This window comes from Strix uralensis, chromosome 1 (genome assembly GCF_047716275.1).
Source record: "Strix uralensis isolate ZFMK-TIS-50842 chromosome 1, bStrUra1, whole genome shotgun sequence".
Lineage (NCBI taxonomy): Eukaryota > Metazoa > Chordata > Aves > Strigiformes > Strigidae > Strix > Strix uralensis.
In genome coordinates this window covers 87128430-87272608 of record NC_133972.1, presented here as the reverse complement: position 1 = coordinate 87272608, position 144179 = coordinate 87128430, and positions in this window count along the sequence as shown.

Sequence of the window (144179 nt, the reverse complement as noted above, 5' to 3'; positions counted from 1 at the left end):
AAAATTACATGTCTTTGAATCTGTTAGCACTTAGAAATCTCTTTTTTAAAAAACAAAATCTCTATTCCAGACAGAATTTTTACCATATAATATAATAATGATAGAGACCCCAAGAAATGGAGTACAGTTCCTCTGACTCGTTACCAATATTATGTTAGTATGTGAAGCTGTGAGCTCAAATCTGGAAAGGGATAATTAGTTCCTTATTGTTATATAATTTCTTATCAGTGATTATCCATGCTTCCCTTTAACATTTTTTCTTGTTTTGATTGGCAATGGAAATATGATAGCAGATGAATATTACTTCATTTACATAAATACACTGAATGAATACAGTGCTCGAGTATATTTAGTCATGGTAGGAAACCTCTCCATTTTTCTTATAAAGAATAATGGCTTTTGCTTGTTATTCATATTTCGTATTATTTCCTGGCTCACATCTCCCTATGATTAAGCACTGCAAATACAGCAGCATCTCCTGTACTCAGTAAAAGATCAATTAAATCTTTTTTTTTTAACATACTTGTAAACAGTTTAAAATCAGTGTAAACATTGTTCTGCATATATGTGAAGAAAGCTCCAAAGTAATGTGGATCAGCTGTCAAGAAATTAGAAGACAAACAGAAGTGCAATGGCCTTTCCTTTAAAAAAAAATAAAGCAAAAAAGCTATCCATCCAACCATGACATAGGATGTGTACCTCTAGACTGAGTGATATGTTACCATTGCCCTATGTATGGACACTTCATAGATAAGCTTTTAACAGACCTGGTTAAACAACAGGGTTGAAGGAAGAATGTGAGTTGCAACATAGGAAATTCCAGTTAGATATAATGAAATACTTTTTCACTCTAAAGGTGGTCAAACACTGGAGCAGGACCCAGAGAGTCTGTGTAATCTCCATGCTTGAACTTATAGAGAGCTGATTGAACACAGCCCTGAGCAAGCTGCTATAGTTGGCCCAGCTTTGAGCAAGGGCTTCAGAGAATCACAGAATCACAGAATCATCTAGGTTGTAAAGGACCTTGAATATCATCTAGTCCAACCGTTAACCTAGCACTGACAGTTTCCAACTACACCATATCCCTAAGCGCTATGTCAACCCGACTCTTAAACACCTCCAGGGATGGGGACTCCACCACCTCCCTGGGCAGCCCATTCCAACGCCTAACAACGTGTTCTGTAAAGAAATGCTTCCTAATATCTAGTCTAAACCTTCCCTGGCACAAATTGAGGCCATTACCTCTTGTCATATTGCTTGTTACTTGGTTAAAGAGACTCATCCCCAGCTCTCTGCAACCTCCTTTGAGGTAGTTGTAGAGGGCAATGAGGTCTCCCCTCAGCCTCCTCTTCTCCAGACTAAACAACCCCAGTTCCCTCAGCTGCTCCTCGTACAACATGTACTCCAGACCCTTCACCAGTTTCGTTGCCCTTCTCTGGACACGTTCGAGTAATTCCATGTCCTTTTTGTAGTGAGGGGCCCAAAACTGAACACAGTAATCGAGGTGTGGCCTCACCAGTGCCGAGTACAGGGGTAAGATCACTTCCCTGTCCCTGCTGGCCACGCTATTTCTGATACAAGCCAGGATGCCATTGGCCTTCTTGGCCACCTGGGCACACTGCTGGCTCATGTTCAGCCGGCTGTCAATCAACACCCCCAGGTCCCTCTCTGACTGGCAGCTCTCCAGACACTCCTCCCCAAGGCTGTAGTGCTGCTGGGGGTTGTTGTGGCCCAAGTGCAGCACCTGGCATTTGGCCTTATTGAAACTCCTGCAGTTGCCCTTAGCCCATCGCTCCAGCCTGTCCAGGTCTCTCTGCAGAGCCTCCCTACCCTCGAGCAGATCAACACTCCCACCCAACTTGGTGTCATCTGCAAACTTACTGAGGGTGCACTCGATCCCCTCGTCAAGATCATCAATAAAGATGTTAAACAGGAGTGGCCCCAAAACTGAGCCCTGGGGGACACCACTCGTGACCGGCTGCCACAACTCCATTCACCACAACTCTTTGGGCCCGGCGATCCAGCCAGTTTTTTACCCAGCAAAGCGTGCGATCATTTAAGCCTTGAGCAGCCAGTTTCGCCAGGAGAATGCTGTTGGAAACGGTGTCAATGGCCTTGCTAAAGTCAAGGTAAACAACATCCACAGCCTTTCCCTCATCCAATTAGCAGGTCAATCTGTCGTAGAAGGAGATCAGTTTTGTCAAGCATGACCTGCCTTTCATAAACCCTTGCTGACTGGGCCTGATCCCATGGTTGTCCTGCATGTGTTGTGTGATGGTACTCAGGATGAGCTGCTCCATCAGCTTCCCGGGCACCAAAATCAAGCTGACAGGCCTATAATTTCCTGGATCATCCTTCCGACCCTTCTTATAGATGGGCGTCACATTGGCCAATTTCCAATCTGTCAGGACCTCCCCGGTCATCCAGGACTGCTGGTAAATGATGGAAAGCAGCTTGGCGAGCACCCCAGCCAGCTCCTTCAGCACCCTCGGGTGTATCCCATCAGGTCCCATAGACTTGTGTATGTCTATGGGATGCAGTAGGTCACTGACTTTCTCCTGGATTGCAGGGGGGTCGCTCTCCCAGTCTCTGTCTTCTGGCTGAGGAGACTGGATTCCCTCAGTGCAACTAGTCTTGTTATTAAAGACTGAGGCAAAGAAGGCATTAAGCCCCTCAGCCTTCTCCTCATCACTTGTTACCATGTTTCCTCCTGCATCTAGCAGGGGATGGATACTCTCCCTGGTCTTTCTTTTGCTATTGAAGTACATATAAAAAGATTTCTTGTTATTTTTGACTGCTGAAGGCAGATTAATTTCTATCTGGGCTTTAGACCTCCTGATTTCCACCTTGCATAGCCTCACAGCCTCTTTGTAATCACTGTGAGTGGCTAGTCCCTTCTTCCAAAGGCTGTAAACTTTCCTTTTCTCCCTGAGTTCCAGCCAAAGCTCCCTGTTCAGCCAGGGTGGTCTTCTCTGTTGCTGGCTTCTCTTACAGCACCTGGGGACTGCCTGTTCCTGAGCCATTAACACTTCCTTCTTAAAGGGCGCTCAGCCTTCCTGGACCCCTATACGCTTCAGGATCGTCTCCCAAGGGATCCTTTCAAGCAGGTGCCTAAACAAGACAAAGTCAGCCCTTTTGAAGTCCAGGATGTCAGTTCTGCTTAGCCCTTTCCTGGCCTCTCTAAGAATAGAGAATTCTATTATTTCATGATCGTGGTGCCCTAGTCGGCCTACAACTGCCACACCATCCACCAGTCCTTCTCTGTTCATGAGGAGATCCAGCAGGACATGTTCTCTGGTTGGTTCTCTTACCAGCTGCATCAGGAAGTTATCTCCCACACATTCCAGGAATCTCCGGGACTGGTTCCACTATGCTGTGCTGTATTTCCAGCAGATGTCTGGGAAGTTAAAGTCTCCCAAAGGAACAAGGGCAAGCGATCGTGAGATTTCTCCTAAATGCCTATAGAATATTTCATCCACCTCTCTGTCCTGGGTGGGTGGCCTATAGTAGACTCCTACTACAACATCTGCCCTGTTGACCTTCCCCCTGATTCTAACGCAAAGACACTCTACCCTGTCTTCACTACACTTGTACTCAAAGCAACAGTCCCTAACATACAGCACCACCCCACCACCTCTCCTTCCTTGTCTGTTCCTCCTAAAGAGCTTGTAGCCATCAATTGGCGCACTCCAGTCATGGGAGACATCCCGCCATGTTTCTGTGATAGCCACTACATCATAATTTTCCTGTTTCATTATGGCTTCAAGCTCCTCCTGTTTGTTACCCATGCTGTGTGCATTGGTATACATGCACTTCAGATGGGCTGATGTTTTGCCCCCTTCCCCCTTCAAATCTAGTTTAAAGCTCTCTCAATGAGCCCAGCTAACTCCTGCCCCAAGATCCTCTTCCCCCTCTGGGACAGGTGCATTCCATTTAATGCCAACAGGTCTGGCATCCTGTATACCAACCCATGATTGAAAAATCCAATGCCCTGATGGTAGCACCAGTCTTGGATCCACAAGTTCATCTGTTGAGTTCTCCGGTATTCTTCTTCATCCATCCCCCCAACTGAAGGGATGGACGAGAACACAATTTGTGCCCCCGACCCCTTAATCACTTTCCCCAAGGCCCTGAAATCTCTCTTCATTGCTTTAGGACTTCTCCTAGTAATGTCGTCACTACCTACCTGAATAACCAGGAGATGATAGTAGTCCTTGGGTCTCATTTGAGCAGGGAGTTTAGCCATGAGTTCCTTGACGTGGGCCCCAGGGAGGCGGCAGACTTCCTTATGAAGCGGGTCTGGTCTGCATATGGGGCCTTCAGTACCCTCAGAATGGTGTCACCCACTACAATGACTCTTCTGAGGTTCTTTTTAGAACTGGTTTTAATACCTGGTCTAGAATGACTCGGCCTTGGTGGACCTTGGTCTTTCTCCTTGTTTGTCTCATCTTCTTCCTCCTTCTCTTCTTCATTCAAAGGTTCCAGGGCCCCGAATCTATTGTGAAGGGACACCATGGAGGGTGGGGGAGGTCAGGAGAGGATTTTCCTGCCTCCCTGAGCAGGGACCTGTTTCCAGCCTCCTGCATCTCTTAGGTCCCCTCCTTCTGCCTGGTAGCAAGAGGATGAGGGATTACCTGCCTCATTTGGAGCCTCCATTTGCTCCTGTTACTTTAGGGGTGCTAGGGTGTTACTCCACCAATCAATTTCCCTTTCACACTCCCTAATACTTCTTAATCTCTCGACCTCTTCTTTGAGTTCCACCACCAGGCTGAGAAGGTCATCCGGCTGATTGCAGCGCACACCGTTGTTGTCACTGCTGCCTTCGGACAGGATTGACAGGCTCAGACACCCCCTGGAGCCCAGGACCTGGACCGCTGCATGTTTGCGTGTCAGGTCCGTCTGGGTCGCCACGTTATTTCTTTCTGGTGGTGGTTTTGATGCGAGTGGAGACCATGGTTCAGTCTACTCATGGAGGACGATAAGAGGAAACTAGCTCAGATAAGTTCTAGGTCCTGGAGATAGACTGCGCCCTGTCCGCTCGCCCTGCCTGCGCGAACTGCCACGCAAACTGACGCGCCTCACTCTTCTGATGCGCCACGCCCTGTTTGCCCGCCCTGTTCGCCGCGCTCCTGGTTGCTTGCGCTCCCTGGGGGCTGCTCTTGTATGTGAGGGCGTGGGGTGTCATTACTCCAGTCTCCGTTTTAGCTTGGGCTAAAAGATCTCCAAAGGTCCCTTCCAACCTCATAGTTCTGTGATTTTGTGATTCTATTTAACGTACATGGGCATACTTATTGTTCTGTGTTTAGGGAACGTGTGCCCTTGGGTCACTTTCTATTCTCTCAAAAAAATCAATTAGCTGCCTAGGCTGGACAATTTTTGTGCTTAATTCTGTGGGGCTCTGATCTGATGATGAAGAAAGCTAATCTTACAGAAAATGTCCAGCTCCTTTTGCTGAAAGACAAAGAAACATACCTGTGACTACTGTCTTGAAGGACACATCATCATAAAGATGTAAAGTCTTCCACATGACTTGAATTGTGTGTGGTTTAATGATGTAAAAGTAACAGGTAGAGAATTGGAGTAAAATATGATAATGAAGTTTTTCTTGTGTTAGAAATAATTAATATATTTGTTCTTGTTATCAGTATGTACTTGGAACAAGATGAGTCCACCTGATAGATAAACTGTGGTATGTTTTCAAGAACAAACTTTGCCTGCTAATGAAAATGTAGTGTCATCACTGATGGAGGTGTTTACAAAATCTGGATTTTGATATTTAAACTGAAAGTATGGTCTGTGCATTACTTGGCTACCTAGAATCTTACAAAATGGGCAAATACAAAATTATAATAAGGGGAGAGGGAAAGGCTGCTTTAGATCTTACTGAGGAGAATTTGAAGAGAGGTAGGTTGGTATTGATCACACATGAAACATGATTTTCTGAAGTTTAAGTAGACTTCTTAGTAATTATATAAAACTTTTGGTCTAGCCTAATAAACTATTCTCAGATTATAAACTACTATTGTAATCTGATTTCAGTTTGGCATTTTGCTAGGTTATTTGAACAGACTCAAGAGCTGGAATTCTCTATGAATTGTCCTGATCATCTCTCTGTTGATAGCTGGAAAGAGCAGTTGAGTTCAATAAGGAAAATTAACTGCAGTAATGTCTTTTGATCTTGAGAATTCAGGAAAGTAGTATTACAATTGTCTTCCTTTTGCCTCAGGATAAGAAAATGACCAAGCAACAGTTTATTCTTCTGAGTTTGCAAAAGAGAAACATGAAATGTTGACAGCAGGATGTACCAACTGTCATCAACATACTCTATTGTGGTTTTATTTATTTGTTTTTGCAAGGGATTCCATGCTGATGATACCTGAACAGTATTTCAAAATTTCTGAGCATTTAAAAAATAATTGGGGGCTGCTGTGTATGCATTTGTTTCTTCTTTCCATACCAAGGGTCTTAATTACCTTTTTTGGTCCTAATTTGAGCTTTCTCAGTGACTAGGTTTTAAACCAATATAAAATAGATATGAGCAGTGAAAAAACAACAGTATACACAACGGTGACACGACAGAGAACTGTGGCATTAGTTATATGCAAATACTGTAAGCTTTAAATTCTTCTGAGCTTCATTCCCAATGCACACAAATTTTTGAAATGTCATCTTTTTTTAGACTATAAATCATATTTCTTATTAATTTACAGGCAACTCTACATAATGTCTAATTATCTCCCTTCCCTCTTGTATTTGCCTACTATCCCTACATGGCAGAAGAGTCGGAGGATGACTAAGCCATGTTTCAGAATGCCAATTCCATTTAAGTGCCCACTTAAAAAAATGGAAAAAGCAGACTAAATTCAGCCTTGCACTGGGGCATAATTCTTTTGTGAACAGAGCACTTTGCTTTACAGAAATAACAGTAAAAAATAATTGGATGTTGGACAGCTTAGGGATGTTCATATAAATATATTAAAAGAAATATTTGTCACTTGTGAACTTTTATATCTTCTAAGATAGAAGCATGGTATAAGTCATGTTCAATGCATTCAGGAGTATGTCTTTATTCTTTGTCAGACTGCCATCTCTTGCATTCAACTCATCCTTTTCTCAAAGTCCCAGAACAAAACAGCATGTATCAGATGGCCCTCAGATAAAGATAAGAAACCATCTCACACTGCAGGATACAGAAGGGAATTTTAACTGTTTAATGTATTATATTTTTTTTTATTCTTGAACAGAACAAGACTTTCCATTTTTTACACATTGATTTTATAGACTGTGTATGAATGGCTTCTTTTAATGGCATTTCCCATGAGTTGCAGCCTACATTTTCAAAAATGAGAAGTGGTTTGGGGTTCTTTCGTTTCTGTAAGCCTAATTTTGAGGTACCTCTGAAAGGACCTGATTTTCAAAAAATGATTTAGCATTTGTCTACTAAAAATCAGAGTGCTTTAAAGAGTCTCCAGAAGGACATGATAGTTCCAGGTCAATTTTTAGAATTGTAAAGGAGAAGTGGTTAGGAACAATCAGGCCTCATTCGTGCTGCCAAAGACAAGATAGTTGTCTGGACCTCTAAACATTAAAATGAGAAAATCTTGATACACTACAAACAATGCAAAGGTGAATAGGAGAACTGGCTGCAGGACAAGAGGCAAAATTGATCCGTTAAAAATGTTTATTAATTATTTATTAATTATTATATGTTCTTTTGTTTTCAACAAACATATAAAATAATTCTGCAATGACTTACTTTAATTTATCTCAACAATGGAAAATACTATATGTTCATTGGAATATGTAAAATTTGCATCCCACCCATGTTGCTTTTTCATACTGCAGCCCACCAGTGTGACATTTGGATATCTCTACAAATTAAATTTAAAGTCCATTTTAAGATTCCTCTTCTCTGTAAACACACTGGGTGGGAATCATGTTTACTGTAATTTTCTGTGAGCTGTTTTGAGCATGAAGAAGGGTCACCATATGGAGCATCATTCTGGTAATGAAAAGTGCAAAGGCAAAGGTCCTGCACCACTCAACTTAGGTTTTTACTTTGTGTAAATGCACAAAGAAATATATATAATTCTAAGTATTTTAATGCAATGCAATTTTAAAAAGCGTAAGCAACACAAGAAAATCCCAAATAATTGCTTAGCTACATTGTGGCACCCTATGCACAAGAGTGCTTCCACAAAAATTGTCCTCGTTTCGGCAAGGATAGAGTTAACTTTCCTTGGGCTGAGAGGTAGCACAGCTAGAGGTCCGGGCCCGGATTGGTCATTGAAGTGTGATATTATGCTCAGTATATAGGCAGACACATGCTGTCTTGCATCCCGTTTTCGGTTTCAGTTTCCCAGTCAGTGTGGCAGGATTTCTGGTGTGGTCAAGATTGCTGCTGGGGGGTGGGCTGTGTACCGGTCGCCGGTCGGTAAACCACTGCTGTATTTTACCCGTTTGGACCACTGGCCACGTGGTAATTGGATACCAGCCAAGTTCAAACCATGACAGTCTTTTGGCGCCCAATGTGGGGCCTGAGGTTTGAGGTAATGACAGAATGGGTAATAATGCTGATTGCTTGGCTCCTTAAGATTTTATCACCTCACTTGCTGTATATATTTCCCATGCTGTTGTTCACTGTCCATGACAGTTGGGTTAAGATTTTGTTTTTGCTGTACTTTGTAATGTTGATCTATGATAGGATACAGCCATCAGTCCTGGGGCTATTTACAACTGTGTTTGAAAAATTCAGGAATTTCAAATATCCTTGGAATGTTGACATTAACATGGTCATCTTACTGCTAGGAGCTAGTGTGTTCCTGCATGTGGTTCAGGTTTTGTTCAGGGTTAAGCAACTATTTAAGAGTATCACCTGGAAATCTACCCCAAGGCTGGAGAATTAGGAGTGTCTGGGGCTGTGGAGTAGAATGGGCAAGTACCTACAACAGTGGGCACCTCCAGTGTATTGGAACTTGACTCCTGCACAAGTGCAGAATCCTCAAGAACTAGTAAAATATTTGGAAAAAGTATGTTGTCACCCGGGTAATTCCAGAGAGGCACAGCTCACTGCAACACGCTGGGGCATAGCCCATGCTTACCGGGTGCTATTAAACACTGTTCAGCATCCTCAAAAGGAAGAGAAGGGCTCTGGATCTGGTAACAAAGTAACAGAAACTGCAGCCACTACAACCCTGACCACAGGCACTGCAGCTGAACCAGAGAACCAACCCATGACAATGCCAGTTGCTCCCATACAGAAGGAGAAATACACAAGAAAATCCCCTTGCAGTGTACAGGGTGATGATGAACCAGGCCCATCACAAGAACAGGAGGAGGAGGCAGAACCAGCGATAGTCACCCGATCCTTACCCCTGAGTGAGTTGTGAGACATGTGAAAATATTTCAGCCGCCGTCCAGGTGAGCAACTCATTACCTGGCTGCTCCAGTGCTGGGATAGCAGGGCCTGTAGTGTGGAAATAGAGGGTAGGGAAGCCAGGCAGCTGGGATCCCTGCCTAGGGAAGGGGGTGTCAACAAAGCCATTGGACAGAAGACACAAAATCTCAGTCTCTGGAGGCGACTCCTGTCAAGTGTGAGGGAGAGGTATCCCTTCAAGGAAGATTTTGTATGCTGTCCAAGTAAGTGGACCTCTAAGGAGAGAGGTATTCAATACTTGAGGGAATTAGCCATGTGGGAGATGTTTTATTATGACCCAGACAATGTGCACCTACCCACAGATCCAGATGAAGTCCACTGCACCCAGCCCATGTAGCGGAAGTTTGTATGGAGCACACCATCATCACATACTGTAAGAAACTGTGTTAGACTTTGCTTGTCTCAAAATTGCTGTTGCACCACCACCATTTCCTGGCCTCGGCACCCTGTTGCCATGGAGGAGTATGTTCTAAAGGAGACGAAGGGTCCCCGACGAAACCACGACATCCTCCCGAAGCTAAATCGGGGTGCGGAAGACACGCGAGCCAGCATGACCAGTGCCTGGGCATCCGCGCATGGAGGACCATGGGACCAGGAGCCCCATGATCGGGGTAAGATGTGCAGGCTGGCATGAAATGGGCGGACTCTTTGGAAAAGGTCAAGGGGACTGGGACAACAAAAGGACTGCGTACTCCTCCCTTGGTGCGCACCTTCTTTGACACGTGTTGCTTGGAGCCGGGACCTCAGTGGAGCTTGGAGCTTGGAGTCACCATCACCTGCACCGAGCCCGAGCCAACAGAACATCGCTGGATCCCTGGTGGTAGTGGTAATTAGCTGCGTATCTGCCATTTTTCTTGATTAGGGATTCTGACTTTCCCCTTCTTTTCCTCTCTGTCCTATCGCTATTACTAATTGTTACGGCAAATAAAGTTCACAAGGTTATACAGCATCTGACCTCGTTTGTGTCTTAATCTCGCTCTTGGGATCGTTTAAGAACCTGCCCCGATATTGGATCGGGACACATGCCAAAGCATTAACAGTAATGGATTGGAGAGACGAAGAGGGACCAACAGTGGATGAATTGGCTCACCAACTATGACTATATGAAGAAAGTTTCTCTTCCTCTCTTGTCACGGCTGTGGAGAAATTATCTTAAGAATTCCAGCAATTTAAAGAGGACATGTCTTACTCCCCACCTTCACAGATTAGAATCTCGAGAGAACCAGTATACACCACAGGGGAAGTTGTGGCATTGCCTGCGTGACTGTGGAGAAGGCATGAAGAAATGGGATGGAAAACATACCTACCTACCTTCTAGAAGAGCAGGTACGTGAGTTGGAAGGAAGAACTATGAAACAGGGTTCTTTTAGGGTAAATGCTGCTCAGGTTTCCAGTAATCAAGTGCCCAAACAGAGCGGAAAGCTTGACTTTTCTCATGATTGTATGAGAAGAACTTCGATTTGTATTCACAAGAAGTGAGTGATCAAGATGAGACTGGAATCCGTGCACACCACACCAACCCATTTGTCATTAGCGGATATTATGACCAACATTAGAGGGGCCCTGCCTCCAGCCAGGTGGAGGACAGGGACAATCAAGTTTATTGGCCCATGTGGATTCGATGGCCTGGCACATCTAACCCCCAGCAGTACAAGGCTTTAGGGGACACTGGTGCTCAATGCACCATAATGCTGTCAAATTTTAAAGGGGCAGAACCCATTTGTATTTCAGGAGTGACAGGGGCATCTCAATAGCTGTCTGTATTGGAGGACGACGTGAGCCTAAGTGGAAAAGAGTGGGAAAAACACCCTATTGTGACTGGCCCAGACGCTCCATGTATTCTTGGCATAGATTATCCAAGGAGAGGGTATTTTAAGGATCCAAAAGGTATCAGTGGGCTTTCGGTATAGCTGCCTTAGAAACAGAAGAAATTAAACAGCTGTCTGTGTTACCTGGTCTCTCAGAGGATCCTTCTATTGTGGGATTGCTGATGGTTGAAGAACAACAGGTGCCAATTGTCACTACAACAGTGCACCAACGGCAATATCGCACCAATAGAGATTCTGTAATCCCTATCCATAAACTGATTTGTCAACCAGAAAGCCAAGGAGTCATCAGCAAGACGCCTCCCCATTTAACAGGCCCATGTGGCCAGTGCGAATATCTAATGGAGAGTGGAGATTGACAGTGAACTATCATGGCCTGAATGAAGTCACGCCACCGCTGAGTGCTGCCGTGCCAGACATGCTAGAACTTCAGTATGAACTAGAGTTGAAGGCAGCCAAGTTGTACGCCATGATTGATATTGCCAACGCATTTTTCTCCATCCCTCTGGCAGCAGAATGCAGGCCACAGTTTGCTTTTACCTGGAGGGGTGTCCAATACACCTGGAATCGGCTGCCCCAAGGGTGGAAACAGAGCCCCACCATTTGCCATGGACTGATCCAGACTGCACTAGAACAAGGTGAAGCCCTGGAACACTTACAGTACATTGATGACATCATTATATGGGGTAATACAGCAGAAGTTTTTGAGAAAGTGGAGAAAATAATATAAATCCTTCTGAGAGCTGGGTTTGCCATAAAGCACAGTAAGGTCAAGGGACCTACACAACAGATTCAGTTTTTAGGAGTAAAATGGCAAGATGGACGTCGTCAGATTCCAGTGGAGGTGATTAATAAAATAACAGCTATGTCCCCACCAATTAACAAAAAGGAAATGCAAGCTTTCTTAGGTGTTGTGGGTTCCTGGAGACAGCACATTCCAAATTACAGTCAGATTGTCAGCCCTCTCTATCAAGTGACCCGGAAAAAGAATGATTTTATATGAGGCCTGGAGCAATGATAAGGTTTTGAGCAAATTAAACAGGAGATAGTTCATGAAGTAGCCCTCATGCCAGTTCGTGCAGGACAAGATATTAAAAATGTGCTCTACATTGCATCCAGGGAGAATGGCCCTACCTGGGGTCTCTGGCAGAGAGCACCAGGGGAGACTCAGGGTCAGCCCCTGGGGTTTTGGAGTCAGAGATACAGAGAATCCGAATATACTCCAACTGAAAAGGAGATATCGGCAACATATGAAGGGGTCTGAGCTGCTTCAGAGGTGATTGGGACTGAAGCACAGCTCCTCCTGGCACCCTGACTGCCAGTGCTGGGCTGGATGTTCAAAGGGAGTGTCCTCTCTACACACCATGCAACTGATGCCACGCGGAGTAAATGGGTTGCATTAATCACACAACGAACTCAAATAGGGAGCCCCATCCATCCAGGAATACTGGAAGTGATTACAAATTGGCCAGAAGGCAAAGATTTTGGAATGGTGCCAGAGGAAGAGGTAACACGTGCTCAGGAGGCCCCACCATATAATAAACTACTGGATAACAAAAAGTGATATGCCCTGTTTATGACGGGTCCTGTCACATTGAGGGAAACATCGAAGGTAGAAAGCAGCTGTGTGGAGCCCCACATGACAGGTTGCTGAAGCTGCTGAAGGAGAAGGTGAATTGAGTCAGTTCGTGGAGGTGAAAGCCATCCAGCTAGCCTTGAATATCGCTGAGCGAGAAAAGTGGCCAGTGCTCTACCTCTATACTGACTCATGGATGGTGGCAAATGCACTGTGGGGGTGGTTACAACAGTGGAAAGGGAGCAACTGGCCAGTGCAGAGGCAAACCCATCTGGGCTGCTGAATTATGGTAAGATATTGCTGCTTCAGTAGAGAATCTGGTTGTGAAAATACGCCATGTAGACTCTCATGTACCCAAAAGCCGGGCCACTGAAGAACATCAGAACAACCAACAGGCAGATCAGGCTGCTAAGATTACAGTGGCTCAAGTAGATCTGGACTGGCAACATAAGGGTGAACAATTTATGGCTTGCTGGGCCCATGACTCCTCAGGCCATCAGGGAAGAGATGCAACATATAGATGGGCTCGTGACCAAGGGGTGGACTTAACCATGGATGCTATTGCACAGCTGATCCATGAATGTGAAACATGTGCTGTGATCAAGCAAGCCAAACAGTTAAAGCCCATTTGGTATGGAGGACGATGGTTAAAATATAAATGCAGGGAGGCCTGGCAGATTGATTATATGATGCTCTCACAAAGTTGGCATGGCAAAACCTATGTGCTTACAATGGTGGAAGCAGCCACCGGATGGTTGGAAACTTATGCCGTGCCCCATGCTACTGCCCGGAACACCATTTTAGGCCTTGAGAAGAAAGTCTTATGGCGACATGGCACAGCACACCAGAGAGAATTGAGTCAGATAATGGGACACATTTCTGACACAACCTCATAGACGCCTGGGCCAAAGAACGTGGCATTGAGTGGATATATCACATTCCCTATCATGCACCAGCCTCTGGGAAAATTGAGCGATACAATGGATTGCTGAAAACTACACTGCGAGCAATGGGTGGTGGAACTTTCAAACAGTGGGATGTGCATTTAGCAGAAGCCATCTGGTTAGTCAATACCAGAGGATCTGCCAAGCAATTGTGGTTGCTCAATCAAAAACTGCTCAATCAAACCTCCTACATACTGTGGATGGGGATAAAGCCCCTGTATTGTGCATTAAAAACATGCTGGAGAAGACAGTCGGGGTTATTCCTGCATCAGGTAAAGGTAAACCCATGCGTGGGATTACTTTTGCCCAAGGACATGGGTGCACTTAGTGGTAATGCAGAAGAATGGAGAAGTCTGATGTGCGCCTCAGGGAGATTTGATTTTAGGTGAAAATAGCCAATGAATTGAACTGTCAAATAACCCTGTTATTGCAATTGGTGCCTCGCAACATCCTTCTGCCACATCCAAAGCCTCCTGCTCCACCGACTGAGCCATCTTTAAGACTGTCATGACAGATGGAACCCAAAGTTATGGACTAAATGAACTCAGTAGACATTTTGGAAGGATGGCCCATAGACTGAGGGAATAATATCTGTTAGACTCAGGAAAAGGGGTGGTGATTCCTTAGAATGTATTTGGAAGCTGAGCATAAAGTAAATGGTATTGAATAAGGGGTGGAGACTGCCCTGGTTTCGGCCAGGATAGAGTTAAATTTCCTTGGGCTGAGAGGGAGCACAGCTAGAGGGCCGGGTCCGGATTGGTCATTGGAGTATTCCATATCATGTGACGCATGCTCAGTATATAGGTGGACACGTGCTCTCTAACGCCCCATTTTTGGTTTCAGTTTCCCAGTCAGTGTGGTGGGATTTGTGGTGCAGTCAAGATTGCTGCTGGGGAGTGGGCTACATACTGGTTGCCGGTTGGTAAGCCACTGCTGTATTTTTACCCATTCAGACTTAACTATTGTTATGTTGTTTTTTTACTATTACTATTTTTTTTTTTTTATTCAACCTACGAATTTCTTTTTTTTTGTCCCTCCCCTAATTCACTGGGGTGGGGGTGGAAGTAAATGGCTGGCCACGTGGCAACTGGCTACCAGCTGAGTTCAAACCACAAGAAAAATGTAGAAATTTTTTTCTGAAAATCATAGAATCATAGAATAGATTGGGTTGGAAGGGACCTTTAAGGGTCATCTAGTCCAGCTCCCCTGCAGTGAGCAGGGACATCTTCAACTAGATCAGGTTGCTCAGAGCCCCGTCCAACCTGACCTTGAATGTTTCCAAGGATGGGACATCTACCACCTCTCTACTATGAGTTTCACCAAAGTCATAGTAAAAAAGTTATTCCTTATATCTAGTCTTCTTTCTTTCAGTTTAAAACCATACTCCTTGTCCTATTGCTACAGACCCTACTTTCCTCCCCATCTTTCTCATAAGCCCCTTTAAGTATTGAAAGGCGGCAATAAGTTTTCCCCAGAGCCTTCTCTTCTACAGGCTGAACAGCCCCAACTCTCAGCCTGTTCTCATAGGAGAGGTATTCCATCCCTCAGACCATTTTTGTGGCTGTCCTCTGGACCTGCTGCAACAGCTCCATGTATTTCTTGTACTGAGGACTCCAGAGCTGGACACAGTACTCCAGGTGGGGTCTTATGAGAGCAGAGCTGAGGGACAGAATCACCTCCCTTGAGCTGCTGGTGACGCTTCTTATGACACAGTCCAGGATATGGTTGGCTTTCTGGGCTGCAAGCACACATAGCTGGCTCATGTCCAGCTTTTCATCCACCAGTACCCACAAGTGCTTCTCTGCAGGAAAATCCTGGAAGTGGAGGTAAAAGCAATGTTATTTGTCTTGAACACTTGCATTATTAGTGAGAGCAGAATCTGGCCCAAGGAAGGAAATAAGGAAAATGTAAGTTTAGCTTCTCACTACTCTCTGAACAAGCCTGTCAGAATATGATAGTGTCTGCTAGGGATTAATAAGTATAAATTGGTTATCCAAACGGGAAATTATAAGAAAGCTTCTAAAGATTATTGTAAAAATGTTTACATTTCAGAGGAAATCAGCAGATTCTATGACAGTAGAGTACATTAAGGAACTTGAGAGGTAAAATGACGGAACAACCAAGTAATTCTGAACAGGGATAGGGTATTTGGTTGTTCTAATAGTGTTTAATTTCACATTAAATCACCATTACTGTTTGATGAATGCTATATGCCAAACTGATATGAAATTCAGGAGAGGTGGTGTGGTGGGAAAAACTCAGATGAACTGAGAAATGAGAGTATGTCCTTCTCTGGAACTAGACATATTTAGAGTCAGTCATGCTACCAAGATTTACGTCACCTGAACATCTGGCCCATCAAGTAAGGTTATTAATTTTCTTCCCTAAAAAGAGAGAAGATATGCACAATGATTCTTCAGGAAATTTCTTAATTTAATTATAAATGAGCATGATAAAAGAAAAATTGTTTCCTTTACTCCTGACACAGGAGCATCATGACCTTGCTTTGATCAACAGTTGAGTAAATGAACATAATGGTATGTGAATGACAGGATAATGAAAACAAAAACTGAGTGTGATGAGCTTTGGTACAGATCAAGAAGTGACAGACCAATATCTGAAACTGCTGGAAAGGTACACTGTGATAATGATTTGATTGTATGTGATCTGGCTATTTAACTTCACCAGTAACAAACATTGGGGAAAATGTTGTTACATGGACGTCCAATGCCTTCAAGAAGCAGAGGGCCCCAGATGGAAAAGTTACATGTTGTTTCCGAACTGCTGCCCTGCAACTGGACATTGAGACAACCCTGAGCAAATGTTATGTTCCCACGGCTGAACTATGCTGGTTACTGCAACAATAACTTGGACAGGCCTGTTAGTTGTGTGTGGGTGCATGAGGGTAAGCTTTTCCTGACACTGCCTCTGTCTTATTTGGTCTGCTCAGTAAGTTGAACTCATCAGTACTATGGTTTTGGTGTTCTTTTTCCCCCATGACAACTTCTTATAATAATGGGCACTTAGTAGGTGTCAAACACCAGCAGAGAGGAGCTCAGGCTGTGGGGATGGATGCTTCCAACACATTTTTTATTTCCCTTCTTTAATTTCACACTCCTTGCTGCTGGTCTGCTAGACTGTTTGACCCTGATGATTTTTTTAATTTATATAAAGGCAAGCGTTGAAAGTACTGGTGTTAGAATATGGACATAACATCATATGACCAAACAGAAAACACGTTTGCCATGTTTCCACTCCTGCTGGGTGATAAGAAAATCATACGAAGTGATAAGCATCCTCAGTTTCCAGTGAATTTAGTAAAATCAGGAGCACTCAATACCTCTGAGGAGGTGCTCAGAGTATCTCAATAAAAAGTTCTACTGCTAAAAGCATTATTTGCTACTTATTGTTTTCATGATGCATCTTTGGCATAACCGCATGCTAAACAAATGGTTGTTTTAATGAAATGTATATTAAAAGAGAAGTTCAGAATATGATGTTTTGGTACCAGATATAATAGGTGTAATGGATGCTAAAAGTAGCTTGCAGAAGTGTAGATCCTGTGCTTGGGACATTTAGATTTATTATTGACTTTCTAAAAGGTAGAGAGTAATAAAGGCAAACATGCCACATATCAGTAGTTATGTTTGGTGCAGTAAAGATAGGCTGTCCTTTTGGAGTTGCATATTCCCCAAAAGATTATGGGTTATCCCATGGATATATCATATGTGGAAGAAGCATATCCACTATGTTGATTCTATCCTGACTGGTTTTTCCTCTCTTTTTTAGGACTTTTTTCAGTACCTGAAAACCAAAAACATCTCAAGATTTTGTAGCCATCAAATATTACACTACTTAAAAAGGAAAAAAAAATGGGAATTGGGGGTTTGCATTTGTATTTCCCTTAGCTTTCTTGTCCTTTAGGGTACATTTTCAGTGAACGTTTGAAGCTTTTTTCCATGACTTGAAGAATTACAAGCATAATTTTTAATATGCAAGCTGAGATTTTCATGTGGGCTTTGAATTCTTGCCTCAGGATCTTCCAGAAAAACAGCAGCTATCATGAGACCTATGATTAAAATCTTACCAACTGACATACCTAGACTTCTAAGGACATGTCCATAGCATACAGTAGAGTAGACAGGATAACTCTGAAGCTGGCAAGAATCATCGTAGTTCTGGAACCACAGATAATATAACTGATGATGTTTTAGTATTTGTCTGACTTCCTGTCAACACACCTACTGATTCTGAGGCTAGAAATGGTACTGCACCAAACTGCACCTGCTCAAATCTCTCTGTGCACAGTAACATATGGGTAAACTTAGCCATAAATAAATTATGTACTAAACTACATTACCATATAATAGATATGTGAGAAGAAGAGTCATTTTGCTCCTAGCTTGGTGGGAGCTATTATTTAAGCTTCCATTTTCTATCTCTGAATGTCTTTTCATCTTGAAGACATGGAAGCATATCTTCAAAATAGGTTTTTGCCTCTTCTGACAATTTTTTTTAAGAAGCCAGATAACTGGCTTTGGTGGAATGATTTCAGTTGCCTGTGAATGGCCTCTTAGGTTTTGATGTATGAAAAACATGAGCGGCTGACACTATTTTTAAGAATTTTTTTTAGATTAGGATATTCAGTTCTCTACTACTGGGCTTCCTATTATTTCAAGCTAGATTAAGTAATAAAGATTTTCACTGGTTAACTAAAACCTTGCAAAGCTTGTTTGGGTTTGGGGTTTTTTGGGGGGTTTTTTTGTTTGGGTTTTTTTTTTTTTTTTTTTTTTTTTTTTAACAGAATTATTCTGTTACTGTTTAACAATCTCAACTAAGTCTGGTATTATAATCTTATAGTGCCCCTGCTCAAATAAGAAGGTTATCTCATTAATGGTTTTTATGCAAAGCATAAAGCTTAGGAATAACCATGTCCTGAATGGCCAGCCTTGGACTTATAAGAAAAGCTTCATATAATCATGAATTGGTTTAAATTAATGAGATATTGAAAATAAGGAAATAGGATTTCTTCTTATTTCCTCTTTAGTTTTGAAAGCTCCAGATCACCAGGAGTTATGGAGTTTGGGGGTTTTAGTTTCTTGCCCCTAACATGTGGCTTAGAATATTGTCTATGCAGTTTTGCAGAAAAAACCCACAGCTTGCTCTGACTGTAGTCTAGGCTGAAAGTTACCTTCATGAAAAGTAGTTAGCATAGGAGCAAACAGAAACTAATAAATGTAAGTGAGAGGCACGCTTAATGTGGCAGGTGCACCTGCCCAGTGAAAATAGGGTCTTCTTGGCTGCTGAAGTGTAGCAGCTACTCATTGTCCTTGTTCTCAGGGCTTCACAGTAGTTGGGGCCTTTGGGCAATGGGAGCCGCTATTGACTACAGATCAGATCTGTCTGGGTATAAATGGAATCCCTTGAGTGAGCCATTTTGAGCTTGTCCCCCTGGAGCAGCATGCTGTGGTTGATGATTCTCCCCTTGGGTCGGGACACCACCCAAGGAAACTCCTTGAGGTGACTTGGGTCAGGATGCTGCCCTGAGAATTTCCTTGAGGTTAAGAGCCCTCACTTCTTAGATGAGTTATAGAGTGTTTTGGATTGGCGTTAAACCCTAGAAAGTGATGCTTTGTTCTGCATTTTGAGTTGTTGTTAAACCCTAAGGAATGGTGCTTTGTTCTGCATTTTGGGTTCCCATTAAACCCTAGGGAGTGGTGCTTTGTTTTGCATTTTGGGTTGTCATCAAACCTTAGGGAGTGGTGCTTTGGTCTGTCGTTTGGGTTGTCGTTAAACCCTAGGAAGTTGTTCTGTTCTCCTCTCACAGACATTCGAACCTGTAATTGAATAGTTGCAGAGGGCTAGTTAATTGTGTTGATAATAAATTTTTAATTCTTGGTTGTTGTTTGTTTATTTGAGAGCCTTTGTAACACTTAGCACTGCTACCTTGGGTTCAATGCATCATGAACTATACTGTACAGCTTCCAGCTAATCCAGTGTATAGACAGATCAAGTTAAAATCCGCTTGCCAAATAGTGTGCAAGCAATACTGAAATAAATACTCTAAATGATGCAGTTCACATTGTATTTGTGTAATGCTGATGCTAAAAATGGGGAGGGAGTGAAGAAAAGTTAAGGAAAATTTTAAATCTCTCTTTGATTTGTAGGGGATACTAGTGTTAACACCTGGACTGCAAAAGAGCTGACTTTGTCTTGTTTAGGCACCTGCTTGAAAGGAACCTTGGGAGACGATCCTGAAGGGTATAGGGGTCCAGGAAGGCTGGACACTCTTTAAGAAGGAAGTGTTAATGGCTCAGGAACAGGCAGTCCCCAGGTGCTGTAAGAGAAGCCGGCAACAGAGAAGACCACCCTGGCTGAACAGGGAGCTTTGGCTGGAACTCAGGGAGAAAAGGAAAGTTTACAGCCTTTGGAAGAAGGGACTAGCCACTCACAGTGATTACAAAGATGCTGTGAGGCTATGCAGGGCAGAAATCAGGAGGTCTAAAGCCCAGCTGGAAATTACCTTGGCTTCAGCAATCAAGGATAAAAAGAAATGTTTCTATAAGTATGTCAGTAGCAAAAGAAAGACCAGGGAGAGCCTCCATCCCCTGCTGGATGTGGGAGGAAACATGGTAACAAGTGATGAGGAGAAGGCTGAGGGGCTTAATGCCTTCTTTGCCTCAGTCTTTAATAGCAAGACTAGTTGTATTGAGGGAATCCAGTCTCATCAGCCAGAAGACAGAGACTGGGAGAATGACCCCCCCGCAATCCAGGAGGAGAAAGTCAGTGACCTACTGCATCCCATAGACACACACAAGTCTATGGGACCTGATAGGATACACCCGAGGGTGCTGAAGGAGCTGGCTGGGGTGCTCACCAAGCCGCTTTCCATCATTTACCAGCAGTCCTGGCTGACCGGGGAGGTCCCGACAGATTGGAAATTGGCCAATGTGACGCCCATCTATAAGAAGGGTTGGAAGGATGATCCAGGAAATTACAGGCCTGTCAGCTTGACGTCGGTGCCCAGGAAGCTGATGGAGCAGCTCATCCTGAGTACCATCACACAACACATGCGGGACAACCAGATGATCAGGCCCAGTCAGCATGGGTTTATGAAAGGCAGGTCCTGCTTGACAAACCAGATCTCCTTCTACGACAGGACAACCTGCTTATTGGATGAGGGAAAGGCTGTGGATGTAGTTTACCTTGACTTCAGTAAGGCCTTTGACACCATTTCCCACAGCATTCTCCTGGCAAAACTGGCTGCTCGAGGCTTGGATGGGCACATGCTTTGCTGGGTAAAAAACTGGCTGGATCGCCGGGCCCAAAGAGTTGTGGTGAACGGAGTTAAAACCAGTTGGCAGCCGGTCACCGGTGGTGTCCCCCAGGGCTCGGTTTTGGGGCCACTCCTGTTTAACATCTTTATTGATGATCTAGATGAGGGGATCGAGTGCACCCTCAGTAAGTTTGCAGATGACACCAAGTTGGGTGGGAGTGTTGATCTGCTCGAGGGTAGGGAGGCTCTGCAGAGAGACCTGGACAGGCTGGAGCGATGGGCTAAGGCCAACTGTAGGAGTTTCAATAAGGCCAAATGCCAGGTGCTGCACTTTGGCCACAACAACCCCCAGCAGCGCTACAGGCTTGGGGAGGAGTGTCTGGAGAGCTGCCAGTCAGAGAGGGACCTGGGGGTGTTGATTGACAGGTGGCTGAACATGAGCCAGCAGTGTGCCCAGGTGGCCAAGAAGGCCAATGGCATCCCGGCCTGTATCAGAAATAGCGTGGCCAGCAAGGACAGGGAAGTGATCTTACCCCTATACTCGCACTGGTGAGGCCACACCTCGAATACTGTGTTCAGTTTTGGGCCCCTCACTACAAAAAGGACATTGAATTACTCAAGCGTGTCCAGAGAAGGGCAACAAAGCTGGTGAAGGGTCTGGAGCACATGTCGGACAAGGAGCAGCTGAGGGAACTGGGGTTGTTTAGTCTGGAGAACAGAAGGCTGAGGGGAGACCTCATCACCCTCTACAACTACCTGAAAGGAGGTTGCAGAGAGCTGCGGATGAGCCTCTTTAACCAAATAATGAGCAATAAGACAAGAGGTAATGGCCTCAATTTGTGCCAGGGACGGTTTAGACTGGATTTTAGGAAGTTCTTTACAGAACAGGTTGTTAGGTGATGGAGTGGGCTGCCCAGGAAGGTGGTGGAGTCCCCATCCCTGGAGGTGTTTAAGAGTAGGGTTGACATAGCGCTTAGGGATATGATGTAGTTGGAAACTGTCAGTGCTAGGTTAACAGTTGGACTAGATGATCTTCAAGGTCCTTTCCAACCTAGATGATTCTGTGATTCTGTAATTATTATTAATTTATCAAATTCAAATATTCTCCCTGCAGAGCCTACATGATGCCAAATAAAATAATATATAAAATAGAATAAATTAATACAGTAAATTAGATAGAAATCCAAATCAGCTTGATCACTACACATTAAGGAACACTGACTTTTGAAATACTATTGGACTGTGAACACTAGAATCAAAAATATGACAACTAGACCGTGACATGTAGGAAGGTTTTACACATATGCATGTGTTTCTTCCTCTTTTGACTCATCAGAAGGTTGAAAAGTGTTGTTAATAACGCTAACATCAGGTCAGTATCAATATGCCATGTGCCTATGTATTTCCTAAATTAAGGATTATAAAAAGGAAAGATCTAGCTAAAGGTGAAAACCAACAAACTGTATTTTCACTTGTAGGGAATTCATAGAAGGTGATGTGGATATTTAGTAGAAGCCACTGAAAATAGCTGCGCAGTTTTCCTATGTGGACCAGGAATCTGTATTTCCATCTTGCAAGAAAACAAGAAATAAACAAGAAGAGTGAATATAAGAAATACATATATATAAACAAATCAATTAAATTAGCATTGGTGTCAAATTAACATAACTATAAACTAAAGTATTGAAGTGCTAAGGCTGGTACAACAGGCCCAAACCAGAGTTGACCTATAGATGAATCCTGTATATTTTATAACTGATAACCATTGTGCTAGTGGGTATTGTACTAAGTTATAACAACCCACTTATGCTGGTGTAAAAAGTGCTAAAGCATTGAAATACTGCAGCCTGAACAACAGGCCCCAAGCTGAAGCTGCTAACTTAGTATGTAGTCATTAACAAAGTATGTAAGCTCACGAGTGAAAAATGCAGCTTAGACAGAATATAATCAGTAGTGAGGATGAAATGCTGAGAGAATGTATCCAAATTCCCTTGTTTAGCCTTGTTCAAGGCTGAGAACCCAAGTATTTGGCCTTGTTAGAAACTCCCTTGGTTCCCCCTCCGAGCCCTGGACAAGGTTTGGGTGGAATCCAACAGGAGAATGAAACCAGAAATTTTCCTCTCAAAACAAAAGTGCCAGTTATTCTGGCTTGTTGATCTCTGGTATATAAGGCTGGACCTGCTCACAGCGACTTTGGATGCCTCACCTATGGGTGGACGCATCGCGTAGGATTTCCCACTTGCCGGGACAGGCTCTCCAAATCCTCACTGTAACTGGGGCTCCCCAGCATCTGCAGATCTCGATGGTGATGATGATATATGCAAGTGGTGATGTATTTCTCTTAATCACTATTCTCTCTCTCTCATGTAGTAATGATTTGATGCATTACCCTGTATTTTCTTGTTTGTTGCTTTAAGTGCACTATTCTGCCTTTTCTTACTGCATGTTTTCCGTATTATGCTGTTACATTATTTGGTTAGCACCAGTAAAATACGCTTACTCTTTTTACTCTGGTGTCTGAGTTTAATTGGTATCCCTAATCAGCAAAACAAGTATAAAACGTATTTTAATATTCTGGAAGGATACCATTCCTTCATATAAGAATACACAAACAAATTTAGTGGAAGCAAGTCCTCTTTAGTCTCTTAAATCTAGATTTTAATCCTTGAGCTAATTTTTTCTTAGGTACAGGCAAAGTCCAACTTTTTTTTTTTTGTGGCATGTTGGCTAAATCCGTAACGGACATTCTAAACCTACACTTTTGGTGTTTGTTTTAACCTGAAATGTCAAAGGACTGTGTACCATTTCTCCACTATGAGAACTATGACAGTGAAACCAAGAAGTAAAGAATACATTTTCTCTGTGTTTCAGCATTTTAAAGGCTATGCAGAAACAAGACAGCTTTGTTTTCTTGTATTCCATATCAGATCTGGATGAGGCAAAATCACTATGTTCCCTTTGGCTGTCTTTATGAAGAATCATTTCTTATCACTTTATATTCATGAGGTAATTCAATTTAATGCATGTTTTTATCAGATGTCTAAGAGGTGCAGGGAAGCAGATCACTGTCTGGGTCATTTGTGTAAGAAACACCTTAAAGTACAGAACAGTTAACTTGAGGATAAAATAAAATATTCAAAATCTCAAAGCTAGAACTAAATTAAACAGCCTTTTTATTGTTTTTTACCACATAACAAAACAAAAAAATCCCCAACCTTTTAAGAGGAACTTGAAAACACTATAAAAGTTCTTACTTTTGCTAAATTCTCTGTCATGAACAATTTTTCAAACATGAAAGGACCCCTGCACCTAAGCACTTCAGGAAGAAAATAATAACGAGTTAATATTTATGACCAAAAGGGAAAGATCCCATGTGAATTTGCACTAGGTAGGGTCCTGAAATTCTTTTATAATATTGCTGCTATCAGAAGGAGATACAAACCTCTTCAGATTTTATCTCCCATGAGCCTCTCCTTTTTAGTTTATTCATCTCAGGTCTTTCTACGACTTTCATTAATTTATAGTTGGTGATCAATTATATTAAGTTGGTGGAACAAACACATTATAATATTCTAATTGGGATGTGTTTTGGCCTGGATTTAACTGATGGCAATAACAAAAAAATTCTATCATCTGCCTCACCTTATTTACATAATAAGTAAGTAGGACTAGTTATAGTAGAAGGGGTATTAATGTTTTAAAGTGTGTTAAAGAAATTCAATATAAGGTTCCCCATGAGTATAATAATGATCATCTACATATGATATATCATATCTATATACCTATATTTACTTGTGCTTCTCTGTTTTATCATTTCTAATTGACTCTTGAAAGGAATAAATTTGAACTGAATTTCAAATTCATTGAAATTGACTTCTCTCATTAAACTATAAAAAGATCACTATCAATCCACTGGGAAACTCAAGATCTCTATCTAAAATGTAAGTCAGAAGACTCTGTATTATATCCCATTCTTGGGAAAATCAAAACAAAACTCCTACACAATGTTAAAATAGTTCCAGAAGATGGCCACTCACTTTTCTGTGTCAGGGTGTCTAAGCATCATGGCACCTTTTCATTAAAAAATAGCCAATTTCAGTACTCTTAGGCCTTTGACCTTGATAATCTATTACCTTTATCTTCATGTCAGTGGAAAGTAGCATTAAAGTGTCTCATTATCAGAAAGATGCAATTTGGAGAAAGTACATCAGAAAAGACAGTCAGGTGCTACATCTTCAGGAGTACCAATTAGTTCTGGTTGTTTTTTTGAGTTGTTAATTGTAGCTTTGGTGGGAAATACATACAAAATTTATGCAAATTGGGAACATTTAAAACTGAAATATTATGGAAATTTCAACTTATTCATTTAATGCATATTTTAGCCTCACAAAATCCAGATGTGTTAAAAATGCCATGAACAAAAGATTCAAGTGCCCAAAAAACATGCTATGATATTATGATGCAATATTCATATTTCTTTTTTCATTATGGAAACACAGAATTACATATAGAATCACGGAATCACAGAATCATCTAGGTTGGAAAGGACCTTGAAGATCAACCAGTCCAACTGTTAAACTAGCACTGACAGTTTCCAAATACAACGTATCCCTAAGTGCTATGTCGACCCTACTCTTAAACACCTCCAGGGATGGGGACTCCACCATCTCCCTGGACAGCCTATTCCAACGCCTAACAACCTGTTCTGTAAAGAAATACTTCCTAATATCTAGTCTAAACCTTCCCTGGTGCAACTTGAGGCCATTACCTCTTGTCTTATCGCTCATTGCCCTCTACAACTACCTGAAAGGAGGTTGCAGAGAACTGGGGATGAGCCTCTTTAACCAAGTAATGAGTGATAAGAGGTGATTCTGTGATTCTGTGATTCATTACTTGGTTAAAAAGACTCATCCCCAGTTCTCTGCAACCTCCTTTCAGGTAGTTGTAGAAGGCAATGAGGTCTCCCCTCAGCCTCCTCTTCTCCAGACTAAACAACCCCAGTTCCCTCAGCCGCTCCTCGTATGACATGTGCTCCAGACCCTTCACCAGCTTTGTTGCCCTTCTCTGGACACGCTCGAGTAATTCCATGTCCTTTTTGTAGTGAGGGGCCCAAAACTGAACACAGTAATCGAGGTGTGGCCTCACCAGTGCCGAGTACAGGGGTAAGATCACTTCCCTGTCCCTGCTGGCCACGCTATTTCTGATACAGGCCGGGATGCCATTGGCCTTCTTGGCCACCTGGGCACACTGCTGGCTCATGTTCAGCCACCTGTCAATCAACACCCCCAGGTCCCTCTCTGACTGGCAGCTCTCCAGACACTCCTCCCCAAGCCTGTAGCGCTGCTGGGGGTTGTTGTGGCCAAAGTGCAGCACCTGGCATTTGGCCTTATTGAAGCTCCTACAGTTGGCCTTAGCCCATCGCTCCAGCCTGTCCAGGTCTCTCTGCAGAGCCTCCCTACCCTCGAGCAGATCAACACTCCCACCCAACTTGGTGTCGTCTGCAAACTTACTGAGGGTGCACTCGATCCCCTCGTCTAGATCATCAATAAAGATGTTAAACAGGAGTGGCCCCAAAACCGAGCCCTGGGGGACACCACCGGTGACCGGCTGCCAACTGGTTTTAACTCCGTTCACCACAACTCTTTGGGCCCGGCGATCCAGCCAGTTTTTTACCCAGCAAAGCATGTGCCCATCCAAGCCTCGAGCAGCCAGTTTTGCCAGGAGAATGCTGTGGGAAATGGTGTCAAAGGCCTTACTGAAGTCAAGGTAAACTACATCCACAGCCTTTCCCTCATCCAATAAGCAGGTTGTCCTGTCGTAGAAGGAGATCTGGTTTGTCAAGCAGGACCTGCCTTTCATAAACCCATGCTGACTGGGCCTGATCATCTGGTTGTCCCGCATGTGTTGTGTGATGGTACTCAGGATGAGCTGCTCCATCAGCTTCCTGGGCACCGACGTCAAGCTGACAGGCCTGTAATTTCCTGGATCATCCTTCCAACCCTTCTTATAGATGGGCGTCACATTGGCCAATTTCCAATCTGTCGGGACCTCCCCAGTCATCCAGGACTGCTGGTAAATGATGGAAAGCGGCTTGGCGAGCACTCCAGCCAGCTCCTTCAGCACCCTCGGGTGTATCCCATCCGGTCCCATAGACTTGTGTGTGTCTTTGGGATGCAGTAGGTCACTGACTTTCTCCTCCTGGATTGCGGGGGGTTCGTTCTCCCAGTCTCTGTCTTCTGGCTGAGGAGGCTGGATTCCCTCAATACAACTAGTCTTGCTATTAAAGACTGAGGCAAAGAAGGCATTAAGCCCCTCAGCTTTCTCCTCATCACTTGTTACCATGTTTCCTCCCACATCCAGCAGGGGATGGAGGCTCTCCCTGGTCTTTCTTTTGCTACTGACATACTTATAGAAACATTTCTTTTTATCCTTGATTGCTGAAGCCAAGGTAATTTCCAGCTGGGCTTTAGACCTCCTGATTTCTGCCCTGCATAGCCTCACAGCATCTTTGTAATCACTGTGAGTGGCTAGTCCCTTCTTCCAAAGGCTGTAAACTTTCCTTTTCTCCCTGAGTTCCAGCCAAAGCTCCCTGTTCAGCCAGGGTGGTCTTCTCTGTTGCCGGCTTCTCTTACAGCACCTGGGGACTGCCTGTTCCTGAGCCATTAACACTTCCTTCTTAAAGAGTGTCCAGCCTTCCTGGACCCCTATACCCTTCAGGATCGTCTCCCAAGGTTCCTTTCAAGCAGGTGCCTAAACAAGACAAAGTCAGCCCTTTTGAAGTCCAGGATGTCAGTTCTGCTTAGCCCTCTCCTGGCCTCTCTAAGAATAGAGAATTCTATTATTTCATGATCGTTGTGCCCTAGCTGTCCTCCAACCAAGACATCATCCACCAGTCCTTCTCTATTCACAAAGAGGAGATCCAGCAGGACATCTCTGGTCTGTTCACTCACCAGCTGTGTAAGGAAGTTGTCTCCCACACATTCCAGGAATCTCCAGAACTGGTCCCCCTTTGCTGTGCTGTATTTCCAGCAGACATCTGGGAAGTTAAAGTCTCTCACAGGAACAAGGGCAAGCGATCGTGAGATTTCTCCTAAATGCCTATAGAATATTTCATCCACCTCTCTGTCCTGGGTGGGTGGCCTATAGTAGACTCCTACTACAACATCTGCCCTGTTGACCTTCCCCCTGATTCTAATGCAAAGACACTCTACCCTGTCTTCACTACACTTGTACTCAAAGCAATCATAACAGTCCCTAACATACAGCACCACTCCACCACCTCTCCTTCCTTGTCTATCCCTCCTAAAGAGCTTGTAGCCATCAGTTGGCGCACTCCAGTCATGGGAGACATCCCACCATGTTTCTGTAATAGCCACAACATCATAATTTTCCTGTTTCATTACAGCTTCAAGCCCCTCCTGTTTGTTACCCATGCTGTGTGCATTGGTATACATGCACTTCAGATGGGCTGATGTTTTGCCCCCTTCCCCCTTCAAATCTAGTTTAAAGCTCTCTCAATGAGCCCAGCTAACTCCTGCCCCAAGATCCTCTTCCCCCTCTGGGACAGGTGCATTCCATCTAATGCCAAAAGGTCTCGTGCCCTGTATACCAACCCATGATTGAAAAATCCAATGCCCTGATGGTAGCACCAGTCTTTGAGCCACAAGTTCATCTGTTGAGTTCTCCGGTATTCTTCTTCATCCATGCCCCCAACTGAAGGGATGGACGAGAACACAATTTGTGCCCCCGACCCCTTAATCACTTTCCCCAAGGCCCTGAAATCTCTCTTCATTGCTTTAGGACTTCTCCTAGTAATGTCGTCACTACCTACCTGAATAACCAGGAGACGATAGTAGTCCTTGGGTCTCATTTGAGCAGGGAGTTTAGCCGTGAGTTCCTTGACGTGGGCCCCAGGGAGGCAGCAGACTTCCTTATGAAGCGGGTCTGGTCTGCATATGGGGCCTTCAGTACCCTCAGAATGGTGTCACCCACTACAATGACTCTTCTGGGGTTCTTTTTAGAACTGGTTTTAATACCTGGTCTAGAATGACCCGGCCTTGGTGGACCTTGGTCTTTCTCCTTGTTTGTCTCATCTTCTTCCTCCTTCTCTTCTTCATTCAAAGGTTCCAGGGCCCCGAATCTATTGTGAAGGGACACCATGGAGGGTGGGGGAGGTCAGGAGAGGATTTTCCTGCCTCCCTGAGCAGGGACCTGTTTCCAGCCTCCTGCATCTCTTAGGTCCCCTCCTTCTGCCTGGTAGCAAGAGGATGAGGGATTACCTGCCTCATTTGGAGCCTCCATTTGCTCCTGTTACTTTAGGGGTGCTAGGGTGTTACTCCACCAATCAATTTCCCTTTCACACTCCCTAATACTTCTTAATCTCTCGACCTCTTCTTTGAGTTCCACCACCAGGCTGAGAAGGTCATCCGGCTGATTGCAGCGCACACTGTTGTTGTCACTGCTGCCTTCGGACAGGATTGACAGGCTCGGACACCCCCTGGAGCCCAGGACCTGGACCGCTGCATGTTTGCGTGTCAGGTCCGTCTGGGTCGCCACGTTATTTCTTTCTGGTGGTGGTTTTGATGCGAGTGGAGACCATGGTTCAGTCTACTCATGGAGGACGATAAGAGGTAACTAGCTCAGATAAGTTCTAGATCCTGGAGATAGACTGCGCCCTGTCCGCTCGCCCTGCCTGCGCGAACTGCCACGCAAACTGACGCGCCTCACTCTTCTGACGCGCCACGCCCTGTTTGCCCGCCCTGTTCGCCGCGCTCCTGGTTGCTCGCGCTCCCTGGGGGCTGCTCTTGTATGTGATGGGCGTAGGGTGTCACTCCAGTCTCCGCCCACTCTGATTCACGGCTGCCCTCATTAGCAGCAGCTCAATCTTCCCGCTCAGGGGGGAGGCGATTTGAGGCTCTCTCTCTTCCCTGGGCTTCTACCTTCACGGCTTGCGGTTTTGCTGTGGGTTTTGGATTCTTTCAGGAGGGTCCCCCACGGCTATCCTCCTCCCCGGAGCACCTCTCCTCAGCAACTCTTAAAGCAACATTTAATAGTAATGGGACAAGGCTTATTTTTTTTTTCTCTTGGACCTACCTTTAAACAGAACTGTGAGCAGTGTTCTAGTTAAAGTCCTCTTACTGAAGGCCTTTGAATAGCCTATGTATTTACACATTCTTTTGAGGAGGCAAGAGGAGCAATGAGTCATAATAATGCATGGTGCTTTCTCAGCCAGAGTATACATTTCATTTGTTTCCTACTGAAAAATGTGTTCCATCCAAGTTTACTTTGATATTTATTAGACAGTGTGAAAGAACACCTCCTTTGGAGCCACATTAAATGATCAGAGAAGTACATCTTTGCTGTATTTTTATGTCCCTGATTCCAGGCCATCATGCTTGATTATCTCCCAGGGGGGTAAGACCAACATAGGCCACGAAGAGATAAGTTCTTTCCAATAAATCTTCTGAGGATTAACAACAAAGGGATAGAGATTATTCTTGCATTGATTTTTGGGAAGCATAATTCTGAATCTGGAGAATCAAAATGTGTGACAAAATTTGTCACAAAGACTGAGAGTGAGAGACATGCAGAAGTAGTAGGAAATATAAGGGCTTTGAGGTGACGATTGCTTTTACTGTAGTAGATTCGGAGTTAGTATAAAAGGTGCAGCCTAGCTACCTTCAGTAAAACTGCCATGTGTTGATTTTCATCTTCTTTAAAAAATATCTTTCAATAATATTATGCATTTGAAGTTTTTTGACTATAAACATGATTTTCTGTCTTTTCAGATGTATAGATGTAAGAACTTATGGGACTTTTTCAACAGCTATAACAGACTATATCACCATAAATTTTCTCCTGATCATAGAACCATAGAATGGTTTGGGGTGGAAGGGACCTTAAAGATCATCTATTTCCAACCCCCCTGCCATGGGCAGGGACACCTTCCACTAGACCTGTTTGCTCAAAGCCCCATCCAGCCTCGCCTTGAACACTTCCAGGGAGGGGGCATCCACACCTTCTCTGGGCAATCTGTTCCAGTGCCTCACCACCCTCACAGTAAAGAATTTCTTCCTGATATCTAGTCTAAATCTACCCTCTTTCAGTTTAGAAATGTTACCCCTCATCGTATCACTACATTCCCTGATAAAGAGTCCCTTCCCATCTTTCCTGTGGCCCCCTTTAAGTCCTGGAAGGTCGCGATAAGGTCTCCCCAGAGACTTCTCTTCTCCAGGCTAAACAACCCCAACTCTCTCAGCCTGTCCTCATCGGGGAGGTGCTGCAACCCCCCAATCACCTTTGCAGCCCTCCTCTGGACCTGCTCAAGAAGTTTTATGTCCTTATGTTGGGAGCCCCAGAGCTGGATGCAGTACTCCAGGTGGGTTCTCATGAGAGTGGGGTAGAGGGGGAGAATCACTTCCTTTGACCTGCTGGCCACACTTCTCTTGATGCAGCCCAGGATACAGTTGACTTTCTGGGCTGTGAGCACCCATTGCTGTCTCATAGTCAGTTTTCCATCCAGTACTACGTACTACTTCCAAGTCCTTCTCCGCAGGGCTGCTCTCAATCCACTCGTCGCCCAGCCTGTATTTGTGCATGGAATTGCCTGTACCCTGTGCGGGACCTTGTACTTGGCCTTGTTGAACTTCATGAGATTTGCACAAACCCACCTCTCAAGCCTGTCCAGGTCCCTCCGGATGACATCCCTTCCCTCCAGCGTGTCGACCGCACCACACAGCTTAGTGTCGTCGGCAAACTTGCTGAGGGTGCACTCAATCTCTCTGTCCATTGTCACGTCCCAAGTTCTTGGGACGACAACTCAGATTCACTGATTCCCAGGTCAGGATTAAGGTGAAACAACCACCAAAGATTCTTCAATTCGCAAAGCTCAATTTTTATTCACTCACAACATGTAATTGGCATGAAACTTTGCTAGTAATGTTTGCAACCTCTGCAACAGGTATTAAACTTACACCAACTAGTGGCAGATCTTATAACATGCCACGATAAGCCTTAAACATGCCCAAACAAGCCTTGCCTTTTATGCAGGCATACAGAATAAGAATGGGAAAAAAAAAGGAGAGAGAGGAAAAAGAGAGAAAGACAAAAAGGAAGATTTCACCAATCCTGGTTTCATTGTTGGTCCAGCCAGCCCAGGTGTCCAGTTCTGGTGGGGTGCAGCTACCTGGGGCTTTGACTTCTGTTGTTTTATAATTCCTTGCCCCTCCTCTGAGTAGGCACTTGGACTCGTTAGGCTAATTAGGCATCATGCGCAGTTTATGTTTCTAGAATTCTCTTTGCTTCTGGTACATGCACAGTTTGTACCTTCAGATTCTTCCAGAAATGAGTCAGTGGGCTTGGGGGTCGTTGGGAAGTTATTCCCCTCTCCCTGCAGTTGTTTGACCTTTCCTTTTGTCACATGACATGCATTGTGAAAATGGCTTCTCTGTTGGTTCTTCACACAGTGACTAAAGATAGGGAAGTTCAGCCTCCAAAAAGTGTGGTTCCACCTCTGTAGGACCCCCTCCTCTTGCCGTGCTTCCCTGCCAGTACCTGCACAGCCCTGGTGTTTCCATAGAAACCATTTCCTTTGCCAAAGTTCTTTACCTTATTGTTGAGAATTTAACTATGGTTTCATTGGACCATCACATCCATGTCTCCAACAAAGATGTTCAACAGCACTGGTCTCAGTACTGACCTCTGAGGAACTCCACTTGTCACTGCTTGTCACTTGGACATCAAGTCATTGAGTGCAACTCTTTGAGTGCAACCATCCAACCAATTCCTTATCCACCGAGTGGTCCATCCATCAAATTCATGTCTCTCCAATTTAGAGACAAGGATGCTGTATGGTACAGTGTCAAATGCTCTGCACAAGTCCAAGTAGATGACGTCAGTTGCTATTCCCTTAACCACCAGCATTCTAACCCTGTCATAGAAGGCCACCAAATTTGTCAGGCAGAATTTGCCCTTAGTGAAGCCGTGTTGGCTGTCACCAATCACCTCCTTATTTTCCATGTGCCCTAGCATAGTTTCCAGGAGGATGCACTCTATGATCTTGCCAGGCACCAAAGTGAGATTGACTGGCCTGTAGCTCCTCAGATCTTCCTTTTTCCCTTTTTAAAAGTGAGGGTTATGTTTCCTCTTTTCCAGTCAGCGGGAACTTTGCCAGACTGCCACAACTTCTCAAATATGATGGATAGTGGCTTAGCCGCTTCATCCACCAATTCCCTCAGGACTCGCAGATGCATGTTATCAGATCCCATGGACTTGTTCACCTTCAGGTTCCTTAGATGGTCTTGAACCTGATCTTCTGCAATGGGCAATTCTCACACTGAGGCAAAAAAGTCATTGACTACCTCAGCCTTCTCTATATCCCAGGTGTCCAAGTCACCCCTTTCCTTCTGGAGAGAGCCCACATTTTCCCTAGTCTTCATTTTATCACCAACGTACCCGTAAAAGCTTTATTTGTTGCCCTTGACATCCTGGCCAGATTTAATTCTATCAGGGTTTTGGCCTTCCTAATCTGATCCCTGGCTGCTCAAACAGTTTCTCTATATTCCTTCCAGGGTACCTGTCCTTGCTTCCACCCTGTGTAGGCTTCCTTTTTATGCTTGAGCTTGTCCTTCGATTTTTACAAATTAGTTAATTATTTGATATTATTTGACAAATAGTTTATGTACACATTCCAGACATCTTTTTTTCTTCTTTTTTTTTTTTTTTTCTGGTTGGGTTAGGTAGCTTTTTACTTTGACTTAATATGTGATTTTCTATTCTTGCTGATTTATTTTTCCACACCTTAAAACAAAAGCCACCAAAAAAAACTTTCCATAGAGTCCTTGACTTTTCAGTATTTTCTTTGCTATAAAAGTTCCTATGAAGATTATCTCTCTTCTGCTTTCTGCTTCTCTTTTTGCCTCCTGCTCATTACATTTCCCAGTCATGCATTATTTCTCAAGTTAGATTTCAGCAGGCCTAGTGATGGACTAAGCAAACATGAAATAACTTGTATTTGGCATATCTTTCCATTCACTTTTCTATGTTTAGGCTCATTCTTTCCTGCAGTTTTTGTTTTGATAACTAGGTAAACAGTTTCCAGAGGATTATTCAGTCTTGGTAACAGAAAACACTAAAATAAAATCTGTTATCCTCCAAGATTTGACTTGTGTCTCATCCTGAATGTTGGTGCTAATGTCCCTCACTTGACTCAAAAAACTATTGTGACCTTGACCCTTAATTTTCTAACCTGCTGTCATCTGACTGAGGTAACTTCAGAAATATTTCTGAGTATTTCTTTTAGAAACAAGGCAGTGCTTCAGTCATATAGTCTGTCGTTCTTCAAGAATTTTTAGATGTACTTATCAATTTGAGCCAAATTTACAGAGGATTAAAGGTCACAAAGCTAATTAAAATCCAGCAAATTTCATGAGATCAGCAATTACCAGTTTTGTGTGGCCAGCTGTTAAGTCTATCAGCATGCACACGCTTGCTGGCTAGCAGGAGCACAGCCAGCCTGCACACAGCCACAGCATATGCTGTCACTTGTCCATCTGGGGCATCTGTGGAAAAAGCTACTGGAGGGGAACTGAAAGATTTACAAGGGTGTGAGAGGTAAAGACATAGAAACATGATTGTAAGGCAGCTAAAAACATGAAGGACACACAATATTAAGGAACTATTGCACTGAAATGCATTGTGCTATTAAGTCATTCCACACGAGCAACCTTTATTTGGCAAATATAGGTTCTGCTTATGTAAAATTAATATCCTGAGACACAAAAGTAACTGATTTATTAGGGTAATTAGGGCTGGGTTTTTTTATGATTTTATTTTTATTTTATTATTACTTTCTAAAAGTACTAGCAATTGTAAAGGAAATAACTGCAGTAGTTTTATGTTATAGACCCCCCAAAAAATCTCTGAACTATTCACTGACTGTGTCACTGAAATCTTTACTATAAAAGGACTAGCTTTTTGTCCATCAGATCTTTCTTCATAGCTGAAGTTGGCAAACTATTTAGCCCTTTTATTCTTGAAAATTATATGTAAGCAGCTTCAGATTGTTATTATTTTGCATTTGTTAACTAAAGACTAGATGCAGACATATGGTAGACTAGAAGTCGTTTGATGTTTTCACTTTGAAGATGTCTTCAACTATCTGAAGTTCATTATTCACAGGGTGTGACAGCCCCCCACCATGTCACATGGTCTCAACTGCTCTCTGAATGACTGCAGCTTTACTAGGAAAGAACATTTGAAGCTCAGATATCCTATCAATATTCATATGCAAAGTCAGGTATTTCCCTAAGGACTTGCCACATCACAACTTTTGATTTGAACAAAAATCTGTTTTCATTAATGTTCATGGACAAAAACACATAAGAATTCTGCAGACCACTTCTACTATTATAGCTGCAATAATAGGTCTAAGGATGTAATAGGAAAACAGGGACATACAGTGTCTTTTATTCTCAATAAATCACACAGTTAATAAAATTAGGGGGAAGAAGCCTAAAGGCCTTGGGCATCATACAATTTTCTGTTGTTTCTCCAATTATGTGGGCTGATCTAAAAGCAGATTATTAGCACTCTCATCCATCCTATCTTTCAAAAATGTTTTATTTTTCCTTACTCCTGGTTTTGCTCTTTCTCTGCACTGATGAAGTTCAAGCTGTCAAAAAGAAACTGCAAAATTAGACATATAATTGCTTACAATTTAGTACTAATTTAATCTCTGTTATTTTATTCATATTATGGGGTTTAATATATTTTAAAACTCTGTGGCAGGTGCATCCGCCCAATGAAAGCAGAGCTTCTTGGCTGCTGAAGTGTAGCAGCTCCTGACCGCCTTTGTTCTCAGGGCCTCGTGGTAGTTGGGACCTTTGGCCAATGGGAGCCGCTGTTGACTACAGGTCAGATTCGGCCTGGGTATAAATGGAGTCCCCTGGGGGATCCATTCTGAGCTCATCCCCTGGAGCAGCACGTTGTGGTTGAGGACTCTCCCCTTGGGTTGGGACACTGCCCAAGGAAACTCCTCGAGCTGCCTTGGGTTGGGACGCTGCCCTGAGCAGGTCCTCGAGGTTGAGAGCCCTCACTTATCAGGTGAGTGATAAAGCGTTTTGGGTTGCCGTTAAACCCTAGGGAGTGGTGCTTTGTTCTGTGTTTTGGGTTGTCGTTAAACCCTAGAAAGTTGTTCTGTTCTCCTCTCACAGACATTCGAACCTGTAATTTACGGAGCGCTAGTTAATTGTGTTAATAATACATTTTTTATTTTTGGTGGTTGGTTGTTTATTTGAGAGCCTTCGTAACAAACTCATATTATGGATCTCAGCCTGAAATTTGTATCCCTCCTCCTAAGTGTCATCAAACTTAATTCTTTAACTTCCAAATAAATTTGCTTTCCAAATCTTTTTCCTCAAGGATTCTCCCTGTGTCTTGGGATTTTTTTTACTGACGTAAATCCCAGTGTTACTTTCCCAGAGCATGCCAACCTGTTTTAAAGTCAGAGGTCCTGGATTAAGTGTGTAAATCTATGTAAATCACAACTAACCAAGCAGGCCTCAGCCCACCTCAGGATCATCCCAAACAATATGAAGTCAAAAGAGAATCTGTTTCTCAGTCTTGTTCAAATTACAATTATTTAAACTTTTTGAAAAATTTCATTGACCATTTAATGTTCTAGAAAAAGTAGTCAGCTGTGATCAAAGTGATTTTAATTTATAAGCAGAGAAATATGAGGCTAACCTTTGAAAATTAATTTCCTATTACTACTATTTACTTGCTGTCATGCATCAAAATGGATATATGGGGATCTGATTTTAACTTTTCAGGCAATGTGAACCATATTCTGTTGTCTGCCATCTAGGCCATCACAGAGCATAGGCTAAAAACTCATTTAAACCATATTCAAAGCAACTGAGTCTGCTATGAAAATTTGCTCAGTATGGCAGACTCTATGTATCCATTGTATTTGTTCTTCAAGGGCCATTAGTCAACTTACTGTACCAGAGAAGATGGCTTAGGAAACTTCCTAAAAGAGCCATGTACCTGTGTACAAGGGTAGTTTGTATTGGTAGCCTTGTTGAATGCAGGCCAAAATGATGCCATCCATAACAGGAATGTCTGAGACAGGGTTTTTGTGGAGGATTGTGTTTGTGGTCACACATTGAACTTGCCCAGCTTAGTTAAGTGCAGATGCAGATCTTAAGCATCATTTTGCTTTATCCTGACTGTTCAAATGAACTTATTTCCCCTTTAATCCCATGAATTATTTTAAGCAACACAATTGAAATTTATGTCACTCACAGTTGAAAATAAGATTGTTTAGAGAAGACAGAAGACAGGCAACTGAACTGTTATCAGTCTGAAAAGATCTGACGACAGCTGCTATGGTCTTATGAAGAAGAGGTTAGTTACATGGAGTTTATAATTTTCAACAAATGGAAATGACTGATTTTCCTTCTGTTTATTTTACAAACGTCTACTAGGTTGTCCAGAAAGCTGTTTTGACAGCTGAAAGATAGGAAATAAACACACATTCTTCTCAAATCTCCTTAAATTATTTATCAAGACCAAACATTTTGGTAGCTGACCATTTCCAAAGAAATAAACATGGCATAAACAGTGCTCAGAATGCTTGTTTCGAAAGTACACCATTGTAAATGGATTGAGAATTTGTGTGCATAAACTGAGAAAAAGAATGATGACTTCTATGGTCTCACATCTAGGGTGGATGACTTTTAATTTAGAGAGATGGCAGAAATTTTTGCTTTATGTTGCATTGATTTTTGGATTGAGCCCATTCTCAGTATGCTGAGAGATGATTGTCCTGCAAGTAAATAAGTTTTATACGGAATGACTGTAGGTATGAATGCATAGATACTAATGTATTCTGTGAAGAACCTACAATAGAGTCTGAGTACAAATTAAAATGTTGAGTTTAGTTGAAAAATTAAAGCGAGACAAGTGGATCTTTTCTACAAGAGAATTTTTTTAAGGAACACCCAAAACAAAGACCTGATTGGAGTTTGTAACAGCCATCATCTCCTGATGTACAATTATGATAACAGTAACCCTTTTGTTTTGTCAATGCTAGTGATCCTTAACTTTGCCTTGGGACATCCAGTGCACCTGCTGGTCTTTAATTTCAAGCAAAAATATTAGTGTCTTTGTGAGGCATTGCTTTTGGATTAAAGGAAATACTGTTTTGGTCATAAAGTCATATTTTTATAGATTTGTGAAGTGTGTAGCAAAGGTGTGGGGTCTATCAGTGGTCATAGGAAAATACATGAAGAAATCAAGTTCAGAGAATAAAAGGCTTTGTGAGTCTTCACTATTTCTTACAAAAGTTATCTCTTCAGTGTTTGAGAAGGTTAATACCCTCAATGTTCATATCTTTTGGTTGTGAAAACTGAAAAGTATTATTAGTGTGCAGTGTTCCCTTATGAAAATTTTTGGTTTACAAAAAATGCTAATAGATAAAAAAAATAATTGATTGAAATGCATTCGATAAACATACTATGAGTCAGTATTTAAACTGCTTGTTTTTGCTTTAGTTTTGGACTTGACTTTTCAAAGTTTAGCTACATTTAGCAGAATCAACTGAAAAAAATAAGTAATGTTGGCTAGAAACTACCAGTTTGCACAGGTGCAAATGGATTTGATCATATGTTAATTTATTAAGAGCCAAGGGCACAACTCCAAACTGCAAAACCAGATGCTCAGCTCTTTTCTGTATGTGAGAGAGAAGGAAAGAGAAAGATAGAAAAGCCATGAACCGTGGGAGGATTCTGTGTTTTTATGACGTGGAGTTACAAGCAAACAAAATATAAGAAACTGGAGATGGTTGCAAATTTATGGAGGCCAATGTTCCTTTAAAAAAAAATAAAAATCCCTAGTTTATCTATATGGTTTATCTACAACAGAGGCTCCTGAACCTTTTCTTATTATTAGTTTTCTTTCTCTCCCTATGTACTAGAATTCAGCAAGTCAGATCCCCTCCAGCAAAATTCCTTTCCATTGTCATCCCTCTCCTTGTCTTGATCTCTGGTGGCTCTTGAATCTGTTATGGCACTCTGTATGAAACAGGCTTATGTCAATTCACAGTCTTTCATCTTCTTTTTTAATTAAATTCACTTGTTTTGTTAGTGGCGGCATAAAAATGTCTGTCGCAGTTTATTAAAATCTAGCATTATGAATATTTATTTTAGATATAAACTTTCAAAATATTTCAACAGATAAACTGCCTCCCAGTAAAGTGTGGAAGTGGGAGGGAGAAGGATAAAAATTAAATAAAAAGGAAAAAGTCTTCTTTTACAAAAGAGATGCAGACCTCTTAGACTTATACTCTTCTATAAATTTAAAGCATAATATTAAATGTATTGCAGGCTATAGTTGGATGCTCTGAGGCAAGGGGGAAGTTAATTAGCGAACCTCTTAAATATAATTCAAACTAGGTATAAATAAATGTTCCAGAAGTGATATATTTGCCTTTACTGATAGTGTTGACTTTCTTATTTTGACAACGCCTTGAAATTAGTTTTTTTTTATGGTGTTCATGACCTCTTCTCTGTTATTTTGTCCTCCAGGCTATAGCAAAAGTGCAGTTCGCCAGTTTTCAAGTATGGCTTTCAAACAGTATCAGAAAGATATTTGAATTACTTAAACATCTGTTTTTCTGTTGAAGATCTATCTCCTTTCATCCAGTCAAGGATCTTGGCCTGCTTCTCACAAATAGCTGTGTCCAGTTGTTATTTAAAATTCATTACCGCCAAAATTAATCTCTTGATCTTCTCTTTCAAAATGTTTCACTAATTCATTTTCCATCCTAGGCAGCAATATCACTGTTCTCCAAATTACTTCACTGATGTCAAGCTTAAACTCATGCTGTCTCTAGGGGGATGCTTTCACTGGGTTTCTTTCAAACCTTCTCAGTCCAACTGTGCACACAGTCAAAACATTGCAAGTGCAAGCTTTTATTATTGACTACATTAACTATGACATCTGTTCTGTAGCCTTGCTTACAGCAGCCTTGCTCCTCTGAAGTCATTGCAGGATATTGCTGGTAGAGTCATCCTGAACTCATTTCCTGGTCATTATATTGACCCTACTTATGCTTCTTCAGCATGTTTAATCTTTATTTCTTTCCTATTTTCCTCCTGTGTCCTTCCAATAATTCAGTCCAACAATCATTGTAAAATTTAATCACACATAAATGTGGCTTTCTTCATTTTTCCCTTCAAGTCACTTTTGCTAAGGTTATGATCAAATCAAGAAACTGTTCAAGTACCCTTTCCACTGTAGTAAATAGGTATTAACTTATATCTAAGCCTTTTTCCCATCTTTCTTTTTCCCGTTCATAAAATGACAGTGAAAAATACAGTCAATAAAATACTGCCCCTGGACTACACTGCAGTTGTTTGGGTTTTTTTGTTCTCATTCATGAAAACATCAAGACTTCTAATAAAGGATCATCAGTAGGCAGAGCTTTAGTTCTTGAAGGAAATGTGATGAAGTTATTGTGTGAAGGTATATTGTGATGGGATCCCAAGTCAGTCAAAACTTTGGGTTTGCCCAGACCTTTTCTGTGTAGACAGTTCTCCAAAAGCTTAAAGTTTTAAAAAAATGCAAGTGAAAAAGTTTTTCAGAACTTTGTAACAAAGAAAGTTGCAAGTGACTAGTCAGAACAGAAATTATACGATTTCATAAAATATTCTCCCACTGCAGCCTTCCTACTTCCAAGTTTGTTTTTTTATCAGGCCAGTGGCTTTGAGTTGGAGAAAACTCTATCAGGTCCCTTTTGGCCTCTGCAGAGTTTCTTTCTGTCATCTCTGTGACCTTCCTCAGAGGTGGGAGTCAGTAGTACTGCTGATATACAAGATATGAAGTGACAGGTGCCCTGAGACTGTTTGTTCCCTGATGCCTTTCCCAGAGCTACTGGTGTGGATGCCTTTGCTGTGACTCATGCTTGGCTGCTCCCAGAGAAGGGGCAATCACTCCCTTCTGCTGGGGTGCTCCATCCAGCACAGACATATTTTCAAAGGAATATGGAGATAATGTACACAGACATTATAATATACAAAAGAGATACTCTACACAAATATAACATACAGACTGAGAATGAGATACCATCCATTGAACATTCAATTAACTGTCTTGGATTGTTTGGAGAAATAAAATTAATTTGGGGACATGAAACCAAATCAGTTTACTGATAACTAGAGTGAGGTTGTATCAAATCTGTATTTGTCAGAAAAAGGCAGGTTTGAGACCTTCATTTTTAACTGTCTAGAAGTTCTGCAGCTATCCAGGCAAGTAGTATGTCTCTGTGTATAATCAATGAAGCCTGATTCAACCCATTTGGAGATAATTCATCGCTCCAATTTCAGGCAATAATGTCTGGAGGTACTTCTCTTTTTTCCCTGATTACAGAAAGAAGAGAGTTTAGGCACCTAACTTTTAGAACACCATCCTTGTTGCTTAGGGTTGGTTGCATTGTTCAGTTTAAACTTCTTCAGAAGACTCTGAGTGGTTTGACCTGAAGTTTTAAAAATGAGGAATTCCAAGACTTTATTTCAAAATCAGTTTGTTTTTATTTTTAAATGATCAAATATGACAAAATAAGGAGACAAACCAGCATGACTTCCCACATTTTAAGATGGAAAAAATATTTCCTCTAAAAGAAAAGTCTTGTTAAACATGGAAATGGAATGGAATTCCCAGTGGAATTTCCTAGAACACAGAAATCCCTTACTTGCCAAACAATAAATATTGAGAATTCTCACAAACACAGCATCTTCCACTAACTACCTGTGTTCAGCAACAACAGAAAATGGCAGGATAGAAGAATTCTAAGCATGACTGGGAGAATATGTAGAGCGTGAATATATATGTGAGAGTGGAATATAGGTATAAATAGTTATACAGTACAAGGGGAATGTCTTCTGTATAACATATACAGTACAATGGGAATGGCTTTTTTATGTATTTATTCATATATATATGAATAAATATTCATATTCAAAAATACATGTTTTATTTATTTTATCTGGTCATAATCAGAAAATGTCTTTTTAATACAGTTAAGAGATGAAAAAGGGAAGCTGGATAAAATGGAAATATTTTCTTATGAAATAGTAACATTATTTTCTATATGAAACACAATGTTGATGATGGAATCTGAATGTACTTGGAGATAACAAATTCCTAGATGCAAGATCCTTAATAAGGTGATTTGTAACACCTCTGGTGAACTAGAAAAACTATTCCAATTGACAGATTATCTATATAATTGCAATATTACTAAACCAAGGTTTTTTCTTCGTTTTTAACCTACTGCTAAAGTTTGAATTTCAAGAAAAAGCTGATCATTTGTTTAGTTCTAGTTAATTAATATGGTTGTGCATTACCTAAGAACACTGCTATTTTCTTTTTCTTAATAATACTCTTTCGTTCTCCATTGCCCTTACCTCATGATGATGCATTTTCAAGACACTTTGCCATTTTAGAGTTCATTAAGAACTTACCCAATTTAAACATTCTTGACTATACAATCCTTTTTCTAAACCTTGCATTGGTATTTACTTTAAAATCTTAAAAAATAAACTAAAAATTTTCCAAGGAAGAATCTTTGCCAAAATTTTACCCATTTTCCAAAAGCTTAACTGCTTTTTTAGTAGTGTGCAGAAATAAGAGGGAAGAGAGCATGACATTTAATATTACAAAGTTAAATAAAATTATGATGAATTAATTAGCTTCACAGACCACTGGAAAGCTGGTCTAGATGGACGCCATCTGTGAGAAACTTAGGAAGAAGAAGTAGGCATCAGTTGACTTGAGTAGGCTTCACCTTGGGAGGTACAGATTATACTTACGTTCTAAATTTTCTGGACTGATACAGGTAACTTTTGCCACACCATAAGTCTAAAAAACAGCCATGCTTAAGAAGGCAAAAATGTACATAATGGAGTTCTGTGAACCTAATCTTAAAATCCTTTTCCCATCACATTTAATTAAAATTGTAATAAAAAAATGGGATGGCTTTGGGAATCAGTAAAGGAATAGGAATGTTTTCCTTTCTAGGTCAGTAATTCAAATCTGTCAAACTTGATGGGTGTCTATAATTCCATCAAGCTCTTTGCTGAAAACAAAAAGTTGCTTTGTTGACAGTCTGATTCAAGTTAACAGTAGGCAAGAGTCCACATGGCAAACCTGTTACAGAGAATTTGAACTACTCAACACTTATATTGGTAAAGACTTTATCAGAGTAGGCCTAAAGAATGGGTGCAAATGTAAGTGTACCACATTTCCTTCTTTTGGCTAGCTCATCTAGCTTAATATCCAAATAAGTTCAGTGCCCATTTAATATCATTTTGTATCTTAGTGGGAGACTTCAGTCTCCAGTTCTGTCAAGGGACATATGCAAGCAGTAAATGATATATTCATATATAAATATATATATATTCATATATATATATATATTTATATACATATATTCAGCAAAATTAAGATTGGCTTTATCCCTCCAGTCAATTAGTAATTATGCACCCCTAGGTAGTCCAGTGAATTTTAAAGTTTCAGTAAAATGGTGTTTCTTCAGTCAACTCAGTGAACTGTCCTTGTTTATGCTTTCCAGTCAGGCCTGAATTTATTGTCAAGGGTAACAACTGTGCGGACAGTACTACAGGGAGGATCTGTGGAGCTGGTTGGACAGAATACCGGCATTTTTTTTTTTTTCTCTCAGATGATGTCAATTCACTATAATAAAAATTATTTGCACGCATGTTACTGACGTTGACTTTATATTTGGGAATTTCTGGTCAAAAAAGGCTGTGCCATCAGTTGCATGAGCAGGATACTCTACTGGTTATCAGGTTAGGCAAAGTAATAAACTGGCAGGTCTTACTTCACAAGCCAGTCCCCTAAGACTGAGCTGGAAAGGCATTTTCTGAGCATTATTCTTGCCCACAACCAGTATGGTGGCTGAAACCTTAGTGTTTTTCACTAAGAAATTAATGATATTCCCCAGCTATGAGGAAATTCAGGTTCATTTTTCTACCTTAATACCATTCAGAGGCCTGGAAAACACCTTCCCTGCCCATGCTTTGATTGTTTTGAGGTAAGACATTACATGCCTATATATCTGTCCCAATCCAATGTCAGGGGAGGTTTTGATACGATCCCAAGAGCGAGATTAAGACACAAATGAGGTCAAATGCTGTACAACCTTTCAAACTTTATTCCTGTGACAAGAGGTAATAGCAATAGGACAGAGGGAAGCAGAAGAGGTCAGAACAGCTAAGCAAGCAAACAGAAGAGATGCAGCAACATCAGTTACCACTACCACGAATCCAGCAGCGTCCCGTTGGTTCGGTCTTAGTGCAGGTGATAAGGAATCCACCGAGAGAAGAGTACGCAGTCCTTTTATTGTCCCAGTCCGCACGATAAGTCCGCCCATTTCCATGGAGCTCATTATCATATTTGTCGCCCCGTGTTCCTCCATGTGCGCATGCCCAGGTGTTCACGGTGGTCGTACTGGGGGGAAATTCAACCAGTGACAACTTTAGTCTCCGCACATCCTCCTCGTCCCAACTTCTTCACCCAGCCCTGCACACAAGCACAGCTTGGTAGATGTTACGAAAGATGTAGTTGTTTCAGCTTTGGGCAGACACTGTGGGCTTTTCGGGGGTATTTTTGTCTCCTTCAGGGTGTACTTCTTCATGGCAACAGGATGTTGAGACCAAGTTTAGGCAGTGGTGCAGTGTCGAAACAGACAGCTGACACAGTCCAACACAGTCTCTTACACCACCCTGCGGCTCAGGAGATGGTAATGGTGCAACAGCAGTGCCGAGAAAAAACAGCTGACGCAGTCCCTTACAATATCCCACATCTCTCTGGTATGATTAAATTTGATTGTTGAGAAACAAAGCTACATGTCAAAATTTTGCAATGCTTTTCAAACTGCATTCCTGGTTCTGGCAAACTTAAATTATTTCTATATTAAATATAAGCAACAGCCTTCTTGCCACAGTGCTAAACTTATCCAAATCTTATTTGCTCCTGCATGTGCATATGATTAAGCAGATGATTGAGTTGAAGTGTTGGGAGTGATAATACAAAACAGACTTACTCTAATTTCCATATAGGAGGAAAAGCAAGGATACACTTCTATGCTTTTTCAGTCAGTAGGAAAAGACCTTTCTTCACCTCACTGAAATAATGTAGCACAATATTCTAGCTCAGGAATGTAGAAAGGACTCCCCATAGGTGTGCTGCAGTTGACAGTATGTACTGAAATACCATCACTTATAACTTTATCATGGGGCAGTGGTGTGATATACTGCTGATTATTTCCCCCTCCTGCCTTATTTTTGTCACTAATTCAAGAATCTTCTATTACAACTCATATCTGTGACAAAAGAGAGAAAAATACCTCCTTTTAGTTGAAGTTGAGCCAAAGAAACAATGGTTTGAAGTACATGCTGTAAGAAATACCAGAGCCTTTACCATAATTGAACCCCAAGTAACCTCTTTAGAATAAGGAAGGGGAAAAAAAGTCATTCATTCAGTCTGTAGGAAGAAGAAGAAAAAGGGGCATCAGTGAAGCCCTTAACATACTTGTTTTATTCATGTAGCCGTGGCCACAGCTTTTAGTCATGATTAATGCATGCCACTGATGCATCACTTTTAACATTAGTTTTTATTTAAAGAAACTAAGTTGGAATTATTAAAAGCCTCTCAATTCAGGTTTTCATTTAAAAAAAAAAGAAAAGAAAGTGAAAGTTAAAAGCAAAATGGTCACTGGTGGCATAAAAATGAGGTCAATGTACTGAAGCATTACATAAGGGAGATTATAGGCAAGAGTTCCAGAGCACTAAGAAAAATACTGCTAAAGTACCTGCATTGTGGGTTTTTTGTAAATACTGTTGATTAGATAGAGACAATATTTGTATTAGTGTTTTCTTCCAGTTTAAAGAAAATTGAGGAAAGCAGTCTTGAATTATCCTAGAGAGGTGTTGTATGAAGGACAGTGTCAGGTTGGTGGTTTTTTTCAGGGAGGGAATAATGGAAAGAATCAAAATACCACCCACTGAAAAAAGTGACATAGTGATATTATCTGCTCAAAGGGTTGAAGAGCTAAAATCAAAACCATAACACTATAGAAAAAAAGCATAATAAACAACTGTGAAACTGTGGTCAAAGGAGTTAAATGAAATTGTATGAAAGATATCACTGCATGAGTTTTCTTGACCCTACCTCTTTCCCCTCTGCCAAGTAATGCTGTATGATATTTCAAAAGCATTAAGTAACTAAACTCTTGAATAAGGCAATGAGACTTTTTTCTTATAAATATATGAAGTGCAGAGTTAAGTGAAAGTATACTGTTACTTGGAGCATTTAGGAATTTTAAAGTGTGCTTGCAGAGGCAAAGCAGGAAGAAGGCAGGCTTGCAGATCTTTGTTTATCTGTTGCCTTATGACTGTGGCAGCTCAGTGCAAAATCTTGATTTAGTTGTATTTCACATCCTCTTTGGTGTGATACTATTTTAAAATGCTGACTGAGAGGTGGAAGGATTTTAAGAAATTATTGTAACAAAATGCTAAAGGAAAGTTTGTGAGATCAGCTAGAAAAGTATTTTTGCCTCTCTTTCAGGGTCCAGTTGGTGGTCAGCACTGAATGTTACTGGGAATCTTGTATCTTCATGTGAGCCTCGTGAAGTGGGGGAGGGGAAGGGTACTCTAAAATAGTATAGAGTAGATGAAGGAACAAAATTGGCTGAAGTAAAGAATTTGCCCCATCATCAGTAGTTTCATTTCTAAAGAGGTATATTCAGTAAAGCTAGTTTAATTCTTGCAGTGAGTCACTTTAGGGATGCAATGATTCCTTAAACAGGGGTAAATGTATACCAATTAAAGAGAGCATAAATTGATAAAGACTTCTAAATAGATCATTGTTAGAAGGTAAAATTACTAGCCTATGACAATTTTAAACCAAGGAATTCCTGCTTTTTCTTGCAAAATTCATGTCAAAAGATATTAAATATTTTCCAAATATTGCACAATATCTTAAACATTTTGAGATGCTGACATGCAAATTTTAAATGCTGTGTTTCAACATTTTAGGAAGATATACAGTACGCTGATTAATATCTAAGCTATTGATAGGCTCCTCTGTCATTAGTAAATTTATTCTGAAATGACAATAAACATATTTGTGTCCTTTGGGTATACAAATTCATACTAAAAGTACTGTAGCATATGGGGCCTCTGGGTGTAAGCTGTGTTTCATGAGGTTGCCTTAATTTAAATGACTGTCACTTTAAAGGCATTGCGAAGAACATGACCAGAAGGAGTTAATAATAATGAGGAAATATTTTGAAACTCAGTTGATTGTATTAAAAGTTGCTAAGGATTTTTCTGTGAGACCTTCAAGGAATATTTGCAGTGAAAAGTAACATCTTATGCTGTGTAAAGCCACACAGAAAACCATCTGATGTTATGAAAAATATTAAAAAAAAAAAACCACCAAAGCTTCAAGGAAAAAAAAAAAAAAAAAAAAAAGTAAAAAGAGCCAAAGACAAAAAGCCAGAAAAAGGTGGGGGAAAAATATAGAGAAAACTAGAAAAGTAGGAGAATTACAATGCTGGAGAATGAAGAGGCTAGTTAGAATACCAAGCAAATCAGCACAAGCGGGGTTCAAGTCAGAGAAGCAAATTAATAGGAATGGGGTTAAAAAACTGAAGATGATTCCTGTCAGGTAAGTTCAACATGAAGACAACAGCTTCATGCTTAAAATTAGGGGTACCCAACCATGCTTAAAATAACAACAGAAAGGATTCAGAAGAAAAATTGTGGCCTTATGAAAAATATATATTTTACAGAGCTACATGTAAAACTAAGCTCCAGGCACAGCTATGGGAGAAAGATATTTTGCACAGCTTTTCTTTGTGCAGATCTGATGTTGTGTGAAGATACTGTTTGACTGGGACATCACAAAGAAAGATCATCAGGGTAATTGCCAGTTTTGAAAGTTACAAACCCCTGGATGAAATAAGAGATGATGTGGTTGACTTCTTTCAAATACAAGTAACTCCTAGTGATAGAGATTTGGTGGGTTGGGGAGGAGACTTCTCTTTTGCCTAAGGAAAGAATTATTTCACCAATTAAAAAGAAAGGGGGTTGCATATTGGCTAACACCATAGGCAAATAGTGATGACTAAGTCTTCCTAACTCCAAATCTAATTCTCAAGCAGGTTGATATGACTAAATATGACCCTTTGTTCCTGGTGTTCTTTATTTTTACAATAAATAAATTAAAAAAAAAAAAAAAAAGTTGGAAAACTAGCAAGTTGGAAAACTGAATGCTGTATTAAGACAGCCAAAGTGAGGATTTCCATTAAAGAGCTCAAACAGAATAGCATGCCTGAAAGAAGGGTAGTAAAGCATTCACTAATTGCTTCTCTATTACTTTATCATAGATGGTTTGCCTTTTTATTTCCTGTTACGAAGGGTCTCCTAGCCCTCTGAAACCATTCAGCAGCAGGTTCCAGTGCAAGTGAGAGGAGAACAAAACACTGTTTCCTAGGGTTTAACGACAATCCAAAATGCTCTATGACAGAACAACCTGGGGTTTAACAACAACTCAAAACACTCTGTCACAGAACAAAACACCACTTCCTAGGGTTTAATGACAACCCAAAATGCCCTGTTGCTTCCTAACAAATGAGGGCTCTCAACCTTGAGGAACTTTTCAGGGCAGTGTCCTGACCCAGATAACCTCAAGGAGTTTCCTTGGGCAGTGTCATGACCCAAGGGAAGAGTCCTTGACTGCAGTGTGCTGTTCCAGGAGGACTAGCTCAAAATGGCTCCCCCAAGGGACTCCATTTATACCCAGCCAAATCCTATATGTGGTCAACAGCGGCTTCCATTGGCCAAATGCCCCAACTACTCTGAAGCCCTGAGAACAAGGGCAATCAACAACTGCTACACTTCAGCAGCTAAGAAACCCTATTTTCGTTGGTTGGGTGCACCTGCCATACAATCCACCCTGTGACCACAGTCATGATTCAGCTGGTTTCCTCCAGTCAGCTCTTGCCTCCAAGGTTAAAAGGGATCACAGTCCTGGTGAGTTTCAATACTCATTGTGGATCGTCATTCCTAGATAATTATACAAACAAATCTCAAAAAAAACCCCATACTCTAACATGGACTCTACTTACACACTAATACAATCAAAATTGAAGGGAGCAAATTAACCATTTTGAAAAGGAAGATTCAAACATTTCCAATCAACCAATTAATGCTTAATACAGAAACAATTGCCTCAAGTCTCTTGCCATTTTCTTCATTTGTTGACTTAAAGTGTCTTTAACACAATCCAGACATCAATACACTTTCTTCCCTCAATAGCACCAAGTTCAATCATGTTCCTCTGAAAGGTGCTAAGTTCATGAGATTCATTTGCCACCACGTTGTCATTCCAAGTCTTGATTGTCCATATGGATCACCATCACCATTGCCAGTCAGGATGCTGAAGCCATCTTTCTCTCCAAGTTCCAAAAATCCCCACAGAACTAGGCCTCAGATTAGAACCTGGGCATCAAGTTAAAAGTCAGGGCTTATCCACTGGACACTAATATGGTGTGGTTTTCCACCTTTATTTAAGGCCTCTCAAACATGTAAACCCCTAGGTTTTACTAATGCAAATCAAAGGTAACTTCACCATGACAGGTTGGCCTGCATATATTTTCAATCGGAACTGGCCCTTATAGGAGTATCACCAACCAATAACCCCATAGGGCAAAATGCTTGTATCTTTGGGTTCCCATAATTTCCCCAGTGGTTATTAACAATAAAAAGCGCTTGTGATAACCATATGTCCCAGTTAGGTCATGAGACATTAGCTATCTCTTGATCAAACCATTAATTCGCTGGACTATGCCATTAGCCTGAGGGTAGTATGGGGTGTGAAAAACCCACTATTCCTTGTGTGCCCACTCCTGGACCACCCCAGCAGTAAAGTGGCCCCAGTTATCTGATTGAATTGATTTGGGAGTGGGCAGGTAGCTAAACCATCGCTTTAACCCCTTCAACGAATTTTCCCTAGTAGAGAACAAAACAGGCCTAGTAAGATCAAACAATACACATAATGACCCACTCAATAGCCAAATTTAAGTCCCATGGTGAGCTTCTGAAAACCTGCAAAATATTGCTATAAAGACAAACATTAGGATGGGACAATTCACTGGATATGAATTCAGTGATCCTTCCTGTGTGTGTCACTGGCTTTCCACGCTTGAATGAGCTTTTCTAAGGCCATAGTAGGCATATAGTCTATTAAATTCTGGGGAATCCCTTTTTCATTTCCTTTAGTCCATAAGAAACTCCTTAAGTGTAGGGGTTGATCCTTAAGAGGGTTGTGCTCTCCTAATCGAGTGAGACATAAACCACATACTGAAATAATGGTGTTGCACAATTCCCTGGTTACGGACCATCCCCTGCTCACTGCCTCTTTAAATAAATCTTAACTCCCTGAGTGACCTCACTTTATGTGCAACTACTCTAATAAGTGCTCTTATTTCTCTGCTTCCTTGGTAAATACACTCCATACAGCGACTAACTCCCCCACCTAAGTACTTCCCTCCCCTTCTGTCACCATTCGGTCTCCTGAATCAATGTGTAGGGCTACCGCCTGGTAGTTCCACACCTTCCCCTCTCTCCTAGAAGATGCATCAGTGATCCACATGTTTTTAAAGTGGGGCTCAAATGGAGGAACGGGTTTTATGCATCAGGGAGGAGGCTCTGTGTCAAGGTGATCAGAGGGCAGATCTTGTGTTTGGAACACTTTGGGTGTTCCCTCCTCTATCTGCCATGTGTGACAATAATGATCTAATTGCACATAGCACTTCCTCACCATTTCTCACTGCATGACTCCCACAGGAGGGGAGGTTCCAGATATCTTAACCCCTTCTCCGGGTGTGGTTTTGGCAAGCTCTTGATCCAGTGCATAGTGAGCAATTGTCTGCAAGTGCCGATATCCCTGGGGGAGACGTGTGAATGTAAATTGCATGTCTTCCCATGTGAGAGCAAAGCAATCTCTGCTTCCTGCAAAGGGACCACAAAAAACACATCCCTCACATCCCAGACCTGGTGGGCCTGCTCCTGCATGGCTGCAACCAACCCAGCCATGCCAGGCATCACAGCTGCTAAAGGGCCTCTATGGGCATTCAGGCACTGATAATTAACTGTTAGTCTCCACTTTTTGTTTGGTTTGTGGACTGGTCACACCAGACAATTATAAAGGGAATGTGTACGATTTATAATCTCTCTTTTTTCAAGATCATTAATCATCTCTAAAATACCCTGTTTGGCAGCAGTTGTCAATGGATATTGAGAGACGTGGATTACTTTAGATTATGATAATAAAGGAGCAACCTGCAAAATTCTTACATGAGTAACCCCTGTCCCCCTACTTCCAAAACTCCACACTCTGCCCATGGGTAAATACCACTGTTTACCTGCCAAAACATTAAACCCCAATACATTTCCTTTGTAAGGACTTAAAGTCATGTCCACTGATGTCATTCTCTTTTCTCATAAAAATTCTGTCTTCAAACAATCAATTTCCAATTGCTTCTCTAAATCATTTTTCTTCACTACTACAAAATAATCTTGCATCTGAATCAAACAGGTACCTAAGATGGCACAATTTTTTCCTACACTTCCGCCATCCCAAAAACTTCTGTAGGTCTGTTCCAATTTTCTCACAACTGCCACCAGATCAAACCACTTCTCCTTCTCCCATTGTACATCTGGGGGAGAAGGGACACAACTACTGTAATAACTCATCTATCGACAGCCTGCCAACTATGCCAATTAATATGTTACAGAGGGTCTCAAATAAAGAACTAACCCATCACAACCATTTAGCAGCAGGTTCCAATGCCAGTGAGAGGAGAACAAAACACCACTTCCTAGGGTTTAATGACAACTCAAAACACTCTATCATGGAACAACCTAGGATTTAACGACAACCCAAACCACTCTGTCACAGAACAAAACACCACTTCCTAGGGTTTAATGATAACCCAAAATGCCTTATTGCTTCCTAGGGTTTAATGACAACCCAAAACGTGCCCTATTGCTTCCTAACAAATGAGGGCTCTCAACCTCAAGGAACTTCTCAGGGTAGCATCCCAACCCAAGGGGATAGTCCTTGACCACACCATGCTTTTCTGGGGGGACTAGCTCAAAATGGCTCCCCCAGGGGACTCCATTTATACCCAGTTGAATCTGATCTGTGGTCAATAGCAGCTTTCATGGGCCAAATGCCTCAGCTACTGTGAAGCCCTGAGAACAAGGGCAATCAACAGCTGCTACACTTCAGCAGACAAGAAGCCCTGTTTTCATTGGGCGGGTGCACCTGCCACATTTCCTAAGTGATCAAGTTATTTTCTCTTCTCTTCTTTTCATTTTTTCTTCCCCTGCTCCTTGTTTCTGTTCTGCTTTATTTTTCTCCTTTTTTTTTTTTTTTTCTTTTTCTGTTTTCTCTGAAATTTCTTACAGAAGACTCCATCTCCCTGCATATTTTACTCCTTTATGCGGTCTCTTCAGTTGTGTCCTCCCTCATCTTCTCTTTCTATGACCTATCTAGCTGCAGACAACCTGACCTCAAAGGATGTAGCACTTTATTTTTTATTTATTACTAAGCTCACAAGTGAAAGACTGACATATTAATATAGTCCACTGTGCAGAAAGAAAATTTAACCCTTGTTATACCTCAAATGAAAAGTCTGCACTATAGCCAAACCCTTTCCCCTCAAGGCAGTTATGAAGTGGGATAGCACTGGCTATTCCTAATTCAGTACTGGCTCTGAGCCTTTCTTGAGAACAAATATTTTGAATTAGATTCTGGCTAGCAGTTTTTAAGCTTGAAACCAATGCAAACCTTCTCTGATAGTGAGAAATAAGGCTGCTTCTACTTTGGTCCATACTATCTTATGCTGTGAAACCTTCTGAGTTTTCTGAATCTGAATGTGAGATAACCCCTCCTGTAAGTTACTCTTTCAGCACAAAGCAGGAGAAACGGAAAATAACATAATCTCTGTGTTAAGTGGTAGAGCTACTTTTGCTACTGATGCTCTGTGATTAAGTAGCATTCCAAATACCTGCAGGGGAGAAAGGGATTTGAGGATTCATGGAGAACTCCCCTTGGCTTTGCCTTAGCCACTGCCATGAACTTCTTGCTCTTTGTGAGCAGACAACCCTTGAGAGTGAGTCTCAACACAAGACTAGGGAATTCATGTCCTCACTGTGTACCTGATAGCTTACCTGCATTCTGACTCTGCTGCCAATGAACTTTATCCTATCACAGAAGTGAGGTTTGCCGCTGGCTGTTTCGTACTCCTTTGGGGACAGAAAATGCAGGAGCTTGTGTCCCTGAGCAGTAATGATTTTCAAATACTCCTCTTCAGCCCACATACGTGAAGTTAAAAATCCTGTATAACTATTTGTAAGTACCTGGAGACTTATGGGTATATACCAGTTATTAAAATCAAATGCATAATTGCTTTTCTTGTGGGGGAAGATTCACAGAGTAGGAGTCATTTAAAATGGGTACAGAAACCAATTACATACATTGAGGGGATAAGATCCAGATCAAATTTAACAGGATATAGGCACTCAATGGTGGCCTTTTGATACATAGAATAATTGAGGATTGAGATAAAAGTTATGGTCTTCCATTATCTATAATTGGTCATTTACAGATTTTCAAAAAATGAAGGCACTTCTTCAATTGCCACAATGGTGACAAGCATAAAATAACATGTCAATGTCACTGCAGTGTCCCTGAAATTAACCGTTCCTTTCACTCTGAATTACTGCTTTTCTGAGTTGTGCATAAACAGCTCCCTCCATCATTCAAGTAAATTGTTCTAAAAACCTTTAACATTCTTTACCTATGAGGAGAGAGAACATCAAATATTCACAGTCATGTTGCTAACTTTAAAAAAACCCAAACTTTGTTACCTTGTACTTTACTACAACTGAGTGTTTGCCCCAGTTCCTGGCTTTGAAAAACCTTGAATTTAAGGTTTGGATAAAGAACAGAAGCTGCAGGACAGAAACATCTTCAACTTGAACTCCCCTCATTTTGGCTGCTGGAAGTGGAATTTCCAAAGTGAAGTTTCAAGGGAAGGTGATCAGAAAAGGCTTCTCACAGGTACATTAGAGACAAAGTCTACTGGACCCTTCCTTCCTTCCTCCCTTCCTCCCTTCCTCCCTTCCTCCCTTCCTTCTCCACTACCTGTTTTACTTAGTTTCTTCCTTCCTTTCTTTAATAATCTGAAAAGAATAAAATACACTACTGAGTAAAAGTAGACCTTGGATGCATGTAGTGCATTTGAAGTCTCATTTTGTTTAACTTTATTTGTTTGCACATAGGTGGTTTGTCAGAGAAACATGTTTGTCACATCTTCCAAAGAATAGGAAATCAGAAATCTGCTGTCCATGTGTGATTTAGATAGAATCATAGAAACATAGAATTGTTTAGGTTGGAAAAGACCTTTAAGATCAAGTTCAACAGTTAACCTAACACTGCCAAGTTTACCACTAAACCATGTCCCTAAGCACCATGTCTACACATCTTTTAACTACCTCCAGGGATGGTGACTCAACCGCTTCCCTTGGCAGCCTGTTCCAGTGCCTGACAACACTTTCAGTGAAGAAATTTTTCCTAATATCCAATTTAAACCTCTCCTGGTGCCACTTGGGGCCATTTTCTCTTGTCCTATCGCTTGTTACTTGGGGGGAGAAGAAGCTAACACCCACCTCGGTATAATCTCCTTTCAAGTAGTTGTAGAGAGTGATAAGGTCTCCCCTGAGCCTCCTTTTCTCCAGACTAAACAACCCCGTTCCTTCATCTGCCCTTCATAAGGCTTGTGCTCAAGACCCTTCACCAGTGTTGTTGCCCTTCTTTGGACATGCTCCATCACCTCAATGTTTGTCTTGTCACGAGGAGCCCAAAACTGAACACAGTATTCGACATGCAGCCTCACCAAGTGCCAAGTACAGGGGGACAATCACTTCCCTAGTCCTGCTGGCCACATTTCTGATACAAGCCAGCATGCTATTGGACTTCTTGGCCACCTGGGCACACTGCCAACTCATGTTCAGCTGACTGTCGACCAACACCCCCAGGTCCTTTTCCTTTTTCTTTTCACTGGCAGCTTTCCAGCTACTCTTCCCCAAGCCTGTAGTGTTGCATGGGGATAATACCAGAGATAATACCAGAAGATTGTCAGTAAGGTTCCTTCTCTCTTGAAGCATTTATTAACCATTACAAGGGACTTTACCAGTAAGTATCATATAAAAGGTTATAGCTGTGCAATATTGCAGGACACATTTTTGTTGAGTCTCCCCAGGTTATATTATTACAAGTAAATATGAGAATCAAGAATAGATCTATCAGCTACTGTGAGTAAAAAGAGAGAGAAAAAAACATGCTATACAGAATTCAGGGGAAGGAATGTTAATGAGGTATTTTGATGTTTTGGAGCTACAGACTTTCAACTATAGTCATTCAGTTTCACTTTCTTCATTTCCCTGGTGGTTTTTGGCATTGCTTAACATAGGGATACCCATCTGCCTCTGCACTTTTCTCTGTGATACAATTAATGCTGTTTTTGCATGCGCACCTTCTTTGTCTCAAAATCACTATGGAGAAAGAATTCTAGAGCTATTGTTTTTATGTCATTTAATACAATCGTGTTCTTCACAGAATTTATTTTGCAAGCAATTATTTTCAGCATACATCATTAGGTTCCAGTTAGCTTTAATGCCCACTTTGCAAAATGTTATGTTGCCTTTCATTGTAGCAAACCTAGATTAATCCCAAGAAATATGCTGTTGGAACAGGCCCTGATGCAGTGTGAAATAAACAGTAAGATTCACAGATCTTATTTCATTCATATTCAAGACCTTTTCTTCTTCTCTGTGTGTTTGTATAAGTGATGTAACAGTTCATGAGACAGTTGTAGATTTGAACATAGCAGCAGTGAAACAGGCCTCTTAGAACCATGAACAGAAGCAGTACTGCAATGTAATATTAGGCAGTGGGATGTTTATTTTTGTTCAACCTGCTGCTGGAACACATATATTAAAAATCTGGTTATACATGAAATCATAACCGTGATACATAGTCTTTGCAGAGCAGGACAAATAGTAAAACTCTGCCCTTTCCCTTTTCACTTTCCTTGTTCTATCCCAGTCATGATAAAACCAAGGCTGAGATTCTAGGGTAGAGGAGGAGAGACAAGTTGCATGTTTTTGTCCTCAGATGTGTTCTCAGGGGACCTTTCTCCTTTACAAGTCTGAGCAGGAAATGGCACTGGCACAGCAGGGCATCATCGGTGCTAGGTGATGAAGATTACTCACTCCTTCAACATAAACTAAAATTCCTGCAGTTTCCTCCTTGTGTGTCTTAGGTAGAGAAATGTTACATTTTATCTCATGATTTCAAAATCCAGACTCTTCCTCCTATTGCTTTGCTTTTTATCAATTAGAAATTTTGTTTCTTTTACTGTGGGAATACTGAATCATTATTTTTTCCCTCTACTTGTTTGCACATCTGGGTAATCACCATAGCAACTGATGTATGACAGGTGTCTGCTCAAAAAGAACTCTATCCTCCCAGTCTCTCTCACTGAATTCATTACATTAATTGCCAAGCAGATATTAAATCAAACCCAGGACTGAATAAAAGATTAAAAAGGTGTACACCTTATTACAAACATTGTAAGCAATTCCTGAATAATATAAAAAAGATATCAAATATATAAAACACTTAAGTGATCAAGTTGTAAATTAATATGCAAAATAATAAAAGTGCAAAATTTTAACAGAGAAGAAGACAGACTTGCACTTTGGAAAAAGTCCTACTAGTCTAATGTGCCTAAGATCTCTTTCTCACTGAAGTGAAACAACTCTTAACATTTTTATTTTCTTTTTAATTCCTCTAAAATAACATTAAGGTTGCACAGTTCAGAATTCAAATGTCAGGCAAATAAGCTAACAAGGTTTTAAAACCTAATTAACCCTGTTTTTTTACATGTAAATTATACACACTGAACTTTAACTATATAATATATATTTTTATGATTTTTAGTTCAAACCTGGGATAGGCACAACATTAAGTTTTACTTTATACTTCTATATGTACAAATTAATTCTATATATGGTATTAAAATTCTGATGAATTTTAATCATGCTAGATTTTAGCCAGCACTTTTCATAATTTTATTAGAAGTTTTTTTTTTTCATATTCTTTATCTGTTCTCTATTAGTGTACTAATCATTTTCTTTTCAGCTAACATAATTTTCCCGTAAATGTAATTCAAACAGTTCAAAAAAAGCTCAGGATATTTTTTTTTGCTATTTCTTATTTGCCAATATTAAGCCCTTGAGAAAGTTCCTCATGCTAACATGCCATCTTTTTTTCCCCTCAAACATGGTATTCTGTTGTTTGAGACACTAATCACAATCATTTTATGAAAAGACAAGATAGGATGCTGCAGGTAATATTTCACATACCAAATTAACATCAGTTGTTTCTGCTTCTCAGAGTATAGCTTTGCATCTTTAGCATTCTCTTTTTGTAGCTGTTATTTTTAACAATTTCCTATCATAAATTACAGGAATATTAATTTATAACAAGTTTATGCATTCTGATACTTTAAGATTGCATCTAAATCATGGGACAGGTATGTGCCACAGTCCACCCTGGTCACTGTGGATATCCAGTCATTCAGATCAGGTAGTTGACTGGAACAGGCTGTGTGCTCACTGACATGCATGCCTGGGTATAAATTCTGAGGTTCTGGGAGGATGGTGTAAAGCTGGATGTTGCCTATGTAGAAACAGGACACCATTTGAGAGTCTCCTGGATTTGGGAACTAGGATGCTTTGAAACGATTAATAAGATCATTTGGTAAAAATATTGGCATTGCTAAATAATCAGTAATTAATGAGATGAACAAAAAATTACTCTTCTGCAGGCCCCTTACCTCAGTAAATCTATTTTTTTTCACCAAATAGGTTGATACATATGGTGGGCATTGTAGTACCTTTAAAACTTCCGAATTTGGGACATTTAATGTCATGGTTACAAATGTTAAAAGTGTTCCAATGTGGACCTGAAATTCCTGAAGATATATTCTTGATACCTAAAGAAAATACATTTATTGTGTAAAACAATTGTTCATTGAAAATTTCAACAAATGACCATGGTAGGCTCAATGTTAAATTTACACTCTTAAATTCACAATAAACAGCTCTGAAGAATGATTTTATAATGGAGTGAAATTTTGGTATGTTTTCTGAAAGTCTTCATCATCAACAAATTGACAAGTCAGATATTTCAGTTCAGGAAAACATTGTGGAAGAGCTTAAATGGTATAAAATCAGGCTAATATAGAAAAGCATCATGTGTATTAATTACAGATCTGATACAAGCTTCTATACATAAACAAAGCGTATTTCTACTTCAAGTTCAAGATACAGGAAAATAGACAATGGCAGTGATTACATTGGAAAATGAGGCTGACTGATAGTGATTCAGCATTTTCAGTTTAACATAAAAGTAACATCTTTGTCCCTTTGTGACAGATAGAGAATATACCTTTCTTTTCTTACAATCTAGTGTTCAAGAATGTCCCACTTATCATTGATAAAATTTTTACTTAACATTTGAAATTTTTTCTATGAGCATATACTGCATAAATGTCAAGCATTTTTAGTTGGTTTTGTCATGCTATTTTTAAGACTGGAGTATAATACACTCCCTTAAACATACATGAAGATAATAATAAATGCATAACTATTAAGCTGTATTCTTTTTAAGTAGATGTTGGTTTTCAACAAGAGTTTACTGTATACTGATAAAGAAATTCTTCTAGTAATATCTCCTGTGCAATTTGATACAAGATTTTATAGAAATAAGTAATCATATTTCAGGTCTGAAGCTATTAGTTACATTTGTTTTTATTAATTTGTTGTTATTATTTAATCTGTTTAGTAAATGAAATTCATTCTTTCTCTCCCTTCCCCCTTTATGCTTCTGTATCTCTTCTTCCTTCACTCTCTCCCTTTTTCTTTCCCTCTCATATCCTGCCAGTGAACTAACTTGCACAATTACACTTAAAGTTCACATATAGAAAGGTGACTTTGCAAAAGAGTAATGCAATTTGATGGAGGATCATAAATGAAATTGAAATGCTTTTTCTGATGATCCCCTGCTCCTTAAATAAAAATTAATGTAACATGTTACAGTAGATTTATAAAACTGCAAACAGCAGCAGCAGCAAACTGCTGCTATTACCCTCAGTACATATTCTAGAAAATTAAAATTTTATTTTGAGAGTTATGTAATATACTTCTGATTAGTTTAAGTTTATTTAAGGATGTTTAGTTTTTTCTTTGCTTTGTAGAAAAAGTGTGTTCTTTCCCAAGGGGTCATTTAGTTCTATCATCTACATCCCATAACTTATCCTTCTTTCCTAGCTTAATACTACTTTGTAGGGACTGAATAATCTCTCTGATCATTTAAAAATTTTCATTTAAGAGATATATATTTTTCTCCTAAATACAGCTTTTACAATCTATACAATTCTCTCTTGTGTATCTTGCCTTTGTATAATGAAGAGATTTGTATGACACCATGAACATGGAAGATATTTCTTCTACTAAAGAAATCATAGGCCAGTTTTTTTTCAAGACATGGTCAGCAAACTACCTATCATGACATAGATAAACAAAGCTATTTCACAGTAAAATAACTGACCTTAAATTCTTATTTTTTGACATAGTAATTTACTCATATTTATTGAGGAAAAAAGCATGTTGCATTTACTGCAACATAAAAGTGTTCATGCGGGTAGATACCACAGAGTAGCTGTGTTATTCCATCATGGTTTCCATCCTTATTTCCATACAGACATATCTTTAGAAACATCAATAGCATATCCATTATAGTAGATTATTATTTGTTTTCCCATAATATTTCTATGAGTTTATTTCTACAAGGATACTCTTACAAGAGAAAACCTAAAGCACACAGGACTGTAATTGTTGGTGTTGTAAACAGAACCCAAGCATATTTTTCATGCTAACGGTAAATTTTCTTTCACTTGATTTCTGAGAGTACCCCAGGACCTTTGAAGAAACCAAACCATGTGTCTCTGAAAACTGGAACCGTGTGCCTGACCTTTTAAAATTAGTGTATCAAAGTAAAATTTGCTTTCATTTAGTCTAATGATACAAAGGCAGACTTTGGAAAATTATTTTTAGTACTCAAAAGGGTTAAGTTTTGCTTCACTCCACTGCCTCCTACCAACATCAGAGTGTGTTTCATCTCTTTGCACTTCAATGCAGTAAGGACTTGACCCCAACATAAGTTAGTTTAAATTAAGGGGCATGCCTGATCATAGTCCTTGGTTTGGGCAGCATTTCTTGGGACAGGGAAGTAAACTGAGTTAGAAGATCCATTGTCCATGGCCACTGAGTAGCCATGAGTTCCATTCTTAAATAAAAATTGTAATTGATTTAATTATCAGAAGGAGAATGGTGGAAGGAAGATAGGTAGGGAACGGGTACAGCAAATACTACCCACAAGTTCATTGACAGACTGCTAAGCATGAAAATCTGACACAAACATTGTGTCAGATATGGTTCCAAAACCCAGCAATTTCATGAATTTGTGGGTTTGCTCCAGAGACTCCAGAACTCCCATAATAAGCAAAGCCATAAATCTATGTCACCACCACACAGTGATAGCTAGAAGGCAAATAATGACACAGAGGCGTCCCTATTTGTATGTACATTGCTGCTCAAGGGTAGCTTTCTGCCTAGGGAGGAAAGGGGGAGTTGGTGAAAGGGGATGAAATAATCATTAGACTGTGATTTTTAGTTCCTTGCAGAGAGACATTCCACTGATCTAAAGCATTCTCTATAATTCAGCTTGGGCAAGTCCCATTTGTTCTTTCTTTGTTGCTCTTATTGGTGTCCATCATACAGCTTCAAAATGGTTAACAGAGCAAAAGAATGAAGATCTTAATAATAGAACTTTCCCAGAGTGCAGATTCTCAAGCATAGAGGTAGCTCAGATGTGCCTACATTTGTAGTGTTGCCACTCCTGATTGCAATGTCAACAGAGCTTTTACCTGGCCTTTGCCCAGGATGTGTAATGAAAGCCGACTGCATTTTCCTTCTGTATTAACACTAAAAATGGACAGTATTGCCCCTTATGCACAATATAGGCCATGCATAAAATAACCTAATGCACTATAAATTTCCTAGATGTAATTTAAAGCGTAAGGAAGTGTTCAATAAAATTTTAATGAAATTCTGAACATTAAGCAGACTCAGAATAGACCTCAACATTCAACCTAGCTGTTTTCTTCCAGTGCAGCAGTGGGAATAAATTCTTTACCTTTTAGCTTTCACCCTTTATCTCCTTGTGTAAATGAGGGACTCCTGTACAGGATCTGTTATGAGACTATGCAAAACCAATTATTACCTTTCTGAAGCAAAATATGAATATCCCCAGAAGCTGCTATTGTGTAAAATGTATCATGTAGCATCTAACAAATAACCTTGAGGGCCTTCATAATTACTGACAGGGATATTAGAACTGACAGATTTCAGGGGAATGCTACAGAATAAAAAGGAAATATTGTAGGCTTGGTTAACAATTTCTCATTTATATTTACACATTTGACAAATTCCACAACTATTGTGTCACAAGAAAGATCTGGTTTTGTTACCCTTCAGATGAAGATGGATGGTTCAAACTAGTCTGTTTTCTTTACTAACAGGAGGGTACCTGACATCCCGCAGAGAAAGACTTGCAAGTCTTTAAGAAGCATAAAGCTATTTTTAAGAGGCTTCCAATGCATTTATTGAGATAGATTTCTAACTAATAGTTGCAATAATGTTCGAGTGAAATGACCTATCATTTTAAGAATTATTTTTATGGCCCTGAGCGTAAAACAGTTATTCTATCCCACATAATTTTCTGGGATTTCATTGTAAGAAAATAATTATAAATACAAAGCATACCAAGTTGAGTTATTTAATTTCTTATACAACTGTTACAGCACTACTTCTATCTCTGCTTATTAAAAAAAAAATTACTATATTTATCTTCAGTATTTCTTTTTGCATTGTTGCCAGATTAGCTTGCTAGATGATCGCTGAGGTGACCAGCTCCGGTACAGGTACGTCCTGCAGTGGAGAGAGGGGATTGCAGTGAGCAAGGGGAGGTTTCCTGAGCCAGGGGAACCCCCCAGGGGAGCACAGAGACCCTCCAGGAGCCATCAGCTCTCATGAGAGTGAGCAGCTGATGAGGTGCAGGCTGGGCCAGGAGTAATGGCAGCCACCCCCCATGCCCACAACAGGCAGCCCCAGGGAGCACCAGCCACCAGGACTGCTGTGAACAGGGCAGGCAAACAGGTCTTGGTGCGTCAGCCAGGGCCTTGGCGAGGGAGGGCACACAGGGAGGGTGCCTCTTCAAAGAAGGGACATTCCACTGGCCAAGTAGATATGCTTCAAGTTTGCATAACCCAGCAATGGGGCACTGTTTTGTGACCATCTGCACAGGCCAAGGCCACCCATCCTACCTGACCCTCAAGGGAAGATGGTGGGCACTTGTCTGAGAGCAAGGGCTGCAGCTCCGGCTGGGGGGTCTGCACCATCTACGCCAGCGGTGGTCGATGCCTCCAGCCAGATGGAACTGCTGAAGGGGGAGGCTGCAGCGCAGGCCTCAAACTGCAGGACATGCCTGGACCTTTCTCCTGGGGTAGGGACAGGGAGCAGACCTGCCTGCAAAAGTTGTGCCCAGGTGGAGGACCTGCTGCAGCAGGTGGCTGAGCTTCAGGAGGAGTGAGAAGGCTGCGTAGCATCAGGGAGGCTGAGAAGGAGTTAGATAGCTGGTTCCAAGTGCAGTCTGCAGTGGACACACAGCCCATGGACACACTGCCAAAAACTCCCCCACCAGCGCACATGGAAGGGAGGGGGCCAGTAATGCAGAAGAGTGGAAGCTTGCAACGTGAGGACCTTCAGGAGGAAGAGACTTTCCCCGAAGCCTGAGGTCCCTTGCAGAACGGCTTCACTGCTCTGCAGACTGAAGAGGAAGGACCCATCACATCAGGAGAGACGCTGGAGGTGAGTAAGGCAGCTCCGTGTGCTCCCTGTAGGGTGACCAGCACAACTAAGAAAAGGCGACAGGTGATACCGTTAGGTGACTCACCTCTGAGAGGCATGGAGGCACCCATCTGCCGACCTGACACACTCTCTAGAGAGGGGTGCTGCTTACCTGGGGCTCAAATCAGGGGTGTCACCGAGAGACTGCCAAGTCTCCTACAGTCCACTGACTATTATCTGCTGCTGTTGTTTCATGTGGGCACCAGAGATACAGCCAGGAGCAGTCTGAGGAGTATCAAGAAGGACCAAAGAGCCCTGGGAGTGGCGGTAAGGGACTCTGGAGCACAGTTAATTTTTTCATCAATCCTCCCAGCCAAAGGGAAGGGGTTTGAAAAGGCCAGTTGAATCTGGCAAATCAACAACTGGTTACGGGACTGATGCCACAGCCAGGGGTTCAACTACTTAGACCATGGGACTCGTGTTGAGAAACCTTGTCTACTGGGTGTCAATGGGGTCCATCTGTCAGAGAAGGGGAAAAGCATTCTCAGTCATAGGCTTGCTAAGCTGGTGAAGAGGGATTTAAACTAAAGTTGCTGTGGGAGGGGCACGTCAATCCATGCCACTCCGACCAGTTTGATGCCAGTGCCAGCAATAGGTGCCCAGAGCCTGGAGGGGGTCACAGGTCAGCAGGAGAGCAGCACAAAGGAATTCCAGCCAGTAAGACAGCTTCACTGGGTGTCCAATTTAAATGCCTCTATGTAAATGCACGTAACATGGGGAATAAACAAGAGGAGCTGGAGATGTGAGCATGCCTGCAGGGCTATGATCTTATTGGCATCATGGAGACAGCTCCTATGACTGGAGTGTTGGAATGGAAGGATACAGGCTCTTTAGGAAGGACAAGCAGGGAAGACTATGCCAACTACCACCTGGAGTGCATGGAGCTCTACCTGGGGATGGATAAGGAGCTGACAAAGAGTTTATGGGTTGGGATTAAAGGGACGGCAATGACAAGAGAGGTTTTAGTGGGGTCTGCTACAGGTCACCCAACCAGAAAGAGGAGATGAGACACTCTATAGACAGATAGGAGCAGTCTCATGTTCACAAGCCCTGGTCCTCACAGAGGACCATGCCGATACTTGTTGGAGGGACAACACTGCAGCACATAAGCAATTCAGGACATTCCTGGAATACCTCGATGATAACTTCCTTCTCCAAGTGATAGAGGAGCCAACGAGAAGAAGTGCTATGCTGGACCTTGTTCTCACCAATGACGAGGGGCTGGTGGGGAGTGTGAAGCTCAAGGCCAGCCTTGGCTGCAGTGACCTTGAAGTGGTGGAGTTCATGATTCTTAGGGCAATGAGGAGGGCGCACTGCAATCTTGCTACCTTGGACTCAGGAGAGCAGACTTTGGCTTCTTCAGAGATATGCTTGGCAGGGTATTTTATGTGGTGGTTTGATGAAACCATGGTTAATGTCTCAAACATCTGATAAAGAACTTTGGTAAAGGAAATGGTTTCTATGGAAACACTGGGTCTGTGCAGGTAATGGCAGGAAGACCCAGCAAGAGGAGGGAGTACCATGGAGGTGGGACCACACTTTTCTGGGGCTGAACTTCCCAATCTTGAATGACTCCAAGAAGAGCCAATAGAGAGGCCATTTTCACAATGCATGCGTCAAGAAGAAAGGTCAGACAATGGTCATACCTGCAGGGAGCAGGGAGTAACTCCCCCACAACCCCCAAGCCCACCAACCCATTTTCAGAAGAATCTGAAGATACAAACTACACATGTACCAAAGCAAGGAGAATTCGAGAAGCATAGGCTGTGCATGATGCCTAAATAGCCTAATGAGTCCAAATGTACACCCAGAGGAGGGGCAAGGAATTATAAGAGGACATGAGTCAAAGCGGGTTGTTTAGTCTGGAGAAGAGGAGGCTGAGGGGAGACCTCATTGCCCTCTACAACTACCTGAAAGGAGGTTGCAGAGAGCTGGGGATGAGTCTCTTTAACCAAGTAAGAAGTGATAGGACAAGAGGTAATGGCCTCAAGTTGCGCCAGGGAAGGTTTAGACTAGGTATTAGGAAGTATTTCTTTACAGAACGGGTTGTTAGGCGTTGGAATGGGCTGCCCAGGGAGGTGGTGGAATCCCCATCCCTGGAGGTGTTCAAGAGGCGGGTTGACATAGCACTTAGGGATATGGTGTAGTTGGGAACTGTCAGTGCTAGGTTAATGGTTGGACTAAATGATCTTCAAGGTCCTTTCTAACCTAGATGATTCTGTGATTCTGTGAAAGCTCCAGGTGGCAGCACCCCTACAGAACTAGACACTTAGGCTGGCTGGACAAATACTGGAACCAGGACTGATGAAATCTTTTTTTTGTTTGTTTTTCCTGCTCTCTTTCTCTGCTTTTATCTCCCATCTCTATCCCTGTATCCATGCGTATAAGACAAGGCTGTTGGGGCATGTTTAAGACTTGTCAGGGCATGTGATAATGCCACTAGTTGTAAGTATTGTAAGTTGTAAGTATTGTAAGGTTTGTCGGTGTATGTTATAAAGTTTATTGCTTGTTGCAGAGGTTGCAAGGCTTACTGACAAAATTTCATGTCAATATCTGTTGTGAGAAAATAAAAATTGAGCTTTGTGAACTGAAGAATCCCTAGTGTGATTTCACCTTAGTTCTGACCCAGGAATCGGTGAATCTGAGTCATTGTCCTGAGAAACTGGGACGTGACACCATGGAATAAAACCCTGGAGGGAAGAGTGGACCAAGAAAACTGGTTGATATTTAAGGATCACGTCCTCCAAGCTCAGGATTGATGCATCCCGACAAAGAGGAAATCAGGTAAGAATACCAGGAGGCCTGCATGGATGAAAAAGTTGCTCCTGGACAAGCTCAGTCATAAAAAGGAAGCCTACAGAGGGTGGAAGCAAGAACAGGTAGCCTGGGAAGAAAGCAGAGAAACTGTCTGAGCAGCCAGGGATCAGGTTAGAAAAACTAAAGCCCTGATAGAATTAAATCTGGCCAGGGACATCAAGTGTAATAAAAAATGCTATTATAGGTACATTAGCTATAAAAGGAATACTAGGGAAAGTGTGGACCCTCTCTGGAAGAAAAGGGAGACTTGGTCACCCGGGATATGGAGAAGGCTGAAGTACTCAACTTTTTTCCTTCAGTCTTCACCATCAAGTGCTCCAGCCAAACCATCCAAGATGCAGAAGGCAAAGACAGGGAGTGGAAGAATGAAGAACTGCCCACTGTAGGAGAAGATCAGGTTCGAGACTACTGAAGGAACCAGAAAGTGCACAAGTCCATAGGACCTAATGGGATGCATCTGCAGATCCTGAGGGAACTGGCAGATGAAGTGGCTAAGCCACTATCCATCGTATTTGAGAAGTCATGGCAGTGTGGCGAAGTTCCTGCTGACTGGAAAGGGGAAATATAACCCCCATTTTTAAAAAGGAAAAGAAAGAGTACCGGGGGAACTACAGGCCAGTCAGTCTTACCTCTGTGCCCCTCAATATCATGGAGCTGATCCTCCTGGAAACTATGCTAGGACACATGTAAAATAAGGAGGTGATTGGTGACAGCCAACACGGCTTCACTAAGGGCAAATCATGCCTGACAAATTTGATGGCCTTCTACGATGGGGTTACAGCACTGGTGGTTAAGTGAATAGCAACTGGTATCATCTACCTGGACTTGTGTAAAGCTTTTGAGACTGTCCCACATGACATCTTTGTCTCTAAATTGGAGAGACACAGATTTGATGAATGGACCACTAGATGGATAAGAAATTGTCTGGATGGTCACACTCAAAGAGTTGTGATCAACAGCTCGATGTCCAAGTCAAGAACGGTGACAAGTGGTGTTCTTCAGGGGTCAGTACTGGGACCAGTGCTGTTTAACATTTTTGTTGGAGACATGCACAGTGGGATTGAGTGCACCTTCAGCAATTTTGCTGATGACACCAAGCTGTGTGGTGTGGTTGACACACTGGAGGGAAGGGATGCCATCCAGAGGGACCTTGACAAGCTTGAGAGGTGGGCCCATGCAAACCTCATGAAGTTCAACAATGCCAAGTACAATGTTCTGCACAAGGGTAGAGGCAATTCCATGCACGAATACAGGCTGGGTGATGAGTGGATTGAGAGCAGCCCTATGGAGAAGGACTTCGGAGTAGTAGTGGATGGAAAACTGACTATGAGCCAGCAGTGTGCAATTGGAGCCCAGAAAGCCACCTGTCTCCAGGGCTGCATCAATAGAAGTGTGGCCAACAGGTCGAGGGAGGTGATTCTCCCCCTCTACTCCACTCTGGTGAGACCCCACCTGGAGTACTGCATCCAGCTCTGGAGGCCTGAGCATAAGAAGGACATATACTTGCTTGAGTGGGCCCAGAGGAGGCCATGAAGATGATCAGGGGCCTGGAGCACCTCCCCAAGCTGAGAGAGTTGGGGTTGTTTAGCCTGGACAAAAGAAGCCTTTGGGGAGCAGCTGAGGGAACTGGGGTTGTTTAGTCTGGAGAAGAGGAGGCTGAGGGGAGACCTCATTGCCCTCTACAACTACTTGAAAAGAGGTTGCAGAGAGCTGGGGATGAGTCTCTTTAACCAAGTAACAGGTGACAGGACAAGAGGTAATGGCCTCAAGTTGCGCCAGGGAAGGTTTAGACTAGATATTAGGAAACATTTCTTTACAGAACGGGTTGTTAGGCGTTGGAATGGGCTGCCCAGGGAGGTGGTGGAGTCCCCATCCCTGGAGGTGTTTAAGAGTAGAGTCAACATAGCGCTTAGGGATATGGTGTAGTTGGGAACTGTCAATGTTAGGTTAATGGTTGGACTGGATGATCTTCAAGGTCTTTTCCAACCTAGACGATTCTGTGATTCTGTGACTGAAATGTGAAATGATTGTCTCAAAGCTTGCTTGTGTGTGTGCTCTGAGTCACCGGGTGGTGTCAGCAAGCCTTGACCATTCATCAAGGACCAGCTGGGGCCTTTGTAATTAATCTAAGAAATGTCACCCAAAGAAGCAGGAGTGTTTTGAAATCTTGAAATCAGTAATCTTTGAATTGTTTGTACAGACTAACAGTGCTTCCTTAATCAGTACTTCCACCATGAAGAAATTAGAACATGAGACTCAAGAGCATAAACTGGATCTAAGCAAGCAGATGACTGTTATTTTTCCATTACTAGTAATTCACGGAAACAGACTCTACAACTCGGAGAGAGTTATAAAGCAGGTATGTTTTCTCCGGCACTGGGGTGCAAGGGGATTTCTCCACAAAGCTTGCACAACAACAGCACATTTTACCACAAACTTCTAGAGTGTGGATATACATATTCATTGGATTACATAATACGAATATACATATGCATAACTAAGGCTGGGTGTCCTGGTTCAGCTAGGATAGGGTTAAATTTCCCCAGCAGTGGGGAGGGAACTCTAGCCGGGTTATTCGATACCATGCTGATGTCAGGTCTGGGCGCCCAAGCGCAGAGCAGGGGATGACTTTTGTCCGGGTCGATCCCCTCACTGCTGTATCTGTGTGGTATATCTCTTGTTCTGTTCATTGTTATTACTGTTATTGTTATTGTTGTTGTTCGGTTTGTTGTTGTTACACTGTTGTATTAAATTTTTTCCTTATCTCAACCTCGGGATTTGTATTTCACTCCCTGCCCCGTCCAGTCTGAGGGTGGGGGAGGGGTAGCGGCAACGTGGTCTCGGGTCCCGGCGGGGCCTAAACTACCACAGCCTTTTTGGCGCCCAAAGTGGGGCACGAGAGGGTTGAGATAAGGACAAAAAAAAGACAAACCCTGACCAGAGTGTGTTAGAGCAATCTGTTAGGTGCAATTTTTCTGCTTTTATTTGTATTGTTTGATAAGGAACATTTGCACTGCTGGCCAACTTGCTTGCATGGTGGGGCTGGATTAATCCTTATATCCACTGTGTGTTCCCAGGGCTGGTGTTTGTTGTCAGTGGAAAATGTGTCAAGGGTCTTGTTTTGCTGTACTGGCTACTGACTGCTTATAATGGGCTCGTATCGCTGCTTGTGGGGGTGAACCGAACCGGTACCTGTTTGCTGCCTGGGCTTTTGTTAGGGGTCTCACTCCCTCTATGGGTGAGCCAGGGGAAGAGATCCTTTTGGTTTTTGAGAGTTTTAGCTATCCTTGGAGCATCCAAGCCAGTGCGTTTGTGGCACAATGCTTTCTGAGTGTCTGCCTGATCTTGTTTTGGGCCATGCAGTATTTCTCTAATAATAGCACCACCCGGAAACCTGCCCCGAGTGCAGATAGTTATAAATGGCAAGGTGTGTGGGAAGAGATAGGCAAGTGCCTGGGTCAGTGGTCACCCCCAACGTTTTGGAATTTCACTCCCGAACAAATGCAGAGTCCTGATAAACTGGTGGAGTGTTTGAAAAAGATGTGTTGCCGATCTGACAAACCCTGGGAGACACAACTCGCTGCGATGTGCTGGGGACTTGCCCATGCCTACCGTGTCATCTTTAACACTACTTGCTGCCCTCAAGGGGGAGAAACGGCTTCGCCTCCACCAGCACAGCAGCTGGGCCAGGGGGACAGGCAGTGCCAGTACCAGTTGCCCCGATACAGAAAATCAAATATACCAAAAAGTCAGCTCGCATAGTAGGGGATGGAGATGAGCCAGGCCCAGCACGAGAACAGGAGAAAGAGCCGGAGGTAATCATCCAATCTATCCCTGAGTGAGTTGCGAGATATGCGGAAGGATTTCAGCCGCCTTCCAGGAGAGCAAATTTTCACCTGGCTGCTCCGATGCTGGGATAGTGGAGCTGGTGTTTTGGAATTGGAGGGGAGAGAGGCCAAGCAGCTGGGATCTTTGTCCAGGGAGGCTGGCATTGACAAGGCAATAGGGAGACAGACTCAAACCCTCAGCCTTTGGAGGTGATTCCTGCTCAGTGTAAGGGAGAGGTACCCCTACAAGGATGATGTCCTATGTTGGTTAGGCAAGTGGACCAACATGGAGAAAGGCATTCAGAACCTCAGGGAAATGGCTGTGTTTGACATGGTCTATGGTGATCTGAATGATGAGCAGTCACCCATGGATCCAGATCAGGCCCCTTGCACACAGTTGATGTGGCAGAAGTTCCTGCAGAGTGAACCAGAAACACATTCCAAAGCATTAGCAGTAGCGTGCTGGTGGCGAGACACCCAGACTCAAACAGTGGATGAAGTGATTGGCCAGCTCCGGCAATATGAGTGAAATCTCCCTTCCTCCCAACATGCCTGGGTTTCAGCTGTAAGGGAACTGTCTCAGAGGCTCCAGAAAGTGGAACAGGACATGTCCTACATGCCACCTGCACGGGCTGATGTCTCAGCTATTAGAAGCAGACGTTTCCCCACCCAAGAGAAGGGCAGTGGAAGGTACACACCACAGGGCACCCTGTGGTTCTTCCTCTGTGATCATGGAGAAGACATGAGGAGGTGGGATGGACAGCCAACTCCCGCCCTAGCTGCACGAGTACAGCAGCTGAAAGGGAAGACCACCATGAAAGGGGAGTCTTCCAAGAGAAATGCAGCTCCAGTGTCTAGTCAGAAATCCCCCAGACAGAATAGAATGGCCAACATTATGCTTGACCCTCTTGAGGGGGCCTGTGAGTCATTCTTGCAGGAGTCATTCTTACAACGAGTGATGCTGGGCAAGGATTAGAGGGGCCCTGCCTCCAGCCAGGTGGAGGAAAGGGATAATGGGATTTACTGGACGGTGTGGATCCAATGGCCTGGCACATCAGACCCACAAGAATATAAGGCCTTGGTAAATACTGGCGCACGGTGCACCCTGATGCCATCAAGCTACAGTGGGGTTGAACCCATCTGCATCTCCAGAGTGCCAGGGGGATCCCAACAGCTGACCCTATTAGAAGCTGAAGTGAGCCTAACTGGGAAGGACTGGCATAAGCACCCCATTGTGACTGGCCCAGATGCCCCGTGCATCCTAGGTATAAATTATCTCAGGAGAGGGTACTTTAAAGACCCAAAAGGGTACTGGTGGGTCTTTGGTATAGCTGCCCTGGAGGAGGTTGAGCAATTGTCCACCTTACCCAGCCTCTTAGAGGATCTCTCAGTGGTGGGGTTGCTTAAGGTTGAAGAGCAGCGAGTGCCAACTGCTACCAAGACAGTGCACCGGTGGCAGTACCGTACCAACCGAGATTCCCTGGTCCCCATCCATCAGCTGATCCGTTGGCTAGAAAGCCAGAAAGTGATTAGCAAAACTCATTCACCCTTCAACAGCCCTATATGGCCAGTAAGAAAATTTAATGGCGAATGGAGACTAACCGTGGACTACTGTGGCCTGAATGAAGTTACGCCAGCGATGAGTGCTGCAGTGCCAGACATGCTAGAGCTCCAGTATGAGCTGGAGTCAAAGGAAGCCAAGTGGTACGCCACGATTGACATTGCTAATGCATTCTTCTCCATTCCAATAGCACCAGAGTGCAGGCCACAGTTTGCATTCACTTGGAGGGGTATCCAGTACACCTGGAATTGATTGCCCCAGGGGTGGAACCACAGCTCCACCATCTGCCATAGACTGGTCCATACTGCACTGGAGAAAGGTGGGGCTCCAGAACACCTGCAGTTCATTGATGATATCATTGTATGGGGGGACACAGCTGAGGAAGTCTTTGAAAAAGGAAAGAAGGTAATTGAAATCCTCCTGAAGGCTGGTTTTGCCATCAAGTAAAAGAAAGTTAAGGGGCCTGGAAGGGAGATTCAGTTCCTAGGAATAAAATGGCAAGATGGGCGTTGCCACATCCCAATGGAGGTGATAAACAAGATAACAGCCATGGCCCCACCAACCACTAAAAAGGAGACTCAGTCTTTCCTGGGCACTGTGGGGTTCTGGAGGATGCACATCCCAAACTACAGCCTCATTGTGAGCCCTCTCTATCACATAACCCGCAAGAAGAATGATTTTGAATGGGGCCCTGAGCAACAACAAGCTTTTGAACAAATTAAGCGGGAGATTGCCCAGGCAGTGGCCCTCAGGCCAGTCCGGACCAGGCAGGAGGTTGAGAACGTGCTCTACACCGCAGCTGGGGAGAATGGCCCTACCTGGAGCCTTTGGCAGAGAGCACCTGGGGAAACCTGAGACCGACCTCTAGGCTTTTGGAGCCGGGGATACAAAGGCTCTGAAGCTAACTATACACCAACTGAGAAGGAGATACTGGCAGCGTACAAAGGAGTTCGGGCTGCCTCAGAAGTGGTTGGCACTGAGACACAGTTCCTCCTAGCACCCCGACTGCCAGTGCTGGGATGGATATTCAAAGGAAAGGCTCCCTCCACACATCATGTAACAGATGCCACGTGGAGTAAATGGGTTGCTTTGATAACACAACAGGCTCAAATAGGGAACCCCAACCGCCCAGGAATATTGGAGGTGATCACAAACTGGCCAGAGAGCAAAGATTCTGGGATGTCACCAGAACAGGAGGTGACACGTGCTGAGGAGGCCCCACCATATAACGAGCTGCCAGAGGAGGAGAAACAATATGCCCTGTTAACTGATGGGTCTTGTTGCATTGTGGGAAAACATCGACGATGGAAGGCTGCTGTATGGAGTCCCACATGACGAGTCACTGAAGCTGCTGAGGGACAAGGTGAATGGAGCCAGTTCGCAGAGGTGAAAGTCACCCAACTGGCTTTGTATATTGCTGAGCGAGAAAAGTGGCCGAGGCTCTATCTCTACACTGACTCGTGGGTGGTGGCAAATGCCCCGTGGAAGTGGTTGCAGCAATGGAAACAGAACAACTGGCAACGCAAGGGTAAACCCATCTGGGCCACTAAAGTATGGCAGGATATTGCAACCTGGGTGGAGAACCTCGATGTGAAGGTGCGCCATGTGGACACCCATATACCCAAGAGTCGGGCCACTGATGAACATCAACACAACCAGCAGGCAGACCAGGCTGCTAAGATCGAAGTGGCTCAGGTGGACTTGGACTGGCAGTGTAAAGGTGAACTGTTCATAGCCCGGTGGGCCCATGAGACCTCGGGCCACCAAGGCAAAGATGCAACATACAGGTGGGCTCGAGATCGAGGGGTGGACCTCACCATTGACACCATCGCAGAGATCATCCACAGATGTGAGACGTGTGCTGCGATCAAACAAGCCAAGCGGGTGAAGACCCAGCGGAATGGAGAACGATGACTGAAATATAAATATGGAGAAGCCTGGCAGATCGACTACATCACACTGCCACAGACCCGCCAAGGCAAGCACCACATGCTCACAATGGTGGAAGCAACCACTGGATGGCTGGAAACTTATCCAGTGTCCCACACCACCACCCGGAATACCATCCTGGGCCTTGAAAACCAAGTGCTGTGGCGACACAGCACCTCAGAGAGAATTGAGTCAGACAATGTGACTCACTTCCGAAATCACCTCATAGATGCCTGGGCAGAAGAACACGGCATCGAGTGGGTCTACCACTTCCCCTACCACGCACCAGCCTCTGCGAAAATCGAGCGCTACAATGGACTGTTAAAAACTACATTGAAAGCAATGGGAGGTGGAACTTGCAAACACTGGGACACACATCTGGCAAAGGCCACTTGGTTAGTCAACACAAGAGGATCTGCCAATCGTGCTGGCCCGGCTCAGTCAAAACTTCCACATGCTGTAGACAGGGATAAAGTCCCTGTGGTGCGCATGAGGGACCTGCTGGGAAAAATGGTTTGGGTTAGTCCTGCGCCAGGCAAAGGCAAACCCATCCACGGGATTGTTTTTGCTCAAGGACCTGGGTGCACCTGATGGGTGATGCAGGAGGATGGAGAGGTCCGATGCGTACCACAAGGGGACTTGATTTGGGGTGAAAACACACCGTGAATTATATTGTGCTTTTGTTAATTGTTTGTTTTTTGGTTTTTGTTGTTTTTTTTTTTTTGTTTGTTATTCGTTAATGCTAAATGGCGGTTGGGCATGACGCAGATAGTATAGAATAAAGGGGTGGATTATGTCCTGGTTCAGCTAGGATAGGGTTAAATTTCCCCAGCAGTGGGGAGGGAGCTCTAGGTGGGTTATTCAATACCATGCTGATGTCAGGTCCGGGCGCCCAAGCGCGGGAAGAGCAGGGACGGCTTTTGTCTGGGTCGATCCCCTCACTGCTGTATCCGTGCAGTATATCTCTTGTTCTGTTCATTGTTATTACTGTTATTGTTGTTGTTCGGTTTGTTGTTGTTACACTGTTGTATTAAATTTTTCCTTATCTCAACCCCGGGGTTTGTATTTCACTCCCTGCCCTGTCCAGTCTGAGGGTGGGGGAGGGGCAGCGGCAACATGGTCTTGGGTCCCGGCAGGACCTAAACCACCACACTGGCTTAGTTCAAAAGGCTGGTGTCAGCAGTTTATGTTATCTTTGCACCTGCGCGTTGCCTCCTGGTGGTCGTCTTCGGGGGTCTTTTGGAGGAAGGCTCACAGTCTTTCTCACCTTGTACTTTTCCTCAGAGCATACGCAGATTCTCTTAGCCAATTTCTTGAATAACAAGAGTGGTTCCAGCTGGTTTACCCATTCTATCTTATCTAAAAGCACCAGTATATTAGTTTCTACCGCCCATATCTGGCTATCTATTCACTACAAAGACTCAACTTGTTAGAACACATCTGCTTTCCAAGGATATGTCTCTTATTTTTGCCAAACATAGTAATTCTTGGTAAGTTTCCACAGAAAACTGCTTTGTTTTGATGAACACAGTAGTCCTTGGTAAGTTTCCACAGAGCAGTCAGGGCAAGCAGGATTATTAAGCAATATTCAGAAATCATTATAAGTTGCTATAAGTAAATAAGTTGCAAAGCAGGTGTTCATTTCCTTGTATCACTAGCTCCTGGAATTTGCAAGTACTTTTAAAGGATACCATGACCAGTTAAATATAATATGAATTATTGTTTCCTTCAGTACAGTAACGTTAAGTAAGTGTCCTGAAAATTATTTTCATTTCATAGCAGAACAGTATTTTGTGGTACAAGTGGTCTTACCTATAATTATAAATGCACCTATGATATATGGAGAGAGGTCTTATTAATTCCATAATTATGTTAAGAGAAGTATAGACCAATAAAATGTCACAATACTGTGAAGCAATTTGACATATTACTATGTTTTTTTCTTACTACATTATTTACATTTCTGTATATTGGAAGCATATTTCAGATGCTAAAATTAGAGCAGTTAAACTATAACTGATTTATAGAAATTAAAAAAGAAGTATGAATAATTGCTAATTCAGCTATACACAGACCTGGGACAGCCTCATCTAGAGAGCTTTTAGTATCGGGATAATCAGGCAAATCAAACCACACAGAAATAGTTCTTTTACAATACTGCTAAACGTATACAGAAACATTGGCAGTAAATGCCAGTCATGGAAACTGTGGCAAAGGCAATTTTGAAATGAAAGCATAATTTTCCTTTTCAAAATGTGAAGAAATGAACTAAACAAGTCCTGTCAAAATGTTGAGAATTATGCTATTTTCCACCTTCTCCTAAATTGCTGTGAGCTCAGATTGTACATTAATAAAACTCAGAATCACATTCTCCAGGCATTTCTCTGTTTTCTGAGCAAAACAGTAACTTTACAGCATGTCACAGGACGAAGCAGAGCTCCTTAATATTGTATCTCTCATCCTTCTCTCATAATGTTAGGCCCCAATTCTACAGGGACATGCACAGTTTTAACTTTATGCACTGTGAGTTATTTCTCTGACTTGACAGGAAACTGAATTTCCATTACATTAAAAAAAGCCTTCTTTTTTGAGATTTGGCTTGCTAGTCTGTCACCTACCCATATTAAGTTTTCTGATCAAGAATTCATGAGTGAAAATAAGTTTTCTTCAGAGTGGCCAGGAGTGCTTTGGTGTAGGCTTTAAAACTTCTGATCATGATATTTGTCCAAGGCACAAGCACTGGCAATTTTTAAATTATTTTTTTTAAATACATGCTGTAGCTGAAACCAGCTTAAAGTTCTGTAATCACCTTCCCTGCCTTCCTTTCTTCAATTTGCATTACGGTATAAACTGATGCTCCCTGTTAACTTCTCAGCAGTCCAAGGAAACAAATTATATTCCAACTGAAAAATATTGTAATCAGTATTGATGTGGTAGTGACACAGAAGCTATTCTCAAATCTATTACCAGCCTGAGCTACATGCACTCCCTTACCTTCTACTTTTAATATGCAAAAGGATGGTTTTCTATGTCTTAGGCTACCATATCTTGACATTGAATGATGATTCCCAAACTGGCAAAGTAACACTGGTACAAAACAATAACTGAAAAACAGTCAACATTATGTTGCTTTGGAGAATCAGAAGGGATATCTGTAAAAACTGTGCATCAATGGAGCAGGAATCTATACTTGTCATAATACTGTAAAGAAGAATGGGGAAATGTCCAAATGGAAAGCAGTAACAAGTGGTGTCCCTCAGGGGTCTGTATGGGGACCAGCACTATTTAATCTCTTCATTAATCACATAGGTAGTGGGATTGAGTGCACTCTCACCAAGTTTTTGGATAACACCAAGATGTGTGGTGCAGTTGATACACTAATGGGTAGGGTTGTCCTCCAGAGGGACCTTGACAGCCTTGAGGAGCAGGCCTATGCGAACCTCATGAAGTTCAACAAGGCCAAGTACAAGGTCCTGGCTGGGCATTGGTCAACAGATGGTGAGAAATTGCATTGTGCATTTCCTGTTTTGTATATTCTTTTATCATTATTATTATTTTCCCTTCCTTTTCTGTCCTGTTAAACTGTCTTTATCTCAACCCATTAGTTTTACCTTTATTCTGAAACTCTCCCCTATCCCACTGGGGAGTGAGCGAACAACTGTGTGGTGTTTAGTTGCCTGCCTGGTTGAACCACAACAGTCCTTTTTGGTGCCCAACACAGGGCACGAAGGGTTGAGGTAGATACTGACAGATCTGACCAGAACATGTTAAAAACAAATTTGTTATAAACATTCCTTATATTAGTTTAATAGTCACTGGTCACAATGTTGATTTATTTGCTCTCAGAATTGTTGTGCTTGTTCTCAGAGTTGTGTATGTAACAGCTTACTTGCTGTATATATTCCATTGTGTTCTTTATTTTCTCTGGGGGCTGGATTAAGGCTATCATTTTGCTGTACTGTGTAACACTGGCTTATGATATGCTAAAATTACTGATCATGAAACTAATCTGGTATTTGTACTCAGCATTGCTGACATCTCTGTACTTTGGGAACCATCTCTTGGAAACTATTAATAATTACAATCTTTACCTTTTCTTCTTGGAGAGCCAATTTATGGGGGAGACAAGGCAGGATACTTTCACCCCCTCTCCTTCACCTTCCCATTCTCCTCCGGGCTATTTACAATATCTCTTGAGAATTTTGACTATCTTTGGGATGTTCAAACCAGCATAGTCCTATTGCTATGTCTCCTGAATCTGTTTCAGGTCTTGTTTAAGGTTAAACAACTATTGTTTAAGGTTAAACAACTATTTAAGAATAACACCCAGAGATCTGTCTTGAGACTGGATAGTTATGAGTAGAAGGGTGTGTGCGATGGTATGGGCAAGTACTTAGGACAGTGAGCATCTCCAATGTTTTGGAACTTCACCCCTGACAAAGTGCAGAATCCTGAAAAACTAGTAAAATATTTCAAAAAGTATACTTTCACCCTAGCAGTTCCAGAGACACAAATCACTGCAACATGCTGGGGCCTGGCCCATGCCTACCAAGCCCTGTTCAACACTATTCAGTAACCTCAAGGGGAGAAGGAGGTCTCTGGATCTGACGACAAAGCAACAGGGACTGCGATTACTCCAACCCTCATGACAGGCACTGCAGCTGAACCAGAGAACCAGCCTGTGCTGGTATCAGTTGCCCCTATACACAAGAAGAAATATTGGATGCAAAAGTCAGCTCCTTTAGTAAGAGAAGAAACTCCTATCATGAAGAGGAAGGAGGAAGAAGTGGATGAGACAGACTACTCCAAAGCAGGGCCATCACAAGAAGAGGAGGAGGAAGATGCAGAAATCATAAACGAGGCATCAACCACCCGATCCCTATCCCTGAGTGAGTTGCAAGATATGTGAAAAGATTTCAGCCATAATCCAGGAGAGCACATTGTCACCTGATTGCTCGTTGCTGGGATAATGGGGCCAGCAGCCTGAAATTATAGTTAGGGAAGCCAAGCGGGTGGGATCCTTTTCTAGGAAAAGGGGCATTGACAATGCAATTGGAAAAGGGGCACCAGCCCTCAGCCTCTGGAGGCAACTCCTGTCAGACATGAAGGAAAGGTATTCCTTCAAGGAAGATGTTATAGGTCACTCAGAGAAGTGGACCACCATGGAGAGAGGTATCCAGTACCTGAAGGAATTAACTGTGCTTGAAGTGATTTGCAATGACCTGGACAATGAGAAGTTATCCAAAGATCCAGATGAAGTCAAGTGTACACCACCCATGTGGTGGAAGTTTGTACAGACTACACCATATTTGTATGCCAACTCATAGGCAGTAAAGATCTGGAAAGATGGAGACAGACAAACGGTGGATGAACTGACTGGCCAACAGCAGCAATACAAAGAAAGTCTCTCTTCCTCCCTACAGGCCTATGTCTCGACTGTGGAGAAACTGTCCTGGGAGTTCCAGCAGTTCAAAGAGGATATGTCCTACTCCCCACCTATATAGACCAGTATCTCAGCTATTATTAGAGTTAAGCCTTCCTCTGCTCAAGAGAGAGGATATTGTGGGTGCACTCTATGGGTCACCCTGTGGTTTTACCTGCATGACCACAGAGGACATGAGGAAGTGGGATGGGAAACCCACCTTGACCCTAGAGACATAGGTAAGAGTTGCAAGGAAAATTAATCGCAAAAGGGGGTTATTCTGCGAAAATTGTTCTCCAGTTTCCAGTTGGCAGTACCAAACAAAGTAGAAGGGATGGGTTTACTTCTGATCTTAATAAAAGGTCTTCTGATTCATATTTGCAAGAAGTTTAACAAATATGACTAGGACTAGAGTGGCCCTGCCTCCATGGAGGTGGAAGAACGGGACAACTGGGTTTATTGGACTGTGTGGATTCGATAGGCTGGCACATCAGACCCACAGGAGTAGAAGGCTCTAGTAGACATTGGTGCACACTGTACAGTAATGCCATCAAGCTACAAAGGGGCAGAACCCACCTGCATTTCTGGAGTGACAGGGGGATACCAACAGCTAACTGTATTGGAGTCCAAAGTGAGCCTAACAGAGAACGAGTGGAAAAAGCATGCCATTGTGACTGGCCCAGAGACCCCATGTATCCTTGGCACAGGCTACCTCAGGAAGGGTATTTCGAGGACCCAAAAGGGTACCAGTGGGCTTTGGTATAGGTGCGTTGGAGACACAGGAAGTTAAACAGCTGCCTACCTTGCCCAGATGTTCAGAGGACCCTTCTGTTTTGGGGTTGCTGAGGGTCAAAGAACAGCAGGCCTACCACAGTGGTGCAAAGGCAGTAATACTGCACAAACCAAGACTCCCTGATTCCCATCCATAAACTGATATGTTGACTGGAGAGTCAAGGAGTGATCAGCAAGACTCGCTCACACTTTAACAGCCCCATATGGCCAGTGCAAAAGTCTAATGGAGAGTGGAGACTAACAGTAGAGTATCGTGGCCTGAATGAAGAGTCACACTGCCACTGAGTGCTGCCATGCCAGACATGCTAGAGCTTCAATATGAACTAGAGTCAAAGGCAGACAAGTGGTATGCCATTATTTATATCGCTAATGCAATTTTCTTAATCCCTTTGGCAACAGAGTGCAGGTCACAGTTTGCTTTCACTTGGAGGGGCATCCCGTACACCTGGAATCGACTGCTCCAGGGGTGGAAACACAGCTTCACCATTTGCCATGGACTGATCCAGACTGCACTGGAACAGGGTGATGCTCTGGAACACCTGCAGTACATTGATGACATCATCGTATGGGGCAACACAGGAGACAAAAGGTTTTGAGACAGGGCAGAAAATAGTCCAAATCCTTCTGAAAGCCAGTTTTGCCATAAAACAAAGCAAGGTCAAGGGACCTGCACAGGACATCCAGTTTTCAGGAATAAAATGGCAAGACAGGTGTCATCAGATCCCAGTGGAAGTGCTCAACAAAATGACAGCTGTGTCTCCACCAACTAGCAGAAAGGAAGCACAAACTTTCCTAGGCAGTGTGGGTTTTTGGAGAATGCATATTCCAGATTACAGTCTGACTGTGACCCATCTCTATCTTCCAGAAGAACAATTTCAAATGGGGCCCTGAGCAACAACAAGCCTTAGAACAAATTAAATGTGAGATAGTTCATGAAGTAGCCCTTGGGCCAGTCCAGGCAAGAAGAGATTTAAAAAAATGTGCTCTACACCATAGCCAGGGAGAACGGCCTTAACTGAAGCCTCTGGCAGAAAGCACCAGGGAAAGCTTGAGGTCAAGGCAGTTGACGTGCTGGTGCTGGGCTGGATGTTCAAAGAGAGGGTCTCCTCTACACATCATGCAATTGATGATGGCACGTGGAGTAAGTAAGTGGGTCATACTGATCACACAACGGGCTCACATAGGGATCTTGAGAAGTGGGCCCATGTGAACCTCATGAGGTTCAACAAGGCCAAGGGCAAGGTCCTGCACCTGGGTCAGGGCAACCAGCTGGGGGATGAAGGGACTGAGAGCAGCACAGGAATCTTGGAAGTGATCATGGGCTGGCTAGAAGGCAGAGATTTCGGATTATCACCAGAGGAGGAGGTGACACATGCTGAAGAGTCCCCACTGTATAGTAAATTGCCAGAAAATGAGAAGTGATGTGCCCTGTTCACTGATGGGTCTTGTCCTATGGTAGGCCACACCTCGGTTACTGTGTTCAGTTTTGGGCCCCTCACTACAAAAAGGACATTGAATTACTTGAGCGTGTCCAGAGAAGAGCAACGAAGCTGGTGAAGGGTCTGGAGCACATGTCGTACGAGGAGTGGCTGAGGGAACTGGGGTTGTTTAGTCTGGAGAAAAGGAGGCTGAGGGGAGAGACCTCATCGTCCTCTACAACTACCTGAAAGGAGGTTGCAGAGAGCTGGGGATGAGTCTCTTTAACCAAGTAACAAGTGACAGGACAAGAGGGCATGGCCTCAATTTGTGCCAGGGAAGGTTTAGACTAGATATTAGGAAGCATTTCTTTACAGAACGGGTTGTTAGGCGTTGGAATGGGCTGCCCAGGGAGGTGGTTGAGTCCCCATCCCTGGAAGTGTTTAAGAGTAGGGTTGACACAGCACTTAGGGATATGGTGTAGTTGGGAACTGTTAATATTAGGTTAATGGTTGGACTAGATGATCTTCAAGGTCTTTTCCAACCTAGACGATTCTGTGATTCTGTGAAAACATTGGAGGCGAAGGCTGCTGTACGGAGTCCTATATGACAAGCTGCAGAAACTGCTGAAGGAGAAGGTGAATCGAGCCAATTTGCAGAAGTGAAGGCCATCCAGCTGGCTTTACATATTGCTGACAAGGAAAATGGCCAGTGCTCTCTCTCTATACTGATCCATGGATGGCGGCAAAGGCCCTGTGGGGATGGTTACAGCAATGGAAGCAGAGCAACTGGCTCTGACTGTTAAAGACTACACTGAGAGCTATGGTGTGCTGGGATATTCAAATGCTGGGATACACATTTAACAAAAGCCACCTGGTTAGTCAAGACTAGGGGATCTGCCAATCAAGGTGCCCAATCAAATCTTTTACGTACTGTAGAAGGGGATAAAGTCCTTGTAGAGCACATAAAAAATATATGCTGGGGAAGACAGTCTGGGTTGTTCCTGCCTCAGGTGAAGGCAAACCCATCCATGGGACTGCTTCTGCTCAAGGACCTGGGTGCTCTTGGTGGGTAGCGCAGAAGCATGGGGAAATGCGATGTGTACCTCAAGGGGATTTGATTTTGGGTGAGAATAACCAGTGATCTGAATTGTATGATGTTATTTGCTATATAATACTGTGTGTCATCACTACTATGATTGTTATATGCCATATCAACAGTACCACAGTAAGAATTACCCAGATTAACGAAGAATGAATTCTGATGAAACTGAGCGAAGTCCAGTGACTATAGAACCAGACAAGTGCAGCAGTGATAGAACCAGAACTGGCTTCAGCATGCAACAATCCAGAACCACACACCATCTCTCTTGCCCTGAAGGACTGTTATGACAAATGGATGTAAAAGTTGTGGACTAAATGAACTCAACAGTCATTTTAGAGGGATGGCCCATAGGTAAAGATATCTCTGTGTATATATCAAAATACAGGAAAGGTTTTGGTGATTAATTGGGATGCATTGTAAAGTGTGGGATCTGGGCATGGTGTAGATGGTATAGAATAAGGGGTGGATATTGTCCTGGTTTTGGCTGGGATAGAGTTAATTTTCCTCCTAGTAACTGGTATAGTGCTGTGTTTTAGATTTAGGATGAGAATCATCTTGATAACACCCTGATGTTTTAGTTGTTGCTGAGCAGTGCTTACACTAAGTCAAGGACGTTTCAGCTTCTCATACTGCCCTGCCAGTGAGGAGGCTCAGGGTGCACATGAAGCTGGGAGGGGACACAGCCAAGAAAACTGACTCAAACTGGCCAAAGGGATATTCCATATCATATAACATCATGCTAAACAATAAAACTGGGGGGAGTTGGCCGGGAGGCAACAGCCCGCTGCTCGGGATCTGTCTGGGCATCAGTCAGTGGGTGGTGAGCAATTACATTTTGCATCACTTCTTTTATATATTATCATTATTATTATTTTTCCTTCCTTTTCTGTCCTATTAAACTGTTTTACCTTTTTTCTGATTCTCTTTCCCATCCCACTGGGGAGGAGTGAGTGAAAGGCTCACTTGGTGTTGAGCTGCCTGCCAGGTTAAACCACAACAGAAGTCAGCCTTTCTGTGAAACAAAATGCACAGAAAAAAGACTGAGAGTTCTTTGAGGCTCTTCCAAAAACTTTCACCCACAAGGAGAGGGGCCTCAGAATGCAACACAGGTGAGCATCTCTGTGGGTCAGGACAGCATGGAGAATGTCAGAACAAGTGAGCAGAGAGTAAAGAAGAGCTCAGACTTCAGATATGGCATTTGGAAGAAAGGTATATCAAAAAACTCACCTCAAGCCCCAAGAAAACCACACACACCCTTGACAGCCATTAGGGTTATTTTTTTTTTACTTGACTTTTCTGTTTATGTTCATGGGGTTTTTTCACTGCAAAGTACGATTCTCAGTCCCAGGGCTGCACAAAATGTGACCAATAATGTGTTCTGCAATGATTACTTTCACTTTGTAATTTAAAGAGTTGATCAGCACAGTTTATTGTTAGAGATAACTCAAGCAACAATCTATTTCCATACCTGTTACTGAGCTAGCTACATAAGTACTGTCGTTGTTCTCCTCTCATTTAAAAAGAAAATACCAAGATATAAATTACCTACATGCTTTAGAGGACAGAATTTTTACAACCTGTTCTATTCCCCTTTTATTTAGTGACTCAGACTCTTTTATTATTTTTTCCAGTTTTTTGGTGGTGGTTTTTTGTTTGGGTTTTTTTTTTTTTTTTTCATTCCCAGGAAAACTGTTTGGTTTCAGTCTTATACATTACACATGGGATAAGTGGAATACACCTTACTTTTTGCATAGGGTTTTTCTGTCACAGTTCATGGACAAGGAAAGGGCTGTGCCTCCAAGACCTCTTCTTCCTCACCCACTCAAGTTGGAGGTCAAATCAGCAAGAAGAGAAGCTACACAGTCATGGCTCCTCTCTCCCACCACATTCTAGCTGTTGCAGCTGAACTGGAAGTGAAGGGGTGTTGTCTGTATGGCTGAATCAAGTCACTTGGGTTTGTTCATACCACCAAAGCATGAGGAGAAAAATGTTCTGGGTCAGAACAGAACCTCAGTGAAGGTTTGATGAAGTGCCACTCTATGGGCCTGTACCTGGTTTATTTCTCGGTTCTCAGTAACTCATTCTTTTGGCTCATGGGTGTGCAATACTTCACATATCACTGCAGATTTCCGTCACGTGGTAGCTGCTCCATCCTTCCCTCTAGCCCTGGTGAACTCCTGGGCCCAGTACAAGAAGATACAGCAGAGCCCCAGTCCCAGGGGGGAGCTGTGAATATCTGCACCTCTTGGATGTGTAAGTAGGGATCACTGCTTGATGGTGTATGGCAGCACCAGCTGTCTCCTAATTTGAGAACCCCTTTTTATTTTTTGTAATGCTACCTGCTTTCTCTGTCCAGCTCACTCAAGTGCTTACTTATTTATATTTTTATATTAATTTTACATTCTTTGTTTCTCTCTTGACAGGGGAGAACTGTTTACCTGAAATTTTCTAATAGAAAATTTCTTTTCACTTTTGACTCTGTCCCTCAAAATAAATTGTCATTTTGTCTTATGTTTGCATGCATCTTTTAAAAACTCTTTCATTATTATGTTAAATAATTCCCCTTGGTTACTCTTACATTTGAGACACTTTCACATATTTATGATAAAAACAGATTTATATTACCCTTTCAACCTTTTTTTTTTTTTTTCTTTGCTTTCTAAAGAACTACCTGTCTAAATAATTCTTTCAAAACTCAGTCCTGTCTTGGTTAACACCTCTGGAACAACACTGAGTGCTGGAGCACTTTGCTAGCACAGTCTGGCTACCACATTGATTTAATTGCCTCAGGAAAAAAGATCATGAAGAAAAGATGCTTTCCTCAAAGTAAAATTGATGCTAAGACTTTAACCCCTCTAAATTTCCTGATCCTAGTTCAGCAGAGGTAAAGAGAGTTGACTAAAGAAAAATATATAGTCACAATGTTTGCTCTGTAGGCTGAGCCACAGCTGCATTTCATTGCAGGTGGTCACTGATGCCAGTGTAAATTGGAATAATCCTTAAACTATAGCATGGGTAATAATGAATGGCCATGTGCAGAGCATTACTTAGATTAAGACAGTGCAATGGTGAAATTTTAACCACAACTGCAGTACAAACGACTTGTATACTAGAGAGTTCACTTACAGTTAAGTAGGGGCAGGTAAGAATTTTCAAATGTTAATACAATGATGTAATGAACTGATGAACTGTATAGTTGATTTGTTTGGTCTCAGTTTATTTACATTTCTCTAAAAAGAAGGAGTAGTTTGAGTATAATTAATTCTGTGACACATTGATGTCTTCCTTTGCACCCAGCTGAGCATGCTGGGGACGAAAGCACGTACTCTGGGGGGTGTGAAGCAAAGAGCTGAAGGGTAGAGTTGGCAGTTGTTTGAAATGAGGCTGAGATCATCAAGTTAAGAGATGGTAGAAAGTAAAACATCATAAATAAGAGTTTGAAAGAGAAGAGATTTTTCTGGAATTTAGAGAGATGCTGAGTTAACTGAGAGTAAGCCAAAGAGCAGGAACCTGCTTTGCATAGTTGCAACAGAAAAAAATATGTACAGTCTTCTTATTTCTGTTCTGAACTAGCTATTTTGAAGTTTCTTTAAAAGCTAATTGGTCTTTAATGTGAGTAAAAGCTTTTCTTTTTTTTTTTTTTTTTTTTTTTTTCTTTGGGTTGCATGTGGTATGAAAGCTTTCTGGGTTTGGGAATTTATGGTAAAGGTGAAGGCTGAGTCAGCTCTAGCTCAATGAACTGGTGAGTAAGGGCCTCTTACAAATTACAAAACTATAATTAAAAATACTCAAAAATAGCAAATGCTCTCTAGAAAGAAAATAAGCCTTTAAAGTTTTCTGCAACTTTCTTCTAGCTATTTCCAGCCCAGTTTGTTCATGTGAGGCTCTGTTTCCCTGGATAATTCCTCAGAGCATTGAGGAATCTATGGGAAATAGATTTACTTGAACAGACTCCGCAGTCATTAAGTAATCACACTGCTGTGGTGTAATCCAGGAGCAACAAAAGCAGAAGAGTAAAACCCACCAAATTCAAGTTATAGGATCAAGTGTACTTATGCAGAGTCACATATTTGCTTGAAAGTTCATCTAAAGTTCTATGTGCCTTTTCAGCTATGATGATGGTAATCTATCACGACCACTAAGAGACATTTTTCAGTAAAATAGTGAATATGTAAACTGAATTTTCAGTCTTCATGGACAAGCAATATTGTGGACCAGAAAAGGTAGGAATTACATGGAAAATAGGTAAAAATATGCCTTCTACAGTTTTACTTCCCTTTCATATCCTCAGCATCAGATCTGCAAGACAGTTAAATCTGCAGTGTATGTGTACCTAGTGTTTGTGTTGCTAGACATGCTAAAAGTGACCAAGCATATGCTTTTGTTTTCTGTTTCTTGCCTTCAGAGAACTTTCTCCACATTGTAATAGCAGTCAAATGTAAACAAAAAGGTAGATTAACAAATAGTTATTTATCATTACATATTATGACTGATCCCATACAATGCTTTCTCTACCAACGTATGTTCAGATCAATGGCATGCATTAAGAACAGTATTTTAAACAATACTCTTCTTATAAGTCTGTGAAACTTAAGACAAAGTGAAATGCACATCTGATTCATTTCCCTTGCTGTGTCTAGGCATCAGGTTGCTCATGATTTTAGCAGATGTTTCTGCTTTTGGTTGCAAGACAACTTAATGAACCAGGTTTTCCTCTCCTTTGTTTTTCATTCTCCAAGGAGAAAATGCATTCATGAGCAAAATCTTTGCTATACTTTGGAAATCAATTTTGCATGTTTCAGCCAATGTTTCCAGCACAGTTATACAGTGGAATTTATAGTCTCACTACATTATTTATGAAAATACTTAAATAATTAAAAAAATGTAAGGTTTGGAATGGTATGACCAATAAGAGGACCCACTTTCTGTGATGTTAATTGCAAGATAAGTCTTTGTCAAAGGTATTGTATGTTGTATCCTATTCTCTGTTATCCAGAGCAGAATAAAGCTGGGTCCTGGAACTATAGTAGTACTTTTAAAGCAGTGTTGGAAGTAGCTCACATCAGTAAGACAAAGACTGGAATGAAGAATAAAGAATTTATTGTTTGTGACCTGAACCTTCTCAGATGATATAAAAATACCTGTAGCTTCTTTGACTTCAGTGGAGGTTTGCCTACTTACATAAGTTAAGGAGCAAACCTTTACTGTGACTCGAGGTAACAGAAATGAAATCAGTACCAAAACCTGAGGTAACAACTCAGAATGATCCTCTGAGTTGTCATTGTTCCTTTAAAAATGTGATGGGGAAAAAGTCCTTTATATCTTTTGGATGCCATGTATAGACACTCAGATAAAATACTTCCAAAAAACATTCGTAGGGAAATTTCTAGGTGGTAACAGCCAAATATTGTCACTACGAGATAGTTATTTGCTCAACAGGTATTCCAGAAGATTCCAAAACTCATTTCCCAATTAAATTAATGAGTCAAATATACTTTTTTTTTTTTTTGGTACTTTCTGATGATCCCACTACTCACCTTTCTCAACTGTTACATACTTAAATCCATTTAAAATCTGGTTCAAGATGTTATCCAACAAAGCTCTGTTCTTTCACAGATATTGAAATGTAAAGCACATGAATTTGGACATGGTTCTGGTTGAGGTAAACAAATTTGTTTACATAAAATGGCCAGAATACGTACTAAAAATTTCTTGCTTCTCGTCTGCTATAAGTACCAGCAATGCTGATATCTCAAAGGCAAAACTACCTGACTGAAGGAGAAGGAAGGGTCTGTAACACTTTAAAAACTAGTTAAATGAACAAATCCAATGCAGAACTGAATTTAACTCTTGGCAGACTAAAATAGTTTTGAATCTTACGTAATTTGCAGAGTACACAGGCCAGATGCAGCTGGGAGGAGGCTGTGTGATTGCTGCAGAATCCCATGTGCCCATATAACATGCTTGTGTCTTGTTGGGGAAGAAAGGTGGTGAGGCAACCCAGTGACCTTTGTCTGGAAAGTCTGTGTCTGGAAAGAATGAAACCTGCTCCTTTGTTTTTTTTCTAGGAGACTTGCTGAATGGGTATGATTTTTCATTCTGGTGAGGAATTTTGAATTTATTACTAAATTTGCCCATCTGATGGATAGTCTGATAACTTACATGAATGATACCTTTTAACTTTATTCAGGAGTCAATGAAGTCTATGAGAAGTCTTAAACTACTGCTTTTATTGCTACCAGTAGCACCACCATTAGAAGAAATTACTATAATTATTAGAGTACCCATGTGTACGGCCATTGTAAGTATTGTATTTTTTCATTAATAGCAATATCTACAGTGTAAGTCAAAACCACTGCCAATTATGATAACTTGATATTCAAACTGAGGGATTCTTCTCACAGTATATTAATCATATAGGCTTTGTACCTAAAATTTTATACCTGTTCCAGGGAAAAATAGGTAATCTGCAAAACACTTTGAATCTGTGCCAATTCAAAATAGGTCCAGCATGTACTCTTATTAGTATCCAGTGTTTAGTTTCCCAATTTTAAATTAGCCAGTATTTCTGCTCTGCTTGTTTGGCCAAATGCTTTCTGCTTTCCTGATGTCTTTCTGTAGGTTTTGTAAAATATTTCATTTTCCCCTTTATAATCTCAACTGTATTGTTGAAAAATCATAATATGAATACTTTTCTCTACTCAATCTCAATGTGTTTGAGATTCTGAGATGTGTTTGAGATTTTGATTAAAAAATATTCTTTAATTAATTTATGTTAGATATGGCTCATGTCCTGTTTTTCATCCAGAAATTACTCCTAACCTATATCTCTTTTCAGAGTGCATGACAGAGGACTAAAGGTGTATATAAAGAGAATAATGTAGTTTCTAACTGCTTAGTAAGAGATTGATCAACACAATGGAAAAGTAACAATTTAAATTTTGTGATTGTTTGTTTGGTTGGTTTTTTTATATACTCAAATCACCATCAGTCACATTGAGTACAGCTGGACCTTTGTATTGGCAGGAGCAAAGTTATACTATGCCAGACACTGCACAAATTCAGATTAAGAGATAATCCTTGCTCCAAAAGCTTCCATTCCATATCTGGTTTTGTTGGAAATTTTTCATGATCAACTGTAAATACATAAGTGAGGACATAAACACATTGTTGCATGATACCATGAATGATTTTGACACTCATAAGTGTACCAGACATTGCTTCACTCCACAGAAAATACTACCCAGAAGCTGTGGAGTGTTAGTGAGTGATTAGACAAGTAATGCTGCAGCAGTGGTGGTGACAATGAAGAAGTAAGACCTTTGATGCATGCAAGCACTTACATTAAGGAAAAATAAAACTTAAGATGTGTCTATGAACAGCAATGTAGGTGATTTTTTTTTAATAAGGATATTCTAGTAGTAATATTCTACAATGAAGCAGAGAGTTGATGCTTAGAGTATGAAACTTGTAAGCAAATGAAGCTGTAAGTAGAAAAAAATAAGACTTCTGTGAGAAAGGTGCGAAAGGCAGAGTTTTAAAGGAATATCTAAGCATTATTGGCAGACATCCAAAAGGATGTGTTTGTTGATGAATACATATAAATCTGGTATGGCTGCAGCATTAAATATGCTCACCTGTTATGTTTGATTCTCAAAGAAAGAGAAGGAACAAGGCCTGAAGAAAAGGACAAGATTTTGGTAATGATTTGCAGACAAGTGGTAGAAACTGAGATCAGCATAAAACAGACTCAGGAGGCAGACGTAGTTTATGAAGTAAAAAGAATAATGATTCAGATAATTAGGAGAATTATATTTGTTCCTCTTTCTCTAAAGCAGCAGATGCCAGCTGTTGGAAGTTGAATATTAAGCCTGGTCTCCCTGTGGTATGATCCAGTACAAAGGAACCTCAGTTGTAATATCATGAAACAATGTTCTTAAGGATATAAACATTTGTATGCCTCTTCTTCAATACTTTGCTAGTCTTCTACCACAGCTAGGAGCAGACTACTGGATCCCAGCTGGGTCAGGCTTTATTTTTAGAAAAACTAAATCAGAATGCTTATGGCTTTTTTAACCCCAAAAGAAATTTTCCTTTCACGAGGAATTCTGTCACTTACATTTTTTTCTTGCAAACTAAAATGCTTTCAAATTTCTAGACTTTGTTCCAGAATGGAAATTCATCATTTTAATTACTATTTGTTCACTTCATAATATACACAGCTTAACAGGTTGATGAAGACATTTTTAAAATCCAGCCAGTAATAAATGTCTGCTATTTTCACTTCTTCTTTGATAAGACCAGTTGCCTTAGAGATAGAATGCCTCTTCACTTCCAGTAGAAAGATTACCATACTGAGCAAAAAGGAAATATTAACTTAATTAGGTGTTCAGGGATATCTGACACACAAGCAAATATTGTATGCTCTGACAACAGAAGTTGAAGTATTGTCATGAGTCTTTCATAAGTAACTGGTTTTGAATTAATATATTAGTTTCAAGTTGAGAACTTAATCAAACAAAAGCCATTTATTTTATATATGTTTATATACGTGTATATACACAGAGTGTATGTGTAATGTGTCTTTCTTCCTAAGGGTACTTATCTGTCCTGAATTAGATATATACATGTGCACATATGCAGATGTTATTCATGTATATGCACAGTCCATTTACCATGCTCTGATTAGCAATGGGAGACAGCTTCAATTTCAAAGTGCCATAATTAAACACTGGCCTGAGTTCTATTCCAAAATCTGGGAAAACTAGACCAAATTGATTGCTCAGTGACCTCTGCTGCCCCCTCACAAACAGTGAATCAAGAAACAAAGACCCTGTTGTTGAGGGAGAAATTAAAAGAAGAGAAGGAAGGAGAAATGTGGGATGTAATAATATCTGTTTTCCCAGATGACAGGAATTTAATGTTTTCTTGCTTCTTTTATTGTGAGGAAACTGTTGAGTAGCTGTGTCTTCCTCTTGCAGCAGTGTACAACTCCCTGCCTGCCAGTGGAATCCTGGGCACCTCCTGCTTCCCCAGTCCTCTGTGCAGTAGCCAGGCCTCAGCCAGTCCCCCACTGACCTCCCCATTCCTTCCCACCGGTTGGATGCAGGGCACTTTTCAGTGACTTTTTTGCTTATTAAAGAATATCACTGAATACTGGGCGCCACAGAGTCTGCTATCTACAGATTTCAGAAGTGGCATTTTCTTTACCTAGCACTTCAGTGTCCTAAATCTGTAGGCTGACCCATTTGATTAGGATGAAAGCTTGCCCTAAAGTCTCTTTCAGTCAAATCTCTTTTTTTGCACCAAATGTGAACAGAGTTTTGTGTTTCATTCTACACTGTTCCAGGATGACCTACTGTTGTCTCTTAGGTCTTAAGACCACCTGGCTTACATATACTCATCTTTGCATTGTTCGTATGAGGAAATAAAACATTTGGAAGAGTAAGACCTAAAAGTCTGGCATGCTATGATAGAAAGAAATCGGGTATTCAATTTTAGAAATGTTTTTCTTCTCAATTTGCCTCTGTGGACATATATCTAAATTCATATGTGCACCTCTCCAAATGATTTTAGTGTGCTTTTCACATCTGCTAGCATATACTATAATCCCCAGTATTAGGGAGTCACTGAATCTCACAGCCTGATAGAGGTGAGGCTGCTGCAACTCCCTGCCCCGTGTCCAAGCAGTAGCAAAGCCAAGCAAGGATTCACAATAGGTGTATATTCAAACACAAGCATATACTACATATATACACATCTGTGTCTGGAGACACAGATCAGACACATATATATGTGTCACAGATACACTCAGCACTCTCACTAGCTCAAATGGCACCAATGGCCGCATCCTATTCCCCTCAGTGGCTGATCATGAGGAAGGCCCAGTAGTGGGAAAGACACATGCACGCACAGGTGCACATGTACATGCACATGCATAATGTGGATCCCTCCCACAACTTGCCTCAGACACTCAGCCTGTCCATTGGCTATGCCTCGATCCAAATCTTCTCAGTTGCTGACACCTGGACAGATGAGCCCCTGAAGACACAGCCCTGCTTCAGCTGCTGGTACAGACCCCTCACACTCACTTGCACACCCACACTCACTCCAGCTGCTGGCACTCAGACCCCCGTAAACATACATGAGTTAGAAATGGCATTTAATAAGAGGGCAGGGAAGACTGCATTGACTGCATGGTATGGTCAGACATGTACTGACCAGCCACCTGTTTACATGTGAGCATCTCCTTTTATTCTCTTATGCCTCTTATGCCATGCTGTTCCTCCCCAAACCACCCCGATCCCTCTTTTTTTCCACCTTTGGTTCCTCCCCTAAACATCCTATAATTTCCTGTGCAATCCCAAAAAACCCTTTCCTTGCATCCCATAATATGCCTCATAATCCTGGTCAGTGATGTCCCTCAGTTGGAAAGGTGATCTTCAGAGCTGCTGCACTGGGTCACAGTGGTGGGTGTCCCACCTTGACATGGGGGCTGAGGCTCTCCTGGGACATCTGTAGGAAAACATGGAGTTCATTTCTCAGAGGGGTTATTGGGGTTCCCCTGCCTGGCACTGTGCCTCTCTGCTCCTTTGTGTGTGTGTGTGTATGAGCCTTTAATCACATAACCTAACAATCACATCTCCTCTTCTGCTGCTACATTAAATCTTTTGTTTGGAAACTATTCAGACAGTCAAAATAGAGGGAGACATTCAAAGTGGTCTTATTTTTGGCTGTTAGCCTTACATTAGCAAGGCAGGTGAAGGGGACTAAGAAAGACTCTAGAAACAAATGTCAAAAGAAAAAAGTGAATCATTATGTTTGGATAAATAGCCAATATTTTTTAATGGCAAATTTTGGCAGCGTTCATCATAAAGCAAAAAGTGCCAAAAGCAACATCTGAAAGCATACTAAAACCAAAGTTGAGTTTGATGTACTTAGAGAGTGTTAGTGGTTTAGTGGAATTCACAAGATGATGAAATATTCACCATTGGGTTTAGGAATGTCAGTCTGATGGTTAGAGGTCAGTTCTGAATAAGTGGCTGAGGAAGGCTAATTTGCAGTGATATGATTAATCCTCCAAGACTATTATGACAATCCACTGCTGTCATTCTATTAGTTATCTCTTAGAGAACAATTTAGCAAAACTCTGATGAAAATGTTACACAAATTTTATGATAGGCTTTTAAACTTTGAAACGATTTCCAAGACTCCTTTGTAGAAATTTTGTGGCATCTTGATCCACTTGTTTATTGCTTGCTTTATTGTTCTCTTGGTAATGCTACTGTGGCATTTATTCTTCCTCAACGTTAACTACTATAATGGAGGTTTCAGGATGCACTCATTGCAGGGCTTCTTGACTCAGCATTGTATTGTTACCCTACAACATGCTAGTGAGCTAGCTCCTCGCAGCTAACCCTAAAAAGTGTTCAGCTGAGGATTCAGCTGTCCTGCTTTTTTAACTTGCTGTCATTCTGTAGCCCCTTAAGTATCATTTGAATGAAATGTTTAGGTGATCTCCTGCAGTTTACAATCCACTGATATTTGGAAGCATAGCATGAATCCAGAGGTTAGAAGAAAAGTGTACAGCCAGACTTGTTTGTGGTCAAAGATGGCAAAAAATGCACTGTAGCTACGGTGAACTGATTGCATTCAGATGCACATGTATTTCAGAAATGACCTTTACTTTTCAATAGTGAAATAGAAGGAATCTAGGGCATTCGCCCATGACCCCAGCCTTCCAAGTAATAGCACTGTCTTTAGGCATTGCTAACTATGCCAGCTGTCTTCAACCCCTTGTCCTTGGGGGACAATGGTAACCCCATTTTGTCTGTTCCTTGCTGCAGTGTCCCAGGAAAAAGTCAGCGTTTGCAGTTCTTTTATCTGCTGTGAGGCAATGGGTGTCAAGAGCTGGAAAGCAGGGGAGAACAGTTCTCTTAGAACTTTCTTATCTTCGATAGCAATCAGAATTTGTGCTTCCCATTTTTTTTTTTAATCTTCTGTGACTTCTCCATTTCACACTACTTAGAATTTCAGAGAGAAGGATTATTTGTCATTTAAATACATCTGGTTTTTCCTCTTGCTTTTTCGTAATTTATTTTCACTGTCAGAGTAGGGCATGGACTGCTGCATATGAATGTAGGTTTTTTTCAGATGTAAAAGTAATGAAATAGCTGTACTGTGTGTGTAAGGCATTCTTAGCATTTGGTTTTGTTGGTGAATTGTTTAGATGGGTTCTGACCTGATTAAGACATGGTATGTAATCTGTTGTTCCACCTGAAGAAATACATATATGCATGAATTATATACATGTATACATATCCATTTAACTCAGAAGACATTAAAATCCTTTTAGAATGAAAGATAAAAAAATGTCAAAGTAAATTGTGTTATTCATCTCACATCGATACCTGATAGAAGCAAATACTGAGTTCAGTTCTGTTGGAAATGCACAAGAACAATAACTTTAATATCAGGGTTTTGTAAAAAAAAGTTAATATTTTCATTTATTGGAGACTCATTAAGCTGAGAAAGTTATAAAGTCAAAATGATGTATGATCTGAACAATTGATTTTGATTTTTCACTGAAAATCATTGCTTTTTGCTTGAAGCTATAAGTGATCAAGTTGTGAACATGTAAAATGAGAGTCAGAATTCAAGAATAATATTGTTTATATTCTTGTCCATGTGAGTGAAAAGTGAAAAACCCTTTCTTTTTAATCCAAACTTTTATTCCACTTGATTTACTATTGTGATGTGATAAACCTGCTATAATGTTTGGTATCATCACTACCATGAAAGGTAGCCTTTTGTTTCTTTCATACCACAGAAATAATACGTAAGGGACATTTTTATAGGTCAGAATAGATGTTTTCTTCTAGAATAAAAACTGAGATGTCATCTGCATAGGACATGTATCCTGTGTTTCATGTTCTATCAGCACATGAAATCTTCAAAATGCTCTATGAAACAGAACTTGGAAAGACAGTATACATTTGACTGAGTAAAAACTACTGGCCTATTATATTACTATTAGTACCGCATAGTAATATGTTTGAAATTAAACAAACCTCCACAGATTCTTGACATCAACATGAAATTGCCTTTGAGAAATGATATCAAAGAAGGTTTTTGATATAAATGCTGTAATGCTTATATCACCTCTACTAATGACTATGCAAATGTGCTCCACAACAACAACAATAAACAGTAACAGCCTTAGCTTTAACAAGAACAAACATTCTTTCTGGCTTTACTTTCTATATGTCTGTAAATCTTTCCAAGTGTCCATACTATACCAACATGCAAAAAGTCTGGACATCATATTTTTTGCTAGTACAAATACAGGCATGCAACAATCCTTTGATTTTACTGGAGTTGCATCACTTTACAGAGAGAGAGATTTTCACTCAGAATTTCACAAAAAAGAGTATCAGCTTCAATGCTGTAGTAAAACTTCTGGCAACAAATCAAATAGAACCTATCTATATTTCCATAGTTCAGAGAAAAGTACACCTGGTTTCTATAATATTTGATAACATCTGACTTGACACCAGCTAACTTAATGTCCATTCTCTGGTAAATTCTAACATAATTAGCATTCTAAAATAATTTTGGTGAAGAACAAGGAAATTATCTTGTATGCAGATATTTTGTATAATGTACAGCTATTTGGTTGGATACAGTTAAACACCATTTTGGTTTGTATCATTCTGATTTAATGTTATTTTTGTGGGCTTTTTTCCCAATATATTCATAATATATATAAAATATGTCCCAATGGTGTATTTTATCTTAAAATCAGTAAATCTCCCTAATATGTAAGTTTAAAATAAAAGGCTGTTGTTTCTTCTTTTTTGTTATATGTTGATGAAGTAAAATGTTGTCTCATAACTTTATGACACTTTTGTCAAGATTGACTAAAAGCTTTTAAATTAATACAAAACTGTATTTTTAAAACTGTCATGCTGAAAATTTTTCATCTAGTTTTATTTTTTTCTGCCAAGACCTGTTGCCTTTCCAACAGTCCAGAACTCTCAGGCTGTTTTGCCCAAGATGTAATTACAAAATGTTCTTTAGGACTTTCAAACCCTGTTTAATTTTTAAAAAAATCTGTTTACTCTACTTACCTAGATCAAAGTTATTGATTCTAAAAAAAAAGTATCAAAACTGCAATTTTGAGAAAAACTAGTAAGACTGATAGGCTCTAATTTAAACTGGTCGTCTTCTGTCTTCGCAAAATCAATGTATTTTAATAAGGTCTATGCAAACATGATAGATATTGTAATTAAAATAATTAAAATAATTATTTCTATTTTGATGGGGGAAAACAAAAAGGCTAAGATATTTTTGATAATCTCCTGTAGTTAGAGCAAGCTCATAGCAACAATGTGTATGATGAGAACGTTTTGAAAGATGGTGCCCAGTGTTGGACCAGGAATTGCTGTCTCTCAAACATTATCTTTATGACTGCTTTGAACACAGAGGCCAATATTGAAGGAATCTAAAACACACACACACTACTCTGGCATGAATTTATTGTCAGAGAGGTAGGGTAGGTATAGCTAGGCATAGGGAGATCTAACCTCTTCACTTCTGGGGACTAAACATCTTCATTGTGGAGCACATATTACCCTGCTCAGTGTAGTATGGTCAGGTTATGGCAGCCCAGTTGTACAGCTATATACCTTCCCTTTTTTCTCATTCTTTTTTTCCAGCCCTGAATCTTTTAAACATTGCAGGTGCTGCTTTGGGACACTGCATAGAAAGCTTGCACTACTGCTGCCTGTATAAGTTCTATGCTGATCATTTGGCAACTTTTTGCCAGGGGCAGATGTAATCAAATCAGTAGAACAGAAAAAAGGAAAATTTATGCTATGAACTTTGGCATTATACCAGGCAGTAATGCAAACAAATTACGAATTTATACTCTTTTTAAAGAGAAAAAAGTTCTGTTTCTAGGGGTTTTATTTTTTGTCACAGTTTGTTTTGTTTGTTTGTTTGTTTTTTCTTTCTGTGAGTGGTATTACAAAAACATCAGCAGTGTCACCCTTCACCTCACTCTCATACTAAGACATGACTTAATGGTTGTATTAACTAAAGAATGAGGGTTAGCTTTCTGCTATGAGAGACAAGAGTACTCAAACTAACATCTGCTCTGAACCAGCCCCTGAAAGAGTTTTTGTCCCTATGGATTATGTAGGGATTCTTGGCAACTAGCCACTTGACCTAAGCAGCAACATTAATTGAATGGCATTTCTGATGGAGGAAGGGGAGCTATTGTTCACAGGTAGGAAAGATATTGAGGGCAGGGAGGGAAAATGGGAGAGGCATGTTACTTCACTGGCATGCCTCTTTAGTATCTGTGTGTGGACCTTTATCTTCTTAGCAAGTACAGGAAGACATACCAAGAACTTCAGAGGATAGGGAGGACTCATTAAAACTTACACAATACAGTTTCAACTTCCCTTAGCTTGTTCTTTCACCTTATGTGCATGTCTTGGACAGGAGAAGGTCAGGGAAGGAAGGATGGGCTTTGTGGATAGCTAGAAGTTGCACGACCTCAACAGAGACATGGTAAGCTGATGTTGTTTAGCTGAGGAAAGAGACATGGGAGGCCCAGAAATAATAGAGGTAGATTAGTGTCAGGTATATTACTGCCAATATTAGTATTATTTATTCAACTTCTGGCTGTTGAATTCTTGCCCCTTCCTAGAAAGGAGGTGAGGCCAATTTTGTGCCTCTGACTGATGAAAGACTGATGAAAGACTGATGAAAGTCTGACTGGTGAGATTGGTGCTGTTCTCAATGGAAAATTAATCTATTTTTGTTCCTTTTGGGGAAAGGTGGCTCCTAGTGTAAGGCTTCTGAGATGTAGTTCACAATTAAAGTCCCAATTAATATTTGAAAGAGCTTACTGACTGGGCTCCATGTGCTAGGAAGGAATTAGAGTCCCTTTTCCCACAGGAGCTGACTCAGCCTTCTTCTGATCCATGAGGGGTCCCATGAAGAGGACTATCTGTAACCATGTTACATGACGCAGTAGCATGTATGACACCCTTCACAGTGCTAAGCAGATGGTAGTTTCTCCCACATCAGTGAATACAGGCCTGTAAATGCAATACTCTTGCAATTCTGGTGCACCAGAATGGCTTATCTGTAGCAGTTGAGTCTGTCTTGAGATTTTTGTATGTGACTTCTAGGATCACAAAGATTTGCTATTTCTAACCTTCTCAATCTGATTTGAGCCTTGACTGGCTGAGTTGAGGGATACAGAGTATCTTTTAGATAGCCTCTAAAATACAAGGATTTATCATATTGGGTAGGATATCAAGCTGGATAGATCAATAGCTGGGTCTGGTGATGTATGCTTCATACTATCAAGTGCTGAAGTGGAAATTAAGACAATTTTAGATTAGAGCAGTGTGACGATCTGATGAAACCACAGTTAATGTATCAACCATCCCGTAAAGAAATTTGGTAAAGGAAATGGTTTCTATGGAAATGCCGGGGCTGTGCAGGTAATAGCAGGGAGGCGCGGCAAGAGGAGGGGGTCCTGCGGAGGGGACCACACTTTTCTGAGGCTGAACTCCCCTATTTTGAGTGACTCTATGAAGAGCCAATAGAGAGAACGTTTTCACGAGCATGTAAAGGTCAAACAACAGTTACACCTGCAGGGAGGGGGGAGCAACTCCCCAACAACCCCCAAGCCCACTGACTCATTTCCAGAAGAATCTGAAAGCATAAACTGCGCATGATGCCTAATTAGCCTAATGAGTCCAAGTGCCCACCCGGAGGAGGGGCAAGGAATTATAAAAGGACACAAGTCAAAGCCCCAGGTGGCTGCCCCCACCAGAACTGGACCCCTGGGCTGGCTGGACTAACAATGGAACGAGGACTGGTGAAATTTTTCTTTCTGTCTTTCTCTCTCTCTTCTCCTCTTTCCCCTTTTCTCTCCCATTTTTATTTTGTATGCCTGCATATAAGGCAAAGCTTGTCAGGGCATGTTTAAGGTTTAGTGGGTTATGTTATAAGATCTGCCACTAGTCGGTGTAAATTTAATTCCTGTTGCAGAGGATGCAAAGATTACTGACAAAGTTTCATGCCAATTATCTGTTGTGAGCAAATAAAAATTGAGGTATGTGAATTGAAGAATTCTTGGTGTCATTTCACCTCAATCCTGATCTGGGAATTGGCAAATCTGAGTCATCATCCTGAGAAATTAGGATGTGACAAGCAGGTCTTAGAAAAATAGTAACTTTCTAGGTATTTAGAGGAGTCATTGAAGATATGAGCATATTCTTTTGAGTTTTGTGTTATGAACAGTTAAATTGAATTCTGTGACCAAAGGCAGTAAAACAAGATGTTGCTAATTTAAAAATTAAGATGCAAAAAGTAATGACTTGGGATTTTTTTAAACTGTAGTTAATATAATATTCTAACTTATTTGACAAAATAATTTATCTGTCATAATGACTTTATTTTTTTAATCTATTAAATTTTAGTTAACCTATTACATTTTAAATCTATCATCTCCTCTGCTGTTTCATACCTATAAACTAGTTCTATGCCAGAAGAAGAAGCCTCTATGTTCTTTAAAATAAGCATTTAGTTTGGTAATGCAGTAGGTGCACTAATTAATATAATCAAAACCGTAAGCCATTACTGCAAGCCTGAAATGGACAATTTAATGGACTGAATTTTATGCAGTTTCTAATGGAAGTTGACCCCTTTGGTTAATCAGAATTCATAGTAATTCAGCACTGTCTAAGTCTTCTATAAAATTCTTTACCTGAAGCTGGGAAATAGACTGTGGTTAAAAGAGGAGGGGGGAGGAAAGCAATAAAAGAGACTTCATAATAATAAAAAAGTCCTCATAAAAGTCCATCATATGCATTTACTCAGGTTAGCTATGCGATACTGTTCAATATGCTCTAGAGAAAAAACTGGTTTTGAAGAATAAGGAAATCCACCATTACAAAGATGTGTGGTATTTTAATATAAGTGTTGCTAGTCATTAGTTCCTGGCCTATTAGATCCAATATAATTATTCCAGTTAGACTTCAACTAAACATTTATTAATTAAGCAAAGTGCCCTAACAGTACTTCACATCCAAGGTGTAATTTCATGCCAAAGGTATAACTGGTGAGATACAAACATGAAGGATTCAGTAATGATTTTTAAATTGACTACATTCAGTCATTTTTCATTTTGATTGTCAAATATACTGAATGTTAAGAGAAGTTATGACAATCTTGCGTTTGTAGAAGCAGTGACATAAATATTGCTAGAAAGAAGTATCAGAACATTGAGGTAATCTTAAAAATGTAGGAGGTTGACCCCAAAATCATAAGATAGAAAAAATAATGAAGAGACTGAATCTGTGCTCCATTGAGATGAAAGAAAATGTTACCAAAGATCTGAATTTACACAAGACTGCTTAGAGGGCTGATCTTAATTCCCTTACTACTTATGTACCATTATTTAACTCTGGATTATATCAGTTTAACAACTTTTAATTTTCATCTCAACTGTGAGTGTTAGGAATTTGAGAATGTTTGTTTCTAAGGTTTCTGTTTTTTTGTTTTAACTTAAAGTATAATTCTCTGATTGCTTTAAGAATATGTAGGGGCAAAAATACCCTAGTGGCAACCATTTTCTATTCTCAGATAAGAAAAGAAATTAAAATAAAGGCAGTTCTTTACTTCCTGATCACAGTAAGAAAGTCTGTGCTTTAAGAACACTGCAATTATACATGGGACAGATGTCTGATTTTATAAGTACAATCTTGGCTGATTTTACTTGTGAATAATGCCACTGGTACACTGGTTCATATGTGATCTGCACTTCAAATCTTTACTACCACGAGGTACTTTTAAAAAAAAAATTAAAAAACAACACACAATTATTCCTGATTTCAGGATTAAATGATCCATATTTCTAATGAACTTGATAAATGAAGACTATCACTGTGCCTATATATAAGAAGAGTATGTATACAAAGAAATAGTTACTGATGGCCTGTGAGTGCCCTGTAGCCATTTCTTAAATGTAACTAATTATTTTGAAATATATAATTATTTGTATTTTAAGAATATAAAACATTGTTAGAAGAAAAAATCTCAGTGCAATTTATTGCTACTACTTCTGAAATAATGCACAGAATTTACCCATGCAATTACAGTATCGAAAGAGTCCTGATGCCTCTTTAGTATTCTTTCTTTGGGATTTTGAGGTTCAAATTATATTTCATTCTTTATTTTGGGGGGGAGGAGGGGGGATACAAATAAAGAACTGGCTCCTGATCTTCAGGGATTTACAATTTTGCCTACAAGTATCATTTACATTTCTGTGAGTTATTTTCTTAATGAATAAAAATGTCTCAAAATTATTTACATTTACTGGAAATAAATTTAAATTCTAAAAGCTACTGTTTTAAGGCTGTGCCATAAGCAGTCAATATCCAGTGTAAATAGAATTTCCAAATATTCTAGTCTCCTAATGCACTGCTATTGGAAGCAGGCGTCTAATAGGCTTAATCCCTTTGACAACAACTGGATTTGCAAAGGCTGATAAGACCATAAGATCAATAAAATTAAATTATTAAACAGGAGTCTATAGGAGTGTCACAATCAAATGCTTCCTCTTATATTTCAAATAAGACTCATCACATTTGTACCAAAGGAATCTCCACACATCATGCTTAATTTAATCTTGCAAGTGATTTCTACAGGGGAAAACAAAATACAAGAGGACAAAATCTCCTCTCATTTATCCCACTGAAAAAGATACACCTTTGTTCATTTAATGGAGTTCACTGAAAGTAACTTTGTGTGAGAAAAGACAGATTTTGACCTCTTGCTTTCAGAAACTACGATTAGTCAGGTAAGAAAGCTGTTGGGTAGGAAAACAGTCTCTGTTAGTTTGTGTAGAAACTGCAGAGAGCTTCAATAGCATCATATAGTTCCTGGAGGCTTATAACTAGCAAGTGACTTACAGTAATTGTCAGTTCCCTCCTCCTGTCCTCTGTTTCATAAAGCTACTCATAATAATGGCTGTATAGACAAAAACAAATAAGCAGGAGTAGCAAGGATTATACTTTAGCATGGCGATTTTATGTTGGCTTGCTTCAATGTCTTTTCATGAAGGAAAGCCTCCATTTTAATTTTTAATTGTGTTTTAATATTTTTTTATTCTTATAAATAGCATACTTAGCAGGTGAATGCCATATAGCATCTTTAAAATGCTTTTGGAATACACCCCTAGAATACAAGACCTGGCAAATGGCACTTCTCTAGGTAAAGGACTCTCCAACAAATTGATAGATTCTCTGGACTCTAGCCTCCCTATTTCCCAACCATATCAATCCAGCATTTGTTAGCCCTTCCACTTTGAGGACCTGATTAAGATGACTCTGAAACAGTCTTTAATACAAAATTGAATGTAATTACTGGGAGGAAAAACCCAAAACAACGCACAACACATTATCAATGAAAGCAAGTTAGCACTGCCAGACATCTTGCTACATATTTCCTTACTTCAGCATAATTTCACTCTCTCTGTCTGTGTCATTCTCTACATACAAGTAGAGAAAAACGACCTATTTATTCTTATTCATGAGTCTTTTCTGTAGGTTCGGTATCAGCGTTTGCTGATCAGTACTCCAGGCATCCTTCCACTAACCAGTTGGAGGCAGCCAGAGATAACCCAAACCAGAAGTATTATGATTGTTTTCTAAGGAACCTGATCAGTGTTTATTTAATTTAACATTGTATAATTCTTTAACAGTTTCCTTTCACTTAACTCCTAACAGCAATGCAGGATAAAATACTAAGGAATGCAGGGGCAGATGACTAAAATACACACGTGTATTACATACATGTTTGAGACACACTTTCAAATGTATTTTCCATTCTCCATAGCAAACAATGAAAGTACTTTTTTCTCCAAAATAGGTGCATTTTTATCAACACTTGGTGAGATGAAGCAATCAGTGCATGAACCAGAAATGACAGCAATAATACAGTGACAGAAATTGCATTTTAAGGAAATGGATAAGTTTTCACAAATCTGCAAGGCAAAATAGACCCTCATGCTCTCACTTAAGCAATGCAAAGGAAGGGGAACAAAGCCATGTTCTTATAAGAAAATAACTCAATACTAACCTAGTTTGCTACTTTGTTAATTTAAGTGTGTCACTTCATATCTCCCTGTCTCATTTTTCTTATATGTATATAGGGATGATGAACTACTGAATCCATTCAGACTAGTCTGAAATAAAAATGTAAATTATTTTTTCAGGAAAGCCTTTTCCTCCCTGAACTTTTTTTATATAAGAAGGAACTATTAGCCTAGTGAATTAAAACAGAATTAAATTCTGTTACTATATGAATGCAATAAGAATGATATAATTAAGACCAGTTGGTCTAAATATCTAACTTCTGTGGACAAATTCTCAGATGGATAATGCACTCTGGAATATAGATTTTTTTAAAAATATGAATCAATATTATTAGTCAATAAAACAGTAAAGCATTCTTAGAGAATTCTGTAAAAGCTGCGAATCAAAAATAAATGAACTTACGGTGCAAAGTGAACGCAGTCAATATACAGACTGAGTTGCTGTGTTAGCTCTAGAGAACCTATATTGTTTCCTTGCACCGTGCTCATAGACTCAATAAGAAGTCAATCCTGTTCCTCAGCTCTGCCACACAAAATAGGAATTTCCTTAAAAATTTTGAATTTTTCCAGAATGTGAAGTTTGCTGTGGGCTAAGTTTTGGTCTCTGATACAAGTTTAAATCCTAAACAGCAGCCCTAAAGTCAAGACAGGTATAGCTAGAATTGGAAACTGTGAGTTCTAGTCACCAGTGAGTTTCCCATTCAGATTCTTTATTATTGTTACATCATGCTTTCTTCTAGTTTTGTTAACATAAGTTCTTATATTGATACCTCTTTTCCTGGCTCAATTTACTATATTCTGCCTTCGTGAGAGGTTTTTTTGTTTATTTGCTTGTGTGTTTTTGATTTGGATTGCCAGAGACACTCATAGAAAAAGACTGTAGGGACCTTTTCTAACACATTCATCTTGAAAATGATTGAAATATCTAGCAGAATACTCACCAATATAAAATAAATGGATATAGTATGAGAGCGAGAACTATTGTATATTCTCTGTCAGCTCATCACATCAAACTGTTCTACGTATCTAAAATGATGACTGCCTGGTGTTTTTTAAATATACATCAAGTTATTTTACAAAAATGTATCATGAGAACATAATTGGATCTAAATTTATTATGCAACTAGCATTTTTTTTCTTCATGAGGTGGGGGCAGGGGAAATTCTCAGAAAGTGTATTGTGAAATATCTCAATTGCAACTGAAATTCTTATGAAGACATATAAATAAAACATATTGGTTCTGCTATGCTATTATTTAAAGGAAAAAAATTACTGGTGATCTCCAAGGACTAGATTATGTTTCACGTATTAAGCCTGTTGTTTAATTACTGTATTTAATTAGGGTCCTTTTTTTTTATTCTGTAGTCCCAAATACCTTCTGTTTAAAATAGATTTTAAATATATTTATTAAATTAAAATAAGGTTATGAGGCAATCTCAAAGGAATGATTGTCAAACATCACACCTAGTGTTGAAGAGGTGAGATTAGCAATTTTTTAAGAAAATGTCAGTTGAAAACTACTCACAGTTTTGTATTCATCTGATGTACATAAATTCCACATCTCTTCCAAAAAAAATTTGAGCTTCTCACATTTGCACAAAAATGCTAAAAACTGATCTCTAAAAATGTCGAAAATTTTGAACAAAAAAGAACTTGGACCTTTTATAAATTTCAAGAGGTTTTTTTCTTTTCTCTTTGATTTTATGAGTTGAAGTCGTGACTTCTTCATGGTGAGTATATGCTACTGTCATCATATTTAATGATCAGCAGGTAGAGAAAATAGAATATGTTCTGATGTGTCAAGGGGCCTTTTTGCATGTCCTGTTCTGCATTTTGTGTGAATTTAATTAAATTAGGGGTTTTTTTGGTGGTGGAGATGGTGGTGGTGGTTTTTTTAACCACTGTATTCCAAGTAACTAAAGTTGATACATACATTTAAATTTCTCTTCAGAATACTGAAGGAGCATGCCACTAATTCTTTGAGATTTGCATGGAAATTATGCATTGATAGAGCATAGATCACTCATTAATAGAATCCACACTTTACATTAATTTTAAAATAAGCTGACTTTAACTCTGATAAGCTGTCTTTCAGTGTGCTTTCTGAAAATAGAGAGAAGTTTCTTGGTTTGATAGTCTGAGAAAGGTTTTTTTAAAAAGGATGAAAAAAATAAAGTTACTAAAATTAATGGCAAAGTCTTCATGCTTTAGGGAGACATTGTTCTCAGAATATTAATATGTAAACTTTATTAAATGATGATTTTTAAGTACTTAATGGTATTGTGCATCAAACTGAAAAATTGTTTGAGATCAGATTAAAAGCAATACAGGCTTGAACATGGAGCTAATAGATCATTTTGCACAACATTAAACCTCTTAAAACTTGCAAGAATATTTGATGCTATGGCATTTTTAAACAACTTCAGCCTAAACAATTTATTAATCTGTGTATGTCACTAGCTAATAATGATAAATGTACTTTTGAAACATTTATTTAGATTTAAAAAAAAAAAAATTCTACACAGTATCCCAAACCCTGAGGGTATTGATATGGGGGAAATTACTCCAAATTTATGGTAAACATTTTCTTTTAAAAATCAGCAACTTATATGAAAGTATTTCTTTTGAAGGGCAAATAAGTCCTACCTGTGTGCATTGATATTATACTGCTGGTGATTTATTGTCTTCTATTATCCTTAAATCATAGATATTAGGGTTAGGAATGACCTGTTCAGTCATCTGACCCATCTTTATATAACAGTAGGATTGCACTTAAATTTTTTTTTATAGGTTCCCCCAATATTTCTCTCTGTGGTATGCCTTGAATGTCTTCGGTGATAATAGCTGTTCTGTCAGGTTATTCCACTATTTAATTGACCCTACTGCTATATGGTGCTTTTTTACTTTTTGGCTTCCATGTTCTTAATTTTAGGCCATTATTTCTTTTACCTGCAATGACAAATTAAACCAAAACTGCTTTTTTTTTTCTTTTTGTTAATTCCTGGAAGGTACTTATAGATATTTATTTTATCACCTCTTGCTGAACTTCTCTCTAGACTGTACAAGTTCAGTGCTCTTAACCTCTTCATAGGTTGTTTTCTAAACCTTTCATTGCTTTTGTCTCTACCATAACAATGTCATTTTTTTACAGAACAGAGACCAGAATTACAGTGCTCCAAAACCACCCGCAGCAATTTTGTGATATTTATATAAAGAAAAAATAGATTTGCAATTAGTGACATGGATTAAGGTAATATTTTAATCAATTTTAAAAGTATTAGGAAATGACCAATGCAAGATTTGCTAAGGCCTATGTATGTTGTCACCTTTTTTTTAATAAGGTAGAAATTAAAGCAATGGAGAATAGATGTCTTGGCTTCAACAGTATTTCATTATCTAACTCTTGTTGAAGGTGCTGCTCTATAACCTGAGTGGTTTGGTTGTGGACTTTTAACAAAAGCTAGTAAAAAAACAGTAAGAAAAAGCTTTTTGTCACAATTTAGTTCCTTTGATACAGCTTATCTTTTCTCATTCATAACTAAACACGTAAACCTCCTTATTCATTATAACATGTGAGGCCTTTGCATAAAAAAAGACTACCCAACTTCCCTGTAACAAATCTGGATTATTATAACCTTCTAACAACCAAACAGCCAGTAACAGTGTTTTTATTGCTATTTAGACTCGCTGATATCAATCTGTATGTGGCTGCTTTTTTATGTACATGTTATATTATATGGGAACATAGATGCACTTTTTTTTTTAATGTTGTTTCTTTTTAAAACACTATTTAAGTGTTGGGTAATGTAAAGGACTGAAATTAAAGTACTACATCCTGATGTTTAATTTGAATTGGTTTTTTTTGTTCAGTCTTCTTACATGACACATCACTAAACTCTATCAAAATGAATCTTGTTTAATACCAAATGAGCCCTTTTCTGACAAGATGCTTTTCAGCTGGGTGGCTCCCAGCATATATTGGTGCGCAGGGATGTTTCTCCCCAGGTATAAAACTTTCCACTTCTTGTTGAACTTCATGAGGTTCCCACTGAGCCATTTCTCCAGTCTGTTGAGGTCCCTCTGGATGGCAGTAAAACCCTCTGGCATATCAGCCACTCCTTCTAGTTTTGCATCATCCGGAAACTCTCTGAGGCTGCACTCAGCCCCATCATCCAGATCATTAATGAAGATGTTAAACAGAACTGGATCCAGTATAGACCCCTGTGGTGCACCGCTAGTTATTGGCCTCCAACTAGATTTTGTGCCACTGATCGCCACCCTCTCATCCCGGCCATTCAGCCAGTTTTCAAACAATCCCACCCTAATGTAGGACCCCTGTGAACAGAGATCTGAAATACAGTCTTGGATCTCTGTCTAGAACTTCTTGCTGAGAAACCTAAATATGTTGACATCTTAATAGCAGGTAAGTATTTTTACCATCTGAAAGCATTACATTATTCAGTTGAAAGTTCTCCTTTTTTGTTAAGGCTATTTAGTTGGGTAATGAGTAATTTTGGATTTGAAGTTCGTTGCATGAAATCACAGTTTCTTTCCAACATGACTGAATTCAGGAGAAGACTTATCTTGAAATAGGACTCAAAACTTCAACAGTATTTCTCCCTGGTTATTTTTACACTTTAGGCCTCCTTCAATCCTTGCATCTCAGTGTAATGTCCCACTGATACTTTTTACTTGTGACCACAGAGATGCTCAGTCTTTGTCATATTTTTTCCCCATACTCACCCTATTTTCGTCTTCTCTGACAATCTCTCCTGTTATTAATAGTCCTTTCCATTTCCTTCCACTCACTCAATGAGTCTTTCTGTCTTTATTGTCACTGTTTGCATCTTAATCCTTCTGCACATGCTTAATCAATTCTTTTTCTATTATTAGGGCTTAGTCCTCTCTAAGGTGCTTAGTCCTAAAACCACTATCACAGACTGTTTTGATGAGATTTTTCATGGGTAATTGACCTGTCCAGACAAGGATTTAAATTCTCACTCACCCTGCTTTTTGTGTAGTCATTCATACTAATGCAAGGAGGTTGTCCACTGTTACCTGACTAACATGGAAAACTTTTGTGGTACTTTGTGTTATCCATTCTATGTTCATAAGACATGAGCAACAGTAATTTGTGAAAAAATAAATAAATCTCTTGCTTCTCCCATCTCCAGCAATTCAAATTTGCTGAATAAACCCCCAAATTTATAATGAATATAACATTAAACCTCATTTGTAAGAGAAAAATAATCTACATTGAGCCTTAATCACGTCTTTAAAGCAAAAAGTGCAAAGTGTATTAAGTTTGTGGTGTCATTTGTAAAGTGTTATGCACTCACTTTTGTGGAAAAAAAAAATCAAATAATCCACTGAAGCTGGTTACAAAATCATTGTAATAAAGTATTAGTGCAAACACAACTTAGACATGAAAATGATTGATTATGTGTCCAAGTGCAGATTTGCTTCCTCTGTAAGTCAGCTTGCCCAATACCAGTAATTAATTGCATAGGCCACTGAATACGAACTGGCTGCAAAATGCTGTAATTTTTATTTGGTCACAGTTTGCATGAAGTATAAATACCTGAGACAAAGACCTGAGTACCTAAGATATCAGTAAGTTCAGAAGTTTTGAAATATTTGGAATGTTCTATATGGTCCTTCTCATGAGGCCAATCTAAATTCAATAAGTAACCTCTGCATGAGTGTTATTCACATTTGCTAGGTTTTTAGCCAGTTGGCAATGTGTAGATTGACCAAAACAGGTGCAAGACAATACAGCTTTGGACATATAGGTACCTTTAAATGATTTGATGATGTGATCATTTTGGAAAAGTGTAACTGATGTGTCCATAGTGTGAATCTGAGAAGGGTAAAATTTCTGCTATGTCTCCAAGGGGAATATTATTTTACTTTAAAGTAAAGATTTTTTCTTTGAGCTGAACAAGGACTCTGTCACGGAACCGAGATTTATGTATTTCTCTTCCATATTTTTCTGCAGTGCAGACTTAGTAAAAAAATAATCAAAAAGATTTTTTTAAAAAGTCATTGAACTTGTGCAATCAAAGGAGTTCATTTTGGAAATTCTTTTTTATTTTCTTCTTTTTCTCTCTCCACTCACACTTCTCTTTCTTTTTCTCACGAGTTTTGAGACTGAAACAACATTAAAACTTATATAAACATATCTCCCTTTTCTCTCTAGCATTTAAGGAAAACCCCAAAGAGGATTTTCAGTCATTTTCATTAAGTATACACTATAATTCTTTGTCTGAAAACCATATAACATTTAGAAGCCAGGTGTCCCTGATGTATACATTTTTGATTCCTTATCAGCTCTTTTCATTCTACCAGATCACAGGACTGTAAGAGACCTCCAGAGTCATCAAATTCAGTATTGTGCTATCACAGGAAACAACATTATACTAACCCTTTTATGAGTCATTGAGCTGGATCTTAAAATTAACTAGGTGGGATCTGGGGAGCTTTTTCGCCTTTTTTTTTTTTTTTTTTTTTTTACAGTTAAAATACAGCAGTAGGAACTGTTTCAGCTTGACAATGATCTGCTAAATGTTACAGATTTGTGATTTTGACCTAAAATGCTAGTCTAGCCAACAAAAAGAATGCCAGAATATTTCTTTGTAACTACATTGCAGTTTTGTATGGTTAAAGAAGATACAAATTAAAACCTCTGTGTGAATAATATAGCAGTAGCAGGTAGCTTAGGACTGATGGTACTGTAACTGTGGCAACACTAAGTTTACTAGTAAAAAATCTATGTTACAATCAATCCCCCTTTTTTTCAAAATTATTTGATGGATTGTATATGCCAGGTGCTGCAGCTTTCAGTGGATTTTATATAGCTATCGTAAGAGTGAAAGTATTTTTGTTCATTATACATCTGAATAACAATCAGACAGAATCTGGCATTCATTTTATTAAATATTAATGGTATTCTGGAAGTTGAGCATTCATTTTACAAGCTCATTTTGAGTAATATTTAATGTACAAAATGCCCTCAAAGCCAACAGGAATTTTTGTGGTATCAGAAGCTATGTAACAGGAACCAAAGTGGCAAATCATGTCCATTAACCAAAGCACTCAGGAGAGCATCAGTATCTGCTCTATTTCTGGCATCTTTTCCTACTTTTCTACCATAAGATATGGCTTCCTTGGCAATAGCTGCTTTGAGTTCAACCTCATTTAAGTCAAACCACAGTATCTGTGATTCTCCTGTGTACTAGCAGTGTATTTATCCTCTATTTTCTCTTTCTTGCCTAGAAAAATCCACAATCTCAAATGAGATGTGAAGACCTTCTAAAAATATGGGAAAATAAGAATGGAAGTGAAAATCACAGTATTCTAGATGAAGGAAAGATATGTCTGATAGGAGTCTGTGTCAGCCAGAGCATGGAGTTGGATTTGCCTAGGCTTGTGTATTCCTCAAAGTAGATTTTTAAAAAAGAGTTTTAGACAAAAGCCAGTTTTTAGCAGAATGTAGACAAGACAACTCAACTTTTAAAGACTAGAAAACTCAGTCACTGGGTCAGAGAGAATAGAAATATAAACAGTTTGTGTGAGAAAATCTACCCTTTCTCCTGACACCTTGCAGGAAGGTTTCAGTATGCTCAGTATCTTTCGAGGTTACAAGAAGTCTTATACTGCTCCTTTTAGTTTCTCCATAGCTTCAGCCTCCTTTGAGACCTAGCTGCCTATTCTCTCCTCCTCAGTGTCTCACTATGACAGTCTCTTCTGTGTCTGCTTCATCTTTCAAGTTTGTGTCCCAAAGGAAGAACCACTTTCTTCTCCTTATAGGGGGTTTTATCTGACCCATTCCTTGTAGAAGGTTGAATTTATAAAATAAATATATAGAAACTGCTTCTAAGAAAATATGGATCCTGTCCATATTGGTAGCCAATAAGAAATGATGAGAAGGGGAGTAAGCGTAGAGAACTTCCCCTTCTTATGACATCGGTGTTTAGCCTTTTGGTCTGCACCTATGCAGGGATTATCTGCTCTGTCAGTTATACAAGTAAGTGAGCATTAGAATTTCTATTAGAATCATATAGAGATGAAAGGCAACGTTCCTGTCTCCTTTGATGCAGTAATACAGTTGTAAGCATAGTCACCTAAGTGGGGCAGAGCTGGGTTAAATTTTCTTTCTGAGAGAATTTTAGACTTCTTTTCTCTCCAAGGTGAATGCTCTGTCATAGTGCAAAGTTTTTGGTGGATCAGTACTATCACTTAAAATTATTCTGTTTTCTAGGATATGAATAAATATTCATTAGGTCAAAGAATACTTGGGAAGAATCACATTTCATGGTTTAATTCTTGCCAAGTGCACAACTTCAAGGAGCCATCTGAATCCATAGTAATGCAATATAAAGCATTTCAATTGTCACTGCCATCTACCACTCCATGGGAAAATGTTCTACAGGTGTGATTATCAATTTTTCTCTGAAAAATCATCTGACTGTTTAGTATACGAATGCCCAGTTTATGTGCAGCAATCAGCTAAGGCAGTTGTGGTCATGTCTTGAAACAGAGAGATTACTGGGAACTTTTTGATAGGTGGTGGTGTTTCCTATTGGTAGTAGGTGGTTGAAATTTTCTGTTTAACAGAAGAATCTACAAAGACAGTTTGTGATACTTAGGTTTCTGTGTTCTTTATGTAACTTGCCTAGATATGGTTACCTGAATTATCATAACTTTTCCTATCAACCAGGGCTGTCTGTGCTTGTGCAGTTTGTTTTGGTTTTTTTTTTTTTTTTTTTTTTTTTTGTCTTTCATTTTTGTCTCCCTCATGGAACAAGTCTATAATAATAAACTTAACTTCAAAACTAGTGCATGAGTGTTATGATTCTGGCTCCGGATATGGAAAGAAAAGTAACTTTGCCTTATCAAAAACTATCTGTTGAGATACAAAAAAAAAATCCCAAATGCTGTAATAGTTAAGAAGGGTTTGTGGCAGGTGCATCCGCCCAAGGAAAGCAGAGCTTCTTGGCTGCTGAAGTGCAGCAGCTCCTGGCTGCCTTTGTTCTCAGGGCTTTGCAGTAATTGGGGCCTTTGGCCAATGGGAGCCGCTATTGACTACAGGTCAGATTCGGCCTGGGTATAAATGGAGTCCCCTGGGGGAGCCATTTTGAGCTTGTCCCCTGGAGCAGCACGCTGCAGTCGAGGACTCTCCCCTTGGGTCAGGACGCTGCCCTGAGCAGGTCCTCGAGGTTGAGAGCCCTCACTTATCAGGTGAGTGATAAAGCGTTTTGGGTTGCCGTTAAACCCTGGGGAGTGGGGCTTTGTTCAGCGTTTTGGGTTGCTGTTAAACCCCATAGAGTTCTTTGTTATGAATTTTGGGTTGCCGTTAAACCCTAGAAAGTTGTTCTGTTCTCCTCTCACAGACATTTGAACCTGTAATTTACAGAGAGCTAGTTAACTGTGTTAATAATTATTTTTTTTTTTTTTATTTTTGGTGGTTGGTTGCTCATTTGGGAGCCTCTGTAACAGGGTTAGACAGAAATGCATGCGTGGAACTTTCAGATCAGAGTTATTCTGTAATTTAAGAAAACCAAATACTGATAATCCTGCAAAAGAAATGTTTTAGTGTAAATCTGTGATAAAATAGTGTATAATGGTGCTGCTGGTATTAATGCTGCTTCTGACTGGCATTGTTACTGCTTCTTCTGTCTTAATTTGTGTATTACTGCCACTCTAAGAAAAGGCCAAATGGGAAAAATTGTACTTCTTATGAGTCTTATCTCATGAACCAACCAGCTGTATGCAATTTAAGTGTATATTTCATGAAATTCAGACAAAATTATGGAACCAGCTATACTGCAAAAGATAAAACTAGAAGCACTATGAACAACTCCTTCACAATACAGGTGTCCTTGTTTAAAAGTCCATGCCACTAATAGGATTTCAGCTCAAGATCAGTATTTACCATGAATAACCTCCTATTTGTCTGTGAGATTTAGATTAAGATGTAAGAAGTAAATGCTTTCTTGACCAAGACACTTTTCTTTGTTATGTCATCTGCAATACGCTAACAAGTTATGTGCAAAGAAAAAGCTCTTCATTATCTTAGACCAACCTTCTTAAAAGCCAATAAAAGTAGTCCTTAGAAGCAGTCATATCTTCTAAGAAATAACCCTAACCAGTAAGAATGAAGTAATTTCTGGAACAGGCAGTATTATGATCACTAGCCTTTTGCTAGTATTATCTTCACTGTTCCTCTTCCTTGATCAGCTCTTGCTGCCAATAATCTCTGATAAAAATATTTCATCTTTTTTGGAGATCAGTATTGCAGTTGGCCACTATATTGAAGCTGCTATATTGTTTTTCACTGGGCCATTTAAAAAAAAAAAAAAAAAAAGGAAAAAAAAAATGTAACTCTTGGCGGTGAATAAACATAATCTGCTTTGGAAGATAATTACAAAAGGAAAGGAGAATTCTAGTTCCAGAAGTAACTGTATCCATACACTCTGGGATTTCTGAGCTACAGATGTATAGTCTGTCCAGTATCCACACCTTCTATGTGCTTCAAAAGATGGCAGACTTAATAACAGCGGATGTCTTTCATCCAAGTAAATAAAAAAGGGATAATAACAGATTCTTAAAAGGTTTGTATGTTTTTAAACATAAAAAGCTTGCTATTAATAATGGCTGCTGCTTTTTCCTGTTTCCTTTTTCTGATTTTTGCTTCAATCAGTAATTCCTAGAGTTAGTAACAAGAGCTCTTTGCTCAAGTTTTTCATAGATAAATGTATATTTTAGGATAGAAAATTACTGTGCTTTGATTTGTTTGCACTGAAAGGAAAAGAACCAGAGAATATGTGGCTGGCATACTATAGTCTTGAGGAACAATTATCTAGTGTTGATCAAGGCTAGTTTAAGGCTTTTCAAAAGATTAGGGAAGGTAAAGAAGGCGTGTGTGTTCTCAATTCAGTGGCAAGACCATGAAATTGAACAATAGATAAATTACTAGGTTTCCATCAACTCAAAATCAAGTTTTTTCCATAGTTTTCACTGAAGTAAAATCTTGGTTTGAATCAAGACATACTTAATTTGCTTTAAAATCAAATCAGCTCCATTTTTAGGTGATTTTTAAGACATAGAAAATGTAGAAACAAAACATGTGTTTTAAAGGAAGACTTACTTGTCAATTAAAAGCTAAGAGAAAGTAGCTTTCCTTCACCCTCAAGTCCCCCAAACCAATGGTTAGAGCAATTGTTTAGACCTCAGGAGACAGTTGAAAATCTAACTTCTTTGTAATTTAGAGGAGGAATTTGAACCAAAACCTCCCTTCCACTGAAAAGAGAGTGCTTTATCCAGACAGTCCCTTATTCAACAAGTGGTGTTTTGTCCACCCACAACTATGTTTTCTTTCACAAATAAGATGTCCATCTGTGGCCAGTTTTCTGATAACAGCACTCTCTATGCTTTGCCAAGTAGAAACCGAATGTTACAGCCATTATGGCCAATTATCTTTGCTGCCTCTATGAATGTGTCATAGTCTTATCAATCCTTTCTAAGTTATACTTCTAGATAAATAAGCCAAGGAGATCTATTACAAATTATCCATGTTGGTATGTTAGAAGAAAAATTTTCTAACTTGGTCCTGTGCCCAGGGAGCCTAACACCCAGGAGTAGAGATGTGCCCAGGACCTGACACCTTCAATGCATGTGTGCATCGTGCATGCTCAGCACACAGCCCTCCTTTATCTGAGGACAGAGTAGACCTGTGATCCATGAGGTCTCTGAAGGTATGACACCCTGCTTCTTCATGCACACAGGTGTAATTTAATTGTCGTACTGGAACATCCCAAATACAGTCCTACTGGAAATGATATGGCTAATTTTTCCTAGATGTGTAGTACCTTGCAAATTTTACATTGGTTTCTCACTAACAAGGAATGTCTCTGTCAGAAGCTGTGGCTCTGCACTCACTTCTTAATGTAAAACCCCATTCACTTTTTCCTTCTGGACTAGCATCTATTGTAGAGTCTTTTGGCATGCAGCTAATTTTGAGAGTATTTTTAAGGGTATTTTCTGCTATTTTTCATTCTTACGGTTTCAACTTCAGTATTATATCTTCTCTTTTTTTTGCTTGATCCTTGACATATAGTGAGGGACAGACCAGACAGATCTGTTTATTTTTTGTGTTGATTATACATTTCATCATGCAAAAACTGGACAGTGAAGAATGAAGGCTAAACTGAGGTATTTCTCAAACTCTGTGCCAGCCCCTCAAGAAACAGACTTTGCCAATCTTTAGAAAGTCTTTGGAAATTTCTATTTTAATGGTTTAGAAAATTTACAACATTTATTGAAAAGATTTAAGTTCATTCATGCATGTCTTCTGGTTATTGAAATATGAGTTTGAAGAAATTTGGGGGTTTCTTTTTATCATCTGCTCCTTTGGCTGTAAATACTCAGAATTACTGAAATTAACGAGTGATAAACAAAAAAAAATGCTTAGAGTATCTCAAAGAAAGGAAATAAAGTTTAAAGAAAAAGTAAAAGCATGAGATTAATCTAAAATGTATCATACAATTCATCACAGCAGCTTTTGTCTATCTTAATATCACACAGACAGTGGTGTTTGACTTAAATAGCATTGTCAATATTTTAGTGGATTTTTTATTCTTAGATGAACCTTACTGCAATTTTGAAATGCTTTAATAAATCCCACAAAAGGAAAAATAGTTGTATTTATGCATAATGATCAAACTCTTCCAAACCCTTTCCCCTCCATGTGTTAAGTAGTCACCTGTTAGCTTACCTAGTTATAGTCATACAGCAAGCTGCAGGGATAGCATTTTATCTAGCTAAAAATAATTACATGCAACTGTTAAAAGGAAAACAAACCCAACAAAACTATTGTGGCATATGCAAGGTTGTGGAAGTATTACAAATGACTGAAGAATGCATTAATTGTATTGAATGCTGAATGTAAAACAAATGTGGTGCCACTGATCATCTGCAATTTGTTTTAACTGAGATCTGTTGATTCATAGCTTATTAGCATGCTATGTATGAAAAGAACTAGCTGGGTACATTTGTTTATTTGTCAGAAAAGCTTACACATGCACAGAGAAAATGGATAGGCTGCAAGAGCACCTGGTTGTTTTCTAAACAGAATAATTAAGAACCCATAGGCTCCCAAACAAATGCAAAGATTATCTTTGGGGCTATCTATCTTAAACAAAATGTGGGTGGGGTTTTTTTGCATTTTGATTTTATGGATGTAATCTACATTAAAAGCTGATGTTTTAGAAAGAAATACTACTAGGTTTTTAGAAATAAAACATGTCATAATAGGATGGGACAGAATTAATAAGTATAACCTCATTTCTGATACTTGTGATTTTGTATTTTTGTAATCTTGATTACACATTCTTTGTCTCAGATTTAAATACATACCTCCTGTTTTTTTGTGGAAGTATATTTATGCCTCTCCTCAATCATCACTGTCTGATTCTGAAGAGTGGACTTTCAGCTTTAGAGCATAAATCTCTTCCACTAGAGCTATACTGTTATAATTATCACAGATGGCAACAGAAATAAGTGGTTATCTCTGTGAACCAGGTGCTTGAGAAAGACACATAGCACAATACACCAGTGGATTACATATTTATGAGCAAACACATTTCACAGAGAACATATACAACTACTTGAATGAAGGAGTCCCTTCCTTGAAAGCACCATGTCTAACTGATTGAGAGGTAAATTATGGATCCACCATGTTACTGAGTACAGCAGCATCTATCATACAGGGAAGAAGTTCTAGTTTATAAAGGCAGTGAAATGTACAATGAACAAAAATTACCTGGGAAATGTGATCCTTAATTTTGGTCCTTTAATGCTGCAAGCTTTTAATTTTTTTGTTGGCTTTCATTGGGTGATAGGTTTGTTCCCTTCGTCCTACCTCCAGACTGTCTACCTACAACAAACCACATGTATAGATTCAGAGATGTTTGTAGTGACATAGCTATTTCAGCAGTTCTGTTTCTTTCTCTTGAAAAGAGGTACAGTCAGAAAAATAGACTATATATGTTCTTATATGCATGTGAAATAGCCTTAATATTTCCTTTCTATCGTTCCTTGACTCTTGCCAGGCAGAGAGCAATCAATATAGTTTCAGAGAACAAATTTCATAAAAGGTATTTCCCAAGTAACATGACTACATTAAAAAAACTCATAGGCCAGTTTCATATTATTTCTGTGCTAGACAGTGATAAGTATGCTATGTAATACCTTTTTAAATCTAAAAATTAATTTCATAAGAGAGGAAATGTCAAATGGAAATGTGTATACAAAAGAGTGTTGTTTGCTCGTTAATACCCATACTGCAGCTGATAATATCTCCCACAAGTAGCTCAATATGGAAGTGTAGTATCATTTGGTAAGTTATTGTGCCTATCTTACCTAATATGTTTCCCTTGGAAGAAAATAACAACTCTTTTTTTTTTTTTCTCTAAATATGGGAAATTACAAGAAGAATTTGATAAAGATGCAATGTGTAAAATGTTGGTTTGGTCCTGGTCTCTCTAAAATCAGTCAGAGAAGACAAATAGTTTATATAGCTAGAACCTAGAAAATTATCATCCACTATTGTTTGTTGAGATCTTAAAGCAGTTTATGCTATTATGTAACAGTTATCTTTAAATAATATGGAATGTTATGCTGGTGTGTTTCCTCATTATGAGTTCAAGTCTTAATAACTGAACTGAGTTCATTGTCAAGTATCAGGAAGAGAGGTATAATGACTGCATCACATTTTCATAATTTCCCATTTCTGCATGTTATCTGATGTCTAGCAACACTTGGGGTGGTTTATGGTACCTGCTTCTTAGCAATATGATGCAGTGGAAGGCTTTAGGAGCTGTGGAAGTGTAATGCAAGACTGAAGGCTTGCACTTGTGTGTTTCTTTTGTTTCCTTCCCCTCACACAAAGGCAAAAAGAGCATCTAGATCTATCATTAGTGGCTCTTCATGAGCCTTTTGAGAGAGCAAAGACATTTTTGTGCTGCTCTGGCAGTGGTTAGACAACAGTGTGTGACAGGACTTGGAGTCCCTGTCACATCCCAATTTCTTGGGATGACGGCTCAGATTCACCGATTCCCAGGTCAGGATTAAGGTGAAACAACACCAAGGCTTACTCAGTTCACAAAACTCAATTTTTATTTGCTCACAACAGATAATTGGCATGAAACTTTGTCTGTAAGCCTTGCAACCTCTGCAACAAGTAGTAAACTTCGTAACATACACCAACAAACCTTACAACACACATCAACTAGCAGCAGATCTTGTAACATGCTCCAACAAGACTTTCGTTATGCACAGGGATACAGAATGAGAATGGGAGAGAAAAGGGGAGAAAAAGAGGAAAAAAGAGCGAGAGAGAACGACAAAAAAGAAAGATTTCACCAGTCCTGGTTCCATCATTGGTCCAGCCAGCCTAGGGGTCCAGATCTGGAGGGGCACAGTCACCCAGACCTTTGATTCATGTCCTTTTATAATTCCTTGCCCCTTCTCTGGGCAGTCACTTGGACTCTTTAGGCTGATTAGACATGCACAGTCTGTGCTCCTTGAATGCTCCTTGCTTTGGTGCATGTGTAGTTTGTACCTTCAGATTCTTCTGGAAATGGGTTGGTGGGCTTGGGGGTTGTTGGGGAGTTACTCCCCCCTCCCTGAAGCTATGACCATTGTCTGACTTTTCTCCTTGATGCATGCATCATGAAACGTCTTCTCTATTGGCTCTTCACGGAATCGCTCAAGATAAGGAAGTTCAGCCCCAGAAAAGTGTGGTCCCACCTCCGTGGGACCCCCTCCTCTCGCCACGTCTTCCTGCCATTACCTGCACAGCCCCAGCGTTTCCATAGAAACCATTTCCTTTACCAAAGTTCTGTATGAGATGTTTGACACATTAACTATGGTTTCATCATACCATCACAGTCCCATATTTTCATCATACTCGTGATAGTTTTAATGTGCTTTAGTAAGGATTTACATGTGTCCCTTGAAGTCAGATTCCTAAATTATTGTAAACCATATAATACCTACCTGGTTTTAATGTGAAATGAGCAGGTCCAGTCTCACAGGAAAACTAGCAAAACACAGTATTCTATTATTCCCTGAATCATCCTCCAATGTTTGTGCTCTAAGACTGTGTCTGAATTTACTTCCGTCAATTTTCCATTGGGACTACTGTTGGGGTTTTTTTTGATTAAATATTTTCTTTCTCTCAGCACATGACTTCCACATATTCTTCTTTCATTCAGTTTTTCTTAACTTTGCCACAGATTACAGGATTAACACTCCACTGCAGTAACTTTAAACCAGTTAAATGCTCCTGACAGGGTATACATTTGAGAAGAATCAACTCTGACAATCCAAAACTTAAAACACTTCAAACCAGAACATAAACCAGCATAAGTGATCATAGATTTAATGAAGATGATGGAGATGTGCTGTTTTACAACACCTCAGAATCTTGTTTTCTGCCTTTAAATTTTCAGCATTTTTACTTGTGGAGCAGATATTTTCCTGCAGCCCATGGAAAGGACCATATCAGAGAAAATATCCACACTGCAGCTTGTGGAGGACCCCACACCTGAGCAGGTAGATTTGCTCTGAAGGAAGCTGCAGCCTGTGGAAAGGACTCACACTGGAGCAGGGAAAAATGCGAGGAGGAAGAAGCAGCACAAATGAACAGTTATGGACTAAACACAACCCCTTCCTCCATTCCCCATCTTGTTGCACTACTGGGGACTGAGTGGGGAGATGGAGGAGTGCAGAATGAAAGACTGAAGTTGATCCTGGGAAGAAGGCAGGGAGCCGTGGAGTGAAAGTGTTTTAGTCTTTGTCTTTGTTTCTCACCATCCAACTCAAATTGGGAATACATTAAGTTAATTTTCCCCAAGTCAAGTCCATTTTGTCTGTCATAGTAATTGGTAAGTGATCTTGCTGTCTACATCTTGACCCATGAGCTTTTCCATCTTATTTTCTCCCACCTATTTTCTTCTCCTGTTGAGGAGGAGGAGTGGAGAGCAGCTGGGTGGTTGTCTGTCCCCTAGCCAGGGTCAACCCACCACAGTTCCTATATGCTGTGCCTTCTAGATTCCAGAACGTTATTTCTATTATTTGTGTCTGAAATTAAGAAAAGCTTTTGCTCAAAGAATACTTGAAAATTAGCAAAATGGGATACATTAACCTCATCATAACTCAATATATCACCTGTTACAATTGGTTATATGTAACTAGAGAGAAGAGAGAAATATTTACTTAAATGAAATCTTAAAGGGAAAAATAGCTAGACAGTAGAGTTCAAGTGTTTATTGTTCATCTAGGAAGAAAGTAAACCTAGTTAAATTAAAAAAAAAAAGAAAGAAAGAAAAAATATTGGAATGACAATACTAGAATAACTAGGCTGCCATTAACAGCAGAGTTTAGTAGGCAGGGGAAACAAAACACAACAAAACAAAAAAACCACCAAAGCCCAAAGAAAATATGTAAGTCCAACAAAAGACTCCTCAGTCCAATTAAGTTGAGATATTTCAAGATGTTGTCTGGCATCCAGGAGTCAGTTACTGACAGATTTTGTCATATACTGCAAGGAAACTGTTAATTTAGGGTCAGCAAAATGAGTCTTTGTTATCTTCACTTCAAGGATAGCTACTCTCATGAATATTCGTGTGTCAATAAACAAATACAAAAGAACAGACAACAACAACTAAACCAAAAATTGAGCCAAGGGAAATAAAATAGGTATCATTTTATAAGGGGCAAAAACCTGTAAAACATGATACCGTGTGCTTAAGTAGTATATGGTTCTTCACCTTCAACATAATCATTGCAACCATGAAATATACAGAAAATGAAAAGCACAAAGACCATCCAGTAGGAGTTAAAAATCCATGGTATTGTTCTATTTTTTATTGGTATTTTTATCACTATAGTTATAAAATTATGTATGTAAATTATCTCTGTCTGGAGACTCCCTTAATCATGTCTTCCAATAGATCATTGCTAACATGATGCTCACATTCATTTACCTTTGATTCCTCCACTCCATTGCCAGTAAAATCAATTTTGGAATTTACTTTTTTTCTAATTTCCCATTAAAAGATACATCTTTTCCTCTTCAAAAGAATCCTTGCTGCTATTAAGCCTTCTTTTGCTTCTAAGAAACAAATAAAATGACCACTACTTAAGTTAAAATGATGGAATACCATCTCAACAGTTTGAAACAAGACCTTGATGAATGCCAGCTGAGCAAGAAAGATGCATTTGTGGCTGTGTTTAAAAGAAGTAGAATCCAAAGGCATAGGGCCAAATATGTCTCTGAGGATTTCTTTATAATGAGATAAAGAATCAGAATAATTATTACAGTAATTCAGATCAAAATACTTTACAGGATTCCAGGAAGTTTACATAAACTGCATTAGCAGTAGCAATTAAAATTCAAAATGTTACCATCCACTCTTCAGTTCCATCATAATTGGCCTCATCCAAAACTCTTACTAAAATCAAATATATACTCTGCAAGTACTTAGTGGCTATCCTGTTCTCATTCAGATTTAACAATAGTGTTCTGTCTTCCTGTGTTTGCAGCATAAATAAATACAATATTTTGGAGTCTGAAAGTCCCAAAATGTACCACAGCAAGTCTATCAATATCCATTACCTTATCAGTATGTGTACCTGATATGGATGGCATGCCATGGTTCACTTCAATTTTCTTTCTCTCCATCTCTCTAAGCCCTAAAATAGCCAGTTCTGCTTCACTACAGCAAGCCAATACAGCATAAATTGTCAGGTTTTGGTGTGACTTGAACCACTGGTATTGGTCTGCAGATGACTTTTATTTGAGTTGGATATGCCTGAAGGTAGCCAGTTATAATTTCAGGTAGCAGTTTCTGCTGAAAGAGGACAATAAGCAACACCTTTATGTTATCACACTTTGAAAGTTTTACTGCAAGGGAAAACAATCATGAAGCTGCAATTACATACAAGTCTCAGCAAATTTCTCTTTTCTTAGAGGGTCTATTTTCTGCTTCTTCAAAATAGCTTCTAGATGCTGCAGGAAAAAAAAAAAATATGTTCCTGAATAAGAAAATTGCTGAAATTTATAGGAATACACCAAATTGAATGTGTGCAAAAGATCAGTGTTACTTGCAATTTACTTTTTGCAACAGAGTGGTATAGTCATTCAATGATAGAAAAATATTCCTATAAGACATAATATTATATCATCAACCCTCAGTCAAAAGCTTAGGTTTTCTTTTTGTTTTCTTTTTAAAAAGTAACTCCTTTTTCAAACTATTCTGAATGGCAACCAGTTTTGGGTATACCTAATGGTTCCCATTTTTCAAAACACTTTCTTCCAAAATACAAGTTTCATTATTACTGAAAAAAAAATGAAGAAAATGTCTTTCAGAGAAATAAGGCTCCCTCACGATCTTTCTTCTTTCTATTTTAAACTCTTACTTCACTTACGTTAAAAAAAAATCAACCCAAAACACTGCATCCTATTTCTGTTGTGCATTAAGTCTTGCTCTAAGTCTTTGTCTCTAACCCAGATGAAACTACTGAAACCATGTGAAGCCTCACCACTGCTTAAATTCTGTAATTCAAAAAGGAACAAAAAAAAAATCACCCAACAAAAATAACGAGAAAAATCCACAGACAGTACAGGCTTGCTTAATCCGTTAGTCTAAGTGTTGTTATGAGAAAAGTTTTTGTGACAAGTTTTTTTCCATTAAAACGATAGCTTGGCTTCAGGCTGCTGAAACTGATTTTTAAGTAACAGTCTCTGGGAACATACAGGAAAGAGTGGAAGGAATAAAGAAAAAAATTAACAATGGACTTTCATGGATTTAAAAATCCTTTAGCTTTGCTATTACCCATGTGGGGGTTAACCACTCCTTACCTGGTCACCTAGAAGTTGCAAACTGGCAGCACTAATAGCACACAACTCTCTCTTAAGTTATCAGTGGGCAGATAAAGAAAGAATCTACCTCTCATTTTTGTTTATTTTGTGTCACTACAAATCTCACTGTACTGGCTTTTGTTCAACCAAGACTCACAAATATATTTCTCTCACTCACTTTCTTCATACCTGCAATCTTCTCTAGTATGTTTTATTCAGGCATTATCAGACCTCAATGGTTAGTAATTATAGGCAAAAAAATTTGTTATCCCATCTTTCAATTCCTAATAAATAAACAAATATATGCTGGAAAAGAGACATATTCTTTATGTCTGTGTATTGTTTAGCTTTAAGAATTCAAATAAAACTTTGTTATCCCATCTTTCATTTCTTAATAAATAAAGATATGTTGGAAGAGAGATATTCTGTATGTCTGTGTATTGTTAGCTTTAGGAATTCCAAATAAAACCTAAAGGCCAGCTGCAAATTAAGACCTATTTCTTATTGGTCATTGGTCATTATTCTAGGTATAAAATTACTACAGAACAAAAAGAATAATGTTCACTAAAAAAACCCACACTAATATCATACTTATCTCAGTATATGAAATGAGAGAGAGAAATATAATATAAATATAAATATAATGTTTTGTTTCTCAGTATGTTTTCTGTTCTTTGTCTTTTTTTTTCTTTCTACTAAATTATCTTTCTTTAAAGATGTTCTCTTTTTTTCTTCCCTCACTGACCGAGGTAGAATCCTTTTTTCTATGTAGGCTTTCTCAGTTTGATTGTTCTGATCTTTACACCTGTCTGTAATTCTTGCCTTTCCTCCCAGAGCCATTGCAGAGCATGCTCAGACAGCAGTTTCTGTCTATGAGCCTTTTCCCATAATCTCCAGTCTCTAATGGCAACTAGTACCTTCTCAAGCATCATGAAGAAATGATTGTTAGTGGAGGAACAGTATTTTGCTCCTCCCTAGGGCATGATTGCTATGATTACCTAGGTCTGCTCAAATGTTCAAGTGCATGATGCATCTGTTGCCTGAAAAAAAGAAAAAAAAAACACCACCACAGAAAGCTGATCAACCCTGGCTGCCCCTTGGCAAAGAAGAAAAATTGTGAACAGCTTTGTAAATGTCAACCTGAGGTGTGGAGGTGTCTCATTACCACTACAGAGGCTTGAAATCAGGTGTAGAAGAGAATTTTTAGAACCAAGTGAGTGTATGGGGGGGTGTGGAGTGTGTGCACCTCTATCTCTGCCTGAGATGATTTGTAAAGTAGTACTTGCTAAAGTAGATTTTCTAGGTGTTCTGTAGACATATCAACAAGATAGAGCTACAGACATCATGTTCGAAAGGCTGAACAATCCATATAACTGGGTTATCTGTTAATAAATAAATAGTATTTTATAGGTTTTCTTTAGTATTGGAAACAAAAAGTATCTCTAAGCACAGATTTCTATTAATACATATTTCGGTCTAAATACATAAATTCTATTACTCTGTACAATATATAAAGAAGCAGTCAGTGCTGGTATCAATCATCAATGGCATGAAATTTAACAGGAACAAATGCTGGATTGCGCACCTAGGATGGAGTAATGCTGGGCACAAGTATAAATTGGGAGAGGAGTGTCTGGAGAGCAGCCCTGCAGAAAGGCATCTGGGGGTGCTGGTCGACATCAGGCTCAATATGAGTCAGCAGCGTGCCCTGGCAGCCAAGAGGGCAAACCTCTGCATCCTGGGGTGCATCAAACACAGTATAACCAGCTGGACAAGAGGTGATTATCCCGCTGTGTTCAGCGTTGGTGCGGCCTCACCTTGAGTACTGTGTGCAGTTCTGGGCCCCACAGTTTAAGAAGGTTGATAAGGTACTTGAATGCAACCAAAAGGCCAAATCATAAACACCCTTATCTTGTCCCAGTGCACTTAATTAAGCACATAAAAAAGTGCAATTGAAAATTTCATTGGTAAAAAAGCTGACACAAGTCCATTATGTTGTGATTATCTAGGTTCCAAAATATAGAGAACATTTTTCAAAGAGTTTCAAGTGTGTTGTTCATTTCAAGCAGCATGGAATTGCTTTTCTTTTTATCACATTAAATTCTGACAGCATCTTAATATCAACCTTTTACCCCTGAGATTAAACTTTTTCTTCTGAATGATTCTCAGTTACTAATTTGGTCAAGGTTAGAATCCAACTTGGCTCCTTTGGCACAAATGAAGAATAAATTAAGACAGAAAGCTGAAAACTGCTGCTCCTTCTAAAAGAACCTTTGATGAGGAAAAAATAATAATTTTATTTTAAGTGAGTTCAATCATGGTTAAATAATGCTGGACCACCAGAATATTTGTTTAATTGAACGGAGACATAGAATGTAACAGAGGTAATTTGTCAGGCTAAGGAAATTTAGGTGTGATTCAATTTTCTTCACACACAAAAATCTACCCTCCATCCTCTTCAGAGAATGTTAAGCACATTATTTATCCTCTTGGCATTTGTGTTAGCTGTATTATCATGTGAACTAAGTCAATAAAATGTGCTGTTTAGATCATTTCACGAGAAGAAGTAAGGCTCTGAAAGGATGATGATTCTTATTTTTCTTTTTCTTTGCCTTTCATGGATACCACACCACTAGAAGGTAAAATTTACTTTCATGTGATAGATTATTATTGAACTTATTTAAAGAAAGTCTAACCTTTGTAAAGTATGAAAGTTCCAGTAGTGGAATCCAAAGCTAAAATCATTGAAAGAAGTTTAGAAATAAATTTGAAACTCCACATTTTTAATAGAATAAAACAGGATTATCTTTCTAACCTAGTCTGAAAAGGTGATCAAAGTGTTTCCGAATTCTCAATGGGTTCTCACTCTCTAAAATTTCTCCAAAAAAGATCATAAGTAATGGTAAAAGCTATCAGTAACCGAAAGATCATTTTGGTATACCCTGTCAAGAGATTAAAAAATGCCACTGAAACTAAATTTTTCAGATCTAGAAGTAACCCTTCTTGGTTATGGCTGAAATAGTTCCCTAAAACAGGGTGAAGAAGCTTGTACTACAAGGATAACAATTTCACATTATGGTGCTGCCACCCACAACCAAACTCAGTGTTGGTTTTGTTCTCTAACAAAGTTCAGTGGTAACTGTATTATTCTTTTTTTCATGATTCCTTTGCCTCCTGAAAATACAGCATGAGGGTCTAAGCAATGTAGAAGCAGTTCTGTAAGTATTCTTGTCTTACCAATGTACGCCCAGAAGTGTATAAGGGAAGAAAAAGAAGCAAACTGTCGTCATCACATTTACATGTCTCTAAATGTATACCAGGGGTTAGCTGCTTCTATTCCCTTTTGGGGAAGACTTCAATCTAAGATTTTCCTTAATTAGTTCTATCCCAGCTTCATCAGTTAATCACAACCAATACTGCACCAGAAGGTAACTAAACTACCTTTTGAGCATTAAAAAAGGAGCAGCAGTATTAGAAAGTTTTTTCAACCAAAAAATGCATGATTATGTAACTTCGCACTTATAAGGTTTATCACAGATTCCAAACACAAAAAGCTTTCATGAATCTTCTTATTTCTTTATCCTCTTTAATCCAGTTCAGTTTAAGAGTAGGGATACTGATCCAGAAGCAGGATATCATCTAATCCTTTGCTGTCTTTATAGTCCCCTCAGCAGTTCTGCAAAATATATGATACAGAATGATTTTCATTCCAGAGGCATTCATATAAATGTTTTCCTCTTTTGGCCAACACAAAATTTTGAAGTCAGCACAGCTACTCTACATCTGTATGGACATAGTAAAGAATATAATTTGGCCCATTGTGTGGACACATTTTATGCTTTTTATGATGCTTAGTAAAAGGATCTTAATACTCCAAGGACATCCTAAATAGACTGTCAAAAGAAGGATTCTATGAAATACATTATATAAAATGGATGATTAGAAGTGGAAACTGTTGAACATGTAATAAAAGTTAGACCTATCTATTCTATTGTTTTACTCCTAATTTGTGTTAAAATAGCCAATGCTTAGAGAGACTAATAAACAACAGGAATAAAAAAAAAAAGACCTGAAAAATACACATATAAAAGATGAAAAAAAAACCAGTGTCGTGCATGCTCCAAAAAATTGTACTTTGTTTTCATTGTTTGAAGTACTGTGAAGATAAGGAGTTCTGTCTGAAAGAGCAGAAGGTGTTGCTATGTAAAGGATCAGGAATGAAGTCTTGGGTTTAGGAAGAAGTCTAGAACATCACACCAAAGTCTTTTTAAAAGGATTTGAATATATAAGTAGTAACCCACTTATACTGGACACAGGAGAAAGCTTTCAGAGCAGGGGGTAAGCAATTGCTAATAGGGAGAGAAGGTGAACTAGAGCCAAAGGAGGGAGTAGTTTAAATATTAAGAGGAAAGGAGTGAAGTACATGATAGACATGTCAGTGCCCTTGTTATGCCTCAGTTATTTCCTGAATGACTACTCCTTCCTGAAAACACAAATTAAATAGAAAGGCTAGATTTTGGTGATGTTCTAGAGGGAAAATGGCAGGATTTACTAACAGCCTGAATGTGAGAGATAAAGGACAGGAAAGTGTCTAATATAATAATAAGTTACCTGTTTAGGGGATGAGAGGGATTACAGGCTTATGTGCAATAGTGGGAAAGGATGCCAAGGTGAGGACATGTGAAATTTTTATTATTTGCTTCCATTCCTCAAAAAGGTCTACATTTCTGCTATAGAGACAAAAAACCACAATGGTTTTTGGAACTGAAATTCAAGATGTGTCAAGCATTGAACAAATACAAAATTTAAGGTGAGATAGGATATCCAAAATTTACATATATGCATAATATTTTGGTTATGTGTAAACTGTCTTACACAAGAATAAAAGGGATTAAAATACCTGATCATAGATAGTAATGACTGTCAGACAACTTTCCTTTATATTACAGGCTCAATTACAAGGTGTGATTAAAGCAACTTAAATGTGTTTAAAAATAAACTTAAAAATGATGAAACAGTGGAAGAAGAGTGTGAGAAGAATGAGAAGAGCTATTTTAAAAACCACGCATATAGAATCCTTTGTCATCTCTGATTTCAGGTTCATGATTTTCTACCCTTTCCATGTAACAAATATGTCCAAACCATATTGGTGATCACAGGAGTTAACTCTGGATCTTAGAAGCGGAAGAAAGTACTTACAAAAGTGTACCATCATCTTCATTCCATGATAGGTCTAAATCTTATTTCCAGTGTATCAGATAAGTTATCCTAGATAATGGAAAAATTCCATAGTTCTTCAGATAGGTTTTTCTTTTTAGGTTTTTCTTTTTTTTTTTTTTTTTTCCTTTTTCTTTTTTTTTTTTTTTTGTTTAATTTACCCTTTTATGGGTCCTATTCTGTGTTGTTAATTGGATCAAGTCAGATTTAATTCCACTGAGAATGCAGCACTAATGTCATCACCCTATAAGCTGTTAAATTCCTCTGAAGCCTTCAATTGCTTTTGTAAGTGGCAGAGCCGCTTTCCAGAGGACGTCACTCTGCAAAATGTGTGCAGGGTTTTGATCAAAGTTGTCTTCTTGCCTACTGTAAATTATTATGCATGTATGGTTGTTGGATGCAGTCTTGCAGGGAGCGAGAGATTCCTCTAATGACTGTATGGAAGATGATCATCAATCCCATGTTTTTCAGCCTCCTACTAAACAAGAACTGTTGAAACTCCAGGGGGATATTAATTCATTCCGATGCTTCATTAAAGACAATTATAATCTTTCAAGTTAGTTTTTGTTTTTAAAGGCGGTTAAGAATTTAAAATAAATAAAATTTTAATCAAGTACACAATTGACCTTGAAGTAGACAAAGATGCATTTCTGGCCTGTTCTGACATGCGAATAAGTCTTTATCACAGCACTAGAAAAACATGTGTCAAAATTTGAATCTTTATTTAGGGAAAAAGGGTTTGTGCTTCATTGCAATTCATTCAAGCTGCTTCTTATTGCTGTCTTCAGTTTGAGAATATTGACTCATAAGACACCACTGGTTAGAAAAAGCTTTATTTTTGTAGTATTTGTGGTTTCTACTAGAGTACATTGTGTGCTCTATATGTTAAGCCAGTTCGAGCTTGCTCTTTCAATTTGCTGCTGTAAATGTATCCATGTAAATATGAGTTAAAAGAGTCACTAAAGGCAAAATGTGGATTTGAAAAAGAAGGCAAGTAGTCCTGTGCCTTATTTTATGTCTGCAGCTCTTTAAAATGCTACCTCATGTATTGGCAGTAGTTTATCTTGCACAGAAAACATTACAGTGTTTTCGCATAGTTTACCCAAACACTAAATTAGTCCATGCATTATTTTTGATTGCTGTGTTTAGACTGTTTCTGATATCCAAGACACAGGAAAGATAAATTTGCTGGTAGAGAGACTATCTCTTTTCTTTTGACTGTAGATCATCTATTTTGTTTCTTGGTGACTATAAATCAATATAGGTTTCTATAAATCTGTACAGAAGTCAATAAATTTCATATGCTTGTGTATGCATATGCATGTATTTTTGACATAAATATATTTTTACAGAGATTGAGTGTTTGCATATCTATATACATATGTATATAAAGAAAACTAACTTATTCCAAAATGCATTTGGAAATACTTTCATGTTTAGGGTATTTATTTTTGATTATCAGGAATGAGAATTTCCATTTTAAAAATAAAAGTATATTGTATCTGTTTTTCCATTTTGAACTAGAAGGCCAAAGTTACCATCAAAGAACAATAAGAAGTTCTCATCATTGAGAAGGATCAGAACAGTTAATTTTTTTTAGTCTTGTTTATATATTTGTTCTAATCATTTGACATTTATGCACTACTATGCATATAACCTGAATAGTTATTTAATATTTGAGGTAATACTAAGGGAAATGGAACACTACTAGATAAGAACCAGCTGAATTTCAAACCATCAAAACAAATTAGCCTTAACTGTTAAATTTATGCAAAATTGAGATAGTTCCTTGAAATGTTTCAATTTTCAAAACATTCTATTTAATATTTCTGTAAAGTTCTGTTATCTGTCAAGAAATTGACAATCTGATTATTAAAATAATTAAATCTGACTTATTAAAATAAAATGGACTTAAGCAAATTCGGTTTTACTTAATACTATGAAGATTCTGAGTTGAAGGTATCTTAGTTTTAGATAAAAAATGTAAGAATTTTTTTTCTGTTTTTTTTTTTTTTTTTTAACATATGCTTTTGGCTTAATTGTTTTTTATAAAGATGGTTATTAATTATCACTCTCTATATAAAGTTTTTTCCCAACTTTGAGTACCAACTTCAAATTTATGTCTTGATATCATTGGAAGTCATGCCCTCATCTAATTTTTTGTCTGTAACTTTGAATCTGATCAAATGAGCTGTTGTTTGGTGTGTTAATTTCCTGTAGTAAAGATTACCTTGAAGAATCTCATCAAATAAAACAGAAAATTTTAAATGGAAGAAGCAGGGAGAAAATTTATGCCCTTGGCAAGAATCCTTGCTGCTCAGTGTCAGGGTACAGTACGGGTCAGACATCAGGCATGGGGATGGGACTGGACCAAGGATGGACTGGGATGTGATCCTGCCAGTAGGAGTCAGGCTCAGGCCTGGTGAGGGGAAACAGGGTCAGACATGGCCCTGGAATGGCTGTGCAGGGTCACGGGCATGGCTGAGGGGACACTGTGCAGAACAAGTAAGGCCTGTCAGTTACTTCAGGGCAATTAAAGCTGTTCTATGATAATCTGAGCTGAAAAAAGAAATTATAATAAAACTGCAGATTTCATTAGGTTTCCTCCCACTGTACCTAATTTTATTCTCCTTGTAATCCTCAATGTTGCTGATTGCATGGGCATATTATAATTTAGCCTGTAAAAATGTCAGCAGACAAAATCTCCTGTAGTTTTAACCTCTAAAGTGTAAGAAGCAAATTATACATTATTCTCTTTGGTAAAACTTTCTAGAGCATAGACCCTTTCTACAGCATATAAGAATTTTTTTGTCTTCAGAGACTACTCCTGTCTCCTGTGTCTGCTTAAGCAACATGCAATATCTGAATAGCATCCCCTCTGGGTGTTTCAATGTATCTTGTTTTAGTTCAGTTGATAACAGGCAGCTCAGGGCTGTGGGGAAGTAACAAACAATGACAGAATTTTAAAATATTTAGATAAATCTTATTCCTTCTTGAATTTAAGATTTATTTCTCTTCCATCACCACTACCCATCATCTTTCTCCAGTGTTTCTTCTTACATTCATACAGAGTAGGTCTTCTGCTGGATCTTATTTTTTGTTAGGCCCAGAAGAATGGGCTGAGATAGTAAACCCTACATTCACCTCAGTTGTTACAACTATGTCACAGACCTCAGTAAAATTATTAATCAACAATTTTTTTCCAAAAATTTTGAAGACTTTGTTTGACCTATTTCAGAAACATTTAATTTTTAGCACAGAATTTTAACTGAGATTTTTTTTAAAAAAAAAAAAGGATTTTGAGCTTTTTTTTAAAATTCATAAATGAAAACAGATTCACTTCTTTTTGTTAAACAATTCAAACACTATTTGATATTGGGTTGACCAAATAATTTTGTTCTAAGTTTGGTTTTGACATCTTCGTTTGGCAAGATATTTCATATAAATTTAAAGAGAAATTGATTCTTTAGCATTACCACTAGAAACAAACTGAAAAAAACCAGTGACTTTGAAAGATTCTTTGTTGAGATATATGCTAAATGCAGCATTACAGCTAGAGGAACTTATTTTGCTGAAATAATATTTGTAGTTTTCTCTGTGGTCTCCTTTACAGTACATTTATAATTTTTTTTTCTGCCCCTTTTCTGTAATTTCTTTGGAGAAGGTAGAAATATATCTCTCAAATATTCATAAATAAAAATTATTATTCAACAGTCTTCTTATAGAAAAATTTTGTTTATTAAGCACCAGACAGAGTTCATCAGGTTAAAATTTGGAAGACTAGGTTTTTAACGGCTGTTATATTTACTGCATAATTCTGTTGTTTCTGTCTATACATAACATTCTTCTTGAAAGTGAATAGAAAAATGAATGCATGGAAAACTTATAAGAAGTCAAATAAAAACTACTACTGTATTACTGTGTGAATTATCAGAACAGAAACGTGACTCTTAGATGAGGAAAGTGAGCAGTGAGTGCTTGACTCTTGGGTATCTGCTCAGATATATGAGTGCCCCCTGACGACAAGCATAATATTTGAACAGGCAATATTTTTAAAATCACAGTTCATAATCACTTTGAATTTGATCAGGTTTTCTGCTGGTGAAGGAGGGGTGTTTTCCCAATTTATGTCTTTCAATCAAAGAAGGAATGTAGTAAAATAAAACCAAATTAGCTCCTTGTCCCTCAGCAGCTTTTAAAAACTTTTGGTAATTTTCTTGAAAGAACAGACCCCTGTTTCTTTAAGCACAGTTTGAAAGGATCTTTCTGGGTTATGACTTGTTAGTAGACAATTAAAGAGATAAACTTTACTGTCTGTTACTAGTATAACCCTTCCTGCAAATTCCCTTTATCAGACCTCCCATGGTAAGCAGTTAAATCTAGCAACTGTGGGGCTGGAGGAGTTAAATGCTATAAAAACTAATGTTGATATTAAGATTATAAAGCTTATTATAATCTTTTAAATTTAAGGTTCTATAATACATGTGTGATTGTTAGCATCTTTATAACTCCTGAGCTGAGAAAGACCAATAGGATAAATACTATTCAGATCTGGGAAAGATTTGACCCTGGGCACATCTAAAAGTGAATAAAAACTTGTCTCTTACTCTCTTCCTTTTTTCATGCATGAGTTAGCTTGCTAATCCAATGTTAACTAGATTAATGTGGTAGAAAAAAGGCATTTCCTCCTGCACTATACAAAGGCTGTAGCTGAGTGCAGTGTATATTCTGCTTGGTACTGCGTGAGCGTTGAGAACCTAATGAGCTCATATCTCCTTTCTGAAAGAGGAAGAAAAAAAAGTCTGGCCTAATGATTGCTTTTACAGCTAGCAATAGCAGTGCAGTTAATATATTGCTATGTGGGAATTGCTCCTAGCAGCTGTCACAGTGTATTTTCACTGTTAAGGACTGGAGTGTAGACATTACTCTCGCTCTTGATTAGCTAGGGGGTAATCAGGGAGAGAAAGGTGCAAGCAATGCAAAGGGTGATTTGAAAGAAAGGCCTGTCTCCCAGCATAGTGCCTACACTTCCTCCTGGGATTTTTCTCCCAGGCAAAGGGGAATTGATAGAGCTGCTAAAGCTAGGTCAGCTAATGGACCTTTAATTGGTATTGTAGTTCAGATCCTTTGCTGTTAACACAGTCTTTTCTCCTTCCACAAAATTCTCCTGAAACTTCTTAGAACTGAGTTATATTTCCAATTTGTAGGATTTTTTTCTGTAAGAAAATAACGTTTCTGCGATAATTAGATTATCTTTCAATACTAATAACTTTGTTTTGAGAAGGTGAAAACCAGCATGGAACAGATATATGCCTAGGGTATAAAAGTAGAGCACTAGACCTCCTGAAGCTCTTTTTTCTACTTTGTAGAAGATGAAAGTATTTGTGATGCTTGTCATAAATCTATTTTGATAAAAACAGAAAAAGGTTTACAGAGAGCACTGGTAAAAGTGTTTAATATTTTAAACTAATCTAACCCCATGATCTAGGAAGATCTGGTTTTACTGACTGTCAAGACTCAATGCATAGCTTGCTTTTTTGTTCTGCAAGAGTTTTTAAAAGGCATGACTAGGAACCTTTGGTGGCAGGATGAGTGCTAATATCTTACTCCAATAGTATTATTCTATGTATTTCAGAAACCTAACAATAATTGGCTTTAGGTTTGGATTTTGCCTTTGCTGCCAGTAATAATTTACCACAGTAAGTTTTGTGCACTGACTTAAAATTTTTAAGAATATCTGGAAGTGAGATGGGCTGTAAGAAACTAAAATTATTTTTATTGTTATAAAAGAACATCTATTTATGTTGTGTGGATCTTTTTGAAAGAAATGTAAAAACGTTCCTCAACCTAACTGAACATAATAGGGTAACCGACTAGGGTTCACAGCTGCATTGACCTGCATTTTTGCAAATATATACATACTTACATACAAGCCTTATATATTCTCAAAACTTCTATCTATAAGATTCATTATGATTCACAGGGACGCTTGTGTTATCAGATTATTATCACATTAAAAAAACCCAAGCCACTTCATAATAATAATAGGTCTACAAACTGTCCAACTGTTGCAGTGTCTGTAACAGCAACATGGCTTCAGTGAATGGACATATGGTTATATTCAATTAATTACTTGGGCATTGGACTGTGCTGTATACATGTAGAGAGTTTAGAACATGTTGTCACTGCAGATGCTGTGATAGAGCCAAAAGTAGTGAGTTTACTTTAGGGAAGCATATTGCTGATTTAGGAGTGTAATGGCCCCTGACAAACTCATTCATAAGTGTTATATACTGTTGACATAATAGCACAAGTTCAGGAACATTTTCCTTAATTGCCTTTTCTGATTGGTGACAGGCTTTGTCTTCTCAAAAAAAAAAAAAAAAAAAAAAAAAAAAATCAAGAAGAAAGTCTATTATCCCAAAATAAGGCAGATAGAAAACTTTTCCTAATTTTATAAAACATACTGCTTTTATTCATATATGCTTGTACTGGTAGGTAAGACATTTGATTTCAGAATTGCTATCAAGGGAGTTAGTGGGCTGTCAAGCTCTAGGAGGTTGATGATATAGTCTCTAGAAATGCTTGAATTGTTTTCCTGTGAAAATAAATTATCTAAGCAATTACGCCTTCTTTATTCTGTTAGACAATCGTTTATCAAATGAGCTCCATTCCTTAAATGTGATTTTTATGCATAAATGTAATCTGAATAGCTTAGATAGCAGTTTGCAGTCTAGGGGGTATATGTGAATTGTCCACTTAGACTATATTTTATCCATTATTTGTGGTGTGTAATTGGTTTCATCTGATGTTTGTTATTGATTATTTGCCTGTTTGGGAGAACTATGTAACTGTCATTTTTAAACAGAGGAATAACAAATTAAAAGTGAAAATAATTACAGCACTTTTTAAAATAGTTTCCAGTTGCCAGGATTTCCAGAACCAGTACAACTTTTAGGAACAAATTAAATGTAATTCTTCTTGTCAGAAACTTCTGATGCATCTGATGGTCTATGAAATATTATTGCTTAATCTGGTTTTCTTCTAATCTTCTTGAAAAACTGTCAAAGTAGAGAGTTTAAGAGACTTTACCTTGGTCTGCCTAGTTTCTTCCTGAAATTCTTTTAAGTGAGACAACTTAAACAGATGATGGGAAAAGGCACATTGTCTCCTCCCATGTCTCATTGTGCCTTGTTTGAGGGTAATATATCCTTAGAATTTCCCTGTCTGGTGATGGCCCAGTAATGAACATGGGCTAACACTTTCCAATATGGCAGTTTTATGTTACTATTACAGGACACCTTTGTGAAAAGTGGGTTCCACTATAAGGTCATTTAATTTTTGTATTTTTATAAAGTCCATTTAAATGTTGCAAGGGTTGTTCAATAAAGCATGGGCCTTTGTTCCGAACTCTGGATTTACTTTAAATATTGTGTAATGACACTAGATAGAACTATCCTTCAGAAATTCAATGTATTACAAATGACAGTGACAGATTCAAAATAGAAAATAGACTGTGAGTGAGAATAAAGAACAAATTATCATCCACTAGGAGATCACAATGTCTTTTTTGTGTTTGACAAATTTTTGTTCAGCAACAAATGAGTTATATCATCAAGTAAAAGTTTTTCCATTGAATTATTTTTCTCTGAGGTAGCTGTAATATGACACAGAGAGAAATGGCCTTTTTCACCAAAAGACAAATAATTCAAACACATTAGCACCGCATCGAGTAGGCTGCACTTACTCATGGCTATTTGATATTGTGTCAGAGGGAGATGGCTCCCCAGACTGCTTGTTGCAAATTTCTTTTAATGGGTTTTCTTTATTCCGTCAGTCACTTGATGATTTCACTTCTTGAAAAACTCCTCCCAGTGAAAATGCCATAGTTTTTTAAAGAGGAAAACCAGTGTCATGGCCAAAGAGCTAAACTGGGACTTGAGTAACTAGGTTAAGTAACTAGCTCCATCCATTTTAACAGTGAGCATAGAGCTCAAGAGTGGTTTGGGTTTAGTTTTGTTTTTTCCCCCTACTATATCCAAAGGAAAGATAGTAACGTAAAGTTCTCTTGTTTGTTTCATTTCTAAGTACATTGGGAGAAAGGATCATCCCCCTATATGCTGCATTCTCTAAACACTGAAGTAACATGATTTATGTTCCTGTTGTTGTATATTCAGGTATATAAATATACAGTAGATAAAGATTAAATGTGCAGTAGGAGTCAATAGTTGTATATATACTGTGGAGGTTTGTTTTGTTCTGTTTTTAAGGAAGCAAACTAGTTATTTCTAAAATTAACAACATTATTAAGTATTTGGTCATGTTTGTAAGTTAATTTTAAAAAGGACATCCAATTAGTCCAAAAATCCTTCAGTTCTAGTCTTTTTTTTAAAGCAGTAGTGTTTAACACATGAAGGGGATGGATAAGAAAAGAGAATAATTACGTTATATATTTTGATTCTCTGAAATTCTTGTATACACTAAATGCAAGGATAAGACCCTAGATAGGAATTTTGGTTTTTTTTTTTTTTTTTAAGCAATCATTTTCTCCAAGCTACAATCTCATAAATCTGCAAGAAAGCACAGTTCATAGCTATTTAATTTTTTGATATTATGAACAATTCCTTTCAACTTAAAAAAAGAAAAAAAAAAAAAAAAAAGAACTTCAGAAAGGTATCCAGAGATAAAATTTCACTCTTGTGAGTTGTATAGAAGTCTTGGACAGTGTATTTTTTTCTAAATATTTTTATGGGCATTATGCAAAACAGCCAGAGAAAATGAAGAGACAATAACAGCATTCAGACAGATGAAATAATATTGCTCCCATATGAATTTATTACTAAGTGTAATCTATGAGGCAAGCATGAACAATCTATTTAACTAAATATCTCTGAAAGAACAATCTCCATTTAGTACTCTGTGTTCACATGAGATTTTTTGGAATATATATCAAACTTCCTAATGCCAAATCAAATAATCTCATGTCTATGTAAATACTATATCATAGTATCATATACATTTTAATAATTGCAGCATATTTATCTTTTAATCTTTGTCATTATGATAAATTAATTATTTTTCTTGCAAATCCTTTGACAATTTCTATGTCACTTTTATGTCTCTACTCTTCATGGAAGGGAAAGGACAAAGGAGCATTGCAATGCAATATTAAGCTCAGCTACTTTTAATGCAGTTTAGGACTGGAATTCATGTTCTAAAAGTACAACTAGAGAAATGCAATACTAAATGGTTAGGTGACACAGCTGTAATAGAATGTGTTAGATAAACTTGATTTTATGTCCTTTGGGACATTAAGCACTGTCAGGTGACACATTAAACCAAGAATCTCATAGTAAACCATTGCATTCTGTGGGATCCTCACATGACTTATCTACTGAAAAAAGTGAAGCTCTAAGAGGTGCTTTCTACTTCGGTATCTACTTAGCTGATATCATAGGCATAACTCTGTGGTTTGTATAGCCTCACAACTCCTGGATTTCATTTTTGATCCAAAAGGGAAGCAAAATTAGGCTCAAAAAGCCTAAGAAATAAGTAATAAATCATCCAGCTCCTCCTTTAGGCTGAAATAAGAGAAATATGAAGGCAAAAAGGTGAACTGTTAGTTTGCTTAGTTAGACCTTCAGCACAGGTGAATAATTCAGCAGTATATTTGTTTAGGGTTGCCTTGCTAGTTTTCAAAACTACAGCATAGAGTTGCAAGTGCAAGTCAGGCAGATGAGATATAGACCTTGTACAGTAATATGGGTCTTGATCTTGCTCATGTTTGAAACCACCAGAAAATGTTAAATGACTAGTTAACTTCTACTCATGACATTTAAAAGTTTATGATAAAAAAAAAAAATAATCTAAAAGGCCTAAAAGTCATGAAATCTTCCATATTAAAAAGAGGGAACTGAATGAAGTTTCCCTCCTTCACATATAGAATGAGTGCTGTAAGGAAAAATGAACACTATTTTTCCATTGAAAGGGGGGGGGTGGGGGTGGGGTAAGAAACATTGATTAGAAAGGACTTGAAAGTTATAGATGACATACAGTTAAACATTTTTGCTACACAGCTAACCACAAAAAGAAAAGTAAATGTAATATACTATGAAGTCACAAGCAGATTAAAACCTATTATTTTCCACATGACTTGTACAACTGTTTTGGTTTTTTTTTACTTGGTTCATGATAATAAATTGTCAGTATATTTTATCTAAATTAGTGGGAAACAAGAAACTAAATTGTTTCACTTGATTTAATAGACATATATTGCACTCAGATATCATTTGATTTGATTTACAAATGCGTCCAGGCAGCTTTTTTCAATGTGTCTGTTTCTAAGACTGCATATATTTATATACAATTTATACAAATCATTATTGGTCAAGTTTTCTTCATGAAAAATATGAAGTGATAATAGGGAGGATATATGTGACCAGTATTCGGTGTGGGAGTAGTTGATTTGACTAGATCAATGACTTCTGAACTTTCATAGCTCCCTTTCCTTTTTTATTTTTTTAGTGCAGATCTAATATTATGATTTATAATTTTTAAGGAGTATAAGTTTTTTCTTTCTATTTTTTTTAAGAGAAGTGAGAAATATGAATTTTGGGGACAAGGTTGGGATTTTTTTTTTCGTTATCTTACTTTTTTGGCTACTCACTGTGATCCTGCTAATTTTCTGAAAATTAACTCATCAAAGAGATTCAGTGCTTGGGGTATATTTACATTCAATTATATTTGTGAGCTCAAAAGCACTCTCTACTTATGGTTCAGCATCTAAGTGGTCCTTGCCTTTCTTTGGAAGAAGCAGGATTTATTCCAATAAGATGAGTGTATTAGAGTCTACTTGTGTTGGGATTTAATTGGTTCCAGTGGGGAGCCACTGTACCTACTGCTTGCAGTTCCTTTGCACCTTATCTTTTCCACTACAGCAGTTAGAGCTGATCAGCTTATCACTGACCAAGAAATAAAATTAGCAAGCACCTTTTTCCAAGGACAATGTGATTACTGTATAACTTAGGAGCAGCTTTTCTGGCAAATTGTGTAACAATCAGAAGAAAGGGATCACCTTTAATTTACTGCCTTTCTTTTGCCTTTGTTTGTTAAGCCTAACAGAGAGTTTGTTTCTTTAGGTAATTTTGGCTAATCTGATGGCTATGCTCAGCCGTCTGTGTGATCCTGACACAAAAAAACCCCTTCAAAACCATGTAAAATCAAAATGTAGATAGGGTGCAATGTCTAAAAGAGTTCTGACATGACAATAAGCATTGTTATTTGACTTTTTTTTGGCCAGGAGGAAGAAGAAAATGGAAATATTTTGATAAATTCAGAGATAATTGGAAAGGTTTGCAATGTTCTAAAACAAAATCCAAAAAGACCAAGGTTAACATTTAAATAATTGAATGAAGCTGCTAATAATTATAAACCAAGTTAAAGTATTAAAACTTAGTATTTTATTTAATAAATGACTAAGAAATGATTTTAGTAGAGGAATTTGACAGGAAATCTCTAAGGGCTGAACAACATAGAACATTCAGATCTATTTCTACTACTGATTGTATCTTACAATTTCCACATACAGGTATCTTTTTCTTTCTGTTAACTGGGCTGAAAAAAAGAGATAACGGAACTATGATTCATTACACACTTCAAAAATCTGCACTATTTCCTGTGGTTTTGTGATATATATAAAAAAATATTGATGGTCCTGATGTAGCCTGATGCTTTAGCACAACTTGAAGAACAATATTCTGGTGAAATATTGAATAGTTATAACACTTATGATAAATCTTGGTTAGAAAAAAAAAAGTATTTTCCTTCATGAAAAATGATGTTGGTTTTTTTTTTTTTTTTTTTTTTTTTGTATCTTCTTTCTGGCAGGATGTGTGTGAAAGATTATAAAATAAATTATTTGGAAGCACAACTTCTTATCATCTTAAAAAGGAAGGGCATTCAGGACCAATTTCAGTTTCTAACACTGTATATTTTGAGTACAATCATGTTTTATCTTTTTTAAATTTATTGAAGACTTTTGGAAAAACCTGTAACCTTGTACCAAAACCACCAATTGAATAATCTCAAGAAAATGGAATTGAAATAAATGCCGTGGGGGTGGCAGTGGGGGAGAGAGATGTTCTGGATAACACTGCACTAGCAGTTGAGTATTATTCATCTGAGTATTTGTCCAAGGTCAGCATGGGTGCCCACAGGCTGGCAAGGCCCTTCCTATCCCTCCCTGGCAGGATGCAATCCCACTGCACCCTAACAAGCTGTGCCAGGCCAGAGCCAAGGCCCTGGGGCAGTCATGTGTTGGCAATTGGCTGTGGTGATAAGAAAATGCCAGGGCAGGATCAGAATTACATGACCAGAAACAGGTGTAGTTCCAAGATTTCTCAAGAGAGGATCAAGGGTGCTCGTCATAGCTTGCATGTGGCCATGTGCCCACTCTTCATTGGTGTTTCTCAAATGTCTCTTCTTTCTGACTTAAAGTCACACAGCTGCACCAAGCACAGTCAATAAGAGCAGGCAGCCAAACCCTGAGAGCTGGGGGAGGCTGAGTGGCTTGCATTCAGGCCCCTGACCCTAAGTACAGGAAATGTGAAACTCCTTCAACTAAAAGTGTCCTTTGTTCAGCTTCTGCTTTCTTTCTGGAGCACAGAAAGAAATGTGTACCATTTGTAGCCTTCTTGAGGACAGTGACACATAGATGGGAACCAAAGGCAGTGCAAGCAGTTTCCTGCCAAGTAAGAAAATCTCAGTGGTTAGAAAAGACTGAAATCTGGCTTCCTATTTAACTGGCATCTGTAGAGGCCAGTAACCAGAAACACATTGATCACAGTGTGTGCAGAGAGTTCATGTGGCAACTGGTGTGAAGAGGGTGCTCGTGGTGCCTTGAGTTGCTGCTTAAGACTGTACAGGACTGCTGGAATCAGTCTGCGAAACACCACAGGACAGGTTCTCTCTCAATTGCTGGTGTAACCATCTCTTGTGTATCAAATACCTCAACAAAGAATGAAACCATGTGGCTTCCCAGTAAGCTGGCTCTAGTGAGACCATATCTGAAGTACAGAGTCAGTTTTAGTTTCTCCTGTGCAAGGCAAATGCTGACTACTTGGCGAAAGTCAATGGTGAGGAGGAGACTGGAGCACTGGACATATGATGAGAGGCTGAAGGAACTGGGCTTGTTTAGTCTGGAGAAAAGATAATAAGACTATTTGCTGTCTCCCACTGCCTACAAGGGATTTGTAAAGATGATGGAGTCAGGCTGGTTCTAAAGTTCAGTGAAAGGACAGGAAGCAACAGACACAAAGGAAACTCTAATTAAGTGTATGCGTGGCAAGTGCTGTGGGACACAAGCTATGACTGAATTCTAAATATGAAAATCAAGATTGTTGTGTGGTCTCTGTGAACACCCAGTGTACTTCAATCAATAATTTCATAGGTGGTCTCACTACTCATCTATGTAGATGAGATAAGGATCTGATTTGAGAAAACAAGTTGACTTGAAACTAGATGGTTGACTGAACTACGAGTCACCTTCACAATTAAGTATTTGACTGATAAGCAGGAGCTCTAAAAATTAACCCTGATCAGCTTCCACTGGGCTTAGTCTAATTTGTATGTTTCAGTGTGTTGGTTAACATCCTGGGTGGAGAATCTGGCCCTTCCCTCTACAGATTCCCCTAAGCAGTTGCTGTTTCAGAAATAATCCAATTTAGACAGTGATAGATAGTCAGTAGAAACTTTTCCTGCAGAGATGGACAGTCTTTTATATGTAGATAACATATTTAAGAGATGTTTTGTATGTCATTAAGATAAAAAATAATGACTAATTATGCATGGGCCAGAGTGATCAGCAGGACCGTGGGACAGCTGGATTATTAGAATTGAGCACAACAGTGATTCAGAGAGTCTTGTCTGATCCAGGTGAAGATGTAGCTGCAAGGACCTTTGCAACAGGGACTCCCATTGCCATCTGGACAGTAATTGACCATCCTGTTCAAGAAATCTGATTTCATATGCAAGTGTTCCCTTATGACAATATCCAACCCCCTTTTCTTCCCCTGTTAACAAGCAATCTGTCCTAGGTGTCTAAACAACATAAAAAACCTGTTTTTCATCACAAAGGTGGTCAAACACTGGCATAGATGCCCAGAGAGGCTGTGGTGTATTCATCCTCAGAGATATTCAAAACCCAACTGGACACGGCACTAATGTTCTTTGGTTTTGAGTTCATTCTGCTTTGAACAGGGTATTGTCAATTTCTAAAAATCCTTTCCAACCTACTTTTTTTCTATGTTTTTTATTTTAAAATCTCAGCTGTTTGGGGAAGGCAATATTTTTCATTCGTGTTTATTTCCTAATTTAAGGAAAAAAACCCCCAAAACGTAACTGGTGCCTTAAGGAACTCTATGAAGCAACTATAATAGTGACAGTAACAGAAGTTACCTGTCAAGTTTTTCACTGTAGCTTTTCTTGAATATTTAATAACTGTTTTTCAGAAGGACAACCCCTGATGGTTTGATTTTAACAGTTTTGTAAACAAAAATACATTCTGACCTTTGGCCAGAATAATTATGGCTCATTTCACTAGAGCAAAAATTGTTGTTTATTGTTTCCTAAACTTTTCTCTTTCATTTTCAGCTATAATTGAAACATGCTGGTACTCTCATTCTGTCAGTTTTCATAATCTGTGCTATATATAATTTCTAAAGCTTGGGACAGGTCTTTGTTTCTATTTGCTTTTGTGATCAAGAAAATAAAGAAGAAATTGGAGAAGGCAAAAATAAGAAAGATGATTCTTTCTAATATGAAAGTCTGAGGATGTCTGAACCATTTTCTTTTTCATGTTTGAACAGAAGGTGCGTGAATACTGGATGTACAGAGTCAAGTCTGAGCTTTATAAACCATGCTGAGATTCAGAATATGTTAGAGGAGACTCAGCACTACTGGACTGAATTTGGCACTATGATAAGCACAGCTCAAAGCTCATGTAGGGCAAACCTGAGTGGATAGATTATCCCTTGAAATCTGAGAAATTATTTTTGTTCATTAAAAGAACTTTTTGAATGACAGGGGCAGCATTATAGTGAAGCATACTGAGAAGATTTGAAAATTCTTAGTAGGATATGTTAGCAAGACGTTATAGTGTGTGTTCTGATAGTCTCCATTCTTAAAGTTTTGGACCAGTTATTGAATTTTCATTTAAAAGTGATGCAGATGTACTTGGCCTTCCTTGATGTGGTATGTTTTCAGGGTAAAAGCAAACACCACAATAATGTTAAAATATTCAAAAAGTTGGGTTTTTTTTCCTTATTCTTTCAAGCCTCAGAGAGCTTGTATTACTTTGGGACTGGTAAAGGCAAAGACCTTTTCATTCTAATTTGGCAAAAATCTACAAAATAGTATCTCACAGGGTGAGAAGTTCATGCCACCAAATCTGCATGTCGAAGTGGATAAGAAATATGTGAGTAGTATTCTGATGTGATATATATAATTATGAGAAAAAAAGAAGAAAAGCTGACATTTGTAATTTGTGCAATGCTTGGCAATTTCATATTTAAGCCACTGGAATTTTGGAGAAAGGAATAGATACCCAGGACTTCTCTGTATTAGAGGCTGAAGTGAGCCTAACTGGGAATGTGTGGCAAAAGCACGCCATTGTGACT